This window comes from Amphiprion ocellaris, chromosome 9 (genome assembly GCF_022539595.1).
Source record: "Amphiprion ocellaris isolate individual 3 ecotype Okinawa chromosome 9, ASM2253959v1, whole genome shotgun sequence".
Lineage (NCBI taxonomy): Eukaryota > Metazoa > Chordata > Actinopteri > Pomacentridae > Amphiprion > Amphiprion ocellaris.
In genome coordinates this window covers 10194286-10335681 of record NC_072774.1, presented here as the reverse complement: position 1 = coordinate 10335681, position 141396 = coordinate 10194286, and the positions used below count along the sequence as shown (strand labels likewise).

At 39.9% G+C, this 141396-nt stretch overlaps 11 protein-coding genes across 21 annotated transcripts in view; 7 read left to right on the top strand and 4 right to left on the bottom strand.

Moving 5' to 3' along the window:
• lars2 (leucyl-tRNA synthetase 2, mitochondrial) overlaps positions 1 to 44661 on the bottom strand; it is a 49365-nt gene extending 4704 nt beyond the window's left edge. Inside the window, exons 1-20 of the mRNA XM_023278407.3 lie at positions 44511 to 44661; positions 37072 to 37316; positions 33362 to 33493; positions 23988 to 24079; positions 23851 to 23911; positions 23660 to 23749; positions 23208 to 23351; positions 19964 to 20071; positions 17383 to 17542; positions 16713 to 16817; positions 16112 to 16227; positions 15715 to 15998; positions 9579 to 9677; positions 6873 to 7010; positions 6684 to 6787; positions 6067 to 6246; positions 5712 to 5881; positions 4019 to 4096; positions 3818 to 3929; positions 927 to 1054 (exon numbers count right to left, since the gene is read on the bottom strand). Coding sequence (XP_023134175.2) covers positions 927 to 1054; positions 3818 to 3929; positions 4019 to 4096; positions 5712 to 5881; positions 6067 to 6246; positions 6684 to 6787; positions 6873 to 7010; positions 9579 to 9677; positions 15715 to 15998; positions 16112 to 16227; positions 16713 to 16817; positions 17383 to 17542; positions 19964 to 20071; positions 23208 to 23351; positions 23660 to 23749; positions 23851 to 23911; positions 23988 to 24079; positions 33362 to 33493; positions 37072 to 37305 — 2535 coding nt within the window. The 5' untranslated portion in view covers positions 37306 to 37316; positions 44511 to 44661. The remainder of the gene's footprint in view (positions 1 to 926; positions 1055 to 3817; positions 3930 to 4018; positions 4097 to 5711; positions 5882 to 6066; positions 6247 to 6683; positions 6788 to 6872; positions 7011 to 9578; positions 9678 to 15714; positions 15999 to 16111; positions 16228 to 16712; positions 16818 to 17382; positions 17543 to 19963; positions 20072 to 23207; positions 23352 to 23659; positions 23750 to 23850; positions 23912 to 23987; positions 24080 to 33361; positions 33494 to 37071; positions 37317 to 44510) is intronic.
• Positions 44662 to 56555: 11894 nt separating this feature from the next.
• On the top strand, positions 56556 to 60107 carry LOC111574027 (transmembrane protein 158). The gene has a single exon (XM_023278415.3). The coding sequence runs from the start codon at positions 57076 to 57078 to the stop codon at positions 57775 to 57777; it is 702 nt and encodes a 233-aa protein (XP_023134183.1). The 5' UTR covers positions 56556 to 57075; the 3' UTR covers positions 57778 to 60107.
• On the top strand, positions 60055 to 70571 carry LOC111574026 (CUB domain-containing protein 1). The gene is made up of 9 exons (XM_023278413.3): positions 60055 to 60188; positions 60840 to 61040; positions 61139 to 61501; positions 61587 to 61955; positions 63806 to 63994; positions 65600 to 65974; positions 66071 to 66427; positions 69184 to 69271; positions 69408 to 70571. The coding sequence occupies exons 1-9, from the start codon at positions 60125 to 60127 to the stop codon at positions 69844 to 69846; spliced, it is 2445 nt and encodes an 814-aa protein (XP_023134181.2). The 5' UTR covers positions 60055 to 60124; the 3' UTR covers positions 69847 to 70571.
• A 1090-nt stretch (positions 70572 to 71661) lies between these two features.
• On the bottom strand, positions 71662 to 74670 carry clec3ba (C-type lectin domain family 3, member Ba). The gene is made up of 3 exons (XM_023278401.3): positions 74165 to 74670; positions 73965 to 74063; positions 71662 to 73056 (listed from the first exon to the last, which is right to left on the bottom strand). The coding sequence occupies exons 1-3, from the start codon at positions 74259 to 74261 to the stop codon at positions 72656 to 72658; spliced, it is 597 nt and encodes a 198-aa protein (XP_023134169.1). The 5' UTR covers positions 74262 to 74670; the 3' UTR covers positions 71662 to 72655.
• A 3571-nt stretch (positions 74671 to 78241) lies between these two features.
• Positions 78242 to 87516, bottom strand: fez2a (fasciculation and elongation protein zeta 2a). 3 transcript variants are annotated; one of them, XM_023278399.3, is made up of 10 exons: positions 87036 to 87516; positions 83384 to 83486; positions 83079 to 83195; positions 82782 to 82914; positions 82426 to 82691; positions 82162 to 82242; positions 81877 to 81952; positions 81744 to 81809; positions 79606 to 79631; positions 78242 to 79205 (listed from the first exon to the last, which is right to left on the bottom strand). In XM_023278399.3, exons 1-9 carry the CDS (start codon positions 87368 to 87370, stop codon positions 79621 to 79623), a joined length of 1188 nt encoding a protein of 395 aa, XP_023134167.2. In that variant the 5' UTR covers positions 87371 to 87516; the 3' UTR covers positions 78242 to 79205; positions 79606 to 79620. The 3 variants fall into 3 exon arrangements, with proteins under 3 accessions (XP_023134167.2, XP_023134165.2, XP_023134168.2); XM_023278397.3 differs by lacking the exon at positions 79606 to 79631; XM_023278400.3 differs by lacking the exons at positions 79606 to 79631; positions 82162 to 82242.
• A 138-nt stretch (positions 87517 to 87654) lies between these two features.
• On the top strand, positions 87655 to 96619 carry ubxn11 (UBX domain protein 11). Of its 5 annotated transcripts, none has more exons than XM_035951997.2 (14): positions 87655 to 88817; positions 88903 to 88943; positions 90036 to 90071; positions 90259 to 90356; positions 90450 to 90501; positions 90570 to 90628; positions 90709 to 90793; positions 90873 to 91090; positions 91170 to 91247; positions 91323 to 91437; positions 91515 to 91618; positions 91711 to 91778; positions 94626 to 94775; positions 94855 to 96619. In XM_035951997.2, the coding sequence occupies exons 1-14, from the start codon at positions 88747 to 88749 to the stop codon at positions 94979 to 94981; spliced, it is 1302 nt and encodes a 433-aa protein (XP_035807890.1). In that variant the 5' UTR covers positions 87655 to 88746; the 3' UTR covers positions 94982 to 96619. The 5 variants fall into 5 exon arrangements, with proteins under 5 accessions (XP_035807890.1, XP_035807889.1, XP_054869390.1 ...); XM_035951996.2 differs by having other exon boundaries at positions 89958 to 90071; XM_055013415.1 differs by lacking the exon at positions 90036 to 90071.
• cep85 (centrosomal protein 85) lies at positions 96430 to 111096 on the bottom strand. Of its 2 annotated transcripts, XM_023278412.3 has the most exons (14): positions 110951 to 111096; positions 109378 to 109437; positions 109142 to 109273; positions 105332 to 106125; positions 102718 to 102848; positions 102440 to 102557; positions 102124 to 102309; positions 100996 to 101148; positions 100742 to 100896; positions 100505 to 100622; positions 99581 to 99631; positions 99380 to 99487; positions 99010 to 99253; positions 96430 to 98266 (listed from the first exon to the last, which is right to left on the bottom strand). In XM_023278412.3, the coding sequence occupies exons 2-14, from the start codon at positions 109415 to 109417 to the stop codon at positions 98103 to 98105; spliced, it is 2394 nt and encodes a 797-aa protein (XP_023134180.2). In that variant the 5' UTR covers positions 109418 to 109437; positions 110951 to 111096; the 3' UTR covers positions 96430 to 98102. The 2 variants fall into 2 exon arrangements, with proteins under 2 accessions (XP_023134180.2, XP_054869389.1); XM_055013414.1 differs by lacking the exons at positions 109142 to 109273; positions 109378 to 109437; positions 110951 to 111096 and adding an exon at positions 106793 to 107048.
• A 4498-nt stretch (positions 111097 to 115594) lies between these two features.
• Positions 115595 to 125124, top strand: wdtc1 (WD and tetratricopeptide repeats 1). Of its 4 annotated transcripts, none has more exons than XM_023278388.3 (16): positions 115595 to 115651; positions 116217 to 116358; positions 116453 to 116536; positions 116635 to 116681; positions 117101 to 117212; positions 117382 to 117569; positions 118941 to 119123; positions 119229 to 119323; positions 119467 to 119582; positions 119719 to 119794; positions 119884 to 119980; positions 120948 to 121118; positions 121220 to 121455; positions 121778 to 121946; positions 123334 to 123526; positions 123614 to 125124. In XM_023278388.3, the coding sequence occupies exons 2-16, from the start codon at positions 116293 to 116295 to the stop codon at positions 123809 to 123811; spliced, it is 2031 nt and encodes a 676-aa protein (XP_023134156.1). In that variant the 5' UTR covers positions 115595 to 115651; positions 116217 to 116292; the 3' UTR covers positions 123812 to 125124. The 4 variants fall into 4 exon arrangements, with proteins under 4 accessions (XP_023134156.1, XP_023134158.1, XP_023134155.1 ...); XM_023278390.3 differs by having other exon boundaries at positions 115611 to 115753; positions 121781 to 121946; XM_023278387.3 differs by having other exon boundaries at positions 115611 to 115753.
• A 2068-nt stretch (positions 125125 to 127192) lies between these two features.
• On the top strand, positions 127193 to 133139 carry LOC111574013 (transmembrane protein 222). Its single transcript, XM_023278392.3, has 6 exons — positions 127193 to 127383; positions 127617 to 127701; positions 129414 to 129445; positions 129543 to 129639; positions 129729 to 129859; positions 132355 to 133139. Exons 1-6 carry the CDS (start codon positions 127265 to 127267, stop codon positions 132440 to 132442), a joined length of 552 nt encoding a protein of 183 aa, XP_023134160.2. The 5' UTR covers positions 127193 to 127264; the 3' UTR covers positions 132443 to 133139.
• A 155-nt stretch (positions 133140 to 133294) lies between these two features.
• Positions 133295 to 135565, top strand: LOC111574012 (trophoblast glycoprotein-like). The gene is made up of 2 exons (XM_023278391.3): positions 133295 to 133838; positions 134049 to 135565. The coding sequence occupies exons 1-2, from the start codon at positions 133579 to 133581 to the stop codon at positions 135016 to 135018; spliced, it is 1230 nt and encodes a 409-aa protein (XP_023134159.1). The 5' UTR covers positions 133295 to 133578; the 3' UTR covers positions 135019 to 135565.
• Positions 135566 to 139287: 3722 nt separating this feature from the next.
• kdf1a (keratinocyte differentiation factor 1a) overlaps positions 139288 to 141396 on the top strand; it is a 3267-nt gene continuing 1158 nt past the window's right edge. The window contains exons 1-3 of the mRNA XM_023278403.3: positions 139288 to 139584; positions 139898 to 140949; positions 141244 to 141318. Coding sequence (XP_023134171.1) covers positions 139917 to 140949; positions 141244 to 141318 — 1108 coding nt within the window. The 5' untranslated portion in view covers positions 139288 to 139584; positions 139898 to 139916. The remainder of the gene's footprint in view (positions 139585 to 139897; positions 140950 to 141243; positions 141319 to 141396) is intronic.

The following is a 141396-nucleotide window of genomic DNA, read 5'->3' as shown; positions in this document are numbered from 1 at the left end:
TGACAATGCTTGCTGTCATCGCATATCACGTGTGTGTGTGTGTGTGTGTGTGTGTGTGTGTGTGTGTGTGTGTGTGTGTGTGTGTGTGTGTGTGTGTGTGTGAGTGTGTATGTGTAAAAGGATTATTCTCTCAGGAAATTCAACCCTCTACAGAGAAAGTAGTCAAATGAAAGCAGTTTGAGCTTTTATCTATTAGCTTAGTTGATGTTCAGGGCAGTGTGAACACTGACGTGTGTGTATTTGTGTGTATTCATTTGCCGGCATTAACAAGCGTGATGCTTGGATCTGATCCAAGTTGATTTTCTGAGCTACTTTATCACAGCTGGATATTCCCTCTGACTGTCTGCACGCCTTTGAAATGAATACACACGCACGCGCGCACACACACACATTTTCATTCGTGATGATGACATATGCTGCCAAACCGAGGGCTTTCACTGGTTGTGAGCTCACAGGCAGGAAAAACCAGCACACTGGGAGAGAGGAAGACAGGAATAACACAGCAGCTCTTGACTTTTAATTATTGACCAACTTGTCTATTTAGCTTAGAGCACACCACTTGACATGCTGATGCACAAACACACACAGGTACGCACACACATGTGCAGACGTACGCACAGGCTAATCATGGGCCCTGTTGAAAATTACAGACTCTGAATGTAATCATGGACCTGATAGTTTAGTTTGAGTGAAAATTCTGGAAGATGGAAAGAGGAAACATGAACATTTTCCCATTAATATAGTTACATATAAATAATGAGCAAAGTTCTGCTGTTGAGGGAAAATTTCTTACCTTTAAAACTAAAAAAATTATTTGTTTTTACTTCTTTGCTCATTCAGTGTTTGGCAGAACATTCATTCAGCTCCAACTGTTTTGTACTGGCTTACTGTGATACATCTGAGAGTGTGTACTTATGAAATCCTACCAGCACAGACAGCTCCACAAAGTCAGGGGCCTCCAGATACTCGGGGTCCACAGTCGGCCAGGACTGCTGCAGGACGTCTCCACCTCGCAGGAGTAGGGGGCTGAGGGGGTTTTTCACCTGGCAAAGACCTGAGAGACACCCAAGAGGAAATACAGAAGGTTATCAGTGACCATTGCCTGCCGTCATACTGAATAAATTAAGCTATAGCAGCTTTAAAAAACTGGAGTTACAAGGCGCTTTAAGAAAAAGGGGGCAACAATAAAACATTCTACTGCCAGTCTGATGATTGAAGTATTGATGGAAAACACCTCCCAAGTAGTCTAGCTGACTGCTTTGTTCAAGGTCAAAGATCAGTGCTCACCTTGACTCCATGTCGCTAAAAGTTACAAATCAAGCCAGAAACCTCGGTGTCATCATAGACTCAGACCTGAATTTTAACAACCACTTGAAGGCTGTTCATAAATCTGCCTATTACCGCCTGAAGAACATTGCTAGAATCAAGGGTTTTCCTGTCTAAAGAAGACACAGAGAAACTTGTTCATGCATTTATTTTCAGTAGGTTAGATAAGTGTAATGGTGTCTTTACAGGTCTTTACAAGAAATCAATCAAGCAGCTGCAGCTGATTCAGAACCCTGCTGCCAGAGTCCTAACTAATGCCAGGAAGCTGGACCATAGTACACCGGACCTCAAATCACTACACTGGCTTCCTCTTAGTCAAATGATAGAGTTCAAAATCTTATTCTTGGTCTACAAAGCACTGAATGGTCTTGGACCAAAACACATCCTGGACTTATTAGCACCATATGAAGCATCCAGAGCCCTCAGGTCATAAGGGACAGGTTTACTGTGTGTTCCCAGAACCAGAACCAAAAATAGTGAAGCAGCATATAGTTATGATGCCCCTCACCTGTGGAACACCTGAGGTCTGCTTAAACTGTCAGCTCTTTTAAATCAGGCCTGAAAACCATATTGTTTACTGCAGCTTTCTCTTAGATAGTCTATTTTCTTGACTTTTAATGCACTTTTATTGCTTAATTATGCTTTATTTCTATGACTTTAATGTATGATCTTAATGTCTACTTTTAATGCATTTTAATTGTTTAATTATGTTTTATTTCTATGATTTTAATGTATGATTTTAACGTCTACTTTTAATGCATTTTACTTGTTTAATTATGTTTTATTTCTATGATTTTCGTTTATGATTTTAATGTCTACCTGTAAATCACTTTTATAATTACTTTTAAAGTTCTGTACTGAAGGTATTTCTTTGCCATTGTGAAGCATATTGAATTGCCTTGTGTATGAATTGTGCTAGAAATTAAATATATTAAATATGATCAGGACCAGTAACTAGGTCTTCAGTCTTATCTATGTTCAGTTGCAGGGAATTAGAGTCCATCCAGTCTTTAACGGAAGCAGGCAGTAATGCACAGAAGCCAGATTGTCAAGACTTTGAGACATACAACCTGGAGTCATTGGTGTAACTGTGAAATGGTGACTAGCATTGCCAAGAGGCATCAGATATAAACTCAACAAAATGAGGTCAAAGACTGAGCCTTGTGGGACACACAAAGACAGTTAAAGGACTTAAGTAACTTTAAATACTAGTACAGAGCAGTTGCACCTCGAACAACCAAGTTCTTGAGTCTGCTGAGGAAAATCTCACAATTAACTGCATCCAAAACAGCACTTTGGTCGAACAGGGGCCTGAGAATACCAGAGTCTGCACTCATTAACATGCCATTTGCTACTCTGAATAGGGCGATTTCTGTACCGTGAAGAAAAACACGCTTAGGCATAGTCAAATAGCCATTACAGCATCTTAGCCAAAAAGTGGGAGGAGAAATACTGTTTGAAAACAGATCAAAGCAAACCTGTTGTGCTTTAGTAAAGAAGCAACAAAAATAGGTGGGAATGATTTTTGGATTGCTGCTATTTGTCGTCCTTTATGTTGAGAAAATATCTCGATGAAGGGTCAAAAAACAACCCAGTTACCGGCTACCTCCCGTCCTGACTCTGGGTTAAACCAGCGAGTTTACATCCTACTGGAGGCCCAAGGGAAGGATGTGAACTTCCTCTATCCTGCACTCTGTGTATAAAATTACAAAGTGAAAAGTACAGCGTGACTGAGTGCAGCAGAGGTCACATATCTCCCACTTGTATGTCCTGTTTGCGAGAGTGTACATACATGAACACTAACAAAATGCACGCAGTCACTCATTAGAACATCATCTGTCAGCTTTTCCTGACTCTGGCTATCAGCTGTGTTTTTCCGGAACCTCTTTTCTCTCAGCTGTGTGCAGAAAGGTTGCGTACGTGTGTCATCGACAATAAAGGGATGTCCTTCAGGCCAGAACGAGGACAAGCTTCCACATGAGGCACGGAAAGTGACGTTTTCTATTGTTTGTTTGCAACAAAAGGCCTCGCAGCGCTGCCTTTCAGTTTTGTTTGATGGACGGTTGCTGTGTTTGAGGAAAAACGTACTGCAGATTTGTTTAGTAGACTGAAAAAAGGCTCAATGTCACTTTTTTCTCACTGATGTATTGGCTGTTACATCACTGCTGGGTGTTAAGCTGCAGTGTCAACACTGTGTTTATCAGGCAACACACCCTCTTACAGACATAAAAAATAACATCATTTCATCACAGACAATACTCATTTTTGTCACTGTATTAGTCTAAAATTTCACCTACACTGAAATGATTCTGGTGATATTCAAAGTCTAAAAGATCAAATTTATACAAGTATTTAAAATGATCAATGTACATTAAGTGTAAGACAGGCTATCTCCATTCTCAGCTATTAAGTGTAATTCATGCTAATTGTTTAAATAGTGTATACGTGCATGAGTAAGTAATTTGTTGATCAAAATCTGGTTTTCACCAACCTGCCCAGAGTTCAGAAGCCAAGTGAGGAGCCATAGGTGCCGTCATCATAACCAGTGCAGCCAGAGCTTCCTCAAACTCCACACTGTGCTGCAACAACCTGACTGTTGCACTCTAAACACACACATGCATTGGTAAAAATGTGACTTCCTGTGTTAATATTTGTGACGTATTTATTTTAAGTTACCAAAAGATGCACTTACACTCAGTGTGTTGGTGAGTCCCATTAAACGAGACATGGCTGCGTTAAACAGGAAGTCCTCTGTGAAGTGAGTCGTCACCTGAAAATACCAACACAAAACGGCGACACAGCCTGTTAGTAAAAATTATACCGTCTGAGGTTTTAACAAAACATTCTGTTTTTGGTTACTGGACATACGGATGTTCCCAGATGGATTGACTGTACCGTGACGAATGATGGGAAAACAATGACAGGCTCAGAAGAGGAGCCTCCCCCCCTGTTATCGTCATGTGCACCAGCTGAAGGCACACAGCGTGTCAGCATTCCCCTGCTTAGCCTTCTGGGAAGAAGAACCCATTTGGGAAGGGCCTTAGGGAGGAGGAGGTTGATCAGCGAGGCTTTTCTGAGGGACACATCAAAAGACAGCCTCGGCTTTGAGGGCTTATAGCAAACAGCCTGAGGTCCTTTAAAAGCACTGGGGAATCAAACCTGGCAGCCAAAGGGGGTTATTTATAAAGTGTGAAAGGAGACGGAGTGGATTTAAAATCAATTTCCATCCCCTTCTGCTATTACTCTGTACACTGGGGGCTTTAGGTTGTGAGGGATGTTTAGGGTTGTATGGAAATGCAGGGACTCAGGATGGTGTTCTGTTGGACTGTGAAGTTGAATGTGACCATGAAGTATCTTTCAACTGTGAAAAGACATCTTACCATGCCTTCTAACTGTACAGTTTATGAGAATGTCAAAAGCTGAAATGAAACCAATTAACCCACTGAAACCCAAATCCCACTGGCAGTTTTGAAAAGCCTTATGTTTTAACAAAATTGCCATAATCACACCATTTATCAGAGTCAAAAACTGTGAAAACATAGAGAATTGTAAGATTTTTTTTGAAGGTCCTTCTTCTACTCAACTATGATGTGCTGAAGCTGCAGGAAACTTAACCAAATCTCAGCTTAAAATTATAGCATTTCACCAAGTCACTTTATTAATGTATTTTATATGTTTCGTTTAAACCAGATTCTGCAAAAAAAAAAAAAAAATTCTACACTCCTCGGCACACCTGGGAACCTATTAGTGACTCAGCTGCAACCAAACTGCAGGCTGTGTTTTCACAGAGCAGACAGGAGACAAGTATGGAAGCCATTTGAAAAATTAAAGTAGTAAAATATCTATAGTATGTTTAGTCACATTTATTTCCAGTGATGGTAACACCTTGGAACTCAGGAAAATGCTGTACATGTTGATTTCAGATTTTTTTTCATTTTTTGTAAAATACATAATTATAGAAATTCAACTTTTATATTTTTATTTTGTCTGATTTATGGCATTATAACTGTGTCATACTCCACAGATGATACGCTTGATTTCTCTCCTCTTTTAGCCATGGTTGTGTCATTTCCATAGAGGTGCAGGACTTTATATTGCAGTAAAAAATGAGCCCACAGTGACTAAAAATGGCACAAGAGAAGAAAATGCCCAGAAACTTACTTGCTGTTCATTGGGGTTAATATCAGACAAACATGACCACAGAAAAGTCAGTCATTCAAAACAGAATAAGATGACAGTTGCAGTGTCTTATTGAAGGTAGATGAACATTAACTTTCTGTGGAGATCTTAGATTTGTGTCCATAACTGACCCCTGCTAGTAACAACTGTCGCAATAACGTCACTGTTAAATGACGTCATCATGTCACAGGCTATAAAACACCTACCTCTCGGATTGCATAGTTCTTGTTCTCCCAGATCTTCTTGGCTTCTGCCAGCTCTTTCTTTTTCAGCACGGAAGGGTTCGGGACGTCTCCGAGTTGCCGCGCTGCTCTCAGTTTGGTGACCAGCTGCCAGAGTCGAGACTGCCATCGCAAAACCCCGGGAAGAGCATCGGCTGCAGACACAGAAGAAAATGATAGTTTTACATACTTTTTCACCATTTGATTTGCTCATTTGAAAACAACTTCTCTCCTTTAACAAACAGAGCTGACTCTCTACAAACCAGCAACATTCCTAATTTACTATATTTATGAACAACTTAAGGTGTCTGTGTGATGTTACAGCAGCATCTCGGCTCACTTTTGACATTCCAGAGGATGTCCTGTTCAGGCGGAGCGGCGTAAAGAATGTAAAGTCGAACCGTGTCCACGCCATACTGCTGCACCACCTCTTGGGGGTCCAGTCCATTGTGCTTAGACTTGCTCATCTTCTCCCAGGTCACCTCAATACGACCACCGTTCAGCGCCACTGGTTCCTTATCTAGGAGAGGCAGGTGAAGGGATCAGAAATAGCTGGGATAAAGAGACTTTTCTGTTTCTAAAAGTCACCAAGTATCTCCTGTTTATCCTGTTGCCAAGCAATAAATAAAGCTAAAACTCCTTAGGCATGATGCCAATTATAAGAGAGCTTTCAGGTCTCTTCAAAAGATATGATTTGATTTTTGTCAACACCGGCTGGTTAACTTGTCATTCAATTGGGAAAGCAATAAGGCACAAAACAGAAAGGGATTGCTATTAGCATCACAAAAGGGACGAGGTTGAATAGTGGTGTCACAACAAACTCCAATAAAAATGATGTTCTGACTCCTTGCTCGGTTCATCATTACCTGATTGATCTGGCAGAGCCACACTCCCTTCTCCCATCTTTTACAAATGTGTGACATTAACAAACACCCTGTAGATTCAGGTAGTGTGTACCTGTGAAGTCTATTTCTTCTCTCTTCAGGTACTGGCCGCTGTCTGCCAGTTTAAAAGTCTGGCCCTTGATCAGACCCTGGACCAGGAGCTTCCAAAAAGGCTCCCTGGAAGACAGAAAGAGGATTCACTGACACACACACACTAAATGTACATTTACACTGAGAGCACCTAAACCACAGAGTAACCCACCTGTGAGCCACGAGACCCTGATCCTTGCAGAAATGACAGAGGAAGCGAGCGTAGTACAAGTGCATGACGGCGTGTTCCTTCCCTCCGATGTAGACGTCCACAGGCAGCCAGTGATCTGCGAGGTGACGCTCAAAAGGCCTGTAGAAAAAGAGCACATTAAAGCTCAGTAAATTTATCAGTTTAAATGGTTATCATTGTTGACAAGCAATAATAAAAAGTGTGAAATAAGCGTCAGTATGGGAGCTTTGAGGCTCTTTAACCCTCTGAACCCCAACAGCAGGCATGTTATCCTTTTTTAAAAATGTGAAAAACTACAGTTTATCAGAGACAGAAACTGTAAAAGCATAAGAACCTTAAACTTTCCAACAGTTGTTCAACATATTATCTTTGGTATGTCATTCAGTCAGGAAAATAAACCAATTCTAAGCTTAAAATCATTACCAAAGGTGCATTCTGAATTAGGGAAACACTGTTTTAAGTATTCTGCACCTGCTGCCTGGAACTCACTGCAGAAGACACTGAATCTGAAGGATCTCATCACTATTGGAACTTTTAAAACCATATGAAGAATCTTGCAGCAGCTACTTCTCACACTTGTTGTTGTTTTAATGTAAATTTTTAATTCTGTGCCTTAATCTAGCATGCATTTTATTTATTTTGTTGAGTGAGTTAGTGTTGTCTGTTTTTAATTGTTGCATTTTTAATATTTCTCTGGCTGCTGTCTTGGCCAGGCTTCCCTTGAAAAAGAGGTCATTGTATCTCAACGGGACAGACCTGCTTAACTAAAGGCTAAATAAAAGAAAATTTAAAAAATTACATCTGCACCACTTTTTTCCAACACATCTCAACCTAATCACATTCTGTAAAAAAAAAAACTAAAAATTGTGTGATCCTCAGGGCAACCATGAAGCCATTAGTGACTCAGCTACAATCAACCATCACTTGACAATAATACTGTTTTTTGGAGGGGGTTTTTTTGCTTTATTGGGCTGACCTGCAGGATGTGTTTTCACAGAGCAGAGAAAAAACAAGCATGGAAACAAATTAAAAATCTAAGTAAAATATCTACAGTATGTAAAGTCACTATTTTTTTCTGAAGTTGTTAACACCTGTGGGAACAAAAATGTTGTGCATATTGATTCTAGGTTTTGACATTTTTTAAGAAATTCAACTGCGTTTTTTTTTTTTTTTTTTTTTTATGATTTATGGCATTATAGCCTTCCTATGTTGCACAGAGGACATGTTTGAGTTTTCTCTCCTTCTAGTCATGATTGTGCTGCTTCAACAGAGGTGCAGGACTTTATATTGTGGTGAAAAATGAGCTCACAGTGAGTAAAAATGTGATAGCAGACCTTGTTTATGTAAAATTTCACAGTATAGTCCTAGAAACCATTTGTTGCTTGTTACAAGCTATGTTAGATATGCACACCTTCTCCTCCAGGGGGCAGACTAAATCTGACACACCAGAACCCAGGGATGAAGCAAAAAGAAGCATCCTAAAGCTTCTATTCCACTGGTTTCACACTCACAGGGGGGAAAAAAGTGAGGTCTGTATGAAATTTGCCTCGAAAGACTTCCTCTGTATTCACCTTCACATGCTAACGGTAAAGTAAGACTCCATCCGTTCCTTTAGGATCTGGACAGCTGCATGTGCTCAGCCTGACTGTGGTGACAGCAGTAATGATGCTTTTTAGGGGCAGACTGCTATCTCAGTGTGTCACCTTTCACACCAGCCATTACTCTCCTGCACACCTCTCTGGCTGATGGTGTCTCCGGATAATTGAACCGAGGAGGTGGAAAAAAAAAAGTTATGAACTCCCGATGCTGAAAATAATTTAGCCCTGTTTGCTGGCATCGATACATAACCACACACACACATACACACACACACTCATACAACACCCTCTTCACATTTTCTTCCTATTTCGTGTGACTTTCAACATCTCTTGCTTCTTATTTTCACCGTCTCCCCCCCTCTCTCTCTCCTCCTGTGCACATGAGGCTCAGCAGGGCCAAGTGAAATGCACAAATAGTGTAATTGCTTTTTCTGTTGTGCCATAATCTGTCCAGCTAAGAAAAGTGATGGAGAGACCAGTCCCCCTCCCTTTTAAAGCAGCTTTACTGCTAGGTCAGGGCGTTGGGAAATTAATCTCTTTTGTTAAGCTCAGGGTATCGCCACCATCCCAGCAGGTGACAGCCGTGCCTCCATAATCTGTATTGGTGGAGAAGGCAACTTTCAAGGAAATGTGTGTGTTTGTGTGTGTGCTGTATATGCATGCTTGAAGTGGGTAAGTGGGTGAGAGAGAGTGGGTGATCTTACAGAGAGCTTAATTGTGTGTTTCAGTATAACTTTCACAGAAGGCGTCTATAGGACAAAGTGTGTGAGTGGACGTGCAATGTGTGTAAGTGTGAGGCATTTAGTTTGTATGTGCATAGCAGCGATTACAAAGAGAGAGAAAAAACACTTTTTGTTAATCTAAACAAATGTTCATCTGCCCACTGCTGGAGAACCTTGTGCGAGATTTAATTTCACTTTCGTTTAAACAAATAGGATGAAAATAGGATCTGTGCCATTTGTGCTAAAATCTGTCACAGTGTGAGAAAAAAAAAAGATGCAAAAGTAAATAAATAAGTTTGTCAGCTTCACTGAGACAAGAGTGGATATGAAGCAGCAAAAAAGAAATCTCAGGAGGTGGATATTCATACCTGTCTGGGTTATGAGGGTCTGTGTATCTGAAGTAATACCAGGCCGAGTCCACAAACGTGTCCATGGTGTCGGTTTCCCTCCTCGCTGGGCCTTTACATCTGACAGGAAGAGACAAAGAGAGAGTTGGCAGAGACGGCGCAAAATTAATATTGGGCTGACAAATTAGGACATGAACAAATGAACGAGCCCTGTTTGTGTGCTCAGAGAGGTGGTATGTATTTATGTGCGAGTGTAAAGCTCTGCTCCATCTGGCTGTGGGGTCACGTCCCTGCAGAGCGGCACAGCTGAAGCCAGGCTGGCACCACAACTCTGTCCCCGTGCCCTGACTAACAGGCTGTGCTAACAGGGAACGAACTGGCAGGCATGCACACATGATCATGTGTTTGTGTTGGAAATGCCACCTCGTGCCCCTTTCTATCCAAGCCAAACAGCACTTGGGTACGTGATGCGAATCTGCCAGCCACACTTTCACAGTGCAGGAGAGGACGTCCGCAAAGGCACAGGAGACATCGGAGGGTGTTTTTTTTTGTTTCCGATATAAAGCATTTAATGGAACAGTGAAAGCGTCTGCCTTTTACTTTATAATGAGTCTCAAAAGATTTAAAATCAGTGTCCCAGAAACATAAACAGAAAAACAGCTCTGAGCTTTATTACAGTATGTGGAACAGAGTCGGCATCGTTTCCTGGACCTTGTGGGATGTCTCTGTTGTGACTCCACTTGTCGAACATTTTCTTTCACACTAACATCCATCCCAGTGAAATTTTTTCGATCACACACTCACCAAGAGACACACACATGGAGAGGCGAAAACTCCTCGACCACCTACCATACCAGTCTATAATAAGGCTGTGATGATGAGGTAAGAGCTGGAGGTTGCCTAGCAACAAGGCTAAGGTGTAGCAAGGTTAATATTTGGAAGCCAGGTGTTATTTCATATGATGAAAACCTGGCAGTATAACAGAGCTCCCTTACATCACAAAAGGATCCAAAAATGGAAAGCTTTCAAAATGGAGAAAGAAAAGTATGCAAAAAAAAAGTGACTCTTGCTTTAGATTGGCCAATCAGAGACCAGACTGTGGCTATTTGAGAGACAGCTGGTACCATTTACAGCCATGAGGATCAGATTAGACGACTCACACAGGTACTCTCTGTAGACAGCCGTGAAAAGAGCCCAACGACAAAACTCGGTAACTAAATCTGAAGCAACCTGTGTGCATGAGTGTGTAAAGTGTGAGTGTGTGTTTGGAGGATGAGCCAGCAAGAGCCAAAAGGCTCTCAAACAGATGCGGCAGGGGAGGCAGCTGCCCACTCCATGAGGGCTCTTCCCAAAGAAAACAGCCCTCCATCTGCTGCATGTCTGTGTGACTGGCGACCAGTGTGTGTCTGTGGTTGTGTGTGTGTGTGTGTGTGTGTGTGTGTGTGTGTGTGTGTGTGTGTGTATGTGTGTGTGTGTGTGTGTGTGTTCTGCTAACTAGGTGGTCCTCTTTTTTTTTTTACCTGTAAATCCAAAGAACAACACACACTCACAAACACACCTTCCTAATCGAGCTAAGTTGAGGCAGGGTTCAGTTGGCAGGCCAATTTACAGTGCTGCAGAGGGTCGGAGACGACATGAGCGCGCAGGAAATGACTTCCTCAAGGACAGATAAAACTCCATTTCTGCCGCCCATCTCTCATCACCCTGCTCGTCTGTGTTCCACTCAAACTTTAATTGGACATGGTCGACAAGTGAAGAGAACAAATTTCGACAGACACTTAACAACGGAGGGGAGATGGGAAGAGAGGAGATAACGGCGTCTTTGCGATTATAGCCATCAATCATCGCCAATGGGAGGAACTTCGGTAGATTTGTGGAAGTGAGTGAACACAATCTGATGACTGGTGCCATCTGCGACTGAGTGGGCCTTTGTTTCAATCAACATGGTGCCATGACGGTGATTAGTCTTATTCAGAGAGGAATCCCCATGTCAGCGAAGGGACTCTGGAGATGCCAGTTGAGTAGTCATTCTGCACTCACTGAGATGATTTGCTAAGTAGTGTGTGTGTGTGTGTGTGTGTGTCTACACCTGTATACGAAGGGTAAATGAGCGTGCACATGCATGTACAGTATTTGTGTGTCTCTGGCTTATGTAACCGCCATCATCATCTCATGTTGCTCCTGTCACAGATGTCACTCATTACATAACCCCCTCTCAACATAGTTATTAATCACACAATTTGCAGGCTCGCTTTCGATGCTCAGTGTTCTTGTAAAGCTGTCAGTCCTCCCGGCACACATGACAGCGGGCTCACTTTGTCGGTGCTGGTCTCCTGACAAAAACAGAAAGTATAGAGGAGCGGCGGTCGGTAGAGAGGGTGTACACGTAATTCAATTCTCACCCAGCAAACACCATAACAGACTGGATCATTTCCCCAACTGCGCATGTTGTGCCAGGTACAAATAACACTGCATCCCATTTGCAACATCACACAGTTGAATGAGGCCACAGATGTGCTAATGCAAACCAGCGTTACCAGAGATGGTGGTGACTCAGCCACTTACTCATGGTGTGGCTTTGCTCACTGTGCAAATAATGACTTTGTGGGTATGAGTAGATGAAATTATTAAAAGGTATTCATGCTCAGCTGGACTTGACTTTTAAAATGCTTTTACGACCTTACTGAGTGAAATTTAAATAAAAAAAAAATGGCACAGGAAACCTCAGAGTGGTGTCTCTGCTTATGGCAGATGATGTAATTCTGGTGTTTTCATCAGATTGCAACCATCAGCTCACACTGGGGTGGTTTGCAGCTGAGCATGAAGAGGTCAGGATGAGAGTCACCACCTCCGAGTCTGACTGTCTACTGGAAACCGGTGAATTGCTCCCTCTGGGTTGAAGAGCAGTTACTGCCGCTAGCAAAAGAATGTAAGTATCTCAGGATCTTGTTCAGAGGTGACAAGTATATGGACTAGGAGATGGACAGATGGATTGGGGCAGCAATAATATTTGTAATGTAGGAATACGTAGCAATAGAAATAATAGTAATGTGGACTATTTGGTGAAGATGGACATGAGCTGTAAGACAGACCTCTCAATATGCCAGTTGATCTACGTTCCAACTCTCACTCATAGTCATGAGTTCTGGGCAGCGACCAAAAGAATGAGATCGTGGATACAAGCAGCTGAAATTAGTTTCCTCTGTAGGGTGGCTGGCCTCAGCCTTAGAGATATGATGAGGAGGTTGGAAATCTAAAAGGAGCTCCAAGTAGAGTCACTGCTTCTTTGCATTGAAAGGAGCCAACTAAGGCTTGGGCATTTGATTAGGCTGCTCCCTGGACGCCTTCGTTGGAGTTTTCCGAGAACATCAAACTGGGAGGAGACCTCAGAGTTGACCCAGAACTTCCTTGAGGAACTATATATCTCATCTGGCCTGGGAACACCTGGGGATCCCTGATGAGGAAGTGCAAAAAGGTGCTGGGAAGAGGGATGTCTGGAATGACCTGCTTAGCCCTGGGATGGATGGATGGATGGATGGATGGATGGATGGATGGATGGATGGATGGACGGACGGACGGACGGACGGACGGACAACACAGATGTCATGTATTCCAATAATTTCTTTAGATGGCCTTTTAGATTAAGGAATGTCTTCTTGTGACCATTTGTTGTTACATATGCTTGAGTTGGGACCAGATCCCCCAAAGAGTGATGATACATTCAAATAATTAATGTGAATATTGTCCATTTTGTTGTCATTGGTGACAGCTATCGTGATAAGCGGTAATTGCAGGTGTGTTTTTGATCCTCACTTCCCCGTGATCCAAACTGTGTGTCCTGTGTGATGTCAATCAGTTGGCGATTGGCATCTGGGCCACACTTTCATAACAACTCGAGGCCACCACACATGAAATTCAAATGGGAATAACGTCTTCTGAGTAATTTTAACACTCATTTTCCACAGGAGTATCTTCACACACAGCCAGTTTGTTACACTGTCAATGCAAAGACTCATAAAATTTAATCAATGGGTCATTTTCTCAATCACCAACATATCACTTCATGTGGTGTTAGATGACCTAACAGACATTTATCTCAATAAATTTAAGGTAGATAAAAGCTACAACCAAAAAAAAGGCATAACTGACACCAGTATTGTGTGAGCGTGTGAATGATTGAACGAGAAACACATTGTAAAGTGTTTTGGAAATTACAGATAAAAAAAATCACGATATAAGGGTTTAACATAAACATGCACAATATTGGTTTGTGTAGAGTTGTGATTGTACAAATCATATGTGTGGGCAGAAAGACACCATGCAGTTCACCTGAAATACATTAGAAGTGACACTTGTAGCTACAATTATTAGAAGTGGTGCTTGTTGCAACAAACCAGTTAATAACAATAGGACACAAGAGTTTGGTTTGCATGGGTATCCAGCTATAGAATGTCACATACAGTCTTTTCAAAAGAAATAATTGCAGATAATAAAGCTTACTCCAACTGTAGCATACGAGCTCTCAATTATACAAACAATAGCTTTACAAGCTACAGTTTCTGTCAGTAGTTCATTATTTCAGACATTTACAATGAGCCAAGGAGACCTCTAGCTTGAATAAAAATACATTATGGTGACTTTTTCTCAGGTAATAAGCTGCTGTGATACATATGTAGTTATATATAAATAAATAGTTTCGCAAGCTATTTCCCCTACTTACATTGGATGATGTGTTCTGTAAGAGCAGGAGACAGTCAGTCAACCTCTGATTACAGATTCAGCAGCTACTGGCTGGTTAGTCTTTCATGTGTCTGATGTGCATTGGTTTCTTATGTGCTTTTCTACGTTAATTTGATTATTAGGCAGGAATATAAGACCCTGTCAACATCGCTAGAGAACAGTATAAAGAGGTGTGTTTTGAGAATGCAGAGAATTAAAATGCATTGGTTATTGGCGACTGCGCTTTCTATCCCTTTGTACTTCTTCAAAAAGATGAGATTTACCTTCCTTTTTAGAAAGAAGAAATTGTGCTGAGAGAGAATGAACAGAAAGAGTCCTCTGGCACAACGAGGCACAAAAGAAGTATTTTAACCTGAAGGATAAACACTGACCAATATAAATATGTATCCAGGACCTTCTCACTCTCTACTTTCTGTCAGCTTTTTCAATATCAGCTGATATTGCTGATATGACATTATTGATGAACAACTGGCTGCTTTCAAATCAAAATTTCCACTTGAAAAATTAAAGTAGCAAATTGCAGATGCTGCAATTTACAATGCATCTTATGCAGCACACCTGACTCAGACTGTAAACTGTCATATTAAAAAATGTATAAATGCCCACCTCCTTAATTTACAGTAACACAACTGATTGCATCTCATGTAGTAATGGTTTTTCACATTTAAATGTGTTGTGCAGTGAATACTGAACGGAAGGTTGCCCTGAAAAAAATATATCAGAAATCAGTTTGCAGTATCTGTGAGAAAAATCACAATTAGATCTTCTCCAGAATGTTAACTAAAAGAAGGAATCATTTTGAGAAAAGTTTGCTTGCGAAGGAAGAAAACATGTTATGCAATGTAAAGAAATGTACACCGTCAACAAAAATGAATGGAAGCTGAAAAACAAAACCCCCATAGCCTACTAATTTCAACCCAGGACTTACTACATACAAGTGTGCTGTCAGTTAAGGCTAACCAATAGCTAACTTGTTTATTAAATAATCAATGTGATCACCATTTACTAAAAAATTAGAATGTATAATACATTAGATTGGCTGATTAGCTAGCTAGGTAACAAGAATAGTATATAAATAAATATAAATAGAATAAATATATAAAGACAACAGCATCAGATTTTACATAAAAGAAGAATAATATAGTGACTTACAGTACAGTGCTGCTTGATAATATCATAGTCACTGTTTATTTACATCATGTAGTTTGTGTTGTTGTAAATTAGCTACTGCACTTTTTGTTGTTTAAATGTTTCAAAATTTGAATGTTGAAAACCATTTAAAAAATATTTTTTAAATTTAAGCTATTATGTCCTGACCACTTTTCTACACAAAGAGATGCTCTTACTCCTCTGCATTATCAAGGAGTCACATAAGGTCATTAAAAAATAAATCTACGTAAATTCTCAGCATTCTCACCTTGGACATTTGCAGTTGACCCAGTCGTGTGCAGCTCCCAGAGGCGACGCACCTTTTCCTGTGAGAGACGGCAGCTTTGGCAGAGTGACTGGTAGCTCCTCCTCAGGGACTGCCACTGGACCGCAAGACCCACAATGCACCACAGGGATGGGTGTGCCCCAGTACCGCTGCCTGGATATCAACCAGTCCCTGAGCTTGGAGCTGGTGAGGTGCCCTCCAACCTTCTGCTCTCTGGCCTTCTGGGTAATGGAGTCAAAGGCCTGCTCTCTGGGGAGGCCTGAGAACTACATGAAGAAGAGAGTGGAAGGAAATAACAAAAAGTAAAGACAAGGTGTACAGCAGCAAGATGACAGTTTAATCACGATGAATCGCCTGCATAATCATCATCACTGTTCACCTCCTCTGAGTTGATCAGAGTTTGTGTCCCGTCTTCGTGGGTTTCCAGCACAGTGGTCCACCTCAGATTCAGAGCTCTGGCCACAGACAAATCCTCCTCACTGCAGCCCGGGACACCTGTCACATTAAAATGCAGCATTAACACCTAACACAGTAAAAGAAACACTGGCTCAAACATGGATACGATAACTGATCTCCGGATAGAGTAAGAAACTCTCCCTGCGGTGATGTTGAGCCTGTTGTGATGTAACTAATCATTAACAGTCCCTTGGGTTCCAGCTCCACTCTGTGACACAAACACCCACCGGTGTCACTGTTATGGCATTACTGCTGTTCAAAGTGTTAGCAACACTGGAGCAGTCCCTTTTGCACAAAGAAAAATTCCTCCAAATTTGTATGATAACAGTTTTTACCTGTTTGAAGAGGTACATCATGTGCCAGATATGTCTTTTTGTTTGGTCTGAGCAATATCTGGCACAAGAATTTCCTTCGGGATTAACAAAGTCTTATACGTTCTGTTTATTGTATCAGATCAGTGGTGCCCGATCTAATTTGTAGGTGAATGAGAAACCCGCCCGCTCACACAGAAACCAATAACTCACCAAGCACAGTGTCCAGATAGCCATCAAACGCCTCCCTGTGTGAGATGACCAGGGGAACCTCGTGGCCGGTGAACAGGTTGTGAGCTGTGACCTCTGTAAGGGAGTCTGGAGAGCAAAGATCAGGAGGTGTGAGTGAAGCAGTGCTGCTTCCCCTGGTAGCTCATTATCAACAACCACCCACCACTGAGACTTCTTCAAGGGGAATCCCAATTAACATATACTAAATCCACCACAGCTTCCACAATCGCATCTCAACAACATGATGGTTAAATAAGCGTATTTACATGAGCACTATATGAATATATGAAGACAAGCGCACCACACAGCTTTAAACGCCTAAAAACATGCAGCTCCTTCCTCAAACAAGCGCTGACATTTCACTGTTGAGCCACTTCTTTTAATTAGGCACTGCTTACTAAAGAACACACAATATGAAAAGAATCCCAACCTTTTGCTAAGAGCCTTTTCTAGTTCTGACAACTTGTGGGCGTAGAGGAGTGAGCTATCTTATCTTGGAACAGTAATGAATTATGTTGCTGACAGGGAAAACATCTAAATGTGAGTCTTTCCCTCAAAGAAAAGCCTCTTTCCCGACTTCAAAAGCAGGAGAACAGATGCTTTTGACAGACAGCCTAAACACAGGCTGCCGTGACTGTGGATAAATGCTCACCTCTGCCTGGCTGAAAGGCTTTTTGCAGGGTAGAGCGGACTGAGCTGCTGCCATGCAGGAGTCTGTGGGAGGGCAGGATGGACAGGTAAGCCACTCCGAACACCGTCTCTGGGGAGGAGCTGTAGGCTGACAGGGTCTCCCCCGTCTCCTCCCCGTTCACCTGGGAGATAAGAGAAGAAACATGAGGGAACCTTCATAGCGGCACAAAAGCTGAGTTAATGAAGGGAACCTGCAGGTTTTCATGTTACAGTTTGATTCCTGTACTGTACTCATTAAAGGTCCCATATTGTGCCCCCTTAAAATAAATTAACGACAGTCTCACATGTTTCCTGAAGCGTGTTTTTCAATTTTTCAGCTCAAAATATGAAAATAAAGAGACAGTTAATGTCACCATGATTGTAAAACTTTGAGTTTTAATCATGTTCTAAATATTATGTTTAGGGGCTTGTTGCTTTAAATGCAGCTAACACAGATGTAAATGAGTGTATGACTCATTTTGCACGGAAATATCCCCAAATTCTCTCCGCGGCTGTGGTTTTTAACTCTTGTTTATGGTGTGTTTGTCAGAGGACACTGTGGTTATAAAATTAGTAGTTTAGTGGCGCAGAGTTGCAGCTTGGTGAATGGCTCGGAAGTGACAGCTGGTTAACATGTCATCATAATGGGCTCCATTTCAGTCACTATTTCATACTCACTCTGCTGAAAAAAGCTTTATTTGGAATCTGACTGTATTAAAGTGCAGCATGTGAGCATAGAGAGCAGAAGAGAAAGAAGCAGATGTAAATACCAGCTGAGTTTAGGATGCTCTGATGCACAGAAGAGACATAAAAACACAGTAACCCTCTTAGTTCTTATTTATTGGTTTCAAATCGGGGGTTTTTCTAAGTGTTCCCATGCATTACAGTTTCCACAGAGTTCTGATCTATGAGTATATCATCAAAGCTGGTGCTAACATTAGCCACATTTGCATGGAAATAACACCAAGACTTTTCCTATTGTTGTGGAGGTATTGCCATCAAAAGTAAAAGTAATCGACTGGGTCCTCAGATCCCAAGATGCTGGGGGTGCATAAACTTTATCGTGTTCCCTCTTGCGGTCAACAGCAGGACATTTGCTGTGCTTTGCTCATGGCTAAGATACTTCAAAGTTAGAAGAAGCTCTAGAAAGCAAATAATCCTGACAGACTAGAAGCAGCTACTCAATCTTAAATGGTTTATTTAGAAGCAGTTGGCAGTGAAAGGAAAGGATTCTTCACATTTTTAGCTCAATGACGATTGGTTACCCAGTTTCTATGCAGCAAATGGATAAAATTCTTACTAGCTTGTGCAGCTGAGAGGCTATCTAGTGGTGGGGAAGTACGATTAACGGCGGAAGTAAACGTCTTCATATTCGCAGTTTTTATTTCACACCTCCAGGTTTAAGACATACAAAAACAATAAACATGGATTTTCACCACATGGGACCTTTAAAGCATTTTGCTGCGGTAACAAGCCAATCATCAACCATCTGGCAAACAGAAAGCAACATTTTCATATAATTTTAATTATTTTTAAGCAAATTCTTAATAAATAATAAACATTTGCCAGGTGTGTCATCTTAAATTCAAAGATCACCTTCTTTTATGCTGTTGGACTGAGGGCTTTGGCGTTTTGTGAAAAGCATGTGTCGTAATTTTTCACAAATTTTATTGAATAAACAATCAACAAAGAAAACAATAACTGTTCAAGCTCAAGCAAATACTGTTTCTTGGGCCTGCAAAGTATATGCAATATGTGCAGCATGTAACTCTTTGACATATAAGAGGGCTGCAATGTACAGTTTAATCCTATTTCAATTTATCAATGCCACATACATATTTGAGGGGGTTGTAATTATTAATTAGTACACATTATGTTGCAGACATACAGATAGGCATCCTTGGCCCTCTGGGGAGATAATTCAGCAAATGCTTCCTGTGACACCGAGTTATGATGTCAAATAAGATAAGCAGCAATCCGGTTAATTTAATAACTCGTGGTTTTAAGTGTAATTTTTATCCTACTGGAGAACCCCCTTCAAAATACACAGAAAAAAAACACATATAAACACAAATGCACTCTCACATCCTATTTACTCTAGAAATAAGATGAGTTTTTAAATTAAGCCACTGACTTGATAACATTTCTTAAAGACGGCAGTTTCATATTAGTAGTCACAAGGCTATCAGTGGGCTTTTTGCTGCTGCTCAGCTTGAAACAACAGCCATGTGAAGAACTGTCAATATGGCTCTCAGTAGAGTCAATAGAAACTAATCTGTGACATCATCTGTTTGGGTAAATTGCCACTTGCAGATGGATGCACCCATGGAAAGTGAATAATAAAGTGAGGATGTTTTGGTGCATGATTTTTAAAAGAAATACATAAATAAACAGAGGCGCCAAAGAGTCTTAAATAAAGCGAGCAATCAATGCTTGGGGTAAACGAGGTGAAAAACAGAGGCAGCGACAGAGAAACACTTGGTGGTTAAAGAGATGAGAGACTGAAACAGAAAGAATGACAAATGATTAAAATTTGAGCAGGAGACAAAGGAGATGAGATTCACCCTGAGTTTGAAATCGAAGTAGCAGCCGGTACACTCTCCGATCCAGTTCGCCTGCATGGCTTTGACCCCGTACCACTCTGGGAGATCCTCCAGGGCATCCAGGAGAGGCTGCAGGAGCAACAAAGACACGAGTTTACCACTTTGTATGAGTTTGGAAGGAGCTAATTTTCCACTACACTGTGGAAAAGAGATATTCCGCTAAGTGTGTAGCTGTCCAGGATAATGCAATTGACTCCCAACTCTGCGTGGCCCCTTTCAAAACACAGCCAATTTATTTTGACAAAGCAGCAGAGCCGACCAGGTCGCATTATGCAGACAAAAAGGGGTTTTCAAGAATGCTGACCTCCACTCGCCCTACTTTTCTTCATATCACAAAGCAATCGCCCATACATTGTGCACACTCCCTCTCTCCCACATACACACAAATAGTCATTCAGCCTGATTAAAGGAAGCTATGCATATAAACGAGGCTCAGGCCAAAAAGCCACAGCTGGTCCGAGGCCGGAGATGTTGTAATTCTCTATTTCCTTTTCAGTCTGTCACAACCTATTACCCACAATCCCCCTTCAGGGTGTCGCTCAGCATGCAGCACCTCATCATGGAGTTATCAATACAAACCTAAACACTGGCTACAGTCATCACTAGCATGACTGCGGAGTGTGTCGGTTATGGATTCGCTCCAGAGTGGGAGAAAAAGAAGACATAAATCCAGACGGATCTGTATCAGCATGACTGAGCGACTCTTGGCGGAGACGCAGCAAAACAAAGATGTTCCCGGCAATGAAGGAAAAACTGAAAAGCTGTGACCGTTAACCATCGATGGCTTTAAAGTGAGAGTCACTCAGTATTTTTACTTTCCTGGACTGGGAACTAACAGTTTGGCACAGAAGCAGGAGTAACTGAAATATGTACAGCAAGGACAGGAGTCTCCATGGCAACTATGAAAAGCTTGAAAGAAAAAGCATGGTATTGCAATAACCAAGGATTGGGGTTTGAGAAAGAGATGTCAAGTACACTTCTGACAAAAAAAATAAACAAAAAATTGGACAATATAGCAACAAAAATCAATGCACTTTCCAAGCTGAAGATTTTGAAGCAGTCTCCCTGAAACCACTGCAGTTTGTGGTCAATTTACCATAAATGACACACACAAAAAAACATTTCTGGGAGCTATGCATATATTTGAGCACTGCTGTAGGAGAACAATGCACTGAGCTCTCAGTTTGTGAATCATTTAGATGCCAGTGTGGTGTAATAGGCAGGCAGCATTTGTCTGACTGCAACAAGTGTGATTGTGCATGAAATTGAAAACTCTGCGACTGCCACATGATAATTTAGCATCCTGCGCACTCCACATCAAAAAAAATCCATCTTAGTAATAATACGCCGTCACTGTGCAATGTGGAACAACTCGACAGCTAAACAGAATAAATATTGTCTGAAGTTAATGTTGTCTAACAGACTCGAACACGTGTAGAGGCGAGCAGACAAAACGCTCATGCAGGAAATCACAGTCCAATTACTTTTTTTTTCCTCCTTTGGCACGCTCTGGTTCGACACGGTCCTTCTTTCTCTCCATCTGTCTTTCTCACTTTTTTCCTTTAACACCTTCCTCTTCCTTCCGTCCCACTTCTCTGTTCGTCAGAGAAAATTAGAAATGCGGGAACACATTGTCACAGTAGGCTGCTTCCACCTCCACTCACACCTCTGACTGGGGCGACTTCGGCTGAAACTGAGTGACGCCTGACGGTGGACAAGATGAGTTTTTTTTCAATCAAAATGACAAAAATAGCAAATGACTTAATTCATCCTCAAAGGAAAAACTAGAGTTTATTGCAAGTTTTGGGGCCATTTTTTGGAAATCACATGCATTTTGTCTTACTGGCAACCATTTTTCAATGCATGAAAGCATTGTTTCTTTTTAATTTCACACCTCCCAGGCACTGGTTTCTGTTTTATTTTAGTATGATATGAAATCCCGCTCACAGAAACTTCCAAGCTGCTGATGCTATAACTTGCTCTCCCTGTCCTTCTCAAGATCATAGTTTGTCAAAATATTTGAAACAGAGATGGAATAATTAATCGATTAACCAGTTAGTTGTCAACCTCGATGTGAATAGTCAACTACTTCAATGTTTTAGGAAAATTAAATCTAAATTCTCTGATTCAACCTCTTTAAATTTGTATTATTTCCTGATTTCTTTACTGCTCGTGACAGTAAAATGACTATGTGTTGTAGACAAAACAAGACATTTAAGGATGTTGACTGTGGCTTCTAGAAACACGGATAAACATTTTTCACCAATTTTTAACATTTTATAAACTGATTGATTAATTGAGAAAATGGTTGACAAATTAATCAACAATGAAAATAATTATTAGATGCAGCCCTAGTTTGATGGAAACGAGTACAGCAGAAATTATCATTAGCATCATATAATTCAAAAAAGTCATTTTTTAAGCAGAAGTGCAAATAGTTCTTTGGATTTAGCTCCTTAAATATGACAATTTGTTGCTTTTCTGTTTCAAATTCCTGGCTGTGGACTGCTAGTTAGACAAAATGAGACATTTGGAGACATCGCCTTGGGATGATGTTATGAAGAACCATTTTTTACAATTTTCTACAACAGATTAAGTCATGATTACAATAATCCTAAATTGTAGCTGCAAGATTAACACAGTTGCACCTAGTTTTTCTTAACTAAACTCAGGTTTACATGATGGAAAAACAAAATTCTGAGAAAGTGTGCAGAATCTACGCTTTCAAATCCACATAAAATAACTTTTTCTCCTCAATTAGCATCACTCTGCAGTCTGTCAGTGTTAGCACATGCACACCACCACACATCTAACAGTGCTCATGCATGTGTCGCATGTAAAATGCATGACCCGTCTTTCTTGTGAGTGATTCATAAGTCTGGAGGTGGTGAGTTTCAGCCTGCAGCGGGTCCGTTCACCCCTGTGCTGAAAGGTGGAGGCTCCTCATCAGTCAGCCGGGCCACCTGGTGGTCTCCTATTGCTTGGCAGAGAGACGCCAGGCTACAAATGACGGTCTCCAGGGGTCTGATTGCAGAAGCAGAGAGGAAGGGCTGCAGCTGCTGCTACTGAAGTGAGCCATGATTGTTATCAGATGGATCCGCTGCTCATTTGTGCTCATATGAAGCTGCCGGCCAGTCATTCAGACGCCACTTGTCTCACACACATTCAGGGCTAACCCACACACTCACACACATAACAGTCAAACCTTGGCATAGTTTGTCGTCTTGATGAACCATTGTGTGAGTAGCTTCTGCTCCACCTGCGCGCCAGACCTCCAGGAGCGACCATTTTCATCCACCTGCTCATCCGCCAGCACTGTCTGATCGACAGGGTCCCAGTTCACCACAGCCTGAACAACACACAAGCACACAAATACAGACACACACACTTGATATGAGAAAAGGAGAGCTTAAGGAAGAAGCTTGGATTTAATAGACAGACCGGAGCCTTATTTGAAGGTCGTCCCATTTCATTACACATAATCAAAAGGCTCCTACCAAGCTCTCTTCATTTCAGTTCATTCATTTTCTTCAAAGAGTAACGGATGAGCTGCCTCAATCATTTCTGTAACTGTCAGGCACCTCAAACCTAAGCCAATCATATTACCCCTTCCAAAAGAAAAACAGGATATGCTCCAAGAGCAAAGGCCGTTCCCACCTCTTTCTGATACGCCAATCCTGCTTCAAAGAGCTTGATAAAGAGATACTGCGTCCACTTGTAGTAGTCTGGGAGACAGGTGGTCACTTCCTGCCAGGAGAAGCCAGAGTCGGGTCAGCAGTGTGAAGTGTCACAAACCCTCAAAAGAGAGCAAACCAGACTAAAAGCTGCTACAGTTCAGTTCTACTCACCCGATCCCAGTTGAAGCAAAGCCCGAGTGTGTCCAGCTGCTCCCGCATGGACTGAATGTTACTGAGGAGGAGAAAGAACAGCAAAGTTAGGGAGCAGAATATAAACAGTGGGTGAGAACGGATGGAACTGAATGTACCTTTTAGTCCACTCCTCTGGATCGAGACCTCGTTCTATAGCTGCATTCTCAGCTGGAAGTCCAAAAGCATCCCAACCCATCGGATTCAACACCTGTGGATGCAGTTAGCGGCTCAGTATTAGCGATCATTAGTAAATAAATCAGTCAACTGTTGTGCTAAAGTGCCAAAAATGCCAAACGTTTTCTGTGCCAGCTTCTCAGATATGAAGATTTGTTGTGTTTTTTATTGTGGCGAAAACAAAACAAGCTATTTCAAGTCTCCTGGAGCTCTAAGAAATTGTGACGAGCATTCGTTAGCGTTTTTTTTTTGTTGTTGTTTTTTGCATTTCAAACATTATAAATAATCTGTTCAGCATAATAATTTGTGTTTGATACACAGACTGCATATAAAAGCTAGATGTAGCTTCTGGGAGTAAAAAGTGAAGAGAATGTAGTTAAAATGCCTTTGACCTGCATTCTTTTTTTAAAGCCAGCAGGGGGCGACTCTTCTGATTGCTAAAAGTCTAATTGTACAGAAGTCTATGAGAAAATTAATGTACTTTTCACTTGATTTCTTACCTTAGTAAACATTTTGCTACTGTGTTTATGGTTTCAATCCATAGCTTAAAGTTTCCTTAAGTACAGAATGATATTCTTTTTGTAATTTATGGTCTTATTTATGTTAATACAGACGATAAAGCACAGAATGGTTTAGGGTTTTAGTGGCTACCTCGTGGCTGTATGGCTGTGCATCACGTCCTCGAGTTCACATTAAGACCTAGCTCTTGCTTGTCATGTCCAGTTTCAAAATACCAGGGCACAAACCAACGGACGACACCAATATGGCTACGTAAATCTTTGATAAACAGTTTAGGGTTTGTTACTGTATGGTTGTTTTACCAAAAGGTTAACTTATAGGCTCTTTCAAAAACTTTCTCTCTGTCCCTGAAAATTTCCGAAAATGCAAATATTATACATAACATTTCAAATGTTTAGCTGCTGAACACAATATGTCACTGATGTGAGGCTGAACAAATTACTGATTTCAAATCTAAATCACAATACGAAGCAATGCAATGCAGCAGGTCAGAAAAGATGCAATTCAGGATATACATTATGCAAATTGTCCTACCCAGTCTTTAATATTTATTGAACTTGATTGCTTAATATGTTATATTTCTGAGCTATAAGTTAAAGGTCTACTTATTTTAGTGCTTTGCAGTTTATAGTAAAAAATTTTTTATTAGTAGCATCATTGTTAATTAAATTATTTTACTTAATACAATCACAACTTTTGTGATATTTTTGCTCTTTATTTGATTGTTCTGTCAATTTAAAAAGTACATATTGAAAGCGATTATAATCAATTATTTTATCTTTAAGCTGAGATTCTTTTAATTTTTATGCCACTATGAGTATTTCACTGAAGCTTGACTTTAAAAAAGTATATTGAAAATCAAATTTCAATTGCAAAATTTATCCGAAAAATCAAACTCACGTGTTTTCTTAAACTCTTTCTCTGAGCAATATATTCCAAACGTGTGTGCACTGAAAGTTTCCATATCAAACTTGTCCAAGTCTCACGTTAGACCAAGCAGAGAAGCTGAATATGAAAACAGCTGTGTAGAGTCAAATTCTGCACACACATTTTTCTGCATGTTCAAGTGAAATAACAACAAACAAAACACATTTTTAAGCGGAAGGACACTTTAAGCTCATTGCTTATTTAAACTGATAAATGGCAGGATGATTTATGCAAACACTAACAATAAAATAAACAATCTGCCATTGTAGGTGGTAATTTATTCAACAAAACAGTGTTGCATCCCCAAACATGCAGAACACATTGACCCCTATATGATAATGTGCCGTTTCCTGCTGAGATTTCAGCTCCATTATCCATGGTGTTTAATGTATGCAGACTGACTGCCATGTAACTGCAGCTGTTACATAATGTAAATGCAAGTGGAAGGCAAGGTTAAGCTCAGAATGGAAGATCAGGACGCAACAGCTTTGTAATAGCTCGCAAGATGTTAATTACCAAAGTTGGTTCCTACACAGTTTCTCCTACACTGCATCACTGTCACTTTCTCTATAGATCTGTGTTCTTCTTCTTTCCCCCCTCGCATATACCGTCCTTGACAAACACTGGAGAAGACGTCTCTTTCACTCATCTCTTTAGCTCCTTTGCTCTGTTTTTTTTTTTTTTTTTTAGCTCACTGAGAGAGAAATGAAATGAGAGCACAGGAGTGGAAGGCGTGAGTAAAGTAGAGGAGAAGCAGAGTGATAAGGAGTTGAGGGCTGGAGAGGATCATCGTACAGACTCTAACGGGTCTGATGTTTCAGACGAATTGGTATCCTTGGTAACTGCATGGGCCTCATTTGTAAAGCCGAGTGCTGGATGGTATTAGGCTAAGAGAGCTCAGCAGACCACTGTGCCTGCTCAGGAGGGATACAGGCACACCGAGAGCGAAGCACCTGCCTCATAGCTGCAGTAAATAACAAAGCAGGAAAAACATACACCTCTACTACGATGTTTATTTAGTGTAATACTTAAACTGAGACTGGATTCATGAGATGCTGTTACAGGGAGCAGCTGTGATGACAGGTTGTGTTAGTGGGCTAAATTTTCAAAGTTCAAATTGAGTGGCAGAGGAAAATTATTATTCCAGCTATAACAGCTCCACTTATCTCTACGTGGAGACAAAATGTGAGTCCAACTCTGAGTCTGATAAGAGGGTTTCATTGCATTTATTGGTAATATTTGACATTCATGCATTAAAAATAACCTATCTAGAATAATAATTTATGCTTGATACACAAATTGCATATAGAAGATGGATGTGGTTCCAGGGTCTGGAAAGTGAAGTCAATGCGAATGTGGCTTTAACTTGCATTCTTTCTAACAGCCAGCAGGGGGCGACTCTAATTCTATGAGAATCTATGAGGAGTCTATGAGAATCTATGAGGAGCCTATGAGAAAATGACCCTACTTCTCACTTCATTTGTTACTTCAGTAAACATTTTTCTAATGAGAGTACATTCTCAATCACTAGGTTTAAGACTTTTTGAATACAGCACAATGTTCAATTTGAAAACTATTGTCTGATATAGAATAAAACAGACAATAAAGCAGGGCATGCCTGAAGGCGAAACACCTACCCAAGATAGCTTATGTAAAAAACAAAGCAGAAAAAAAATATGCACCTCTACTATGTTTACTCCATGTAAATAATGATGCTGTTACAGGGAGCGGCTGTGGTGAGCTAAATTCTCAAAGTTCAAATTGAGTGGCAGAGGAAAATTAGTATTCCACTAATAAGAACTCCACTTATCCCTACGTGGAGACACAACACAAGCCTGACTCTTTACAAACCTGTTATCAGAGAGGTTTTTTTTGACATTTTGTACATTATAAATAACCTGTTGACAGGAATAATTTATTTGTGATACACAGATTGCATATAAAAAATTGAGGGTCTGAAAAGTGAAGTCAATGCGAATATGCCTTTAACTTGCATTCTTTCTAACAGCCAGCAGGGGGCGACTATCCTGGTTGCAAAGAGGTCAGACTGTATTATAATCTATAAGAAAATGACCCTACTTCTCACTTGATTTGCTAGCTAAGTAAACACTTTCTTTGTTACATTATGGTCTCGATTACAAATTTTACAGCAGGATGTTCATTTTGAAAATTATTGTCCCGTTTAGAGTAAACGCACTGCATGCTTGTGGGCGAATAACCTACCAAAGATAGGCTTTGTAATTAAAGCAGAAATAAAAGAAAACACACATTTCTACAATGATGTTTGTTCAGCATAAATACTTAAAATGAGACAGTATTCTTGAGATGCTAATGAACCATAATAGCTCCACTTAGCCCTCCATCCACACACAACATGAGTCTGACTCTTCATAAACCTGTTATCACGGAGTCGGTGGATTTATTAGTATTTTTTGACATTTCATACACTACAAATAAACTGTTTGCAATAATGTTTAGAAAAAAATCATGTTGATACACAGACTGCATATAGAAAATAGACGTAGTTTTTGGGTCGTGAAAGCGAAGCCAATCAAGCGAATGTGCCTTTAACTTGTATTCTTTGTAACAGCCAGCAGGGGGCGACTCTGATTCTATAGGAGACTATGAGAAAATTATCCTACTTCTCACTTCATTTGTTACCTCAGTAAGCATTTTCCTTTTAGGATTTTGGTCTCAATCACTAGTTTTAAGATGTTTTAAAAACAGCAGGATGTTCATTTTGATAATTGTTGTCCCATTTAGAGTAAAACAGATGAAAAAGCAGGGCATGCCTGAAGGTGAAACACCTGCCTGAGATAGCTTATGCAAACAACAAAGCAGGAAAAAACATGCAGCTCTACTACGGTGTTTACTCAGCGTAAATACTTAAAGTGAGACGGTGTTCATGAGGACCTAATGAATTATAATAGCTCCACTTATCCCTCCGTCCACACACAACACGAGTCAGACTCTTCACAAACCTGTTACCAGCGAGTCGCCACATTTCAGAGCATGAGTGACAAGAGGCAGCGGAAGATGGACGTGGGAGACAGTGGAGACTGATTTTATGACAATCTGTCCACTGTAATGTGAAACAAGTCAGTGCCAACCAGAGATGGATACAAGCATCCACACCTCAGGGAGGAAAGGGGAGCTAGGAACATGGAGCCACGCTGTTACATTCATGTGTCCACCCACACAGATCCAGCCAGAAGCTCCAATCCATCTGTGGGAGCTTTGAAATGCAACTTTAGAAACTGTGTATCAAATGTAACTCTTGTAATTGTTTTAGAATTTATCTCCTCTGTCTTGAAAAATTGGACGAATTCCATGATCACACAACTTTACCGTTTGAATTGCACTATTTTACACAACCATCCATGTGCAGATGCAACAACACAGCAGCAGCTCGAGTGTTATTTAGCCTCGAAATGCAATTGTCAACTAATAAGTTAATTACCAGATGTTTGGATAATTGTTTAAGAGATAAAAAGTCAAAATTCAATATCTTGAGCTCCTTAAATCTATATATTTTCTCATTTCTCTCTTCCTTTATGACAGTAAACTAAATATTTTCATCAACGTCAACTTCAACATCATCACTGTTTACCATTTTATGACATTTTATAGACCACAACTAATCAGTTAATCAAGAAAATAATCAATAGGCTTCCCTAATTAATTTAGCCAGGAAGACAGTTTTCATTCAAAGGAATAGTTTAACATTTTGTATGCTGTTTCTCAGTGACAGTTTGATGAAAAGAATGTTCATAATACACTTTTTTTTCTGTTTGCTAAATATGCAGTTGGTGGCAGCAGCTGGTCATCTCAGCATAAATTAAAGCTTAAAATTATGGGTTCAAAGAAAAATTAAAGAAATCATTTGACATGGTGGGAAACAGGCTTATATGCTTTCTTGCAGTGAGTTAGGTGAAAAGATACCACTGTGTTGTAATTATGAAGCAGGTGTCAGGAGACCATTAGCTTTGCTTCACCTCTAATTAAAAGTGACAAAATGCTCCGTCAAACAAGTAAAAGCACAACACGTAAAAACAAATTTTGTGGCTTTACAAAGGATTATGTACAAGAAAAGATGACGTAATTGCCTAAATGTCTTAACATAAATGAAAAGGTCATTTCACTTTTTGGAGTAAAATGAACTGTTTAGATTAATTGATTAGAAATAGTTGATAGTGGCAATCCTCAAAAAGAATTTCTTTAATTTCTCAAAAATTAAAAACAAAAATGTCTCCACTTCAGAACAATGAAGGCAAGCAGAATTTTGTTGTCATTTTCACAGTATTAAAATATCAGTTGTCAACAGGATATATGAACATATGTAGAACATATGAACATATGTAGAAGAGATTTTGGTCATAATCCTTTGATATGAAGAACAGACAGGAACACTGGGTCCTGCTGTAATTTAAGATGAAAAAAAAATCTCTGTTTTTACACATGCAATAGTCTTTAACATCCAGAAAATAGCTTTTGAGTGTTATCATTGACAGAGAGTAGCTTTCTTTATTAACTAGTGACAAGTGTAGACCGTGTGCATATAGCGGAACAGGATTCACTTTCTGACAGATGCTGAGAGAAAAAACACTCCTGGACTGGAAGTTGTTACCAATCATGTAGAACCATGTTTCTGTTCAGGGAGAAACCAGCCAGAGGAAGATGGTGAGGAAGGAGATACACACCATCTAGTGTAAAGTCCACCAGGAGCAGAAAACACAGAGGAGGAGAGAGATTTCTTTTGTAACTTTTCATCTGGGTAAAGACTGGGATGGATGGAAGTAAAGAACGGAGCAGAAGGTGTTTGTGTCACTGCAGGAGTGAAGATACATCCGAGAGATTCTGGCCACGGCCGTTTCGAGGCATCAAAGAGAGAACCGAATATCGATTGTAGCGCTTTGATCTGAAACAGACTCCAGTCAATACAAGATGGTTAAGATCAAGAGCACAGAGTTTGCTTTATTTACAACTAATTGCAACCATAAAACGGAGCCTGATTGGGTGGTTTAAAATCACCACAGCAGGTTAAAAACCTTCTATTTTCTCCAGTCATCAGCTTCTAAGAAAGAGGAAAACATCTCCTTGCTTTTATTCTGAGTTTATTTCACAAACCGTTCACCCTGTGAGCCCTGACAATTTTCAAGGTAATTTCACTACCTTTACTTTGAAGCTTTTATCTCGGTCTTACTATTGGTCATTATACAGTCTGTACAGTCCAGGCTATCAAGATCTGCCATTATTCAATATGATAAGACTTGCAGATTTTTTTAAAATTAGCCTTTAATTCAAGGAAGAAATACTCACGTGCCAGGAAATTGTTATATTTTAACATACATTTCACTACAAAATGCTGACAGTGGAGATATGTTGTCAAAATTGTGCAGGGGAGATCGTCTCCATTCTGGCGATATCAGAACCATGATAATGGGATATTGTGTGGCTTAGAAATTGAGAAAAATATGTGCTTTTATTCACTCAACAGTCCTCATACGGTAGCCTACTTGCAGAGGCAAAATGCTCGGATTAAATTTGATCATTATAACTTTCATGAAGATAGGAATTACTGAATTAGTCTTATTTAGATTTACCTAATGAACTGGCGGCTGAGTGCAGCGTTTAAATGAGCACTGTATTAACTTCCTAAAGGAAGCTGGCAGAGAGCCATACAGCAGAAATGCAAGCTCATGTACAACAAATAAAGAAGAATTTAATTACACGCTCTCAGGGAAGCGTAAACTTTGGCCATCTAATTGAAAGAAAGTAGTGTAGGGAAGTATTGTTCTGCGTCTAGTGGTGCTCGTATTAACGCGATAGTTAGCACACCATATTATTTACACTGTATAACGCGTGTAAACAGATATGAAGCGTCACAGTCCAGACAGATAATGCAAACAAGAGTGCAGAAATGTAATCATAGCTGATATTACTCATATTCTGAAAGAACTGATGCACACACAACAGAGATGTAAATAATAGGCAGACTCACTGTTCTTGTATTTCATGGTTTACCAGTGGCATTATTAAGGCTGGGGCATCCAAGTCAACTGTGTCATACGGTGTCATTCAACCACCAATCACTGGTGTTACTTTTATAATAAGAAAAGCCCAACATCCATACTCTTCCAGGATTAATTGTCCATTATTATTGGTGGCAGGAGGAACAGATTACCTGAGAAAACACTTATTCTTTCAAAACCCCAATTCAGACTGCTACATTTCAACTTATTTAGCGTTTACATGGAATCAGCTCCAAACTAACTGACACCATGTCAAAGATGCCATCATTGTGGTTGAATTTTGTTCAAAAGGACGGACAAAAACAGCAGTTTCCACATCACAGCTCAACAAAGAAAATGGAAGAACATCTAAAAACTGCAGCTAACTTGTCTACATAATATTCCTTAATAGTTCTTGTGCTGGAATCAACAGCTGATATAGTTCTCTTTCAAAAAATCATGTGAATATGGTGCATGCTGTTCCGCTCCGTGTCTGCTTATTATTCTGCAAATACCAGCTTCATGTGCTCATTTATATTTCATGTAGGCTAATAGAGCTAGAAGGTAAAGTGAACTCAGTGCACTGTGGCCTTTTTAGCTCATCTAGAAACAACATGTAGGTGTTTATTTTTTTTACCTGTGGCCAATTGATTGGTTGAAGAGTTGGTACGAATTCAGGCAACCAAGATATTCTTTAGTTGATTACGGCCCTAAACATTACTACAGTTTGTGTAAAGGAAATCATATTTGTGTAGTTTTTTAAAATGCTGAAAACTTGTGAATCATGTTGTGCTGGATTGTGAAGTTAGATAATTTCTTCCACAGTTTTTTTTAAATCATACTTGTGTTCAGGGTAACACCTTAAAAACTCGATTGCATTATCATCTGTGGATTTCACACGCTCAGGTCAGTTTGCATGATTAGTACGGTTCATCTGTTCTGTGTGAAGGCTGTCAATCAGTGTCCTCAGCGTGTCGCCATCACCTTTTCAAAAGAAAGTGTGTTATTTGTTCCATTCTTTGAGATGTAATTTTATACACTTGCCAATTTTTCATTCATTCAAATTTCCCTTTGTGCTTTATATCAGTTTGTGACAAAGTCAGAAGACATTTTTTTATGCTTTACATGGACTTCAACAAGAGCCAAATCAAATTAACCTCAACAGGAAAGTGCATGTCTCACAATAATGGCAGTTCGCTAAAATAAATATGCACGTCAAAATACTTTGAGGGTGGCACATCCTTTGTAAGTTTTTGTTGTTGGAATAAGAGCCATTTTAGCATATTGTGTGTCAGAACAAAAACAGGGACAGTTAAGCCACAGAAAGAGACTTGTGGCGAGAGGAAGATAAACAATAAACGAAACCCAGGCGTACAATAAAAGTTAAAAGCTTTGAGTCATAATTGACTCATTCTTGGAGACAGACACCTGCTGTCAGAAGTTATGTATTTCTTAAGTCTGGAAAACAATTCTTAAACTTGCGATACTACTGGTGAAAATTCTCCAATTCCTGTTTGTCAGCTCTTGACCTCACATTTTACATCAGAGAGTCATCACTCCAAAAAGCAGCAATTAAATTCGAAAAAAGCTGTCCACTTTTAGTCTCATGAGTTTTCCATTAGTACCGTGATGAATATTTAAATTAGTTTAGAGCGTCTTCACGCAGGTGTTACTAACAACACTGGTTCTCTTCTATGTGTCCTGGTAAGACAATGACTTTTAATGCACAACAGCAGCTCCCTGGAACACGGAGCAGCAAAATGGAATTCAGCTGCTGGGGGAGCAGACTGTGCCGACCTTGCTTGTTTTAGGGAGGACAGTAGGATCGGTGAAAACACATTTACTAAAAGCACACATACCTGATGGCCTCTCATTCTCTGGAAGTGGCCGATGGTGTCACTGATGGTATACACTCGCACATGGCCCATATGCAGTCGCCCCGACGGGTACGGAAACATGGAGAGGACATAAAACTTCTTCCTGTTGGCACTCTGAGACAAGAAACAAGAGCCTGTTATGATAATGTACACAGCTGTATGAAAAGATCATAAAGCTTGATTTATGATCTTTTCATAAAGATCATAAAGCTTGATTTTAATCCTGCGAGACCACAACAGAAGAGGGAAGTGTAAAGTTCTCCTCTCCATTATCCGTCTGGTTTCTGAATGAGTCGTGTATAAAAGAGGCTACATTAAAGTGATGAGGTCAGGACAGGAATAATAACCCATCACATCCAGAGCTGCAGCAGCCACTGACTTCTGCTGTATTACTGTATGAGGCTCTAACAGCGGCTGATTATAGTGTCAGAATCTAAATGGTTGCAGATTATGGATGGCTTACAGTCACAACACTGTTACCATGGCAGCACAGTAAGTGGCTGTTACACCCAGCCATACGTGATTACAGGAAACCTGAGTCATGAATTTTTCAATAAATTAATTAGGACCGAGGTCCTGACATAAATGTACTTAATCACTGTCAGACGGTCGCAGACGACCACACGCTCAGACCATTAGGACTTATAATCAGCCGGAGCTCTGACTCGGAGATGAGCCGGTACCAGTAATTGCAGAGAGGATCATTTGGACGGACGCATAACAACAGATTAATCCATTAATCCACAAAAAAAGAAAAGAAAATGGCTAAAGGTGGCTTGGATGTACACAGTATACAAGAGAAGTAAGTACTACAATATTAGTCAGATGATTCTAAATTCGATCACTTTACAGTAATCTGATTACTTCTAAGTTGAACAGTAAGGTATTTACATATTTTCATGTAAAACAGTCTAGATTTACTATATCAAAAATACAGCAACTAAATGCAACAAAAGTCTGTGCACACTTAACTACTGAATTTCAAATCCGTCATTTTTTCTCCCCTTTATTTCTTATAACTCAGTCCTTGTCAGCATGAAGGACACCAGTGTTGCACAAATTTCTGAAGGTTGTGTTGTTCTATCTTTTCTTTAAACTACATTAAATGCGTTCTGTTGGATTCATGTCAGGAAACATACTAGGTCACATTCACAGCTTTCACTTTTCCTGCTTTAGGAACAGTTGTGTGAGTGTTTTCGATCGTTACTATACTGAAATATTCTTCTTCTACAAGCTTCTACAGACTTGAAGTTATATTTAGGACACTCCCACCTCTGTGATTCACTGTAAGGACTATGCATTCACTGTGGCAGTCCTGGGCAGGTTCATGTCACCAATGCTGGGTCTCATCTCAACCAAACAAGTTCATCATCGTCTTATCTGACCAAAGAATGTGATCCTGGCATTCATCCGGCTTCATCTGGAAGTTTTATACCAAAAGGCAAACAAGGTATTCTCTTCTTAGACACTGTCTAGCGATGTTGATGTTATGTAATGTCCTTCACACTGTCTAGGCTGTCACAGACACTCTGATTTGAATTGACAACAACTAAGCCAAGTCTGAAACACTTTCAAAATCACTTTTTCATAGCTGGACTGTAAAAGTAGTGGATTGTCCGTGGCATCATTTTCTGAGCCACCGCAGCTCTGATTAGTGGTATTCTGACTCATTCTATTCCTCTGGAATGCTGTTTCCACTGATTTTCAGTTAGTGACCAATGTTCCTGTATCCTCGCCCATCTTTTTATAGTGTCACTGTTAGATTTTTCATTTCCTCTGGTAATTCTTTTCAATGTGAAGCCCTGATGCAGTCTGACACATCCCATGGGTTCAAAACTCAGTAAGTTCTCGCGTTCACAGCTCATTTATTAAGCGCATTCATGCAGTTAGGCTCATGGGAAACCACAGGTGTACTCATATTTATTTAGTTACAGTGATCACAGGTGTAGTCACTTATGTTGCATTTAGTTTCTACATCGGGGCCTTTATTTTCAATATAGATTTTATTTTTAACTGTTCATAAGAGGAATAAAATAAGAACAATTATTAAGAAGTGATTTTTATTGATTTGACAGTTAAATGATTTTGTATAGGGGTGTACTTTACATGTTCAGACTTGTCCAGACATGAATTCTCCCTGCAGACTATGTTGTTACCAGGAGTACACTTGACCAAGAATAGAGCTTTTTCACAGCAGATGTTTTGACTTGTCACAGCAGGAAAGGCATAGGTGAAACAAATTTCATTAACAGCAGCTCAATTCCAGTGTCCCAGTAAACCAATGAACCGGCATACACAAGTCGCACATCGTTCATAATATTATCAATTACATCTCTACTTTTCCTGCAATAACAGGTCAAAATGTCTGTTGATAAAATGGTCTGTTGGTCTATGCAACCATTCCTCCTTCAGCAGCACTAACAGCTGTTCTTGTAGTAAGCAAAAAAGATCTAAAACCTAGCACTTTTGCTTATTACATAGCAGAATATGTGCACAAATACAGATATGTGCACAGGTTTTAAGATATGACCTTTACATGGAGTTTGAGGAACCTGGTGATTTGTATCAGAGCAGATATGTACTGATTTCTCAGTATGTAGTTTCTGTACCTACTGATGTACCTCAACAGCTGACAATGTCTTTTTTGCAATATGAAAAGCAACAGAAGACAAATTTTCAGCTCTTTCGATAACTGTCAACGTCATTCCTTAAATAGAAAAGTCAAACATTTTGTGGTTTCAGTTTCACAGATGTAAGGGTTTGCTGCTTTTCTCCGTTTCATATTGCAAAGTGAACATCAGAAATTAGGTAAATAGCATAAATGAAATACTTAATTTTTAATTTGAGAGGATTTTTAGGACCTTCGCTGAACGTTGGACTGCACTTTTGCTTTTCCAATGCGGTGTAGGAGGTCATTCCCTGTTAATAAACGTAGGCAGGGCCGACAGCTTCAAAGGAAGGGACTCGCATGCATTATCGTGCACCATCATACAAAAACATGCACAAACATGTGGCAAAGCTCAGATTACAACACATACAAAGAGAGTGTGACTTCACTCTTTGCTAAGGATGCTATTGCTCCACTACACATGGCTGGTAGTTGTTTGCCATTACATGCATGCTAAAAAAAAACTGCACATTAATCTTGAGGTTTCAAAATTTGTGATTAGAAACCTGAATAAGGTGCTACAGGTGTCAAAATTTGTGAAATACTGTCCTTTTTTTTTTTTTTTTTTTTAGAAAATATGATTGATCATAGAAAAACATTTCTTTCATTTAAGGTTTGTGGTCAGACAAAGATATGGATTATCATGCAACTGTATTTGCTCTGATCATTCATGTTTTCAGGAAAGAATGGTACATATTTTACAAACTCTGCCAGGGCATGCAAACTTATGAGCACAGCTGTATTATATATTGATTTTAGGAACCTGAATAAGTACTTATCCCACGTTTGAGAAACTGATATCCTAACTGGAGGACTCCAATAGAAACATGGGTGCTGTGGCACCTCATACAGGTTTCCAATCACAAATTTCTAAACCTCAAACTTCACAAACCAGATAACACCTGATAGACTACGTAAACATACTCTGAGAGTTGCTTGATCAACTGGAGTCAGTTTTTTCCACATTATCATGTTGTCAGCAGGTTAGAGACTGTATGAATTCATGCATTTAAGCTCCTTTTACCTCCTCGAGTGCATCCTTCTGCCATTGCGCCATAATCCGTGGGTGCCACCATTCCTCCACCTTGCGTCTGGTCTCAGTTCGATAGTCTTTCTCCCAGATTCCTGTATCGCTGAACAGGGTGCGAGCGCTGGGCGACAGGAGGCGAAGCACCGGCCTCAGGAGAGCAGCCCTGCTCAGGCTGGACCGGGCTGCACACAGGGGATACAGAACCAGCCTTCTCACGGACACCTGCATGATTGTGTTTCCTAAAACAGGGACAGACATAGTAAACTGACAGGCAGGTGATAGGAGTGTTGACAAGCTGGGAAAATACTGAGATTTGGATTCTACAGGTGTCGATGTTACTTTAAAAGTGCAGAAAACGGGCAAATGTGGGCAAAAATCACACAGAAAATCATCTAACCAACGAAGTGCTGAAAAGGTGAGTTCATTAACAAGATTAAATTTATTAAACCAACTGAAATCAGCAAAATCTATCCTGCAAAATGTGAAGATTTACTAATTTTTGCTTTTTTTTTATATCACAGTAAATCGAATAAGTTTGGATTTTGGAGCGTTTACAAACAGTACAGAAAAAGTAACTAATGTTAGTCAACAAAGCAAATGTTCTTCTTTTAATTTTCTATGCTTGTAAAACAAAAACTTAAACTATTTCTTTTGGTAATATGAACAACATAACTGTCATGGTACTAATTATGACCAAAGTTTCCACTAAAAACAGGTTTGTGACAGTGCAGCTGACTTTTTCTCTGAAAAGCTCTACAATAGAATGATGTCGAATTTGATATTGGTAAGGCTAAGGCTGTTTCAAACACAAATCCGAGGGAACATTTCAAAAAAATGAATTTATTATTGCATTATACCGTACATATGCACACAGGACTCAGGTCTTTAGAAGAAAATAACCTAAACTTTATAGGCGGGTCAGTGTCTCTTATCTCTCACCAGTGGTAAAAGGTAAAAAAACAGATCTAGGACAAAGAACCTTCATACAATGCCAGCTCTCAATAAGAAGTTTGACTGTTTATTGTTTCTCCTTTCATGCAGACAGATGCAGGTTTCTAATTTACAAGTGTAACAGCACAAGAGGAGCATGAAACCAGAGTGCTTCACAGGAGCAAAGAGCAACTTTGATCTAATGGTCCCTGCATACCGAGGTGAAATTAACCTTCTGACATGCATACTGAAAAGAACATGAAACACATTAACATAGTATATAGCTGATTTCTAACCACAGAAGCAGTAAATATGAAAGATTCCATCACAGAATCCATACAAATTTCAATCAAACCACTTACAGTTAAGCACAAATTATTCACACTGATGCCAACTTTTGATTTAGAGTGAATTTTCATTTCACCATTAGCTTTCTCCAGGCTAAAAGTGGTATTCTTTTGAGATGTGAATGATATATTTAAGTTTTTTCTTTTTTACCAAAAATCCCATGTCCAAACCTATTAAAACCCTAGCTTCTATAGCACCCCACATGGTGCTTATATTTCCAACGTCATGTTCCAGAGCATTCTGATGCTTTCTGAAGTGAGAACAGTTGATGCAGTAGTTTTCTATTCATTTGCAAGTCATGGCCCACTCCAGTGGACAAGGCTGGTCTCCATGGATGCCCACCAAGGACGACTCCGCTTCTCCAAAACAGCCACACAAAAGCTCACCTAGTGTTTGTAAAAGCTCACTTGGACAAAGAGGAAAGCTTATGATGATCAATGCTGTGGTTCAAGGACATGAAAACCGAGTTGTTTGGACACTGAGATGCCGCTTTGATTTCGGCAAAAGAAAGGAGAAGCATTCAAGCCCCAAGAACACCATCACCACGGCCAAACATTGTGGTAAGAATGTGATGTTTACGGGATGTTTTTCAGTCATTTAACTAGGAAGCCTTGTCAAAGTAAACAGCATCATGAGTAGAGAGGATGACATTAAGACTGTGGAGGAAAACAGACAGTCTGCAGAACTTGTCCTTGGGCAGCACTGGACCTTCCAACAAGACAACTATCTCAAACATACAGTCAAAGTGGCCAAGAAATAGTTAGCAGAAAACAATACCAACATTTTGGGAGTCAAGATCTGAGTCCCACTAAGAATCTGTGAAGGAAACTACAGATCAAAGAAGCCTTCAATGTCAAAGACCTGGAAAACAACACAAAGAGGAACAAAATCCCAGTGGAGACATGTTGAAAGCTTGATAACAAATATAAGAACCGTTTGATCTAAGAATGAATAATTTTGGATATGGCAACTGTGGTAAATTTACTTTAGGTAACAAAAAATACATACTTCACAATTTGGTTATGTCATTTCCAACAAGAAAATCATTTTGGTTGAGTAAAAATTCACTATAAACCTAAAACTTGCCATGGGTATGTATGATTTTTGGTATTACAGTAAGTAAAAATGTTCATATATTTAAGAAGTGTCTGTCTTTTCACACATTTGACAAAATACTTGGAGTACAAAAGTTCTAAAGTCAAAAAGAAATTTTAAAACTTTTCCTTCATTATTATTTTACAAAACAAAACTGCTGTCCACAAGAGTGATACAGCTGAGAAATGGTGTAAAACATATGAAAAAGTTCAGTCCAGTCAGGACATATGGGATCAGATGGTTTGGATCGACATGACGGAGCAGCACACGAGTCCACTTCTTGTGAACAGACTGAGTGACGGTTTTGCTCTGCAGCCTCCCGGAGTGATTTTTTTTCCTCACTGCTGCTGTTTCACAGTCTGTGTTCTTCACACCACGTCACTCACACAACAGCAGGAGTTTGTGAAATAAGAGGTTTATTCAGCACAATGTGATTCTGGCTCTGCCTCGCCATGAAACTCTGGACAGGTTGTTCTTATTAAAGCCACCCGCCTGCTCAGATGAAAGAGTGATAATCGCAGTAAACAGACTTGAAATGACACACTGATGTCTTGACTATAAATCTGCCCTGAAGTTGTAGACTTTGCTGTAGCGCTACAGGGGGTTAAGTGCACCTTCTGCCTCAGGTTTGGACTTTTTTCAAGTTTGTTAATTACTTGTAGTTCAAAAGAACAAAATTCTAGTATAGCGAAATGTCAGTAAAAGGATTTTTCTGGATAATAATTTAAAATTTGTCCCACAACAGCCTGAAAGAATAAAAAACAATTTTCTGTGGATCTTTCAGAAGAGTTTAATTGTCTTTAATGGGAGGCTAAACATCCCCGGGGCTTAATGTAGGTCAGACAGTCAACTGCATGTGAGAAAAAAAAAAGTCCATTTGACCTAAATTTGATTTTACACAACACAACCACACACACAGGCATGTATATAAACACAGTTTCCAAGGAAACCTGAGACATTCATACAGTCTCTGCATCCTTGGCAGTGGAGGACAAGTGCTGCTAACCTGCCCTGTCAGGAGAATATTTTCACAGCAGTGACGCATCTGGATCTCAGACAGCGAGACCTTTGTAGATCAAGAAGAGAAGAAGTGATAATGTGCATTCTCCGACACCACACTGAGATAAAGATGTAAATGAGGTAAATAAAAATTATGGCTGTTTATGTAAAAGCTGTGGAGGAATCTGTGAAAAGGTTATCCTATATTCTGTAATGTTTTGAAAATACAAGACTACTATAGAGATATACTACTATATCATATAATATACTATACTAGAGAGAGCTCAAACGGTCAAACAACTTGGTAAAAATGATCAGAAATATGTTTTTTGTAATACCACTGCAGATTCTTTAGCCTAGACTTTAGGAAAACAGGAGTTTTTCAAGCGCTTGCAGTGAGGATGAATCTCTTGGGGATAACTCAGCTTTGTCAACCAAAATGAGAGTTAAAAAAGCGTCCTCTCCTCCACCCACCTGCTTGTGGGAATGTTTTTTTTTTCACCAAATTCTCTCGAGTATAAACTAAGCACCACAGCAGCCAACACTCCTCCCTCAGGCTGAGGCTGGGAGAGCCGAGCACTCGAGCCTCTGTGCATCTCTGCTGGTGTGAGTGAGTGGGCTGAGGCGAGAGACTGAGATAATGTTTCTATGGTGACTGGGCTCGTCCATTCGGGTGTCTCCTTTGAAGAGTGACTGAAAACTTCTGCAAACAGCCCCTGACTCAGTTGCACATTCTGCATCAGCAGAGGAAGACTGTGCTTGATCAGATGTTAGTGTAATTATCATGTTTAAGGCTCACTGCTTTGGGAATCAATTGAAAAGTGTTTTTGGCAATAAGATCAAAAGATGGGTTCAAGTGTTGGTCAAATACCTATCCATGTTTACATATCCTTTAATCCCATATTTACGTCCTAAAACACCAATTGTGATCACTGTAATATATATTTTTAATTTGGGCAAAGTACTTTCTATTTTGTGGAAATACACTACCAGTCAAAAGTTTTAGAACGTGCCAGTTTTTCCTGTTTTTTATTGAAATTCGAGTAGTTCAAGTCCAATGAATAGCTTGAAATGGTATAAAGGTAAGTGGTGAACAGCTTAAAAAACAGGTTAAAAAAAAGGTAAAGTTACCCAAAACTGAAAAACACACTTCAGAATTACACATAAATTACACTTTTTTTCAGGGAAGAAGATGGGTTAACAATTTAAAGCTGTTCTGCAGCAATGGAGGTTGATCAGTCCTTGAAAGTTGGTGCTACCAAATCCTACAGGTGTTTCTTGATTACTTACAACCCACTCTGTCTGCATAAAAGTAGTGTTGGAACACAGCGTGGCACCATACCCTCGAGAGCATTATTTGAAGAGTGTTGAACTGCAGAAAGTAGTGTGTGAGGAAAAGGCAACTGACAATAGAAGAGAGACAGACCATCATAACACTTAAAAATGTAGGTGTTTCCTTCAGAGAAATTGTGAAGAAAGTCAAGGTATCAGTGAGCACAGTTTTCTTCACCATCAAAAGGCTCAGAAACTGGGAGAAACTCTGACAGGAAGAGGTCTGGAAGACCCAAAGCCACAACAGAATCAGAAGACAAGTTTCTGAGAGTCAACAGCTTGGTGACAGGCAGCTCACAGGACAACATCTTCAAGCACAGCTTAATAGCGGTTGTAGTAAGAAGTCTCAGTTTCAGCTGTGAAGAGAAGACTTGGAGTTGCAGGTTTGACAGGTCTAATTGCAGCAAGAAAGCCATCGCTAAGACGTTAGAATAAGAAAAAGAGGCTTGTCTGGACCATGAAACACCACCAACATGGTCGAGTAGGAGAAAGGATGATTCCTCAGTGTGTGACATCAACTGTCAAACATGGAGGAGGAAGCATGATGGTCTGGGGCTGTTTAACTGGATCCAGAGTGAGAGGAACCTTGAACCAAAACAGCAACCACAGCATTCTGCAGCACCATGCAGTACCCTCTGGTATGTTCCTAGTTGGTCAGAGGTTCATCCTACAGCAAGATAATGACCCAAAACATCAGTCCAAGCTCTGCCAGAACTACCTTAGGAAAAAAGAACAAGATGATAAGCTTGAAAACATGGAGTGGCAGTACAGTCTCCAGACTTAAACCCTGTGGAGCTGGTTTGGGATGAACTGGACAGAAGTGAAAGCAAAGCAACCTACAAGAACCACACATTAATGGAAACTTCTGCTACAGAGTTGGGAAGAACTTTCTGAAGAATATTTGATTTCCATTGTTGAAAGACTGTCCCGAGTGTGTTCAGCTGTTATATCTGCCAAATGTGGCTACTTTGATGAGTCAAAAGTTTAGAATACATTTTGGTTTCTAAATTGATGTTTTTAACTTCATCTGTTTAATTGTTCTATGCTTTCAATTCAGGGTACAATGAGTCATTAACATGCATAATTTCCAATAAAAAACTGGAAAAATTGGTGTGGTATAAATCTTCTGACCAGTAGTGTACATTTGTTAAATATTAGAATTTTTTTTTTTTACATTTTTTATTTTCTTAAAGCTAAATTCCTGGAAAGCTGACCAGCTTAAATTGATAAAAATCTGAAAATTAAGATGTGATTAGATAATGTCTTGAATTTTGGGTGAACTAAACAACAAATGAAGACTGAAGGATATGCAAAGAAGAAAAAAATCTGAATGTAATTTTCAGAAATAACAAATATTTAATTTGTGATCAAGGAGTGAGAACTGTCATTTTCGCATTTCTTTTCCACAGAGAAAAAAACATTTAGAAAACTGTGCTAAATTTACATAATGTGATATTCCTTCATTTCAGGAATGACGAATGACACATCTCCATAGCACCACAAAACTACATTCAAAGTGTCCAAGAAATACTCCTGTTGCTATTAATTCATTCTCAAATATTTGATAAATACCTTCCCAAAACACCAAAAGCTATCACCAAAATATCACAGCATAAATGCACATCTATACCGTATTGCAATTTTGATAATGTTTCAATGTACCAAGCTGGTAATTAGCTTGGTACATTGAAACATTATCAAAATTGCAATACAGTTAAGTGCAATATCCAGACCACAGGCACTGCAATTTTTTTTTTTTTTAAGTGTAAGGCATCACAACTCATTACTATAAATTAAGCATTATGATGCTACAGAGATGCCCTGGCCTACGTATCATATTCTCCAGACTTAAGGGAGCATGTTTTTTGGTACAGAACACAGCTAAAATAACCAATCACTGACTTAACGAATTAATGAAAAATAATGGCAATATGATAAACTGACTGTACAATCAAGCTTTCTCCCAGTACTTCAGTTCCACCACTACCTGAATTTTTTTTGTAATCATTTATATTTCTTCTAGAGGGAGAAAGTATCTATTTATATCTGGGCACCCTGTGCACTGTGTGCACTGTGTGCACTGTGTGCACTGTGTGCTGCTCTTTTCTTTTTACTGCTTTTTCTATTTGCTGCTGTAACATCAAAAATTTTGCTGCTACAGTATCAATAAAGGTTTAATCTATCTATCTATCTATCTAAACATAACATGATTATTTTTGTATGTTTGTTCAGCCCCCGTTAATAATTGCGTATTTCAGTTGTTGTTAATATTCATTTCCAGCTCAATCACTGCAGCACAAGACAGAAACTAAAAAAACAGTAAACAGAGCATTTAAATTAATAAATGTAATAAGAGATATAAGTGACAGTAAATTAAAGATATATTTTTTAGTCTAAATGCAATATTTAGACGTGTGAATCATGTCAAACTACACATAAAGTAATTTCCTTCTTAACTGTTTCAGCACATAATCCACTGTACTGTAACGTTATGCAGGTTTTACAGCATATTTTAAACCGTTTACGTTACAGTGTCACTTACTTCATTCATATTACATCCGCCGGTTTATCCACACAGCAGAACTTCTGCTACTCCTAATAACATCACCTGGTGCTTGAACAGCTACTTTATTTAACATCGTGTTTCCTGTTGAACTGGTTCAGTGTCACACTGAAGGATGAAGTTGAGGCTGTAAAACGATAAAAACGTCTTTTTAAAAGCTACTTACGGTTTTAATTCCAGGTGTGTTGTTTCCGCGTTATTGTTGCAAACACATGAGACCAGTAGCCCATGTCAGAAGTGTCACGTCCCGCTTAGAAAAACGCTGTAAATGACCTGCTTCCCTGCATCACGACAACACTGTAGGCGCCGACATCTTGGATTTGAATAACCTTTATCAACACGGCGGGCGTGGACAAAGACAAACTTGTGTCTGTGGCTGAGGAGTTGGGATATTAACACACTGGGGGCTTAGAAATGTTTTTATTAAATTAAATTTTTACCCGATGATTGCAACATTTTTAAAAATATTTTTGGCATTATTATTATTATTATTATTATTATTATTATTATTATTATTATTATTATTATTATTATTGTTATTGTTATTGTTATTGTTATTGTTATTGTTATTATTATTATTATTATTATTATTATTATTATTATTATTATTATTATTATTATTATTATTATTATTATTATTATTATTATTATTATTATTGTTATTGTTATTATTATTGTTATTGTTTTTGTTATTGTTTTTGTTGTTATTATTATCAGTATTTCATATTCAATCAATATTTTGACCGAGAAATAAATCAGTAAAAATATGACACACCGCAGTGTTGCTCTCTCTCTCTCTCTCTCTCTCTCTCTCTCTATATATATATATATATATATATATATATATATATATATATAAAATTAATTTCTCTCTAGTTTTATATATATTTATTCATTTATTTGTAAAGACAACATTCAGTTAATCAGAAATAGAAATAAAGTCGAGACACTGTTAATGTGGTAAATGACTATTCTAGCTGGAAAGCGTTTCAGCAACCATCACTCCTGTGTTCTAATGCTACATTGTGTTAGCTAATGGTGTTGAAAGGCTAATTGATGTTTAGAAAACCCTTGTGCAATTATGTTAGCAAGAAAGAAAAAGATGTTTCACCATGCTGAATGTATGTATACTGTTTCAGAGCCACGCTGCATTTATTTTAATGATCAATTATGTATTATTTTCCTGCTCTGTATAAACACTGCCTGTAGTTCAACTGAAAATGCTGTAAATTTTTGTCACATGACTGCTAGTTTCTACATCAATCATGGCTTCTTAGTGGAAAAATTTTAGTTTCTTTTCAGGATCTGGTGCAAACTGTGTATTTATTCTGAAAATTTTAAAAGAGAATTATTGAATAAAGTGATTTTTTAAGATATCACCATTTCAAACTGAGTTTAGGTAAATTTCTCAATTGAATTTTATATGACTCACTTAAGGTTGACATTCTGTCAATTCCTTGTGCTTTTACAAGTTTCTGGCTCTGATAAATGCTGTATTTCTGTCATTTTTGCTCTTTTAAGATAACATGCCTTTCAAACCAGCAAATTTTGGGGTTCAGTGAGTTTCTGAGCCCCATCCAGTAGAAATAGAGTTTTTTACCTTGCTTATATATATGTTTACTACAGTACTACTACAATCAGTCTACTTTATGGCTGATTAGTTCCACCTCGAAGATGCAATTGACCAATGGCAGTCTCAACAAATGATATTCATATGAGGTGGGTTTCATATGTGACAGTGTTTGAGCAGACTGGTGGGTGAGCTGGTGTGCTGAAGCTGCAACAAGTGGCAGATATGTGGGTGGAAAGAGAAGCAGAGATATAATAGATCTGCACAATCTCATTAAAGCAGCAGTGTCGCGTTACATTTAAGCCACTTTAAGGCATGATGGGGTTAATTTCCTGGAGAAAACTTCTAAATTTGTAACTGATACACAGAGAGGAGGTTTTAGGGGTTTAATGAATGACCAGAGAGAGACTTTAAAAAGATCTCTGCCATGAAGGGCCACAGAGAAAAGCTTTTTGAGCTTTCTTGTTTCTTGCTTTATCTTCTCATGTCATACATAACTCAAGTCAAAGTAATGAAACTCAAATCCATCTCCATATAAGCAGAAACCTGAGTGAAGTAATTCCACGACACACATTTTCTGCCAGCAGCTCTGCAACTACAGTATCCTCAGGAGGGCCTTTCATGTGATTTTCTCGGAGAACCACTATTTCTTTGATGCCAATTTCCAGCATAAAGTGATTGCTGACTGAGAAAGCACCACCACTCACTCTCATCTTCATCACAGAGCGGCGCTGAGGAGGACAGTGATGATGAGGAGGAGGCAGCGTCTCATCAGTCTTTTTTTCCTAAGAACTCTAAACTTTGATCCAACGTGCAGACTGAAGCGCTGAACGAGGGAAGAAGTGAGAGTCATTGAGAAGAAGGAGGGTAGGATATCATTAGCAGGAGATAAAGAAAATTCCTCTGTGACGTCAGTGAGCTAAACCTGGGGCTTTGCTTCGGCCTGCAGTCGTATATCAGAGCTAAATGGTCGCCTCTGCCCAGGGCACAACAGGATGTGGCTGCAGACGAGGAATGAGAGGGAAATGGAATTGTGGCACAGTGGAGACGCTAACTCTCCTCATACAGCCACAGATCAGTCTGCAGATAAAGAGGGTCCCTGATAAATGAATCTCACTTCCTCGCCACTACAGTATGTCACTGAGGGCTGCAGGTGCTGCTGAATGGCAGTTTGTGCAAAATTTTCCGCTGAAATCCTGGAAATTTGGGGAAAATATGCTCTTTCGTCTCGGCTTCATGTGAATGCTTGATCGTAAAATTTGTTTATTGCTCTGTTTTACGAGGAAAATATCACCACGGTGTATATAAAACCACATGATGGATGAAAAGGTGCAATGAGGACAACAGAAGCTCTTTTCCTGGCCTGGATTTATTGAAATGCTTCCCTGCTTAGAGTCAATGCAACTATTGACCGTAGCTCTGCTTTAGAACAGATTTAAAGCAGCTGAGCATGAAGGACAGTGTGAATATGAAAATCCATCCATTTTTTTATATGTGTTTATCCTGTGGAGGGTCATGTGTGGCAGCTGGAGCCTTTAGGGTGACAACTTTGACAGGTGGCCAGTCTAATACAAACAAAAAAGAAGACAGACAACCATGCATCCTCACACCTACAGCCAATTTAGAATCATTAGTTAACATCTCATGCATGTCTTTGGACTGTGGGAGGAAGCCGGAGCCAGAAAAAAACCCACGCAGGCACAAGAAGAACATACAAACTCCACTCAGAAAAAGGCCGCAGGCAGTCCAGGGATTCAATCACAGGAGCTTCTATCTGAACACGAACACGATGTTACCTTTTCTCATCTGAAAACACAGGTTTGAGCTGTAGTTCAGAACATGCTCATGACCAGTAAGCGTTTTTGTGAGTAAGGGCTTGCAGTGAATTTACTGTATGTCACAGCATGGATTAAGAGGTTTGTGACCACATGACAAAACACAAAGGTGTGAGGAGTCAACTCTCTGAACAACAAGCAGTTTCTGGGTGCTTTTGTCCCATTTTCACTCACTGGGTTCATTTTTCACTGCAATATGAAGCTCTGCACCTCTATGGAAACAGCACAACCGTGACTAGAAGGAGAGAGAACTCAGAATGTCTCTTGTGCAGTATGACAGTTATAAATAATAAAACCTGGAATTAATATGTACAGCGGTCTCCAAGTGTCTTGAAGAAATGGTGGCTCTACATGCTATAGATATTTTACTATTTACATTTTTACAATTTCTACATACTAGGCATCTTTCACACTACTCTGCACACCAACTTTATTAAGATATTTCTTGTATCTTCCTACAATTTCTCTCTGTATACTGTTTTTGAGTCATTTATTGCTTGAGCATGTTTTATTTTCTTCTCACTCTCTTTCTTGTTCCTATAATAATAACAGTAAAATATGAGGCTTTCTGCTTAATACTCCAACTGGATTTTCCAATGATATACTCTGTTTCTCTAGCATTGTCACTATATTAACAGTAACTCAGTAGTAGAAATCAGTAGTTGCTGCAAATCTAATTTGTGAAATTGCAGACATACACCATTATTGAGTCTTTAATCTTTAAGATCCACAACTACTTTTTTGGGGGGGTAAAACAGTCCATTACTGCTAGAACTTGGCTGTATTTATCACAGTGTTTGTCTTCAACTGTTGCCTGGCAACATCACAACTGTCACACACATTTTGATTCAAATACCACAAAATCCTGCAGAGCATGTGGTGGCCTGTTGATTAGGATGCATCGCACAGAACTGCAATTTTCTAATCCAGTGGAGGACCTTTATTATTGCATATTGTAGCCCCTTACACTCTCTTTACACTTTCTGACCTGTATCTCTACTGCCTCTATCAAATAAAAATGTGCAGTATCAAAAATATTAAGGAAAATCCTGATTGGAAACCTAGAAAATGTGTTTACAGGGTCTTTAAGTGATGCACTTGATAGAATAAGAACTCATTAAATGTTATGTGGAGTGTACTGAATGATATTTGGTTGTTCTAGGTTAATATTTTTAAAATAATGGTCCTCCAGCAATGTGATATGTAGGAAAAATGATAGTTAGGTATCATATAAGAGCAGCAGATGGAGGCTCGGTGTCCTCAGGGAGCGTCTGGGTGAACAAAGGCAGCTTATTGCTGGAAATCTGTGGAGAAAAAACCCCACTGAAATAAAACATGGACTCAGCTCTGTGAAAGTCTCATCCTCTCTCCAGTTGCCAGCTTTGTCTCACTGCTCCACTTCTTTGTATTTTTCCCTAATTAACATCTTTTTAAAAACTGATGGCATCGTTCCTCAGTTTCATGGCAAAGTGCTTTAATGAGCTATATTTGGTTGGACCTACATAGAGTCCCAGGTACAAGCAGGCCTTCTGTTGTTTCTCAAACAAATCACTTTTGAAAGCAACCAATCATCCTCTTTTTTCCACCCACAGCCGCCTCCTTGTTCCCACCGTGACAAACAACCCACGGTAATCACCTGCTCGCTCCCTGTTTTGGAGGACGATTGCATTTCACCAGCAGAGAACCAGATGACAAACGAGCACACGGAGCCGCCGGAGCAGCAAAGTGTTCGCTGGAAAGCAGATGAGGGGAGTCGGGGGCTGACTTGTCTTTACCTGTCCAAGGTGACCTTTTACGGGTGTGTGTGATTCACAATCCGCCTGGATGAGGAGTGGGCCGGTGGTGCCACTGAGAAGCAATCTCACACCATCTCAGCTGCCAACGAGGAGGAAGTCTGATGGGTCTCCGCACGCCGCTGACCGAGGTTCAGGAAGCCCTGATAAGTGTGATGTTATTTTCAGGGCCTATTTCACATCGACGGCCTCACGTGTCCTTCACTTACCTGCGCTCATGGAAGGCCTCAGACAGAACATGGTGGAGGATCTAAAACAATCTGCTGGGAGCTCCCACCATCCAGCTCCATCTTTCTAATTTTCCTCGTGACTTTTTCCTCATCTGAGAGCTAAAATGCAGATTCTGCAACAGACAAGCAGTTGAACAAAACTACACATTTGTTAACTCTCTCTCTGGGTCCCCATCCACTTTGCCTGGTTTCTCCTTAGTAATTAATGCTGCTAATTAGTGCGTAACGTGTGCAGACCCAGATCCCTCTGCAGCCTCCTAGATGCACTCATACAAAGTGAAACTGGGATGGGAATCTGATTAAGACAGGAAACAATGAGTTCCTAAATTGTCATCTTGTTATGTCCTCAAGTTAGAATTTAATTTCTATGTGTTCACGAGCATTTTAATTGCTCTAAATTAGAAAGCTCGCAGTGAGATTGAGACTTTATGAAACTCTGAATGGAATAAATCACATCATATTATGAATAAAATTGTGCAGCGTATGTACCTAATATTTCGACATGAGTTGAAAGTACAGAATTGAAGCACAGTTGTTTCTACAGCTCAGGTGAGTCAAAAACAGATTTTTTTATTCTCTACATTTATTTGAATTGCTGCTGGTTCAATTAAATTTACTGGATAGTCCGCTCAGTACTCATTTACAGAGAATCCTGTGTCCACTTATTAAAAACGATGAAATCATTATAACATATCTAACTACTGAAGCACTCATGTTTAGTAGTTATGTTTCAGATTAAAGTCCTTATTTAAAACAGATGATGATGCATAATTATGGATTCAATCAGCCAACAGTCAATTAGTGTTTAATTTAGCTCCACAGTGATCGACTACAACATTAAAATAGTGCTTATATGTTAATGCATGACAATCCAGTAATATCACAAAACACTTAAAAAAAAACATGCTAGGATATTTAAGGAGTTTTTGCTTCTTTACTTTTTATGGATGGCTGGATGGATGGCTGGATGGATGGATGGATGGATGGATGGATGGCTGGATGGATGGATGGCTGGATGGATGGATGGATGGATGGATGGACTTTGACTATGTAAACATCCAAAAAATCCTGGGCACGATAGTTCCCATAATGCAACTCAGTAGCATCCTTTGTTAGACCTTCACATTCTGGAAATGTCCACATCTTTAAAACATTTTGTTAAAAATTTTATGATAATCCAAATTCAGCTTTCACAAACTCCTCCAGATGAATAAACAAAGGATGTATACTATGTTTCAAATGTTCAGTGTGTTCAGGCTCAGAGCCTGAATTTAACAGATATATCACATCCACTTCTGTGTTGTGCTACAGTGCTGCCTCGATGTCACAGTTTGTCTCCAGCTCTTTGCAGATCACCAGTGTTTCCCACCTGAGCAGGCTGCCTCTGACCAGAATTGCTTCTTCAGAGGAGGAATGAGAGACGAGGAAACTCTCTGCTGCAGCTCTGCGATATAATCTGTCCTGTGGATTGCTTTCCCCCCGAACGCAACACGAATATTTGCAACTTTTCTGATCTCCTGCAGTTCTGACAACACATGACAACACTCACATTGATGTTATGACTTTCATACTTATTACCAACTAAACAGGCTGTGTGTTTCTTTGTCAGCGGACATCCCTCTACTTCCCTGCTTCTAGGGAAACCGCTGTTTTGTTGCCGTGGTGATAAGGCCTGGCAAGTGATTGGTGGTGTGACAGGACCAGAGCAGACAGACAGGGGGATTCACCAGGCTCAGATATAAAACAAGAGCTTTGACACTGTGGCTATGGGGATGCATGTAGCCAATCCTCAACTTCTAATTAAGTCGGTTGTGTGTGAGAGCCAGTGGGTTGGATAACAGCATCTGATCCAACAGGGAGCTGATAAAGGCCAGCCAGGAGTTTCCGTTTGGTTTCCTGACTAAAGAGATGCATTTTGAGAAAATGAACCTTTCACACAATTTCCTTTAGCAGAAGAGACTTTTATCTTAGTCCATTTGCATTTTTGTCTCCAAAGCAATTTACATTTTTATAGCATAATTAATGAACACGAAAGTCATTTACATTTTATTGCTCAGTTCGCCACTACATTGTCTGGAGCGTATCTGATGCAGAGGGACCAGCATTTGGAAACGTGTGGGAGTGTTTGCCAGAGAGATGTCTGAGTGTACAAGAAGGGAACAAACTAAATGATTGTTTTAAAGCAGAAAGGTTGAGTCAAAATACGCCGTCGTAATTAAAAAGAGGACAAGAGGACGAGGTGCTTTCAGGTGCAAATTGAGGCCAAAGCGTCTTTCACTTCAGCCGGCCCTCACATCAAATACATGGAGGCAGGCCTTCGAGAGCAAATTACACCATTTAAACAGCACAGAAGAAAGTGATTCATACACGTGGCATTCATGTTTCCCAGCCAGCAGAGATGAAACGGAATAATTCATCACGATTTTGCTTCTGGTCAATGACCGCATTCTGTCAATAGCTTATTATCTTCTTCTGATGCATTATATATAAGATATTAGGCAGAAAGCATAATTAATTCCCCTGTCAATGCCATATCACTCCTTAAAAAATGGTCACAGGGGCAGGATGCATGGAAGGTTAAGTGATTGAGAAATGGAGATGGTATCTACAGCCTCTTCAGGATGAGAGCAGCATCTGTAGAAAACAAAGTGACTGCACCTTTATGAAGCCTTGAGTGTCCAGAAAGGGTCAGATATCTGTTGATTTGATTAATTAGAGATCTAATTTTTTATCCTGTTGCGTTTAGATGTATTATATTGTTTAATGTCCCTGTCCAGTTGTTAGTTAAACTCCTTAAAACTCATCCCTTCCTACCTTTAGAATGGCTACAGTGTCTCTTCTTCTAGTACAGCAGCTCACCTACTCTCTAGGAATTAGGAGCACCTCAAGGAACCCTGGGCATATTCAAGGAACTTTGCTGGCTTGCAGGGTTCCTAGATCAACCTTTAACTATTCAAAGAGGTTTCTGGAGAAACCACTAATAACTGAAGAACTTTTTTCTAGAATTAAGTGTAGGTCTACTTGACAATTTACTGCTGCACTTCCACTTTTATTGTAAGTGTGCACATTGTAGTCTTAAAACATGGATAAAATATAATCAGTCTGGGTAATTTTCTGACAAAGGAACAACAAGCCTGACAGCATTAGAATGCTACAACTCAGTGTTGGGTTGCTGCTGTGGCAAGGATTGCATTACAAATAAGTCATTATTTGTGTTATGGGTTGTTTGGATGAAGACCAGCCAGCAGGTTGTGGGGAAAATCATTTTTGATCAAATTAAAGTTGCTTACAAAAGACTGTACGACTCTGCTGGAACACTATTCTAAGCTATACTGGGAGTGATGTTCATGTTCAAACTAAAAACCAATTGGTTCCTCGGGTCTATTATGTATCAAACCCCAAGGTTTAATCGTGTGCTTTTGAGACTTTCATTGGTTTCAGGCGAAAAAGCTCAGTCATGATACCTTCTAGCATATAAAAAACATCATATGGGCATATTAACAAGGTAAAACCTTGATTTTCACTTGAGTGAGTCTCAGCATTTTTGTAACAGTTGGTATGCATATATCATACCAACTCTGAGACTGTAGATAAACACACACACTCACCACAGACAAAGATACAAAATATCACAATTCATACCTGGATGTTTTTAAAGATTAAACCTTCAATAGTGAATGGTGGAACAAATACAACAACATTTCGCAAAAGTTATGTGTGAAATAAGGATCATTTGAACGTGCTTTGACGGGTGAAAGGATGAGAAAGGTCAGTTGTGGCCTCATCAGGTTGAATCCAGTTCAACTCTGAGTTGCATAAACATCATTTTTTTGAATTCAGTGTGATTTGAGCCTCAGCCACAACCCCACAAGCTCCTCGCCAAAAACTGACCAGGTGTTCAACCACTTGTCCTAATATTTAAATTATCATTAGAGCCCTGCAACACTGAGATTATCCACAGCTGTGTCCCCGGCTGTAATTGTAATCAGATTTGCTGTTTGCGATAAAGTGTCTGGATCCAAAACACAGAGAGGGCAGGGCGGGGGAGTGGTAGGGGGGTGATTGTATCCTCTTCGGCTTCGGTTGCTGCAGCCAGGTGATGCACACCGTGTACGAAACCTCCTGCTGCTGCCGCACAGCAGAAGCACATGTTTATTGATGTGTCTGGCTTCCTCCCGGGTGCACAATATGGTCGAGAGAAACAACATACAGAAAGCTTGCAGAGCGGAGAGCAGATGAACAAACAAGTGGAGGGATTATGGGCTGTTGGGTTTAACTTTGTCTAAATAGATGCTATAAACATACAAGAAATTAAAACAAACACATGCAATATATCTATATTTTTTTGAACAACTGCAACCAAACCAGATTCTTTGCAACTCACTGAGAGAAATTGCTCTATTTCTATCAGACTGTTTAGAAAATGACACACTTGGAGTGAAAGCATCTGAAAGAGAAAACAAAGTGATATAAGAATTCAAGAGTCTGACTTCATCATAAGCACTCAGAAGCTATTACTTTTGAACCTCAGTGTGTTGAATTGCAGGTTCTGTCATGTAATTACATTACAGAATAGAGCTAACAGTCTTTTCTGCTCACCTACAATGTGTCACTACAGGTAACTATAGTAGCTTGTCTTGTATACATTGTGCAGAATAGCTGTTTTTAAGACTGAATTTTTAAAAAGATGACACATGAATGATAGTGTTTTGCATGGGAACATTTTGTCTGAAACATGGCCTTGTATTGTTGCAGAGAAAGCTGTGACACCACCAGCAATATGGGAGCCTTATGAGTGAGTGAAGGGAAATACTTTCAAATGACAAATGAACTTTTAACACTTTCCAAGAATTATGACTTAAGAGAATGAGCATATGCACGGACATTTGGGCAGAATCTGGGCTGATATGACAAATCTTGGTGAGGAAGTGAGAGACCAGCGTTTGCTTTTACTTTTTCAAAAGATGAGGTGCTTTTGAGCAAGGCACCAGCACCCCTGCTGCTCCAGTGACCCTTCACCCTCACCCTGACTGGTCAAGGCAGACGTCTGCCTTCCATGAGCCTGGCTCTGCCGGAGATTTCTTCTCCAGTTTATTCAAGGGGAACTGTTGGATTTTTTTTTTCTATAATATAATATTGTAGAGTCTTACTGTGTGAAGCACCTTGATATGACTAATACTACTGCTATAAATTACATAAAACTGAATTGAATTGGCCATCATTCAGGCTGAATTTGTTTAATCTGTTCTGAATAAATAAAGGTTCAGAAGGTAATCTCTCCTGCACAGGTTGCAGATTAACTTCTTATCTTTTAGATCAAATGAAACATCAGTCAAAGTCATTGGTATGACGTTGCTGTAATCTGCGATCCCATCATGTGTCTCAGTTTAGTGGCCTTTGCTGACATCAAAGCCACAAATACTCATTAAGCATACAGAAATAGAATAAAGAAGAATAAATTAAGCCGTGCATTATTCTCAGCAGAAAACAGGTCATCTGTATATCTGTCCTTACATCTTACATGACCTGTTGCACCCTCTGAGGACACTGAGGTCGTATCCAAAGTGACAATTTTTTTAGCTCATCGTGTCACGATGCAGGAAATGCAGGAGAATCACCAAAGTTATTTCATTTTATCCTGAAGGAGGCTTGAATGTGTGCAGAATATTTCATGGTGAATCATTTAACATCTGTTGAGATATTTCGCTCTGACTCACAGACCATAAACGTCTGTTGTGTTGTATTGGAATATTTCACAAAATAAGCGGAAACTTTCAATAGTGGAAAGAGTTAGTAGGATTCTTCCTCTGGATACCAAGATAAGATAAGTCTATTAATCCAACTGTGGGGCAATTTGCAATGTTACAGCAGGGAAGGGGATAGTGCAAAAATGTAGGGACATAAGTAGAAAAATAAAAAATAGACAAGAAATATAAAAATGTACTGTCAATATTCTACAAAAAAGTGGAAAATATTGCACAGGGTTATTCTACATGTAGAAAAATACTGACACAGCACAGATCTTTCCATGAGGCAGAAGTAGTGATTTTGCACAAATTCTTGGACATGCAGAAAAAAAAGACAATGCAGAGTCAATTCAATGTGCAAAATATTCATAAGGCACATTGAATGCATTCATGTGGCACCACAGTGAAATAGAAATTTTTCTATGTGCAGGGTAATGTGATCGATGTTGCAAAGGTGCAAATGTTCATGGACTGACACCAACCATTCAGCACACACTGACACAGAATAGCTTAAAACAATGTGTATTCATTGAGTGATCACGATGTTCGTTTCAGTATATTTAAACTTGATTAAGTGTAAGCGAGCAAAATAATTCCTAGACAAAGGATTCACTGCATCCCCGGCAGAATTCTGTTCTGGAAGCCTTCAGCATTTGCAACAGTCAGTTTTGTTCACAGAAAAATGTGTCATTTCTGGTTATAAATGGGATTTTACAAGTACTCATATCACAAGTCCAAGGTTTTTTTTCAATGCACTATTGTGAGGCGACATTACAAAAAAAATATTGAATATGTGACAAATGTAAACTATGAAAACAAATCTTAGAGCATTTCTCTGTAGCGTGTGATCAGAATGACCCCAGTGGACACATGAAGCTGCACCAGGGGACCTGTTGACCTCTGTGTTTCTAAAATCCTGGTTGTGGCTGTGCTCATGTGAGATGGACAGAAAAAAACTGACTACAGATTGCATACACAGGATTCTCTCTGCAATCTGACTACAACCTGTCAGCTATCTTCCTTTCCACAGATAAAAACTGGTTGAAAGAATTCAGTTTCGTACCAACAGACAGCCAGGCCAAGACTGTACTGGATGTTCTTTTCAAAACTGTCATTATTTGGGCATCTTGCCTATTGAGAAAGTTTTACTGAGCATGTGCAAGTCGGTATTATTGACTGGAAGATGTGTCTTCTGTCCCTGCGCACTGGAGACGCTCCCCTCGCTGCTCCTCTGTGTTTTGGTCTCTGCGCTCACACCTGAAGTGGCAGAGAGTCGGTGGAGCTCGGAGCAGCAGCTCAGATCCTCCTGTACGGCGACCACAGCATTCGGAGAACAAGACGGGAGGAAAACATCCAGAGGGAGGGAGGAGGGAGACGCGCGCATGTGACAGGCTTTGGACATTTCCATTTCTACCGGGCGGGCAGGGAATTGAATCTCTCCGCGGGGAGCTGCGTTTTTAAAAATCACCAGCGACTGGCGTTTTCAAACATTGCACATCTCCGTCCGCCGCGGATCGTCACAGCACCATGCGAGCAGGAGAGACGCGCCCTGTGCCATGCTGAACAACTCCACGACTCTCCTGCTGGCTCTGACCGCCGCGGCCGCACTTCTCCCGCGATGCCAGGGATGGAGCGACGATGACCTGCTGCTGCCGCCCATCAACTCCTCCAACAGGTTCCTGGCCAACCTGGAGGTGGACGTGCGCTTCTCCAAGAGGTCCGTGGAGGAGAGCGACGCCTCGGCCGACGCCTCCTCCCTGCAGACTCTGTCCCAGTGCAACGTGAGCGTCCAGCGGCTGCTGCCCACCTCGCTGGTGGCGCGCTGGGACAGCAGCTTCGGCTTCCAGTGCGACGTGCTCATCTACACCACCAACAACCACGGCAGGGCTTTTTTCTCCGCCTCCTTCAACCGGGCGATCTCCCCGGTTGTCATCGAGCACCTCGGGGTCACCGGGGGTCAGCAGGAACTGCGGCTGTGCGTCGGCTGCGGGATGTCCCGGTACCGGAGGTTCGGTCAGGGCCGGCTGCGGGGCCAGCAGAGCGGGGATCAAGTCACTTTCTGCTGCGTGGATTTCAGCCTCGACGAGCTGAAGGGGGACAAAAGTTGGAGGCTGAACAGAAAACCCATCGAGTCGACACTTGTGGCTTGTTTCATGACTTTGGTCATCATTGTGTGGAGTGTTGCTGCTCTCATATGGCCGGTACCGATCATTGCAGGATTTCTGCCTAATGGGATGGAGCAGAGGAGACCGAGATAATTGAAATAATCATCATAATTATAGCCTGTGCTGCCTATACTATAATTGTAGCCATTCAATTGTTCACATGAATGAATGATTGCGGAGAACTTTTTGATCAGATGCTTTAGTTTGGGGTGTTCTTGAATCCTTCCTCAAGGTAAAGTATGAAGGATTATTCTACTAGCCAATCTATACTGGGACCAATGTGTTTTGTATACCCGTGTAGGCCTTCCTATAGATTATGTCAGCGTAAACTGTGCAAAACTTTTCTCTATTTAAACAGTGTTTGTATAGTTTTTAATCTTTATAGAAAGTTTTTTGCCTTATCACATGTGTAGGACTTTTGCACTGAAAACGGTGCGTAAATTGTGCCGTCACATCCAGTATACAGTATCTAACCTATAGTCATGCTCATATAGAAGTCAATGTAATAGGGATTTTTCCAATAAATTCTGACAAATAGATGTTGTTTATGACTGATATAGAGAGAATTTCAATATTTATATTGTTAGATTTCTACTGTCAGGTTCAATATTAGTGTTTATTTGTATAAATGTTCCAACGGTTTAAATGGAAATAAAAATCGATTACAGGCTGTAGCCTATCAGATTCTCTCTGACCTGTTCTCTGTAGCATTAATCAGTTTACTTCAGACTTATTTTAGAATAACACTCTGAGCTCACACTGTTAAATTGATTCTGACATAATGATTTGCAATGTTTAGGACGAGCTTTTGTGGATCCATCACTGTTTATGCTCAATTTGCTGGTAAATTGTGGACATAATTGTAGTGAAACTTAGTTTAACTCTAAAAAGTAGCTCATGGGAACTATTCCCAGGACTTAATTAAATGCATGATTGCAAGATAATGATCTGATTTGCTGATTTAGATAAACCTTTTCAGCTGCAAGCATCATTTCTATAGGTTAGGTTGACATAAAAATGTTGCATCAACCTAATATTGTGTGTAATTTAACCTCAAATGTCTGTTAGTTCAATTAAAATTAATTTAAAGCTGAGATAATTAATGTTTTTTTTTTTAACTTCAAGTTCAGGATTTCTAGTTTCCTTCATCTTAAAATGCCTGCACAATTTTAAACAGTTAATACTGGAAATTAATAACAATTTTGATGGTAGATTTAAAAAGAAAAGAAAAATCCCCTAAATAGATGTAGGTTGTTGCTTGGACATAAGTTCATTAGAAGTTGTAATAGCTCAAAAAGATTGATACAAACTGCGGCATGAATATTTTTGAACCAAAGCCGATTTTTTTAGAATGTATTTTGAACAAAGCTCTAGTTATTTAATAATTCAACAATTTTTTGCAATTCATATCAGTAAAATACTCTAATATCTTAATATAGCCCTGTTCACTGTGTTAAATTATTAATGCACACATATAGATTGAGCAGAATATTAATGCTGGAGCAGGTCCAAGTACTTTACATACTGGCAGGCAGTTTAATCCAACCCAATTCATTCAATGCAAATTCTGCAAAACCTGTATCAGCGTGTATTAGTGAAAGTGACAGCATCTCTCTGTCCCTCTTCTGTGTTTACTGACCAGTGTAAATAAGATAGACTCCTCTCAAAGTTCTACTGATCTTATCTAAATACGTGAACCTTAGAAGGACTTTCTAGTGCAAATTACTGTGACTAGTTCAGGCAGGAGAGACTTTATCAGCCTGATCTATCTGCAAACTGTTTACCGCCTGCTGGGCTCTCTGAATGTTTGACATATTGACAAGCTGGAAAAGTTTCAACTGCACCACATTCAAGCCTTAAAATGGACATATTTAAATAAAAAAATCAGTCAGAGAGGATGTAATATGTAAATTCAACCTGTAGACAAGCCACATATCGCTTAATTTATCATTATCTAAGAAGAAACATCTCCACGAAGACATGACAAACATTCTTGTAATAGTTCCATACTAGAAATCATCATGTAATCATCCGATATAGTATCTAGTACATACTATGTTTGATCTTTAAGCCTTAACTGCATTTTAATTGTACTTTTTATTATAAACAACTTTATATATTGCTATTATTTACAGCAGCATTTTTTTCAAACTATTACGCACGGATGAAGTTTGTACCTGGCAAAATGGCCGTCCTGGCCACGCCTTTGTCTTACCTGAGGTCAACCCTTCCTTGCTGCTGACACACATTCTCGCATTAGGAAGGGAAGGAGCTGCTGCGTCCGAACAACTCCGAGCTGAGCTTCGCGTAAAATCCAGAAGAAAAATGTGGCGCACGACGGTTCCAACTCTGGATAAGAAGAAATGAACTGTGCGCTGATCTCCGCCGATTTCTCTCAGGATCTCAGTTAAAAAAAAAAACAACTACCCCGTGGGACAGCATGTTTTTATTAAGAGCCTCTCTACGGTTTTTACTCCTTATATTCACCGTCTCCGCCGTCTCTGGTGAGTTAAAGCGTAATTGTTAACCAGCAGGAGTGATTTCCTGAAACGTTGGAGAGGTGGAGGAGCTGCTGTTTAAATATTGACACCGATTGTTCCTCAGATTAAATGAGGGGACCTCGTGAATTATTTATTTGAAAGTGGGATGGCTTTAATGTGAGAAAATAGCGTTTTAAGGCTAATCAGTGGTGATATTGTGAAGTTTTTGTTATTGTAGGCGACTGAAATGAACTTTTTTCTGTTGCTGATTCAACAAGAGATGATAATTCCAAAAGATCTGTGGAGTAAATCTCATGTGCGACATGTCAAATGATAGGTTGTGTCTGTTTTGTTCAGGGATATGTATGGAAATAGAGTGGAAACCAGGATATGTGTGACAACAGGGAGCTGATTGGAGCAGCATTACGTGCTGTTGTGTGTGAGCATAAGTGTGTTTACTCAGCAAAGGCCTGTTTAGTCATAGAAGGAGTAAAGCCAGGCTGGCAGCAGTTAGTCACTTAAACTTTGTTACCAGCAAATAAAACCGCATACTTAACCAGCATTATCTGCATTCAGTATTTCCAAGCAGCGATATTTCCAAACATCACTCAGGACTGGACATGTTTTATCCCATTTCTCGTCATTAGCTTGTCAAGCTCTCTGCTCTTTTACCAGGAGTCCAGAAGTTAACCGTTACTCCTGATCGTGGCACAACCATCAGCATCAGCAATCCTCAGGGTAAAGGTTGCAAAGTGTGCACGGGGTGGAGAAGATGCAGCACTTCTGTTTCACTGCAAAGCAATGATCCTGTCGCACTGGAGTTTGACTGCTCCAAACCTCAAGATGTATTCATCGTGGAAATTGTGAAAAATATAGGTGAGTCTCGGCATCACTGTGTGGTAAATAAAACAGGAAGTATATGTGGATTTATTTGTTGCAATTACCAAATAATAAATGCCCTTTCTTCCCCTCAGAATGCAACGTAAAGTCATGCAACGGCCACATCATCCAGACTGACTCCGGCTCCCTCCCTTTGCTGGATTTTAACCGCAGGTTCACCTGGAATCTAAAGGCCTCAGGGCTCAATGCTTTCAAATTAGACTTCGCCAACACGGGTCTGAGACAGATTAATCCGTCTGAGAGATGTCCTGACAGACACACCTACAGCCTCGAAGCCCAGCAGGCTACAGGGAACGTGGCCTTGGGGAAATACTGCAGAAGGGGCACTATCAGCAGCGCTCAGATACTGAATCAGGGCAGCTTTTCTCTGGATGTCCCAGCAGGCCAGAAGCTCCAAAATGACCAGTTTGATGCATCTGTGGGGGAAGAAATCAAGTGTAAGTTTCAGTTCTCATCCCTGAACAGCTACTCTCTTGTGTGTGTTTCAAAGTTCACACTTTCATTTATTTTCCTCTCTTTTAGCTCTTGCCAAAATTTCTCTGACATTAGCGAAAGGGGCCTCGTCCTCGGAGCTGCTCTCACCGAACTACCCCGACAGTTTCCCCGACGACGACGTGATGGAGTGGTACTTTGAGGTCCCGGACAAACACAAGGCGGTCGTCCAGTTTGGAAACCTCACGGAGCCACGGTGTTTGAAGAAGGAGACGGCCGTGGAGTACCACAGCAAAGGGAGAGGGGCGCTGGTTCTGAGATTGACGGACACCCAGCCGGTCCAGAATCAGGGGAGCTTCTCTCTGACACTGAGGAACTGCGAGATGGACAGAAGACGAACTGGTTCTCCGGGACTCTCTCTAAACCTAAAGGTGTCTGCTTTAACCACAAGTTCACCAGGTTTGCACATCATCTGCGCTTTATGATACAGTTTGTGTTTGGCTGGATTGTGGGTTTGGCTGTAAATTTGCTAGTCTGACTCCTAGCTAAAGTATCTCAAATATTCATATGTGTTTATAATATTTACATAAGGTGGCCAAATAGACTTTGAATTGAGATATACTTTGCTTTTGGAAGTGGAAAAACATACGTGTTATTGTTTAGACTGGTTTAAAGGCTTACGAGTTGGGCAATGGGAATGTAAAGCTGCTATAATCTGTGTTTTTATATATACAGTGGATCATGTGTCATGTGAAAGCTGTGGCCTGTTGACCATAAAGATCTATCACTTGACTAATCAACTCTAGGGAGCATTTAGCATCTCTTAGCTCATTGTTTTGATTTTATTCCCTGTCTGCAACTGTAATGTTTTGTTTTTATCATTGTCAGTCTCAGCAGGCAGCTTTTTTGAGCTAACAGATTCTAAAAAGAACCGAGAGAGAGACAGTTAGTGACTAGCTGGTGAAGAAAGTTGATGATTTAGCATCTAAGCAGACAAATATATCTGTCAGGAGCTGGTGGAGGAAAAACAGAGCTATAAGGAGGGCGAATGTTAACATTAGATTGATCAGATGGCCAGAAATATGACTCTAAATTAATGCTAAAGTTGCTTTGTGTCTGCTAGATGTGTCCTCTCATTGTTATACGGTCATAATATGTTGGTGTAATGCTGTATTTTTGTGCCTCCATGTGGTCAAAAAAGTAATATACTGCTACTTGAAAGCACCACGTCAGATAAGTGACAGTGCCTATAGAAAATATTTACCTCCTTGAAAGTGTCAACATTGACTTATGGTCATTTTAATTTGGCTTTTTTGACAATGATTTACTAAAACACTCATTCCTGTCAAAATGAAAACAGTTTCTTGTATCCATTACCTGACCTGTGCTTTTCAATAGCCTGTTCAGAAAGTTGCTTGGCTTGTTTTTTGTCTTTAAGGTGTAGTCATATACAGGAGTACTGATTCACCAGTGACTGGACTTTCCAGATACAGATGTCTTTATATTACAATTACTTAACACACATTCACTACACTCAGGTGACCTAAATTTCACTAATTATGTAACTTTTAGCAACAACTGACTGAACCTGTGTTGAACAAGATGAGTTACTTTAAAGGAGGTGAATACTTCTGCAATTATTTATTTTACATTTTTAATTATTTGACATATTCTCTAGAAATGGGTTTTCACTTTGACGTAAAAGAGTCAGTTCTAAAAACTAAACTGACTTTGATTGAATGGTGGAAAGCAAGAAAAGGGGAAAACTTCCAGAGGGGATGATAGCAAAATTCTGTGGGACACTTCAGTAGCATCCAGTGTTTTTCCTAAATCTTCTTACATAGTCTGATAGTGTCAAATATTTATTTCATAACTTCAGAGAAAATTCTAGCGTATTAGAGCTGTAAATACTTGCAGTATGATGTTATTGCTGTTAAAGAAGTAGCGTTAATGTGACGGATGTCTCCTCTACGTGTTGCAGCAGGTACGTGTGTTAAAATCTTTCCACCCGTTTTCTTCGTAGTTACAACAAAGGTGCAGTTTCATTAGTCAGGGTTCCTCTTTTTTTGACGTTATTGATGAATAACAGTGAGTGGAGTGAGGGCCTCGTGGCCTCTCCAAGCCCTCACGTCTTCGGGGAGCTCAAAGATTGCTTCATCTCTGACTCACGAATGACGAAACTACCAGGAAACTCTCCCTTTAATGATCAGGGAATCATCTCTGTCAGTCACACCCACGCATAAGTGGGATCTAGTTTGAGGTCGGAAAGTGTTAAAAAGTCACGTTTTATTGTGCTGTTTTCTCTCCAGTGACGTGTGAAGTGGATCTCAGCACGGAGGACCTTTCACTCCACATTGATAAGCTGAAACCGGCCTCTGACTGCGAGATGAAGATGAACTTGGTGACAAAGGAGAAGATCACCGTCACATCAAGAAGTAAACTGTCTTTCCAGGACTGTCTTCCTGAAGACTTACTAATCACAGCCACCAGAGTCATAGGTAAATCCAGATTTGAGTCTCTGGCCCTGGAAAAATACACTTTTATGACTCTTATATTCAAATTTCAAGACTACAATGTAGATTTCCATTGATATAGCATCTGTAATCGCTGTAAAATGGCATTTTAATCGTCACTACAGGCCTTATTTAGAAGATTTCAGTGCTGTACTTATCTGACAGTGGATTCTTTGGATAATTTTTAAGCCAACAGTTTTTATAGAGACAGTTTTTTATAGGTGGGAGTTAGTTCCGGTTGGACTGTTCACAACAGTGTCTGTAGATTATCCACATAAAACAAAAACAAAACCTGTGCTTGACTTTGTAAAAACAATCTTTCCTGTGGTTTGAAAACAGCCTGCTGGGGTTTTTACTACCTGGTGACACTTGAACGCCCCCGTTTAGTTTCTGTAAGCACCGTATAAACAGTTTAATACGTGGATTATAAATCATTATATTTAGAGGCGTAATACTGTTTGTTTAAATACCAGAGATCACCTCTGATGCAGCAGTTAATGTGTGTGGCAAGTTTAGATTCAAGAGGTTTATTGTCATAGGCACAGAAAACCAGACTGTTACACTGTAAATTCTCACTTTGCTGATCCTCCTTATGCAAATAGACACAAACATTAGTCAGCTATAGTAGACCGCATGAAGGAGTCATCGTGTCGCAACTCATTTATTTCCAGAAAGAACAGCTCAATGCTCCTGTCTAAAGGAATTTATCCATTTTGTCTCAGTATGTTGATATAAGTCAAAGACAAGATAAATGGCAGACAAAAGATTAAGCCATTTTATCAATAAATAAATGTGTTGCAATCTAACTTTAAACGTGAGCTTTGATGTATTTTGGCATTAACAGTGAAAATGTTCTTTAATGTGGTGTACCAGCATGAAAGAGAAGACATATTTTCTGTTTTTTAGTAGTTAAAGTGCAGACTTAATGAAAAATGCTCATTGCAAGGTCAGCTACCAGCAACTTTTAAAGATAAATATCTTCTTACCTGTTTCTTAGTGCATAAGTTGACATGAATTAATCGACGCATCTTAGAAATTAATATGGCAACTTTGAGCATTTGTTTTTATTGGCTCTTTTGCATGATAAACAGTTTGGTGAAGAGCTGATCGTCTGGCGCTTATAAAAAGTTCACACACTAGTAAAATCAGTAGGTCGTAGTAAGTCAGATTATGCAAACTTTATATTTTCTATTTCCTAACATGGAAGAAAAAATGACAGCGCTGTTTCAGAGCGATCCATTATCACTAAAATTATGATATTGTATAATGTAGCTGTCATTGATGCGTTTTAAGTATTCATTCATATATTGTATTTCCAATAATTATGTTATGAAGCTATAGTTTGTATTATGTCAGCCGTGTTTTATTCTTTTATCATTCACTACCAGCTCTGAACCCGCCTCAACTTTGGAAATGTCATAGTATTTACCAAATATATTAATTCTGACATTTACTTGTAGCTGCATTTTAGTGTGTTTTAAGCAATTTTTATGCTTCTAAAGGTGTGAAAATGCTTCTTTTTAATTTTTAGTGATGGAACCCTTGACTTTCTGTATTTCCTTTCTTACTTCATTTCTTGATTCCTGTCAGGTTGCAGTCATCTCAGAGACTGTCCAAAGGCTACCATCCCTCTGTTGGTGCCTCAGCTGCCGTCCTGCTTTCCCTCCTTGCTGAGCAGCATCACCTGGACCCTCCGACCCGGTCAGCACGGCACCGTTCAGCTGACCTCCCCCAGCGGACCCATCAAACAGGCCCTACCTGGGCAGTCGTGCAACGGCAGCATCTTTATCAAACTGACCGAAGATGATGGAACCGTTATCGGACACTTCTGCCCTCGTGGAGCCATTCAGAAAGTCCAAATCCACACCAATGTGTCGGTCACCTGGACGCCCACCTTCCAGGGAAGAATTCGGAGGTCCTACTACAAGCATGTGCTGAACGCCACTTTTGAAAAGGAGATATCAGGTAATAAATGACTTCAGCTGAATTCAATTTACAAATTATTAAAAGCACATTTTATCGGTAATGTTTATCAATCTTTTCTTTTTCACTGGTATCCAGAAAGGTACATATTCACTGTATCTCCATCGAAAGACACCCCTGTCCTCCTGGCTACTCCTGGCTGGCCTGTAGGAATGAAGCCCTCCTCCACTGTCTCCTGGATTGTCGATGTCCCCCCAAAGATGGACGCACACCTGATGTTCGCCAACCTCAGCCAGCCGAAGTGCAACACACGTCACACCAACATCAGGGTGCAGAGAGTCGGCAGCCCTGAGGAGGACTACAGCCGCCGGGAGGACGAGGAGGCCGAGAGCGAGATCACCGTCTCCGAGAGCTTCTACCTCAACATGTCCAACTGCATGCCTGAGAGAGGAGACTTCAGCGTCATCACCAAGATCACCCTGCAGAAGACCAAGAGTAAGAGGAAACTTTACAGATTTACATCACAGTTTTGCTACATTTCTACATGGACGTTGTGGCTTTATCCATGTTAATGGCTTCAGAATGACAGTGTCAGTCGGTTCAGACTGAAATATCTCAACAATTATTGGAGGAATGCCAAGAAATTCATTTCAGACCTTTGGTTTGTCTGGAGAACATGGCCAAATACATGCAAAACTAACAAAATTCCAAACAGCCCGAGTTGTTCTTTATAATTAGTGCGACTCTGCAAATTCTCGTATGCCAAACTAAAATGTTAAACATGGTTATATTCTCTTTTGGCGGGGGGCATTTTGGTGGGATTTGCTGGAAGTTATGTGCAGTAAAGGTCCAGCTAGCAGAAAGAAATGTATGCTCATATTCTTAAAGTACTTTTTGGCTTTCAGACAAGACTTCACAGTACCCACAGGCCCCCAAAGCTCCATTGTTGTATGATATTTTCCCGAATTGCACCAGATCTTACACTACCTAACTGCAATATCAACTAACACCCCACAGTACCAGCTAATGTTTTGTCTTTTAAGAGGGTCTTGTACTCACATGGAACTGAAATAAAGATCCAGTTACTGCAATAGTGGTCCAGAAGGGCCCAGTTTACCCACTAGTCTCCCAATAGATTAATCTAGTCCCGAATTACTGTAAGCTCGACAATTTCCTTGCATCTGAAAAGCTCTAAAAGCACATCAGTCATGTCTCTTTGATTATGCTGGATGAAACACTGTCCTTTGTTTTTGAGGAAAACTATTAAGGTTTTCTTCCACAAGCATTTTTCCTGCTGTGAGGAGCAAAAGGTTTGTTGTTTTATCTGTTAATTTTGTTGACTTCTAGGACTATTTGGAGATACATGACTAGTAATTGCACAATGACTTGCAGTACAGGAGGACAGGACTTGAAGAAAATCACTGCTGACAGCATTTCTCCCTAAGTGGTATGCACTCTAACCACTTGGCTGCCAGGTTGCCGAATGCTTGTATTTTCAACATGTATGAACATGTTAACAGTGTGATTGGAAACATATTCATGTGCTGAATATTTAGCTCAACACAGTGTTATGCTTAAGCAATTCCTCATACAGACCATCAAGCTTTACTGTAGACTCTTTATGTTCTTCAAACAATGTGATTAGCAAAATGCAAAGGCTGCAATTTAAGGTGAATGTTATGCAACGCATCAAGCATGGGTTTTTAATGAACTGCGTAAGCTATTTTCTAAACTCATGGCGTCCTCCTTGTGTGACAGTCATGTTCCTGATGGTGTCTCATGTGGCGACACTCCATCTCGTTTTAGATCTATTAGTGAATACTAAACTCGAAAAAAAATCTGATCGCAGTACCTGTCAGAAAAATTGCAAATCCATATTTTCCACAAATTATTCAGCCCTACAACATAGCTAACACACATTGCCGTGTTAGAAAAGTAGCTTATGATTATGAACAATAGTCTCTGATTTATTCAAAGCAAGCAGTGACTCAGCTTTTTGGCACACATAGACTGTATGTAAAAGGTGAACATAACCACAGTGAAGGCACCCAGTGGTTTGTGGACTGCTGTTTTGAAGTGTCATTATTGGCATTTTGGCCATCGCCATCTTGTTCTTTTGAAAGGTAGTCACAAGGTTTACAAGGTAGTCACACCCTAAAACATACTCTGCTTTATTGTCTGTTATTCTCTAAAAGTGTTTCTAATTTAGAAAAAGAACACCATTATGCATTGATTCACATTTGAAAAAAGCAATTGAGACCATAAACTAAACAGGAAAATCTTTACAAAGGTAGAAAATCAAGTGAGAAGTTGGGTCATTTTCTCATAAACTTCAATACAATCTTTTGCACCCAAAGGAGTCCCCCCCACACCCCACCCTCTTTTCTTCTAGCACTATTAACAGGTCCAAATTTTGCCAGAACTTTGGGTCTCATGGCCGCATACCAGCAATCTTAATCAGTTATGTTAAACACCATTAAATCCCAGTATTAAAACCACCTACCTAATACTGCGTAGGTCCTCCTTGTACCACCGAAACAGCTTTGACCTGTTGAGGCATGAACACAGGACCTCTGGGCCTATCTTGTCGTGTCTGGCCCTGAGACGTCGGCAGCAGATACTTCAGGTCCTGTAGGTGGTAGGATGGGGCCTCTGTGGATCAGGCATCTTCAGCCTCATCCCATAGATAGTCGATCAGATTGGGTTGTTGGGGTTTGGAGGCTACGTCGGCTCTTTGTTGTGTTCCTCACGCTGTTTCTGATCAGTTTTTGCATTGCCCTGCTGGGGGGAGGCCACTTCTGTTAGAATTCACGGGTGTGCTTGGTCTGAATCAAGGATTAGTTGGGTTCTAGGTGGTCGGAGGGGGAATGAGAGGGGAGGCCATCTTCTTGTTGTCCAGAATTCCAAATCACCTACTGCTGGTGCATATCAGTAACACCACACTCCAGGATTCAAGGTTTTTCCACAGAGCATGAGAAGAGGAGATGATCAATGTTATTCACTTCACCTGTCCGTGGTTTTAATGTTGTGGCTGTTGACATTTAGTTTAAAGCAACATTGAGCCTAAAGAGCTGCTTGCATGACTGTTTTGTGACTTTGCATGCACATATAAAAGTCTGCAGAACAATTGGGACACAAACTCAAATATTTTTCAATAAAATATCCCCTTTATCCTCTTTTTTTGGGTGATATAATTTTTTTTTTTATTAAAATCTCTAGAATAATGGTGTTTGTGGTTCTCTCTCATTCAGACTTTCTTCTGACCATCATCCTGAGTGTGGTGGCCGCTCTTCTCATCATTTTTGCCATAGTGCTGGCGGTAGTCTGTGTGGTGGTTAGGTGAGTGAATCTGCTTTGTGCTGTACTCTTCATTATGCATTATTTGTTCTTTGTAAGTAGGTATTTTTGTTGTTTGTTCATTTTCAGTTGTCTGCTGTGTATAACTCCAAAAATTTCCATCTTTTGTGCCAAACAGGAAGAAGAAGAAGCAGCTCGATCATCAAGTGTCAGTCTACAATCCAAATGGCACCAACTTCCTACCAGGATACAACGGATTCCCAAAAACTGCCGAGGACAGCGAGTACCACGTGTACGCCTCCATCGAGGACACGCTGGTCTACACACATCTGCTGAAAAAGGGCGCAGAGCTCGGCATCTGTGGAGAATTTGACACTTACCAGCCTTTCACTGGACAAACAGACTCTCAAAAACCGCCAGTCTCTAAAGACGCTGGTTCCGACAACATGAAGACCGGCGTTTATCGGTCTTTCCAGTACCCGTCCCAACAGGCTCCTCCTCTTCCCAACAGGCCTCCGAGTCAAGTCCAGCCGATGGTGGACAACGAGATTTACCAAAGCGAGGAGGAACGCTCTCCGACTCTGGGCCCGCGGATGGAGCCAGAGGGAGGAAACTGAGCAGGAGATTGAATTCGGCTTTGTGATTTTCACTTGACCTACTTGAACTTTGTGATATTCATTCCCTGGCTTCTGTGTGATTGCCTGCTGTTCAGCCTTGCAAGAGGCCTTTTTTTTTTTATCTTGAGTGTAGCTTTTGCACCAAGGCGAGGCCCACAAAATAATCATGTTGGAACCTGCCCACAGCTGTTACCGTGTTTTATCTCACATGAAGGCGCTTTTGTTTTGAAAGCAGAACTTAATCAGTCCCTTTGTACAAGTTGTGGCCACTAGAAAGGCTTCTTCTGTTGCTCTTAGGCAACCAACATTTTGATATTGAAGATATTTTGTAGATGTACTTTTGTACATATTATGGCTGATTTTTTTTTTTTTTTAAGAGCTGCTGTTTGCTGTTTACATTGTGAGTTTTTCATTTTTATTATTGTAAAAAACAAACAAAAAAAAAAACACCAAAAAAGGAAAAACAAGTACAACTAATGCTGATGGAATTGCTGCATTTTTATAGCATCATTTTTTACATTATGGCCTGTTCAGCAGTGGAACTAAATGTATGGAGAGTATCGTCTTTCTGTAATTTAGTACTGCTTTTGCACCAGCTTTCTTCTAGCTGCAACATCATTACACCATAAATTTGTCCCACAGTGGTCAAAACACTCCTGCTATTCATGTTTAGGATTTTAGAAATGTTTAAAGTATTTGAATGAAATAAAAAATTCAGACCCATACATTTGGGAGTCTCAAGACTGATCTACAAGCTAAGGGTTCATATAGTTGTTGTTCTTCTTTTGCGTATCATAATCATATTTTACTGTTTGTTGTGAAAATGGCAGAATACCTCTTCTAGATTTCACTGGGGCATGCCACAAAAATTCTCAGACATGCTTTATTGTAGTTTGTGAGCAAGGGTACATGTAAAATTCGGGCATATTTGTGAGAAAACAGATTGTTTTAGAGCTATAATTAAACACAAATGAGGTGCAGAGTTGACTTGTGCGTTCTGCAGAAACCAAAACAAACTGATCTACTCTCATGATTAAAATACATAAGGGAGAAAAAATATCCATCATTTTCTGAGAACAGAATCACATGGTGTTTCCAAGTTAACACAAATGAAACATGGTTCTGGACTCCTATAAGTCCATGTTGCCTCCTGCAGTTCAGAAAATAAATAGCAGAGGGAGCCAAAGTCCTGAGCTGCAAAAAGCCCATTAAAAATGTCCTCTGGCTCACTATAACTCTCTGAACATAACTGAAGCCACTTTGATTTAGGGCTGAGTTACGTCCAGTAATGCTTTGCAGTCTGACTGACTCACAGTGATTGTTTGAATGACGGAGGAGAGGACAAGCTCTCTAAAATCATTGAATTTCCATGGAGATGTCCAAACATGTTGATGTGATGTAAGCTCCATTCGGGAGACTAAGGTATTATAAGAGCCAACGCAGAGACTGGATTTATCTGATGATGAAATTGTGTGTGTGGGTGGAGGCACAGTGTCTCCCACACAGATGTTTTCAGAACAGAAAGCCTTTGGAAATGTTTTTTGGTGATTTAATTTCATTGTGTTACCTCTCTACACTTCATAAAATATAAAGTCCTGCAATATGGAACAATTGTCATGCTCGCACACACAGCCCCAGGGCCCCAAGGATCTGTTGTTTTGTTCATTTAATTAACTGCACAAGAACTTTGGCCCTCTTTATTCTGTGATCTTAGTTTTTTTAAAGGAAGACCATGAGCATTTTTCCCTACTGTGAAGGGCAACATATTCCCATATATCTGCAGATTTTTTTGATTTGAGTAAAAAGAGGGTCACATGAGGAGATACATGTTTATTATAATCACCATAGAATGAAATGTAAGCAGCATAACTTGACATTTAAAAAGGCACACATGATAATTGTTCTACAGGCAAAAACAAAACACAGACAAACCATCTAGTGTTTAGTTTGATGAATATTTAAGATGCTGTAAAATATGCTGAATGTGATGGAGAACACAGGTTTATTGATTGTACAGTAAGTGATTTTTTTATGCCACCAATAGATTTCCTTTGGCTGGAAATGGCATAAACAAGTGACAGAAGACAATAGGACACTGTGTTAGTGATGTTAATGAACTGAAACTACTTCCTTTTTATAGAAACAACCTTTTCCAATTTTACATGTCCTAAATTATTCATATGCTGTATTCCCTTGGACATGACTTTATCTTTTATGTAGTAAACAAGTTCACTAAGCTCTTTAGTTTTAGTCATGACTTCCAATTGACCATTACCTGGCTAAAGAGCTACTAAACCAGCTGTTCTCAGTTTAGAGTGTGTTAAAACACTCTAGAACTCGGTAAATGTTATCATGAACATTTATGATGGTATAAAACAGAAGGAATGTTCAGTAAAAATGTGAAAAACAACATAGAAACAATTAAAATTCATCATTAACATCTCTAATACTGTGTTTTTGTCACGTTTTTTTGTCATTTTTAGCCACAAGAAACCTATTGGTTGAATTAAAATTCACTATAAATTAAAACTTTGCATGCGTATGAATAATTTTGGGCCTTAACTCCATGTACAATATCAAGTTCCAGTGAGTTTAGCTTATACAATGGCATCCTGCATCCCTGACCACTGTGTGAAATCTCTTTGCTCTGGACTGACATCTGAACGACCTTGCCAAGAAAGTGAGAGCTGAGGAAAGATGCAGCACATTATTTTTCAGTGCACTGCATGAATGTACCTGATAGCATCTTCATTCTTTTTGCAGCAAGCGGCGCTTAATGTTCCTAAAGCTGTTATAGACTTAAAAGCTCTCAGACGATGTTGAACTCGCACACGGAGGCCTTCTCAGCCCTGCAGTTCTCATCGAACCACTTCCCGTTGGCCGTGGTGGAGAGGATGGCACAGTTCTGGCTGCGCCCCCCGTCCGGCTGCAGGGTGATCTCCGTCTCCCAGTTCTTGAAGCGAACGTTGGAGCCCGACTGGTCCACCCACTGGCCGTCGGTCACCATGTCGTTGATGCCCAGCCAGATGTGCTCATCTGGGCCGATGCTCTGGCGGACGTAGCTGTAGAGCTGGTCGTTCTCGTCCCCCGTCAGAGGGGTGCTCAGGCTGCCTCCTTTGGCGATGCAGTCGTCGCTGGCTGCGTGGAAGTTCTTCTTCACCGGATCAGCCAGGAAACACTTGCGGAGGATCTTTGTGCCCTTCAGACAAACTGCAGGGAAAAGTTAGCAGAAAGAGGTGCAGATGACCTTTGGTGTCACTGGAGCAAAAAATGTGACATGCAGTCTGCAATCTCTTACACAGAGACAAGCCCAAAATTATGGTACCAATGCAAATTCTGATTTAGAATTATTACAATTTCATTTGACCAATAGTTTTATTCTGACTGGAAATGACATTAACAAGTGACAGATATGGTAAAACATCGTGTCAGAGATGTTAATGATGGTTTTTCTTAAATTTTATGCTAAAAATGCCATGTCCAAAGTGGTAAAATGGTACCACAACAATTGGTACCATGATTCAAATTCTGGAGGAAAACATCAGAAAGTCTGAAGAAAAACTTGACCTTGGGCAGCATCGGAGCTTCCAACAAGACAATGATCTGAAACTTATAGCCAGTTGGGTCAAGAAATTGTTAACAAAAAACAATCAGAAGATGTTGAAGAAGCCCAGCAAGAATCTATCCAGAATCTGTGGGAGAACTGAAGACCAGCATGACGGAGAGGAAACCTTCAACCTCAAAGATCTGGAGATCATCACAAAGAGGAACAAAACCCAGTGGAGACAAGCAGAAAGACTGTTAGGAATCATAAGAACTGTTTGACTGATGTGGAGGCAAATAAAAGCTTAACCGCTGATTACTGAGAGAAAATATATAACAGTAGACATAGTTTAAAAAAAAGCTCCATTAACATTTCTTATGCATCTTTTTACCATCAGCTGTCACTTGTTTATATCATTTCCAACCATAATTAAACCTTTTGCTCAAATACAAAGTCACAATTAATCAAAATTTAAGGCTCAACTGTATACATGTGTGACAGCAACATATTCCCTCCCAGTTAGAAAATCTAATTCTTTAATATTTCTGAAACAATTTTTATGCTGGAAGAATACCTGTCTGTAACGCTTGTTGCTCTTTCAACAAATTCAGCTCCTGAAAAATGTCATTAATCTGTTTCTTCAGCTCTTCAATTGCAGCGTTAGTCGCAGAGTCTGTTCAAAAGACCAGAAATCAAAGCTGAAACATTGCAGAGTTGTTATTCAACGAGCAAGTGAGGACATTGTTTTCATTTCCAGTTAATATCAGGTCCTACCTTTCTTGCCGTTTCTTTTCTTGGAGGACGTCTGCTCCTGCGAACAATGTGCCAACAGCAGGAGGCAAAACATCAAGCAAACCCCTCTGACGTCCATCGTATCTGAAGAAACACTTAAATTCCACCGTAGAGAAACTGTTTTGCTGCAGCTCCACAAAAAACTCCTCACAGCTCTGAGCCAGACACAGACTGTTGTGTTTTACAAGCTCGGCGTGAAGGCAAACAGTTGAATGAGGAAATCTTATCTGAGAGAGAACAAATGTTTTACAGATGTTTGTGTTGCTTTTAAAGAGATGGCTGGAGAGCTGGGTTTAACAGCGTTCAGACAAGCATGACTCGGGTTCCACATGTTTGTAGGTAACAGTAAATTACAGGAAGAGTAGCGTTAGGTCCGAAATACAGAAATACTGACATTTTGAGGTAGATTTCTGGTCAAATCCCTGCACTGTTTCACATTGTTTTCTATGTATTTTACCATAGTTTTCTGTGTCTATACCTGGCGATTTAATCTCTTGTATATCTGTCAAAGACCTTCCTCTGAGGGCCCAACAGGCCAGAGGTTGGATGTTTTGAGGTTTTTCACCCAAAGCCTACATCTGGATCTCCTCAGCGAACTGGACGAGGTGCAGCTGACACGTGGCAAAGACTTACATAATCAACAAATGCTCTTGTGAAATGAATTTTTGTTTATTATTTCAGATTTTAGAGAGTTTCTGAAACCTCAGCCACGAATGAAAACTGTCCAACGCGCTAAATAATCAGCACACATCCCACATTTCACTCTCTGAATACACACGACTCACAGCCAAGCAACACATTAAAGGGATGCAATTCAGAATTCAAGCTTATGAACAAATGCACTCAAGAGAGACCAACAGCTTGATCACACAGGGTGTATTGTATTTTTGGGAGGCTTTATATAAAACCTTTACTGTCTCCATAAAATTATCCATATTCCAAAATATGCCAAATGTTTGATTTTTAGTGAGCTTGTCTGCTTTCAGATTTTGGTACCAGAATTGCTCAGATTCATCAGGATCTCTTCAGCAGCCAGGATGTGAAACAAACAAACAAACAAACAAACAAACAGACAGACAGACAGACAGACAGACAGACAGACAGACAGACAGACAGACAGACAGACAGACAGACAGACAGACAGACAGACAGACAGACAGACAGACAGACAGACAGACAGACAGACAGACAGACAGACAGACAGACAGACAGACAGACAGACAGACAGACAGTTTATTCATCCCCTCGGGGAAATTTAAAGTGTTCGGTAGCTCACCAATATACACAAGAACGTGTAATAAACATGCAAATTGTGCTAATTGAAGATTGCAAAATTGTTGGTATTTACAATAAAGGTGCAATTCATCAACAATTGTGACAGTTTCAAGGGGTATGGATAGTTTTGGACATAGCAATATCTGTAAAAATCTAAAAAGAAAAACTGAAATACTTATAATTCATCTTTAACATCTCTAACACCATGTCCTACAATCTTTTGTCACTTGTTTATGTCATTTTCAGCCAGAAAATACAAAATGTTTCAATAAAATTATGATTATTATATTTTTATTTTTAGCTGTATTTTACTGTAACATGTGAAATGCCCCAGCAAGGGATCAATGACAATAATTATCTTATTTAAAAAATCCACTTTAAATCTACGGCATGGATATAATTTTGGGCTTAATTTTATGCACATTACTGTAGTTCTTGCTCTGTGATTAAATCTGTTTCAGAAGTTATGGCAGCATAAATTAATAGTCTGATCTTTACTATAAGTGTGCACCCTTTGTTTTTTGTCTCATTAATTATAAAGAGTTTGGGAAAGGTTTTGTTGCCAACAAGGACATAATTTAAATGGGTGTTTCTTGTTGTTACTGGGTAATAAAATGAACATTGTAGGATCTCTTTGGAGGTTGCGCTGGATGGTTTTGGAATTTGGGAGTGAAAGAATATGAAATTCTTATTTAAAATCACATCTTATTAGGTATTAAAGGCATCATGTCTGCAGGAATGTTTAATTATTTAGGAATTATTGGTGTAAATCTGGGGTCACCAACCTTTTTGAGCCTGAGAGCAACTTCAAGGGTACTGAGTAGCACGAAGGGCGCCTTGTTTGATACAAACTTCCTCAATAGCAAACTTGCACCATCATCTTTAAACAATAATAATAATAATGAAAATAATATGTAAAAAGACTGTCTGATCACATTTATGTTAATTATTCCTTACAATAATTATTAACGATTTCCACAACAATGACGGTAGGAAACACACACACACACACACATATACACATATATAGAAATCTGTTCCAATGTTTAAAAGTCAGAGGTATCCCATCTCTGAAACTTTTGTAAATATCTTTCTTGGTAGTTTTGTATGAATCAGCATATTTGCAGCATTTTGTTCAAAATCACACCAGTTACATTTCTGTGCAAATTGTCACTTCTAACATTTTTAGGAAATCATTAACTGTCATCAAATCATGCTTCATTGGTGCAAACCACTACCTTTGTAACATTTTTGAACAATTCATGAACTCTGTCCCATGTTTGTACAAATTATCAGTTATGTAAGAAAAAATATCAACTCTTTCACATTTTGAAATAAATACTATCACATTAGTACTAATCACCAGCATTTTCCACCAGCGTTGCAACATTTTTAACAGATCATAACAACAAACCATTATATGTTTTCAACAAATTATTTTTCACATTTTTGTGTAATGGCACGGTGTTTTGAATGACAACATGTTACCTCTTTCTTTGTCTGTAAATGTGTGTTAGTGGGAAGCCTGGCATTGCAGAGCTTATCATGTCTTACCTTTACCTTGCAGCTCACAGTTCAGATGGTTCAGTTTCCCAGTGATGTCCGTTAAAAATGCAAGGGCAAGAATCCACTCAGTGTCCTCAAGCAGCAAGATGTCTTTCCCTTTGGACTGCATCAACTCTTTGATTTCGGCCAAAAGTGACAAAAAACGCTGTAAAACTGTTCCCCTGCTGATCCATGGGGTTTCACCATGTTCAGCTGACAGCTCCTCCAGCAGCACCTTCAATGTCCTGGTTGTTTGGCTTTGGAGCCATTTATGATCTTCACGACACAAGTCATCACATGATCAAATCCGGCCACTTTTGTACATACATATGGCCTGCTGGTGAATGATGCAGTGGTAATGTAGGAATGTTGGGAAGTCTGGATCACCTCTGCATCGTACAGTGAAGCCTGCATGCTGACCCGTCATGGAGGGAGCCCCGTCAGTCGCCACTGAAACAAGCTTTTCTAATGATACATTTTCTCCAAGAAGAAACTTTTCGCCACGTTGTAGATGCCAAAGCTGCCTTTAAGTCCCGGGTTTTCATGTCCGTAGTGGCATACAGTCTATGTGCGCTACCAGGTGGCTAGTTAGCATGGAAGCTTTGTGGTGGCTAAAGTAGAGTCTCTCCACATTGTGCCGCTTTGCCGACGCAATAGTCGCCCCGCAAACGAGACACACACATTTATCTTTAACTGTCGTAAAAAAGAACTCTTCCTCCCAATCATCGTAAAAATAGTGTTTTCTCTTTCACTTCTCTGTCATGTTTTGGGGGTAAAAACCACATCTAGCTTCCCAAAGTGTCTGCTCCCGGACGCCTCAGCAGAGTGACGTGGCGGTTTGACATGCGCAGTGAACTCTGACTCGGACAAGGTCAAAGTTCATTTACACCGGACATTTTTGTTTTTAAAAAAATTATAATCAATGTTGTAATATCTGCATTAATGTATGTATTTTTGATTGAAAAAGAACAGCAACTATAATTTTTTATAAGGAATTTCATGGTGAGTAGTGTTGTTTTTAGAACGTGTAGGGGGCAACTCACATGGTCTCTGCAGGCAACCAGGCGCCCGCAGGCACCGTGTTGGTTACCCCTGGTGTAAATGTTGAAGATGCTGCTATCTTCGTGCACGATATAACTTTTTAATGTCCCGTCTTGTATGTGTTAAAAATATCAGGTACAAGAGATGGACCAAGCATGTTTTTGTTCATGTCAGAAATGAAATGAATAAACTGAGGCAAAGAGGACAAGGTCTTTATCAATATATCTGAAATACAATATTTACAAAATAAATACACAGTGAGGCATGTTCTCGAAGTCGTCCAGTCGTATGACATTCATTGAAAATAACGCTTTTATAATGTACAAAAGTTCAGGCAAAGGCAAAGGCAGCTTGTATAAAGTCCTACATAGAGAGTAACAATGCCCATTGTGGTGTTCGCTGCCCTGGAGGCACGTCGAGGCTTTGATTCAGAGCTCCAGTCACAAAGTACAGACAGTGCGTGGGTCACAACTCAAATGCATAGTTAGTTATTAGTTCAAACGAGCCCAGAGTGCATCATGTCAGACATCAACTCATTACCCTTCATTAAATACTAACGATGGAGTGTTCAGTGCACCGCTGAGATGAGAGCTGATGGCTTGTCTGCAGCTACAAGGAAGCTGTGGATTAAATCGTGGTGTTGTATGTTGTTTATGCACACTGGTTTAAGGTAACTAACTGATGTATTTGTTATTATTGCTGCTGTAATACTTTCTTTAGTCTTAAAGTAGTCTTCTGTTTATGATTTACATGACTTGATTGGTCAAAAACTCTCATTATAATGCTTTAATACTGCAAATTCTGTGCATTCGCTGCTTTGCTGAGTTCATAAATGCAAAGCCCTTCACACTTCAGCTCTGCTCTGTAACCGCCTCAGTACATTTTCACAGTATGAGAAAATTAAAAACGCACAAAAAAAAGTCAAAATTCACAGCAATCGTCCACACAAGGTTTGCAAATCTCAATTCAAAATAAATACAGCTGAATGGAAATCAAAACACACACACAAAAGACACACAGAGGTAAAAACATGCAGGAATAAATTAAGTGTGCTTCATGTTTGCGAAGAAAATACCGTGAGTCCTCTTCTTCTTCTGGTCACCGTGGTAAACTTTCTGCAGACTGTCAGGCACCGTCCCTCTGGTCTACGTCGGGCAAAGCACTGAAATAACAGCAGAGGATGGTAATAAGTAAAGGAATGACGCCTGATGCATACAAAATACAAAGTAGGAGACAGAAAAGAGGGAAAACAAAAGGAGAAATGCAAGTTTAACCAGATGCAGGTTGGGTGAGACAAAGGTTTGCAAATGCAGTGCTTAAAAAAAACTTAAAAAAAAAAAAAACACCTAATAATCACAAAGAGGTGTTAAGTGCAGAGTAAGAAGAGCTCCATGTGTGCAGTTGTGAGTCACTGTGAGTCTGGACACTAAATGTGCTGTGCAGGAGGAGGAGAAGTGAGGAGGACAGCATCGGGGTCAGACTGTACTACACATCACCAGCAGAGAGGGGGCGCTCTCCCTTCAGAGTAAGTTACAAACACCACAACAGTGCACATCACAAACCTCTCCGTCCGTGGCTCACACCAGAGCTGGCAAAGTGAAATTAGGCAGAGTAGAAGCAGAAGAAGAAATGATCAAAAGGAATGAAAGCAGAAAGTGAAATGTGAAAGAAAGGACACACAGAAGATAAGAGCTATAAATGATGATCAAGAGGCTGATTTCAACAGAACAAAAGTCTGTTTGAAGTTGAAAGTTAATTGATACATGATGCATTTACTGCCGCACAATTACACACAAACTGACTGCACTTTTCATAAATTTATCTGCACTTTTATTCACTTAATTTAAATCAACTTCTTTTCTATTTTATGTTACGATTTGTCTCTTACATGCTTTCACTTTTTCCCATTTCTTGTATTGGCTGTTATAGTAAATCAGTTATAATTACTCTAGAAATGAGCATCCATTTTAATCAATGTACTTCTTTAGATTAATATGATTTAATTTTTTATTACACTATTTAATTTATTTTATTTATTTTTTGCATTTCACTCTGAAATACCTTTGTGTATGTTAAGGTATTATATAAATAAAGGTGCTTGTTTACTTGCTCAAGAACTTTTTTGAAAGCTGTTCTTGTTGACGTGTTTATGGAAATTTCATGAAAGTTCATTGACATTGCAGGTCTCAGAGTCATCTGCTTCACATTTAACAGAACGAAAGCAAATTAAGATTGTCAGAGCATCCTAATTAGTTTACTGTTTTGAACTCTACAGCTGACTTATAAATGGAATACTTGAAGTTCGCTCGATCACAAAAGGCCAATTTCCAATGCAGGAAGTTGTATAACTTTGTTTTTAGGCAACCAGAACCTTTGTGTGTGTTCTGACTGCAAGAACTGCTCCTCCAGAAACTTTTTATGGCCATTTTTGCGGGAAGAAAAACGCAACTATTCCAGGGTATGTGCAGCTATGAGAAACCACCATGCAGTTTTTGAAGCTGATTAGTTTAGCTTGTAGATGACAATAGGTGCAAATTTTTCTGCCTCACTGATATCCTTGTCAAACAGCTGCCTTCTCTCTAACATCAACTGCTTCAGCATAAAGTTCACCGTACAGGTGAACATAATAAACCTCCACTGTTGCATTTCATACATGTTCAAAGACCTGGAGACACTGCGAGTCTACTAGCAACTGTTAGTCGTTGTTTGGGGCACGAGGAGTTAATGTAATTGTCGAAGTTGTCTACATCATAAAGGAAACGAAAAGGCTGAAAGGGCCGATTATGGAGGCGTTTCTGTAAAAGTTTGCCACCTGCCAAGTTCCTGCACTGGAAAGTTGCCTAATATTGGACTTTCGCTATGTCATTATTATAGTCGAAATAATTAAAAACAACAATATTATTGGGATATCTGGGGAAAATATACAAAAATTTAACACTATTCAAGTTGAAGCTCATCAAGTTCAGCTTAACTTTGTTTATTTTGCTTTATGACTCCTTTTTGTGATGATCTGCACTCAAAATATGAGTGTAGGGAGGTGGAGAGCCTATAGTCTGTAACCATATCTGTTCATTATGTTGTCAACCAGATAAGTACTGGTGTCAGATTATTTATGATGATATTATATGTGCATTATTTACACAATAACAACATTTTATTAACTAATTATCAAAATTATTGTCAATACTGGTGTATCATGACATCTCTACTTGTAGCCAAGAACAAATTTTTGCATTTTGTTGTGTCCTTGAATGCATCAAAATGAAATGATTTCAAAACAGCACCTGTTCCAAATTCAAAACAAAGCAACAGCAGCAAGATAACTTAATTTTGGCAAACTAGACTGAAAGAATGAAGGCAGTGGCATGTTCACAGTTACAGATTGCAGAAATCAAACATTTCGAGATAACTTTTCTAGGATTGTGTCCTAAAGCAAAAATCTATGCTTTATGTAATGTAGGAAACGCATAACAATATGTGATAATATGAGCAAAAGTAACATCAAACATTAATGATTTACAGGAAAAAGGTTGCAAACCGCTGGTGTGACTTTAACTTTACGTCATCAGCACAGTGACACAGTATCGATCATTATTGATCCTCTGGTTTCTGTGAAACAGCGATGACAGAACAGAAACATTGCAACCATGTCACATCATCGACTTCCACAGTGCATCAACACAAATGAGGAAAAGCTCACCTTTGAGAATATAGTCTGTTAAGAGACTGGGCACCTTGTCGCTGTCGTCCCTCATCGCTTGTAGAACTGGAAAGAAATCAATCGATCAGTGATTCAGTGAAAGAAATGAAACTTTGCAGATGAAGAAACTCACTTTTGGTCAGGATCTGGAGGTCTTCAATCGAAGGAGGATGTCCTTTTTTCTCGTAAGGGATGACTGTAGTCAAATACTGCATACCAGCCATACAGACAGGAAGAGATGAATTAAAAAGATGGATGATAGAGAAAACAACACAATTAGTTATAATTGAAAATATGAGATCTTGCTGGAAAATTAAGAAAGCTGTGACTGTGGTTCTGATGGGCATATTTCTATTCTAGAGCAGGAATCAGGAAAGACAAAGTAGAGCAATTTAAAAAGAAAGACATGGAAAGTAACCTGTCTTTCACTGCACCCGCTCCCAAAAGTTTGCCGGAAGCTGTTCTGAATGACAGAGGAGAGTCCCTCCATGCTGAAGCGCTGAGGAGGAAGGAAGAAAAGCAAAGAAACTTAAGAAAAAAAGACCAAAGACAGTGAAAGATTTGGAAAATAGAACAAGTGCAGCAAACTGCAAAAGATCCTACATGATGAAGTTAGCATCACTCATTTCAGGAGATCAACAGCAGATAAAAAAGCATGACTCCGTAATAATAAAGCACTGACTGATCCCAGTGTTTTCTCCGCGAGGCTCTGCGACGTCCCGGCTCCACCTTTCAGCTTCTTCTTCTTCTTCAGCGACTCCCGATGCTCCTTCTGCCGGTTTTGTACGTCGATGAGCGCCGAGATGAAACTGTTCTTCACCTCTTTCTCAAAGTCCAGCTCGTCCCTGAGCGCCAGCTGCTGCACCAGCTCCTCCGAAAACCTCCTGATGTTCGTCTCCATCTCCTCCAGGCGCTCGTTCAGCTCTGCGACGCTCAGGCTCCTCACCCCTGGACCACCAAAACACACAGAGACACAGACAAAGCATAAGATACTGATAAGAAGAGAATGCATTTGAGTTCTGCTCTGTGGACACTCACTCTCCTCGTAGTCGGGGTTGCTGCTGGACCGCTGGACGTCCAGAGAGAGCATCGACAGGTCCGACTGTGACGGATTGTGCGCCGCCTCCATGTCCGGAGAGTCCTGCATCATTTCCTCGATCTCCTCGATGACCTGCGCAGAGCATCAGAGAGGCAGCTCTTAAAATAGCTCAGTGGACATCGGCTATTAAATATGTGTGGGAACCACAGATGGACTTCAGCCGTGTTAAGCTGCTGCCCTGCATTTAAAGGCTTTGACACACTGCAGTCGACTAAGCTGGAAGATGATGCTTCTACCTGCTCGGCTGTGAAGAGAGGCTCCTCGGCGAGGCAGGAGACGATGATGGAGTGCATGTCCAGCTGCTCCCTCAGCTCCTCGTCGTCCGACAGCTCCGCCGCGACATCTGCCTTCCTCTGTAGCCGGGAACAGGAACATGGAGGGGGAGGGAATTTAATCAACGCACTAAACCCTGGCACAATGAATATTTGAGATTTGTGAGATGAACGGAGAAGAGATTTGGCGGGTGGGGGGTGGGAGGGATGAAGGGAAAGTGGGGCAGAGATGGGAGGTGAGGAGAGGGGAGAGAGGTGGAGGCACTCACGGGTTTCTCCTCCAAGTCGGGGAGGTGGAGGGAACATGTTCGCGACTGTTTCCAGTCCACCGGCATCACGTGGCCGTAGCTGCTGGCTAAAGCGCTCCAGATTCTGTGGGGGAACAACAGAAGATCACATTACAAACCATGTGCTTTGCAAAACGGACCATCCAGAAGTTCTATATATAAATCATAGGAGCTTCAGTAGAAATCAACTGGACTTCTCTTGTAGGTTCTTGGAGGTGTTTCACCTTCATCCAAGAGGTTTCTTCAGTTCTAATTGACTGATGGGGAGTTGCAGCATTTATAGTCTCTCCAGCTCACATGGCTAATGGACCATTAGTGGCCCGGCACTCATTTCTAGGATTTCTACACAAAAAGCTAATCAAGTTTATTCAAATTTGAGAACATTTACAGTATAAATGGATAGGATTCAGCGGCATTTAGAAGTAAGGTTGGAGATTACAACAAGAAACATGAAAGGTTCTTTCAGTGGAAGATCTACTTCCTTTGTATATATGAAGGGCTCAACCTTAGCAAACAAAACACAATGATTCAGATTTACCGATGACTATATACTAATGAAAACATAATTATGACTACAATATACAGTTTCCGCTAATAGACGCCACTTATTCTCGTCTAGCCAGAGTTCTCTCCACAGTGTTGTATTTGACTGGAGAATGGTCTGACTACACCTCAATATTAATCTACTTTAAGAAGAAAAAAAAATACTATCTGGAGTGTTTCTATTTCTTCAAGCCGACAGAATAGAAAATATCTTTATTGCCATTATTAAACAAAAACGAAAGGCAGTTTAGCAGCAAAAGAGCACTCATCTTGGGTGGTGCTAAGCCCAGGATGTAGGGATGGTGCCCCTGCGTATTAGCAATGAGGGAATAGTTTTGGTGGAACATTTCCATTCTATTTTGCTGAAAGAATGTAAGCATTTTATGAGCTAAATCTTCTTTAAAATTAGCCACTTTCAGTGAGAAGCTTGATGATTTCCCTAGTAAAGGGGACTTTCAAAATCATAATAAACAGATAACAGAAGAGGAGGAGAAAGCAGTGTGAAATGCTAAGCGGAAATGTCTAACTCCCATTGAAACAAACACACTGGACCTTAAAGAGCATCTTGATGATGATATTACAGTGGAGTCTCAGCTTCAAGCTGGCAACGAAAAATTTAGACATCTGTAATTGCCAAACTGGTTACATACTAAGGGTGCAGAGTTGGAAATGTTTTTTTCACCGTCGCCTCTTCTGAGCTTAAACCTGCTGGGGCCTTCATATGTAGAGTTTGCATGGTCTTTCTGTGCCAGTGTGAGTTTTCCAGTTCCCTCCAACTGTACAAAGACATGCATGGCAGGTTATTAGGTTATTTGATTCTAAATTAGCCGCGAGTGTCAGCTGGGATATACTCCACCCCTAGTGAGCCAACAAAATGGGCACAGATAACATAGGGATGGAAGAGAAAATCAGGCATAGTAGCTTCTGCTTCATCTATTCTTAATGTTTTAAAATTCATATTTCATTTTCACACTTTCACCATCAACAGCCACAGGAAAGGTGAGGAAGGAGAAAGGCTCAGATATCACACAACAGAAGCCCTTGACTGGGATTAAACCAGAAAAGCTCTTCAAATTTGCTGAAAACAAGCCTATATTTGTTGCATGGACACTGGTAGCGACTGACACAAAAATACTTTTGGACATCACATCCAAAAATATAACAATCAGCTTAAACTGTTGTGATGCCAAGGTTAAAAGTATAATCCCCAACGCAGCTTATCAAGTTGAAAATGCCACAGATGATGACGTTTAAAAATATCACTTAAACCCAAAGCTGCAGCACGATGAGTCCTGATGGATGCTGAAGTCATGGTTAAAGCTAGTAATAACGTTTCTTTTCTTTTTTTTTTTTTTTTAAATAATAAAGATGATTGACTGAGTCGGAGACTTTTGTTTTTTGATTCCAGCACCCACTGCTTATCTGGTCGGCTCACTTTCCCAAACATGGATTAAACCTATTCTACCGTAAAAACTTGTGTCAATGCAGACCTGCAGTGAAATGTTCTTCTATTCTAGGACTAAGATATTTCATTGTCTGAGAAACTTCCTGTTAATGTCTGAAGGGCTAAAATAATATTGTACTAGTAAGTAAAGATGCATGATAGTTTACTTAAACAAGAAACTGATGGCTTGTTTTGACCAACCAGCTGTTAAACCCAAATATAAAACACCAGTCCTCGCAATTGGGAAGCTTTAACCAGAAATGTGTATCAATTGCAGCTCTTAATGTCATAACACTACGGGATGATTCAAAATTGCATCAACTCTCAATAATTTCATTATTTCTAAGCTGACAAGTAGAGCATTTCCTTTAACGTACAATTACAAACAAATAGAGACAATATTGAAAATACAGGCCTCAAAGCAGACACTCAATGCAACAAAAGTGAAGACCCCTGTGATCACTGAAACTAAACTGAGTACATGTGTAATTTCCATCAGCCTAACTGCACGAACATGTTATAAAATGACTTGTAAGCAGCAGAACTTTCTCAGTTGTTGCCCCGTGAGCTGAAAAATCTGATTGTGATACAAAGATGGAAAAGGATGCAGGAAGATCCATGAGTCAGTAAAAGTTAGATGAAACACAGCTGCAGCAGTAATCAGGAGGTACAGGATGAACCTTGGTACCACTATTCAGGGCTGCAGTGGCCGTCCTTCTAAAATGTGACCATGGACAGTGCGCTACTTGCACAATCTAGCTTTTTCTATCAATGAAGACAGTATGAATGATAGAGCATAATGTCAAACTGTGAACAGCGTCCAAGAAAAAAAAATAAAAACCTGTTTGGAACAAAACTGCAAGATGAAACTTTGCTAAAGAACACGAAAAGAACCCTGATGAATGTTGGCAGAACATACTCTATGAAAGGTCAAACCTTTCTGTGAAGGCCAGTAAGATCTGGAACAGTCTTCCACTAAGGGAGTGTCCCACGTTATCAACCTTCAAAACTCACCTTAAACAGTGGCTGAAAGTGAACCAGTCTTCTGACCATTGACCCTTAATTTCTTTAATGGAAGTACCATGAGGTAATACTGACATTTAGGTGATATTACACAGTAAATATACTCAATTCTGTTGTTTGTCTGATGAATGATGATGAACATCAGATTCATTTTCTATCACTATCAGTTTTAAATATCATAATATAGCCAAGCAGGGTGTTTTCTGCATCAAATTCTGCAATGTGATGATTTAATGCAATTTTAACAAGAAAAAGTAACCATTAAAGTGTTTAAAATATCGATTCTAAAGTATAAATAACAGTTATCAGGCAACTCATATCGGCCTCTGTATGTTGTTAAAGCCATCTAAGGACAGATACAGATACTGTACCGATATCAGTGCACCTGTTAGGTTAATCTGCAACAGGAATAACTGGCTGTTGTTACAGTAGATAATGGATTTATGTCCTGGGTTTTGATGGTTTGACTGAAACCGTCACTGCAGCTCATCACATCATTTATACAGTGCAAATATTAACTGAATTAAAAGTCCTACAGCAAACAACAGGCATTTGAAGGCTTCTGTTTGCAGAATAGGACCAGCAGCAGCACCAGAAGGCTCCACAGGCCAAACAAACACTCACTCGTCTTTCTCCAGCAGCGCGTCCTCCGTTATCTCACTCACTGGAGCGATGCTGTCCGTCTCGGCGTCAAAATTTCGGAAGCACACGGACAACTTCTCGTCGAAATCGTTCACCAAGTCCTCCATGGACCTGAACCCGCCGCTGTCCCCCACGGAGAAGCCGCCATCGTGTAGCTCCGGAAGATCATCATCATCCAGGAGGAGCTGCGGCGGAGCTTCCACCGCGGCGGCGGCGGAGCGGCCTTTCTGTGCCAGCTGCAGCCGCTCGTCGGAAACCATGTTTACTGCACTCAGGGTCGGCCAGTCCTCGTCGAAATGTGCGATAGGTGCAGCCATAGCCCGGACCAGGCTAGTCGACCCGGGGAAATGACGGCGGATGAGCGGCTGTGGGACTGGAAGGCCTCCGCATCCTCTCTGTGTCTCTCCCCGCTCAACGCTGCACCGGACACACCGGCGGCACCGGGCCGACTAGTGGCCGCAAGCAGGATTTAATGGACTTCATGTAAACAGAGAGGAGAAGAGACGGCTATTTATAGGCTCTAATTACCAAAAGCATTTCCCAGAAGCGATAAAATCACTGAAAATTACGATAATGTCATCATTTGCTCCCATTTAGAGATATTTTTTATGGCTTCTTGCGTAAAATGGCAACTTTACGCACACATGCATCATGTTTATGGATGTATACAGTGGTTTAAAGTAGCATCCATTTCTTGAAAATGTTAACTAAAAATATGTAGGAATTATACGGTCTATGAGTAAAACCAGGAAAATGACATACATTTAAAGGAAATAATGCTGAAAATGGCTATTTCATATCAGTCCAAAGTTTGGACACACCTTCTCATTCAAAGCTTTGTGTTTATTTGTATTATTTTCTACATTGTAGATTAATACTGAAGATTAAAACTTCCTTGTTTACAACATAATTTCATTTGTATTCTTTTATAGTTTTGACGTCTCCAGTATTAATCTACAATGTATAAAATAATTAAATAATAACCATTGAATGAGAAGGTGTGTCCAATTTTTTTGACTGGTAGGGTCTGAGGTGGAGCAATTTTGAAATATTCAGTAAAAAGATTGTAGTTAATACTCAAAACAGGATCAATCAGATGATTATTTTCGAAATTAATCATTAAAAATTCCATCGCAGTTACCCAAAGTCCGAAGTAACACTGTCACCTGCAAAAAATATGAACAAAAATTTTAATTAAACAGAAAAGCAGGAAATTCTCACGTTTAGAGACCAGAATCATGAAATCTGGGATATTTTTTTGCTTGCAGTCCATAATCCAAAATGTTGCAAAGTAGCTTCTAATTACTCTTGAGTAATTTATGATAATCATATTATATAGAATTTTATGTTTTCTATGCACAAACCTCTGCCCAAATCATCAATTTTGTGAATAATGAAGCGTCAAATTCTCTATGAAATGGGTGGAATATAATTTTAAAGTAACTTACAATAGGTATGTCGACACTCAACATAGTACTTACTTTAAATGTGTGGCAGAGAGAGAAGAGCGACCTCCTGTGGATGAATCAGGAACCTACAGGTCTCCGCTTCCACTAAATCAGCTGCTCACTGTTGCCAGGAGCAACAGACACCAAACAAACTGAAAAAAACACGGGGAATCCCTCTGAACACGTCTGCGCTGGAACATCTCAACTGTCTGGGAGATTCAGGAGCTGGACTAAAGGAGGAAAACATGAGCTCACCTCTGTCGATGCTGAAGAAAACCAGGCGGATTCCTCTGCAGGTTCCTGCGGATGAGCAACGGTAGGGCAGACACTCAACACCTTTGTTATGCAACTGTGGAGTGTACGTGAACACATCACATCATCCAGCTGTGCTTGTCCTGCAGGAGCAAACAAAAGGTGCCTTTTAGGAGGAACCTGATCAAAGGTAATCTGAAGCCTCAGAACAGTCACACCTTTTACGTCTACATTTTATGCATGAATTATTTAAAAAGTCAGACTATTTTTACAAAGTTAATTGTTCTTGTTAGAGATGTAAAGCATTTTCAGCTGGATTTTTTTTTAGTATCAATGTTTTTGAACAAGATATATAAACTGCAGTGGACATCAACTGTTTAAAATGCACTTTAAGGCAAAATACAACATTAAATAAAGTAAAAACTTATAAATATATATATCAGTGAAACTGCCCCAGCTGTTTACTAACATTGAGAAAATTCCTGGTTGTATTATAACTTTAATAAAATAACCTCCTTTAACTGTATTCATTTTTGACAGTTTGTTCAATATCTGTGCAATATTTCTGTCACTAAAACAGGGGATGCACTTTTAAGATGCATTTTTACATTTAATATTTGCACAGTTACTTTTGTAATGTTGAATACAATCTTTTTTTCCCTCCTCTATGGTTGTTGTCTTGTTTAAATGTGCAAAAGAAGGATTATCTCATTAAATATTTGCTAATTTGTATGGAGATCAGTAGATAAAATTTTATTTCACTTTATTGATATAATAGAATCCAAGGTTTCCTCGATTATTTGCTCCAAAAATCAGAAAATACTGTTAACAGACAAAAAATAAATCAGCTTTTCCATGTTTTTATGAATAAAATGTTCTATAAATCATGCTGCAAATGATAAATGAACAAACTCCTCTGAGATGAACTTTTTTTTTTTTTTTTAAATGAAGCTTTTGTCAAATGAATAATTTATTATTGAACTACTAGTTTACTGTACATACTCCTGGATTGTCACATTTGTTAAGTTTCATATTTTGTGTGTAAATTAACTGTTAACTTGTGAAATTACTGTCAAATAGTTGTAGTACAGTAAAACGTTTTTAAAACAAGTCCAATTTAAAGTGGCACAAAGAGATAAGAAATAAGATAACAAACTGCTTTTACTTGTTATAATCATAATCCCACCTTATTTATAATTTTTAGAATTTCAGACAGCTTTAGTTTCTGATGATTCTTCTGATCCCAACAATCCGCTTTCTTCTCAAACTCCTGCAAATGAAGCCTCCACTTCAAAAGCCAAAGCTCCATTAAAGAAAGGTATAAACTAATGCAACATTCTTTTATCCCAATAACACGTACAGTAAATGCTCTTTTATTTATCACTATGCGGACTGTAATCTGACTTAAATCTGTACGTTATCCCACTAAGGGTTGCTTTTTTATCTTGCTATATCAAATTAAATAATTTTAAGGGATAAATGTATGTTTTCCGTACATAAATCAGCTGCTCCGAGCGACTTTGAGCTCATGACCACTATGGCTCAGCGAGTGATCCAACTGGAGAAAACAGTCAAGAGCCAAACACAGGAGATAGAACGCAAGGTGAGAACACACACATCCTCCTCTTGATGATGTTAAAACTGTCCGACAGCTTTCTAAGAGCTCTCACTTTGCATTTTCTTCACTCCTCTGAAGGATAAAAGGATTTCAGCTTTAGAGGAGAAACTGAGGCTTCAGGAAGAATCGGGTAGGACATGTTTGACCACAGTTCAGTCTTTGATAGAAGTGATTCTGACTCAGTGTGTGTGGATTTAGGCAGAGATGATGTTGAAAGAAGATGCCAACAGCTGCAAAATCAAGTGAATGAAATGGAGGTAAGATGAGATAATAAAATGTGATTATGTTGGAGTCATTGTGGATCTTTAAAGTAACTTAGCTGTTCTCTATGTTGCAGAACTTTCTCGGTGATTATGGTTTGATCTGGGTGGGAGATCAGGAGGACAGAGATGCTGCTGAATATGAGGAGGCACACAGCTCAGGTAGAAACCTCCATCTCATCTGTATCGGCTTTAAACTTCTCCACATTCCTTCCTCTAAATCCCCGTGTTTCCTTTGCAGGCACATCTGGTGGCAGCAGCTTCTACATGAACTTTGACCTCGTGCTGCAGAGGATCAGGGATCTGAACATCCTCTCAGGAGAAGGAGAGTCTTTTGTGGAGAGGACGGCGACTGGAGCTCAGCTGGCCAAGAAGGATCCTGTTCAACTGAGGCTCTACAGCAACGGCATCGTCATGTTCGACGGTCCTTTCCGCTCCTATCAGGAGCACAGCACCCAAGTTAGCTTCCTAAAACTGCAGAAAACATGCTCAATTTCTAATCTTTGTTAGCTAAAACTCTCTTTGTTTCTTCCTGCAGCAATGCATGCAGGATCTGATGGACGGTTATTTCCCATCGGAGCTTTCAGAAAGGTTCCCAGATGGTGTCCCGTTTGAGGCGAGTCTCTGTTTCTTCAATTTGTAAAGCAACAAAATATTCAAATGTGTATATTTTTAATCATTCTTTGTGCAGGTTCATGACAGACGAGATGAGGAGTTTGTGTTCAGACTCCCCTGGGAGGCTTTTCCTGGAGAAGGACAGACTGTTTGTGGGATGAAAGCTGAAGCAGCCAGCTCTCAGTTACCAGGTCTGTTCTGATAACATCACTGTTAGTGCAAATCCTCCGTCTTTATTATCATTTTTCAGTTTTCCTCAAATCCACAGGTAAGAAGCTGACCACGGATCAGTTCCTGAACAAGCTGCCAAAGTTAGTGGTGAAGGGCGGTCGAGTGATTGACGTCAGAGACTCTGTGAGGGCGACTCTGCAGGTGAGCAGGAATATCTACCAACAACCTTCTGTGACTTTATATAGACTCCTGTTGTTCAGATGATGATAAATGCGCATTTTCCATTTCACCAGGGTTCATCAGCTGAGAGCAGCTCAGTGATCCTCATAGATACACCAGCGCTACAGGCAGTGACAGAGAGGTAAACAAAATGTCCTTATGTAAGAAAACTGTCATTTTTTAAAATTATCTAAACCCCGAAAACCCATCAGTAGCTTTAAAGGGCATTTTTTCTTTTGAAAAATATGCCAAAATGACACAATTTATCAAAACTAGTAACTGTAAAAAAAATTAAGAATTGCCTGATTTTCAGTTTTCTGAAGTTTTTCAGGGGTCCATCAGAAAAAATGATCCAAATCTAAGCTGAAAATTGTCAGAAATAAACAGTGTACACTAACTAGACCAAGGGTGGGCAAACTTTTTGGCTCAGGGCCCACTTTGAGTATCGACAGACTGGCCAGGCCAGCATCAGATAGATGGAAATTGTGCAAACTAATATGAATTACATGTTAAAGACATCACTGACAAAGTAAAGAATACTCACATTCAGTTTCAGTGGGAACAGTGTTGTTGGTCATCCTTTTTTCCCCCCAAACTTAACCAGCGGACATGAGAGTTGTAAAGCAAGTCCTGGTGATCAGCATCAGTTTCCTCAAGAAACTTAATGAACTAACGATGCTGAAGCCCTCTCGTTCGTATAAAGACAACGAGTTTTACGACTGGCTTCACGACATGATCAAGATGCAAAACAGACTTACAGAGCGCTTCCTGATGGATTATGCAGTGAAGGAAAATCACATCCAGCTCAGGGTTTTCCTCCTTCACCTTATCCTGGATTCTTTTCAGCAGCCTGATGTTTTTTCCTGTCAAGTTTGGGATCCATCCTTGGTGACATTGACGAGTTTACACCAAGGCAGCTTCAGCCTCTCGATGACCCCAGACATCCTGTCCTACAAGTCCTCTGCTCGTGTTTTCCCCTTCATGGATTCCATGGTCAAAAATTCCTCCGTTGTCTCAAAGTTGTCATCAATCCCTCGAATAAAAATTAAAAGCTGAGCAGTGTCTTTTATGTCATTACTTTCGTCCAGTGCTAATGAATATAACTTGAAGGACTCCACTTTTTCGTTCAGTGAGCTGGTTAAGTCTTCGTGGATTAGCTCAACACGGCGAGTAACTGTCCTGCATGATAAAACAATTTTTTCAAATTTGTTTTTGCTCTCTGGACACAGGAGACCTGCTGTCTCTACCATGCATTCTTTCAAAAGCTCCCCTTCGGAGAAAGGCTAGCTAGCCTTTGCTATTTTGAATGCTAGCAAATAACTTGCCTTCGTGCTTGACTCTTGAATCGTCGTTTGTCGAAGAAAGTATTCTGCTGAGTGTGTAAACTGGCTGCCAACCTCTGAGACGTAGCTGTCCGTTCTTGTGCTGACTGGTTGCTAGCATAGTTAGCATGCTTCGTGGAAAAGTGTCGGCTGATATTTTATTCTTTAAAAACCGCAACGGTGTCATTGCAAATAAGACATACAGCCTTTGAACGGACTTTAGCGAAAAAAATATTTAGTAGTCCACTCCCTCTGAAACACTCGACACTCACTGTCGACTTTTCTTTTCTTTGATCCACTCCTTGTTACAGCAGCTCAATGCAGTCGCAAAGTAGAAGAAGAGAGAATAAACCAACAAAGGTCACTTGTGTCTGGAGTGCGCCATCTAGTGGGGTCAACAGAAACGCCGGGTTCTGCAGGAGAAGGCCAAATGAATGTGGTCTTTACTGTAATTTCGTCAATTCTAATTTTGACCAAATTATTTCGCGGGCCGGATTGAAAAGCCCAAAGGGCCGTATGTGGCCCGGGGGCCGTAGTTTTCCCATGCCTGAACTACACTGTAAAAAAAATCAGTATAGCTGTAATATACTCCATGGGATTAATGAATAAAATAATCAAAGAATAGAATATATGACTGAAATTGTCACTTTATCACATACAATCTTTCCAGATGGTTTTGACAGAAGAGTTTGTACAGATATCAGTTACAGTCCAATTTATAGAGCATTTTATGTATGCAATGGTTGTAATAGATTTTTTCTGGCTGTTTTTGCATTTTTAGATTTAAAGAGTGATTGAAAGAGACAAAAAAGCAAAGAAATTTAACATGACTTTATCTATTCCTCAGATTTCTGTTCTGAAAATGCGTTCAAATGAATGCATGTTTAATGAGATAACACGTCATTTGCATCATCAAACATAAAAATATCAGAAAACTTGTAATGAACACTATTCACCTGTAGAATTTTGACTTAAAGTGCGTTTTAAACTGATTGTGCTGCTGTTAGTAAAGGTGGATAATTATGTATCTTGTTAAAAAAAAGAAAAGAAAAAAAGAAACAATATTGGAAAAATAAAATTCTAATTCAGCACTTGTCACAGTTTTGAAAAAAACATTCTATGCATTAAAGGGCTAAACTGACAATTATTTGTCTCACCAGAGGGGGTCAGTCATTACAAACTCATCCTGCGCACACACCTCATCTACATCCACTGAAGCGTGCTTCAGTTTGCAAAAGTTGTTTCAAAGTTTCTTAAAATACGAAACATGTCTGGATGGATTCTGGGTAAACTTGCATAAAAAGGGTGTAACCGAGTTTTCTTTTTACATCTGTGGTTAAAGATATACCATATATGAGATGTCAAACATTTTGTCACTTTAAAACAATGTACAGATGACAAGAGAAAACAAGGTTTGAGTTAAAGGAGCACTAGATGTAAAGCCTGATTAAATCCTGATTTGTCCATGATGACTGATTGTCAAGATTGAGGAGACTATTGAATGTACTGATCTGAAAAATGGAACAAATCAGCATTTAATGTTAGCTTGTGAAGGTGCTGCAACACAAGTAACTGCTGATGAATCATGAGAGAAATATTGCAGTTTTAGCTCAATTTTTCCTAAATATTTACACAGACACATTTTTGTGCTTTGTTGCTATCACTAGACAACAGATATCCAGTGCTGTCCAGCTGCCATCTGCTCATGACATCATCACACTCAAGTTGAGGTCAGAAGATGGGAATCACACCTACACAGTGAAAATGTACTCATCGGAAACAGTGGGTCACCTGCGGTCGTATCTGGACCGACACCGGTGAGAGTTCATCCTCCTGCACTGCTTGTTAGCTTCTGTTTTTCCACCGTGTGACTCCAGCTGCTTGTCTGAACCACAGAGGCATCGGTCTGCCCGGTTATGACATCATCAGCGTGCACCCGCAGCGTTGCTACGACGATAACGGCCAGACGCTCCGCTCATGTGGACTCACCACAAATGCAAATCTGCTGCTGCGAAAGAGGTGACACGGCGATCCAGCAGCTGAAGATAATAAACCTGTACAAGGTTAAGTTTGACCTGCTGACCTTCACAGCAACTGTTAAGGTTTAGTTCATCTGTGGTTTTCAGGGCCGATACTGATTATTAGTCACCACGAAGACTCATAACTCATATTTGGAACACATTTGAGGTAAAAAATTAACATCTAAGTGTCAACATTTTTAATAACTGCCACAAAACACCATGAAATGCCTTTATTTATGTTTTAAGGGTTTACTTAAAGGAGAACTTTTAATTTTTAGGCGGCTTTCCACCACAGAAACTCGGGATAGGTGCAAGGTAGCACCAACATTACACCATTTCAGCCTTTTTGTCTCCAATGCAGTGAAAGATCCCTCAGCAACATCCACTTTGTATTGTCAAACAATGGCAAATAGAAGACACTGGACATAATTTTGCTTTTATGAGCGCATAGGAAACAAAACAATGGAGGTTTATGTTAGCGTATATGGTGAATTTTACTTTCGTTTTGTGGGCTCAGCGTTGAGCCCTGTACAGTAGTTTTTTTAGGGATATTTTAGAGTAGGAACTTCTCTCCTAAAAACAACCCTGAAAGAGATTCTATGGCGCCATTTCCTGCAGTCAAAACAAGGTCTCGCAGTGGAAAACCGTCTGTTTATCCTTCAGCGTTTACTGGATATTACTTGTGACCTGTAACCAATCAGAGAGCACTGTGCAGTAAACAGATAAGCGCATTTCAAAGTTAATTTATTTTATCAGGCCTTTGTAATGATATAATCAGAAAAATGCTGAATGTCACATCCATTTATCAGTCAAACCCTTGTAGACATTCTGACTTGTCACAGCAGGAAAAGCACAGGTGTTACTAGTAGTTTGGCTGTGGGCCTTCATTAATCTCATTACTGACACCTGTGCTTTTCCTGCTGTGACAGAACTAGATGTTTTGGTGCAAAAGGCCCATCGGTGTCTTAAGATTTGAGCAGATACAGAACACAGATCCAATACAAGTGCTTCTTTTCCCAAAACTCATCAGGATCATTTTTATATAACATGAGAGACTGCTGTGGCCCCAAATACATGAATAAATAAAGCTGATGGTCGGAAAACTACATTTGACACTGACAAGGTTAACACTACACTGTGTAGATCTGTCATGTCAAGCTTGAGACTCAATCCAGTTAATAACCATCACAGTCGATACCGATCTAATGAAAACTGGTGCATCCCTACAGGGTATTTCCTGTCTCACCACGGGTCTTTGGGGAGTGACTAAGAATGACAGTAAGCATAATGAGTCTGGGTCACCTTATTTGACAGAAATCTATGCATTAGCCTGTTACTTCTGACTATGATGAACAAAAATGTTTGTTGTACAACTACAGAAAACTCCATTCAATGAAAATACTGCAGTTAAAGTCAATCAATATGAAGAAAAAAAAAAGCTTGAAACAAATTAAAACAAACCCAAATGTTGAAAATCTTTATTTCTAAAATATGCAAATACAAACAAGGACAAAAGTATGAAAATATAAACGTCTTTTTCCCTTTTGCAAAACATTTGAGATGTTAAGGCATGCAGAGCCTGACTTTTCAAAAGATAAATCTTGTGCTACTTCAGTTTAAAGGTCCCATGAAATGAGAAATGGCTTGTGTGTCCCTGGGTGTTTTGTTGCATATTTTTACGGTAGAATCCCTTTCTCGTCCTGTAAAGTGTCAAGTTTTTTTCTTAAATGGCTTATCCTGCAAATATAAAATTCCATCTAGTACAACGTGACGTGTGATTTAGGGGTGATCCAGCCGACCCCGTCAATCATCATCATCATCACCACCACATGGGATTAAAACACCTGAAGAAAGTCAGACATCCAACCTCATGTCAAACACACTAAACCACAGACGAAGATTACAATCTAGACGCCACTTCATGGGACCTTTACACACAGTTTTCTCAAACACATTAGCACATTATTACAGCAACACATCAGGAGGACCCAGAAAGCTTTCACACTGAGTTGTCAATGCAAACAAAAAATAAATAATACTGAAGATTAATACTGTTCTCACTCATACATTTAGCAAACAGTTAACTACTCTGTCGAATGCGAGTCAGCCATTATCAACAGGAAATTAAATCTACACAAAGAAAATACTACAGACTTATGAGTTTTACTTATTTATCTACCAGAAATAACAACAAAAAAAAAAAAATGAATGTGTCGGGGCCTCCACAAGCTCTGTGACACCGCCTGAACTTTTACTACATTCAGAGTCAGGGAATGTATTGGCTATCCTACTGGTTGATACGCTGAGAGAATATTGGAAGAGCCAGCTGCAAACAGCCCTTTTGTGGTTGGTCTGAAATGAATCGTAGTTGCAAACGTGACAGGAAGGCACATGTTGGTGTTCATTCAGGCCTGCAGCAGAGAGGAGCGTTCACAAACATTCACAGACTTGCACAACTGCTTCGACCAGAGTTTCTTTGGTATTAAAAACTGTTATAGGCCTGTTGGTGCGAGAAGCTGATTTGGTAGCTGTTATGTCTTATACCTCACAGCAGAGTCCAATATTACAGTGGTCACCATTTTAAAATAATGGCGCGTTAGTAATATTTCCTTGCGAATTCAGTTAAAAGCACAGGTTAAAGTATTTTCAGTTGATTGTCAACCACTTCTAGGATAATTCCCCTAAAGAGGGAAATTAGGGTTTCAATAAATTAAATTTGTGGGACTTCTACACAAAGAGTTTATCCACAAGAGTGGAACAAAAAGCGTAAGACTGTTTGGTAACCGACAGTATCATGTCATTATTAAAAAAAACACACACAATGCTTAAGGATCAAGTATTAGAGGTAAGTTATTTTCTGTTAGCCCTTGGACTGAAATAAATGAACTCACCGGGGGGGATGGGAGGATTCTGAGCTACAGGCAGGCTGGAGACTCGACGTTCAGTCAGTCGAGACAAGCAGAAGCTAAACCATTTGGGCTTTCCTTTGTCCTCATTTCAAGAAAATTAAAATCCAGTCCTCTTTTTGACATTCAGTAACTAGGCTTGCAAGACAAGCCAGTTAGATGCCTCAGAGGTGAAGAGGAGCTTCTGCAAGTTTCCTTCATCACCAGAGTGTGAAGGTCATTGAGTTATGCAGTTTTCTCCCATGTCCTGTGCATAACGGTCCAGTATCACGTTACGAAGCTCCTCAACGTCACGACGGAGCTGGTGGGCTTCGACCAGCTTCTTCTGTAGCACCTCAGGATTCATCCAGTCCTCGTCCTGCTCTGCCACTGCTGGAGGTGCTGGAGAAACAAGGCAAGTTTGAATGAAAATGTAATCCCGTGAAAGTAAAAATTTTGAAAGAATCTCCAAAATGACACAAAACGGAAGAACTGTTGGATTTTCAATTTTCCGACAGTCTGGTGTGATTTTGTAAAGAAATTAACCAGATCTGGTTGAAGATAAACTCTTTTTCTACATGCCGTGTTTAAAAATTCACCAAAAATAAACTGTTTATCCCAGATTCTGTAAAAATCTAAAAAAATCGATGGCCATCAGCGCAAAAGAAAAGCCAAAATTCACTCAACTGAAACCAACAGTCCAGTGACAAAAATTCAGAGACTCTGGCTGAACTGCAGGCTGTGTTTACACAGAGCAGATACGTGACACACATGAAAACAAATAAAAAATATAAACATTAAAATTATCTCTACGATGTAGAGACACCATTTTTTAGTACTAAAAATACTTGTATGCACCTGGAAAAATGTTGTACATGTCGATTCCAGCTTTTTTTTTTTTCAAATAAAATAATCAAAGGCACTTTTTTTGTTTGTTTTGTATTTTCAAACGGCACTAAAATCATTTTTAAATTCTCTCTACTTCTAACTATGGCTGGTTCTGTTTCCTATATGTACAGGACTTCATATTGCAGTGAAAAATGAGCCAACAGCAAAAGAAAATGGTGACCGATGCAAAAAATGAGGGCTTATAGGAATAGTCACATTACCCATAAAATAAGGAGTAAACTTTAGACAGTGCTTACAAGTGAGACCAAGCAGCAGAGAGAGGTTGGGGTCTTGTCCTTGGGCTCGCTGGGTCAGAATACTGCACAGCGAGCGCAGATCACTGAGGCAGGAAGCAATCTCCACATGTAGCCTTTGTGTGAGTCGAGCTCCAGCTGGCTGCAGCGCAGAAGAGGCCTCGTTAATGCTCCTCTGCTCCGGATCACTCATCTGCTCCTGCAGCGTCAGGTTCTGCTCCATCAGTTCCTGGTTCTGGGCCGACAGCTGCAACACAGTCATCAGCACTTATGTTAGGATTGAAGCAGTCAGGCGTTATGAAAGACTCAGAGCTTCTCTCTGCATCAAACTGAGAAAATGAATGTTTTTTTTCTCCAGATTTGTCCACCTCACCTCCTTCATGGCTGTATGGAGCTCTAACATATTCTGCTCTTTGGCCAACACTTCCTCTCTGAGAGCCTGAGAGCTGTTCTCTTCCTGAGATATTTGCTCCTCCAAAGCCTGCAGATAAACATTGAAATGCAGTTGCTAATCAATTATACAAAAGGACAGAAAGCAAATGACCATTTGGAGTCACTGTGATGAGAGATTTACCTGAATCTGAGAGCCAAGCTGTTCCATCATTCGGTGTTGCTTCTCAATGACCTGCAGATAGAAGAGCTGAGCTTTAAAACAATATATTTTAGTATCACCCTTAGCTGACGAGGTGTTACCCGTCAGGCTGTACTGGACCTATCTGCATTTTATTCATCTAACTCTACTCACAATCTGCTCTGCTAACACCTACAGTAAGCAATTAAAAGACTTTGAATGCATAACTTGCAGACAAAATCTTGCCTCCACTCTGTCAGTAGGGCTGAGAAATTAAACACAATTTCACAGAGGAACTGCATCTAATGATTCAACAGTTAAACTAGAACTTGTTGGGCAATTCTGTTTTCTTGACGCTTTCCATTTTAACATCAAACTCTGTCACTCTTTCTCCTCCCTGTTCTGTTGGGACTGTAAGACTGTGACTGAACTGTGTGAGAATAACATGTGTCTATGAGCAGACCATTTACTTTGCAGGTGAAGCACGCATCAGTACAGCAAGCATGGCAACCACTACAGAAAACATGCTTTAACCACATTATACTATCACTTTCATGAGAAACGAGAACTTCTCTGTAAGTTGAACTCAACTGCACACACACTTCCTTTAAGTTTGAAGCTGGAGTCATTTGAAGTAAAAGCAAAAACTAAATTATACATATGGTGTCAACAGTTTATGCAATTCAATATGGCATAACAATCACAAAAATTCACACACAAAAGGAATTAGGTCTTTCTAGGTCAACAGGGTCAACCTGTTATACTCTAATCCTGCATTTGTGCAAAGCTATATTCCCACATGGTAAAATGTTACTGTATACCCACAGTATGCGACAGATAAAAACAGTTCCTCTGCTATAAAAATATCAGGTGTACCCCGGAGCTTAAAAACCCATATACCCCCCAAAAAACACTCAAACAACATGCCTTTTTGAGTCTCTGCTGCTCCTCTCTCAAAGTGTTGTTTTCTCCTCTAAGCTTCTCGATATCCAGAGAAGGGAGTCTGGCTCCATCCTCAAGGCCCTGCTGCACCCGCTGCTGCATACTGATGAACCCAAAAATAAGAACACAGAACGCTCATTATGCAGAGTTATTACTGTCTCTTTGTACAGAGAGTGAAGAGAATCAACACGCCACAGAGAAGACAGCACGCTGTGTACATACTCAGTAATGGTGGTCAGCAGGTCTCTCTCCCGGCGTTTCTGCTCCTCCAGCTGTGCGTCTTTTTCCTGTAGTTGTGAGCGTGTTGTCTCCACACAGGCCTCAAGTTCTTTTACTTTCTCTTGTAGCTCAGCTGCTTGCTGTTCAGCCTCCAAGAGCTAACAGCAGAAAAACACACACATCCAGGTTTTAAAAGTGAGCTCAGTATAACAGGACAGACACAATCAAAAGAAGTGAAACTGCAGAACTGTCCTAACCTGCTTGTTCTGGCTCTGGTAGTCCTCCAGGGTGGGCAGGTCAGCTAGATAACGCTCCAGAGTCTCAATACGCTGCTGGTTCTCTCTCTTCAGCTCTGCCTCTTTCTGACACTTCTTCTTTATGTTGTTGATGTGCTTGTCGCGACTGCGGATCTGCACATGTAAGCATAAGTGGATGCTCAAAATGTAATCATTTATAAGTCACTTGTAGTACACCACATCCCAGTGCAAAGACTGATGCAGACTTTAAAAGTAGATGTGCACACAACTCTTTTCATACTATAATTGGTCTGCTTTGTAGACAGTTGTCCTGCCTCCCATAGTGAACACAGACACATGCACAGAGCTCCTGTGGATGTTTCTGGATATAGCAGGTGCTTATAGATTGGCTTGTAGCAGTAGTTTCAATGTGATTATTCTTGACGTTTGTCAAGCACAGTGGGTGCATGTAGCACAGGATTTCTAGAGAATTTTGAACTTTGCACTGTGTTTGGGCACCATCAATGGAAAGCATGTAGCTACAAATCAAAGCACCCCCAAAGTCTAGCAGCATCTATTTGAATTCCAACTCTTTAATCTCTATGCACAACCTCCTCTTATAACAACCATTGGTTCTAAGCACCATTTGTTCCCTGGCACATGTGCAATCAGCATGCTTGCTGTGCCTACGGTGCAGGTGGTCACAATTTATGGTCTGTACACAGATGTCTGCAGAGGGATTCACGCAAAACCTCGTGGAGTTGGACAGATGACAACATTTATGTGGGCCCTTGCAGACAAGGAAAGCATGAATCGGCCATTAGCATCTTTCTTTGATCTTGCTTAGTGAAAATTAGCTCCTTGTTAAGGCCTACAGTAACACTTAATAAGATCTACTAATGCCCTAGAGTTGAAAGTCATTTTATCTACATCTTTGTTCCTGTGAGGTGAGAAGAGAAGAGTTTCCTGTGCTAAAGGAAGTCAGATATTTTGTTGGGGCAAAACTTTAGACAGAATTTAAATGCAGTTTCCAATTTGTCAATGCAACTAAAACAGAAGTAAAGCTCATCATCAAACTTTTCATTCATGTTATTTTGTGGTCATACTGCTCACAACACTGTTAGGAAGAGGTGTTAAGTAAGCACTAACCCTCTCTTCCTGTTTCTTCATCTCCTCCGCATGTCTCTCGCAGGCTTCCTTCAGACTGTCGGTTAGTCTTCGCGTCTCTGCCTCAACTGCCCCCAGTCTGCGCTCTGCCTCTGCTTTCTCCAGGGCAACACAGTCTGTACGCTCAGTAAACTGGGCCCGCAGGAATGCATTCTCCCTCTGAGCCTCCTGCAGTGACACCATATTATATGAAAGAGTCAATGGAGTTTCTTGGGGGTGAATCGTCTGTCAAGATGGCAGCAGTATAATACAGGGTCCTTAGAGTTGTTTGTGGGAATCCGAGCATGTTTTTACTAACCTGGAGACGCAGCATACACATATCCCCGTAAGAAGCACCTCGGCCCAGAAGGGCTCCGTGAACTTGCAGCTCGCTTTCCCTCAGACGTTGCTCCAGCTGGGTCATATGCTGCTTTTGTCTGCATTAAGACGAGATCCAACCATCATTTACTACCAATGTATCACATCAAAGTTGATCTAATTTCATTGTTTTATCAAAATGGTTAAACAACCAATTCCTTTACCCATCCCTTCTTAGAATGTCTCAACATGAGCAGTAAAACTATCAGAAACACTTGCCTTTCAATGATAAGCTCCTTCTCCTTCAGCATACTCTCACTGGCTTTGACCAGAGCGTCCCACTTGCCAGAGTCTGAGTGAACCGGCGTTGAGTACAAGGATGGGTACTGCCCCACTCCTGCATTCATTAACTGTATGAAAAGAGACATAAACATACAAACATGTTAGCTGTCAATTTCGCTACCAGTTGCAGCTGCATCATATAGAGAAAATATGCAAAGGGGATAGGAAATGCACAACTTTGATCCCTAAATTAAACTGTTCACATGGCTGACAGCTTTCCACTTTAACTTAGGACAGTGTGCAGGATACAGAAATACAAGGGTTGCAACAACAAAACTAAAGATAGTTCAAAGCACAAAACAAGACACAAACAGCTCACGAATTACCTCCAGCCTCGGTCACCCTTCCTTGTGACCACATGATCTAATTATTTTTATAAGTGAGAACAGAGCAACATATTGTTGCTGTCAATAACAGCTGGTCAATTTTAAGTGGCTGTCAGCTATTCAGAGTAATAAAACTGGAGGATGAATATTTAGTAGTGCCAGTTTCTTTTTAGAAGCGCTCGATATTGGCATTGATCTTGTGATCTGTCTAGTTTTTCATTCACAAAGTCTGGATTCCACTGGTTTCTATTCAATTCAGTATAATTCATAATGTTTCGGTTACATTAAATAAATACTAATGTCACATAAAGCACTCCCAAGAGTTTATCGAGGGAAAGTATTTCATTTTCAGCATTGTTTCATTAATTATCAAATCATAAAACTTGCAAATATATAATAAATATATTACAAACAGTTTTTTTGTGTGTATGAAGCATTTTTGTAAAAATGTTTTAAAAAAATCTTATATAAGTAAAGCCTTAGTTACTTACATTTTCTGTTGACCTGATATTTTTTCATAGGCAAACGCAAAACAGACGAAAACATACGGTAACCTATTTACAGTTTTAGGCATGCAAGTGCAGACCAGCTTAGCACTAAAAAAGCCCTGCACCACCTCCAAAGGAAGCATCATTACATATATATTAAAAAATAAATGCCCTCCGTACAGTTACCCAACAGCTGTCAGCACCAGATTCAGACACCCACTTTAATGATCACTTTGAGCACAGACAGGACAGAAACTTCCTTCACGAACTCATTTGTACTGTTTGTGTTGACAGCATCAGTCAGATATCTGCAAACAGCCGGCTAGCTAGCATTAGCAAACCAACAGGGACAGACTAAGTAAATTCGGGTTCACACACTGTCGCCTCGACTTCTGCAGTTAGTTTTTTGAAACCTGCTTGTAAATAAAATCTCAGTCTTGATAACGATGACGGCTAGAGTCAGTCAACTATTACAAGAAATGAAAGTTCTGCAAGTTGCACTAGGCTCACTTATACTTGAACTATTCACATCACAGTTTACGCGACTGTCATGATTCAATGCGGCTAATGTAGCCAGCTGCCTGTCATCCACTTTACTATTTTTTAACTTAATATTACTTGTGTGTTATAAAAACGGGATTTCCACAAAGTCTATATTTTAGATAGCTTGCAGCCCCATCTGAACTACTTACAAATATCCACTGCACATACAGTACATAACACTTAACAAAGATGTAACACATTTACGGAAAAGGGTATAAAGAATTAATACTGCATCACTCAAAAATAACAAAAAAAAAAGAAAAAAACCCACATTCTCCATCAATTAATGAATGTGGCACCTGAACCACAGCTTTAAGAACATTTCATATTTAAATGATCATCAAAGCCAAAATATACAAGAAGCTGTACACTTTCTTCATATTGTAAAATCAACATGGGTCATCAGATTTTGTACTAGAAATTCTGTCAAGTGTCAGTATCTCAACTAAGAAAAAGTTACTGAAATTTGAGCTTAAGCGATAAAGTGCTAGTAGACGTTTCAGCACAATAGATGTGGAAGTTGCTCAACAGTCACTCGAATAGCACTTAGTCAGCATCTGCCATAAAACGAATGACAGCATTTCTGAAATGTGCTGTTGAGCAACGGTTTTCTACCATTTGACAGCTTTTCCTGACTGCAAAAGAGAAGCAGTGACAAGCTGTCTAACGTTAACAAAACACGGGATTTTCTTAATTGAACATGTAATAAAATTGACCAGACAGACGGCACAAAATCCTTTGAAGTTCTTGTGATTCTAATTTGGCTGATTGATTTGACAAATCCTTCTTTAAATGAGGACACATCGTCTGTATGCCCGCAGGCCTCCCTTAGTAGGACGGCATTTTCCCAATGTTGACCTATATACAGTGTGTGTACAGGAAACTAATTTCTGGCCAAATTTCAATACCCACAAATGACCAACTGCCCCACGTGTCTACACCAATAGCCTTTACTTATCCTCAGAGAATGCAGTTTTACCTATTCAAAGAAGTCAAAACAAGTTTGTTTTGTCATCCAGCAGACATAGATTATGAATGAGTAACATCAAAGTCTAGCCTCTATATTATGATCCATCAAGAGCTGTTACAGTTCTTAAATTTATTCTGAAACAAGTAAAACAGCCTCTACAGTTGCAGGTTTGTTTTCCTTTATCATTAATTTAGTGGAATTTTCTAAGGAGAATAAACGCATACCTGCATTTGTTCCACTTGCAAGCGTAAACTCTCCAGTTGCTGCTTCTGCTGTTGTTGCTGCTGCCAGCTTGAAAGTTCACTGCATCTGTCCTGCCGAAATGGCTCATAACCCTTGGAGGCAGCATGCTCCCTCAGCAGAGCCTGTGTCTGCAAGCTGAGAGGGCTTGTATAAACTCCAGCAGATCCGGCTGCACCAGGCTGACCGCCCCTCTGATTAGAGGCTTCTGCTGTGCCAGAAACGCCAGGCCTCGCTTCAGGCAGAACCTTATAGCTGTGCTCCATAACTCCTCTGTAGGCCTCAGACACACAGTCTGGGGTGTCTCTAATCCCGGTCGCCTGTAATCGGAGTCTGACATCAGGGCATAGCCCCCCCAACAGCACTGACTGATTTAGTGTAGGTTCCACAGCAGGAGTGTCAAACCTCTGGCCCTCATCCATCCGGGTGTGATCAGTGGGGAAAAGCGAGTGGTCCAGCCCATTGACGAGGCTGCGGTAGCGGCTCAGGCAGTCTGGTTTGGGTCCCACAAGATCACCTCCCACACCAACCTGAGCGTCCAAGTTGGGCGAAGATGCTGATTTGGAGAGGGAGGAAGACTTTGATGTGGTGCCGCTTGGGGTTCTGGAGCCTGAGGAAGACCTGTGACCATCAAGTGAGGACAGGGAGTCCTCCTGGACACAAGCATGGGGCTTTGAGGCCGGGGCTCCGGCCGTGGATGGCATGACATGTGCAGTGGGTATGGGGATCTGACTGCGGATGGGCTGGAAAGAAGGGCTGCTGCTTGAACTGCAGAAATCTAAAAGAGAAAAATAAGTACGTCATTAGAATTTACATTAGGTATTATTCACTAACTGTTCAATGTACAAATGTGCCTTGTTAAATCAGTGCAGAATATCTGGAGCACTACTGCAGGCCATTTCCGCTATTTTCAGTCTGCGATGTAAAGTAGATGCAGCAGGGTTTATGGGTGGCCTACTTTGATGATGAGGTGTCACCAGTGAAAGAATTAACTGGCTCTGACTGACTCAACCCAGGGAATAGGCTTATAATAGACTTAAACCAACGCACAGAATAAAAGCTCTGCATTACGCGATAAACAAATGTCATGCATTTGCCATCTTAATAAAGCGGGTTCTACCTGCCACGAAAGACGATTATAACCCACAGTAGAATTCTGTTAAAACAGAACAGCAACCCCTAAATGGTCCTCCTTTTTAATTAGTAAGATGATCGTTATTCCCTTGTTAAAACACAGATTAGTGGCCTTGGATTAGTTCACAGAATACATACTGAACTCACTGCATTAAGCATGCACAAAAATGTCACAGCGTCATTTGGAAACCTCAGAGATCCCACAAGCTCACAAAGAACTCCAGCAAGATCTCAAAAACCAACCCCCAAACATCTTCACAAGCCTCAACAAAATTTCAAGTTGCATAACTGTCTTCAGCTGCAATACAAACCTGAGGGACTTGTTGAAGTAGGGGAAACCAGGCAATCACTCGAGCGCAGCAAACATGTTATTAGCTGTGGCATTTTTTCTACAGCTGAACCGAGGTGAGCAGAGCTGCACAACGCTTTAAATCAAAATAGAAAACGGTCTTCTGCATTTCCGGGAAGCACCGAAACAACCTCTGAAGCAAAGACTGACAGCTGCGCAGCAAGCAGGCCTGGTGCCCAAAGCTGTATTGTCCTCGTACAGCAAAACCGGCCTGTACCGAGCACTGGGCAAACACATACAAACAGGCATACACAGGAAAGGTTAGGGGTATTTATAGCCCACCTCTCAAGTTACAGAGTGATCTGTGGGTGCCGCTTATTTAAGCACCTTGCCTCCTCCCACTGTAACACACATCACACGCGTACATCCAAAGTCAAAGACTGAATGGAATACGTTTTTCCTGCCTTTCCTTTCATCTGAAACGTTAATAAATCATAAACCCTCCACAATCAGTGGAAAATAGTGATGAGCAATAAGAAAAAAATATAATGGAAGCAGCATTAAGCTTTCAAGGACATAAAACCTCAAATATAAAACAAGCCTCTGTGCTCCAATGATTCATGGCTGGCTAGAACAAGTCTAAACTACTTTGTCAGAAGAACATTTGGTAGATGTTTGCTTAACAGACATTCCAGCCTTTGGGAGGTGAATAAAATAACAAGAAATACCTAAATCCTATTTGTTCTCATTTGTTTTTTTAATGTCTTGTACACTAAAGCTGGTTACTTTTGTACTTTACTCAGTGTTCGCTACAGATGTCATTATTCTGGATACATTTAGGGTTAACAGTCAGTCTGGGTTCCCCCACAATACACAGTAGTATAACCAGTGCTAAGATGATAAGAACTGACAATGTTTAAAAAATGTCAATGCATGTTTTTTTTCCAAGTGTTTGTTAAGTCAGGCTTCATTTGCTCAAACATAGTAAACTATGTCATTCATCAAATGGTCAAAAGAGCAAAAGATAGCTTTCTGACAAACAAGTTAACACAGACTTACTGCCTTTACTGTATGCAGATTAATCAGTGTCCTGCAGTGGGCCTTTGTAGGGTGCTACAAAGGCCTATTTTGACCTACATTAAGACAACAACTATAAAGGAAATGTATTTGAAGAGCATACCAGAAAGAACATGAACAGAATGAGGCACAAAATCATGCAAACCTAGCAATCAAGCTATCCTAAGTATCTAATAACAACCTTGGCAACCATGTGTTTGAATGCACTTCGATCCTTCCGGGAATGTTGCCTTACCAACCCTGAGCTCAGTGATCACTGTGTTCAGAGCTTGTAAATCTCAAGAATAACTGCTTTCAGTTCTTTGGAACATATTTATCCATCAACACTACTAATTGTTCTCCACACTCTCTGTTTACGGCTTAGTAATTGGAGGTGAGCAGCAAACATTGTTCCATTCACTATAGTAATAAGTGAAGTGCTAAAACACACAGTTTATAGAGAGTATGTACTGAGGCTACGCAGTCTGACAAATATTTTTGCGAGGTTCTATAAAGTTGCCTGGCAGTCCTGCCATAAACATGAGCTTTGTAAAGCTCAAACCCTACAGCGCAGACACCCTCTTGATAAACTTTCAGCCTATTATTTCATTGCGTTTCCTGTGGAAACAGGGACCACCCATCCCAGCTGACCATTTATTACATGGAACCTTTGAGTCTATCATTTTTCCTCTCATCATGAACATGTACAAATACAGCACAAACACAAAAGCACCATCCTTGTTGTGAATATTCCCTTTTAAAGCACAACAACATTTTTTAAAACTGTGAATGTGACATTCCACATCACAGGCAAGGTCCTTTCCCCATTTAGCTGCCTACTCCTGTCATCTCAACACATCATCCTCTCAATTAGCCTGAACACCAGAGTGGTGAAGCGGCGCCTTGGGTCATTTTTCACTGTAACTCTAATCTATTGCACCTCTGTAAATTTCCAAAGCACCCACACTAGATCATGAACATTTTCTTGCTCTATAAATAGTGTAAGAAAGAACACAACAAACATAAGGTCTTTCCAGCTTCAGCACACAAAAAGCGTTGAGGCTAAAAGCTATGCATTGCCTCTCACTGCATTAAACGTGATAAAACTTCAACTCAGCTTAAAATCCAATCCTAAAGTACAGAGGTTAAACGGTAAACAAACAGGTTGTAAAGCAAATATTATGTAATGGTTATGTGTTCAGCAGGCCACAAAACTCAAAAAGCAAAGTGGAGCTCCACCGCTGACAGACAATCTTCAAAACAATGTTACACAACACATGCTTCAGGCAGAGGAAGAGCAAGCAAAAGTCATCACCTTCTGTGCTGTCAGATGCTGAGGTGCCAAGACCAGTGTCCCCGCTGTCCGATGTTCCAGGCCGGTGGCCAAAACGGCTTTGGAACTTCTCTGACACAGCTGGCGTCTGCCACTCCATGTCAGCAAACCGAGCTAATGTATATTTGTGAAAAGGGACAATGGCAGGGGAGCAGTATATCAGTATCAGCGAGGAACTGACGCACAGTTTATGCATTTTGGCAGCAGTGTCAACTTACCGGCTGGTTTGGATCCAATATATCTCTGTGAGGTTGTCATTCCATACAAGACAAAGTCACCTGACAGAGATAGATAAAATGCATTACTGTATGATACAGACACTGAATGTATACCTTAATGTGTTGTTAGTTTTGAATGACCAAAACAACTTGACAAAATGATCTCAGAGATAATTCTTGGACTGTCTTATTTTAATTCACAATTTTGGGATTACTTCACTGTGGACTGTGCAATTAGTTGTTTGGTCTATAACGTGTCAGAAAATAGTGAAAAATATAACGCTGTGTCCCAAAGCCTGAGAAGGTATGTTCAGATGGCTCTTGTTTTGCCCATAACCCGTAAGTAGTTTGGAGATTTGCAATAACCAATTGCTTAGTTGGCAACTATTAAATAATCAACAACTACTTTGGTAACTGATTAATTGATTTTTTAAAAGCCAAAAATGATATCACTCTAGCTCTGTAAACTTGGACATATTCTTGTTTCTTTATTCCTTTGTGACAATGGACTGAATATGTGTGGACTGTGGACAAAACAAGACATTTGAGGATGTCACCCCAGATGATCAACATTGTTCTTCATTTTCTTAACCAAACAACTAAATAATTACCTGAGGAAATAATCAACAGATTAACTGACAATGAAAATAATCATTAGTTCCAGCAGTAATATTCAGTTTACAGTCATCATGGAGGAGTAAAGAAACAAAATCTTCAAATAATAATTGGCAATTTATGTAATTGCCGACAACTGATTGATTTGTCTTTGCAGCTTTAATCTTAATGTAGGTCAGTTAAGTTGACTTCTCAGTCACTTTAACCACGGAGTGAATGTCTGTAAACCTATTCTTAACATTAGTTAACTGAGAAAACCAGAGACTGAACCAGACCACTGAAGAAAACCGTCTTTCTTGCATACTGTCTACTATGAACTGCGTGTCCTTGAACTCAGCAGCTGTTGGCTATTGACTGACTTGCTCACCTATCAAATTCATCTGCCCCTCAACAAGCACGACAGACTTATCTCGGTACCAACGAAAATAACAACATGAGCACATGTATTACTGTTGCATAATGTCTTACACAAACGTGTACATCCCAAAGAGGCTGCGGGAAGCTGTGCAACATTAGAGGCAAGCCAATATAATGATTACTGATGGACACAAGCAGGCTAAGATGCTGCCCGGACGTTCAGAACTAATCCTGTTCACATGCTAATTCATAAAGGAAGTGACTCGTTAACCAGCTTTTGGCTAAACACTAACCGCTAAACTGAATTAGTTAAAAGAATTTTAATAGCAGCTAAAAGCCAGAATTATTCTTATTTCGGGGTTTGGCGGGTTTAAAGCGGGAACTTCTTTAAGATTTCCTCTCTCGCATTTGTTGTACTGCGATGCACCGTTAACCATTTTAGCTAATCCATGACAAATCCGTTTCCGTCGAACAAGCTAGCTAACAGCTAACACAACGTTGCTGCTGGAGTTAACGTAAACGGCACATATGTCAGTTAGCTTTGCGGCTAACATTGTCGCAGATAAACCAGCTGTCGGCGCACACAAAACGGCTACTTTACCTTTTGTTTCACATAAACACTGAACACGGTAACAAATCTCGGTTTCGGGCTCCGAATCTGTACCATCCGCTGCTGCTGCTGCTGTTGTTCCGCTAGCCAACTGATCCCTTCTGATGATGGCAGCCAACCCACAGAACGAACAGCGGACGCTTGTTCTGTAGCACAGCACCGCCCGTCGGACACTGGACGTACACGCTTTATTATGTCGTGTGACCACATACCAGTGCGGTAAAACAAAACGAACGAACCTAACCGAAATACGTTGAGAAGACTAGAATAACCCAGAAAGAAGACTTTAAAGGGTTCACATGTGTCTGAACCTATTACGCAATTTAAAATACATTTAATTCGACCGCAAAAATATCGATTGACATTGAATACTAACAGCGTAAACGCAACAATCTGGGTATTTTTTTTATTGCAGATGTGGCATATTACACCAGTCTACATTATGAAATACAGTTTGTTTGTCGTTAGCTCTCACATATGTTAAAATAATCCACTGATCCTGTTGGCTTAGATTAAACACATAAAGTTGGATGAATGAGGCCAGTTGAGGCCGAGCAGATGAGCTCTGTAAAAGAAGGAAGTGAAATTCCACAAATGGTGAAATGAGTTTGTCATAGGAAATTGGGACATTTACCATTTGCTTTATCCAACCTCCACCATATAGTGACACGTGCTGCAAAGCAGGATTTGTTATTGCAGTAGATTTCACACAACAGCTTGATCATCTGATATATTTTTAATTTGTTGGTTATTTATTTTCACGTTTCTATTTAAACGTTTCTGTTTAATTAAAGGCGAGATATTTAGCTTTATCAAATAAATAATTGGATAGACTGTAAACTTTTACGGTTTAATTGCTTGCAGTTGCTTTTTTGATGTGTATTATTTTGTACATTTAATATATTTTATTCTGTATAAATGTTATTGTATTTTTTTTGAAGTATGCTAGGTATTTGTTAGCATGCTTCTATTTGAATAAGATATTTCACTATTAAATAAATCCCTGTAGAGAATGTATTTTCACAGCTTGACTGCTTGCATTTGCTTTTTAATGTGTACTTATTTGTGTATTTTATGTATGTAAATTGTATTAAATAATTAAAAAATTTATTAGCATGTTTCTATTTAAATGACAGAAATTTATTCTTAGACAAATCTTTGTATTGACAGCATTTTTACAGCCCAATTGCTTGCATTTGCTTTTTTAAATCTGTACTTTCCTAGTATTTTGTACTTTTTTATTCTATGGAATTTTCATATCTTATCTTATGATTAATTAATGATTCCATGTGCTTGCAAAATGAAGCATAGTGTTGTACAGTATAAATGAATATATGGAATTATTGACCATTTAAGAAGCAATAGCCAATCATTGAGCTTGTGGTGTGCAGTCAAACATCGTTTGGACCCACATGATTTCATTTGGAGTTTGTCAGAGACTCAAAGTTTTCCAAAGAACGAAATATGTCACATTGAATCAAACAAGATTAAAAAAAATCTGCATTATTTGTAATATTTCAGTTAGAGTGAACATTGTGTACTGGATCTTCAACTGAAAGCAGTAAATATGTATGGAAAAACATGATTTTAAGTGTCCTAAAAGCTATTTTGACAATATTCTGCTCATCTTATATGCTAGTTTTAAACACATCTGGTTTCCAACTTTATATTAAATAAGTAAAGTTGGCTCATAGCAAGCAGAACAAAGTGAAAGGTGCAGAAATACTGACATAATTTGTAGGAAGTTTGGACATCGGTGATACCATTTGTAATGCCTAACCTCCATCATACTCTGACGTGTGCAGCAAATCTGGATTTTTCCAATAAAGTTACAACATCTGACTTATTCTGTGTTTTCGGAGTACAACAATGATTAGTAATGATACTAATTTTGGCCGAATGATTAACTAATACTTGTACAAATTCATGCTATACAACCAAACACTGTTCCACACATAACTTTACAAAAGGTTTCTAAAAAATATCCTAAAGGGAAAATATAAATGGATAGTGGTGAAATATTAGGGAGTTTAAACACAAAGTCTTCATGATTAGTGTGACATTTTTGTCCTCACCAGCATAATTTCTGTATTGCTAAAACCATGAGAACTAATGTGAATATGAATTTACTTATTGTCTGTTGGTCTCTGAATGGCCTGAGCACCAAGAACAATCAGAGATATGCTTAGTGAAGCCTGGAAGGTCTCTCAAATCTGCAAGGACGTGTTAGTTTGTGATGCCCAAAGTTCAGAGAAGACACAGTGAAATGAAGTTTCGTCATTATACTGCCCACTGCTGGAACAAACTCCTTCTGGGAGCTATTTGACTCAACTGGAGCCATTTAATAAAATAAGTTTCCTACTGCTTTAATTTAATATGCGTTATTTTACAAGGTCTGGTCTAAACTCCTAGTACTAATATTTTGCTGTTTTGTCAACTTAATTAGATTTTTCCCCTATTTTACTGAACATTTTATCTTTATCTTTATCTTTTATCTATTTATCTTTTACATGTTTTACTTTCTTTATTTTATTATTATTATTATTCTGCTGGCTAAGTCAATTAATTTTAAGCATTCTATGAAATGTGGGTGCATTTTATTTAACTTGTGCTGTTCCTTGGATTTATTTATTACATTTTATTCTGTTATATTCCATCCATCCATCCATTATCTATACACCGCTTAATCCTCACTAGGGTCGCGGGGGGTGCTGGAGTCTATCCCAGCTGACTCGGGTGAAGGCAGGGGACACCCTAGACAGGTCGCCAGTCTGTTGCAGGGCTACATACAAAGACAAACAATCACTCTCACATTCACACCTACGGGCAATTTAGAATAATCAATTAACCTCAGCATATTTTTGGACTGTGGGAGGAAGCCAGAGTACCCGGAGAAAACCCACGCATGCACAGGGAGAACATGCAAACTCCATGCAGAAAGATCCCGGGAAAGCCGGGACGCAAACCAGGGATCTTCTCGCTGCAAGGCGCAAGTGCTAACCACTACGCCACTGTGCAGCCCCTATTCTGCTATATTGTGTATTTTATCTTTTTATGTGTATATTAAGGTGCTATATGAATACATTTGCCTGCTTTAATAGTGTGACAGCATGAGAACACTATTTTCTGTCCTCACCAGCATCCGTTTCTGTATTGCTGAATTTCTGAGTACTAATGTATCATCAGTGATGTAGGACACATGATGAAAGAGTAAAAATTTCACGGAGATTAGTTTTAGAAGGGCACACCTTAAATAACATACTTTGGCTTCTAGTGAAAAAAACGCAAACATAGAGATATGAAACAGGCTGTAGCGTCAACAACACATTCAGGATATGAAAACTAGTATTTCTGAGACACATTACTGCATATTTTTATAGCTATGAAATAACACAAATTCAACTGATTTCAAGGCACATGGTTTAAGAACCATTGGTCTAGTGAATCTGCACTCACTTTGATAGAAAGAAAGTAAGATTAGTTTGCTTTCCAGTGTCTCAGTATATATTTAATTTACTCTGAAAACTTGAAAATGTCAGAATCAGATTTAAATCTCAATACTGCTGGACAGTTTAAGAGCGGAAAGGATTTTTTTTTTATCCTACTTATTTTTGATTTTAAGGTAAAATTATTATTTAAACGGCGCATTTAAAACAACAGTTGTTGCACCAGAGAGCTGTCTGCTAAAAAAAAAAAAAAAAAAAAATCTTACAGTGTGATTTATGGTCTGAATTTACAAGGATAATTTACATTTTCAGGATTCAAACCCTACAAAAAATTATATGTACTATTGCTTTACCTCACTACAATATATATTAAGGCTACAACCCTAGAAGATTGTTAATTATGGAAATTAATCTGATGAATGAATAGAGCCCACAACAACACACAACAAAATTCTAAAGAGATTACCTGAATCCACATGAGCAAACTTTGTTGTGGTCTTTTTTTTAATTTTATGATTTGTTTTGCTATTATTTCATTTTCTTTCTAATAGATTTTTTAAAGTAATTTAACTTGTTTAATCTAATTGGTTGTTTTGGGGGTTTTTTTGTTATTTTTTTATTTTATGTAATTTTTGATTGATTCTATTTTTCATAGTATGCTAGTTCTTTACTGGGACGCTTCTATTTCAAAAAATATATAATTGCTATTAAATAAATCACCATCTGGACTGTATTTTGACAGTTTAATTGCTTGATGTGTATCAATTTGTGTATTTTCTTAGGGTTTTATTTTAGATAATTTAAAAAAATGTATTTTAAAAAAGTATGTTAGATACTTATTTGCACATTCCTTTTTAAACAATAAAATATATTTACTATTAAATAAACTACTGTACAGATTGCATTTTTACGGCTAAATTGCTTGGTGTTGCTTTTTAATGTGTATATAATATTGTATATTCTGTATTTAACTTTATGTAATTTATTTTGATTCTATATTTTTCAGCATGTTAGCTATTTATTAGTTAAACTATTATCTATATTTTAAAAAACACTACACACACAGTATTTTTGCAGTTTAACTGCTTGCATTTGTTTTATTTGTGCTACAATCTAAAATTCTTGTTATTGTTTGACGCAACTTTTGCGGCTTTTATTGTGAAATGCACCGTTTGTGGTTTCAGCTGCGGAGAGAAGTTGCGTGATGATGTCCGGAGGGAGGAGGGTTGTGTTCAAGTCACAGAAGGTATTAGCGAGAATCCTGTCAACAAACTCGCACAGAGTGAAATTTATCACTTTGTTTAAATGGACACCTCTTGACAGACGCCTCTTTAGTCCGAGGAAAGCGGTGAGACTCGTTTAGTGGCCGTGAATTGTGCTTAAAGCGCTGCAGATGTGAAGTGGACGTTTTGTTTAGCTAGCAAGGTAACGCCAGCACGCTAACGCCAGCTACTTGGTAAACGACAGGTCCCTTAAAGGCCCGATGCAAAGGTGGCTAGCGCTGCTGCTAGGCTAAAAGCGCTGTAATGTTTAAGTAATAGGCAGTGTTGAAGCAAATAGCCGACTGTTCTACTGGCAGAGCTACATTGCTAATATTAGCTGGTTAGCTAATGACGGGAGCAGTCTTTGACACTGAGTGAGCAAAGTCTGCACACCAGCTAACGTTATACGCTGTGGCTGTTAATCAGCTGTTTAAAGAGCTCACAGTTAACAAGTCAAATGCATGCTAACCACTTAGCCCTTAGCTATTGAACTGACATGAGCATTGTATCGCATAATATTCTGGTTTAATCTGCTCAACGTCTTTACAGCTTAGCCACAAGAGAAAAGGGAGTAAATGTCATCTGAGCTCTGACCCCTGGAAACCTCCAGCCCAGAACCTAATTTATGTTTTGCGGTGAGGCCATGAGCACTGCCAACATCACCAGAGATATCCTGCACAGGCAGATCAGGGTGAGTAAACAAATGTCAGGGCATGACCTGAATGTACCAGTCGGTGCAAAATGTGGTGCAAAAATCTGATGCACATGTTGATTCGTGTCTTCAGGACAAGAGAGCATCAGGCTTCCAAAGGTTCTATCATGTGACTGACCCCTTCATCAAGAGACTTGGACTGGAGGCAGAGCTTCAGGTCATTAAATGCGGAGAGCTGTGAAAAAGAAGGGTGACATGACGGGATATGCGTTTGTGTTATCTTGTTCTGACAATTTGTACCGACTGTTTCTACAGGGCCATACAGGCTGTGTGAACTGTTTGGAATGGAATGAACGAGGAGAGTAAGTGTAAAATTTAACTATATCACATATAGGTACAGTGAAGGCACTGTATGGTGTTCGTTTCATGTTTCTGTTCTGTATGTTTGCTTCAAATGATACAGCTAGATCACCATGTTTTTCTACATTGTGTGTACGCTTCGAAAATTAGCTCGAAAAGTCCTAAATTTTCCTCACTCTTAGCACCTTCAGTCTTCAATCAGGCACCATAGTTTACATGAATTGAGAAAAAAAGAACAGAAGTTGGCAACCAGCTCATTTCAGCTCCATTAATCCTAATGCCTAACCCTGAGGCCTATAAACAATAACTGTACTGTATAATTAAACCACCAATGTCATCATGCCTTCACAGTATAGCATTAGTAGCAAAGGGCCTAAACGAATGTTGCTCGACTCATCTTGGTGATTGTTTGTGTCTTCAGTCTCCTGGCTTCAGGCTCTGATGATCAACATGCCATCATCTGGGATCCGTTCAGACACAAGAAGCTTACAACTATGCACACAGGCCACGCAGCAAATATATTCTCTGTAAAGGTGAGGAGGACTGACTGTCACATGGATGTACTGAGTTGTATAGCACAGTGTGGGCTGCTTTTACAGTGATAATGTTAATCTTTAAGTCAGCATTCAAAGATGAGTCCTTTGTGAAGCATCCTGTCTGTGTTTATCTGTTCATTCTGGTGTTTTTTGTCTATCCACACAGTTCCTCCCTCACTCCGGGGACAGGATTTTGGTAACAGGTGCAGCCGACACAAAGGTCCATGTCCACGACCTGACGGTGAAAGAAACCATCCATATGTTTTCTGATCACACTAACAGAGTTAAACGCATCGCTACAGCACCCATGTGGCCAAACACCTTCTGGAGTGCTGCAGAAGATGGCATCATCAGGTCAGATTGTTGTTTTTTTTTAATCTAATCTAACAGTCTGAACCCCAAGCAGTTTCAAAACTAGCTCATCAGAAATCTCTTTGTGCATTATAAACTGTATAAGTCAGAATGCCACAGATCATTATGATTACTAATTTTACAAAAAATATAAGAAGGTTCCATTCAACATGTATAACATTTTTCTAAGTGCCCACAGTTGTTACCAGTATTGAAAAAAATGGTGGCTTGACATACTTCTTTTTAAATTTTCTACACACTTTTCTGCCATCCACATCTGTGTAAATACAGCCTGCAGTTAATTCCTTTTTTGTTTATTTTTGCCATGTGACTGTTATTCACAGTGGGGTCACTAATAGTTTTGTGGTTGCACCGAGGAGTGCAAATATGTAATGTTTTTACTGACCATAATTACTGCATGGTTAACTAATGGTTTATTTTTGGCAAATTATGTAATTAATACATGTAAAATGAGGTGATTTTGATGTAATATTCAGATTTTTATCTTGGATTTGGGTCTTTTTCCTGACAAAACCGAACATCACGCATATGTACTTTAAGGACCGTTTGAAAATTGAAAATCTGATAATTTTTCCTGTTTTTACAGTTTCTTGCTATAAAAATTAATGTACGGTAGTTTTGGAAATTTTTAAAAATAGTAACATGCCTTCCAGACCCATCTGCTTGTTCTCAGTTTCAGAGGGTTAACCAGGTAAAAGGCTCGCTAAGATTAAGAATCTTTTTTACAAGAGCTTCCTGGAAAAGACAGGCAGCAGCATAAATTAAGAGGCTACAGATATACAGACATAAAACAATTAAAATCAGATTGACATAAAGATTACAGGGTCATAAAATCCAAAAAATATGTCACAAGTCAATGACGGCAGGCAGGGACAATTTAAGTCAGTCACATGTACATCTGAATGTGTCTGCCTACAAGTCCTGTAAAGAATTTTACTTAGTGAGATCAGCTCTTTTAAATTTGAGCAATCTTGCAGCTGAATCCAAGCAAGAATTCAATACAGACTCTGGGATCAGATAGCAGGAATAAATCCAGGAAGTGACAACAGCTTTCCCTTCTTTTTTGGCTGATTTAGATCCATAAATATAGAGGACATAGACTAAGAATTGCTTTATAAACAAGAACATGCTGGTGATTGTGTCTATGGATGGACAGGACAGGCCATCCACTTCAAACATATAACATAAGGTTACTTAAAGAAAAATTTGTAATAAACTTCAGCGCTCCATGATAGACTGTATCCAACTTATGTAAACATTGGGAGGATCCCAGAGATCAGAAATTAATTGAAGATAAGCCAGTGACTGATTTTGTTACAGGTAAATTGTTCATTTTCTCCTTGTTCTCTCCAGACAATACGACCTGAGGGAGAGCAGTAAACACTCTGAGGTGCTGATCGACCTGACGGAGTTCTGTGGTCAGCTGGTTGAGGCCAAATGTCTGGCTGTGAACCCGCGCGACAACAACTACCTGGCTGTGGGAGCCAACGGGCCTTTTGTTCGCCTCTATGACATCAGGATGATTCACAACTACAGGTTAATTGGGGTTTAATGCCCTTCTGTAGTAACAATAAGTCAATAACTGCTCAAGCACGGTGCCTATGTCCAGTTTATGACATGCTTTTTTTGTTCCTCACACAGGAAATCTATGAGTCAGGGCACTTCAGCAGCTGTGCACACATTCTGTGATCGGCAGAAACCTATTCCAGATGGAGCTGGGCAGTATTATGTTGCAGGTGTGTAAGTGGATAAACTGTTGGCTATCAAATTCACTTAATAGATGCATTTATATTCTAATTATACCCTACAGTTATAGCATCAGGAGAGCTGGCTGTGAAGGATGTGGCTGAATAACATCACCTTCTGTCTGCTCCTTCAGGGCACTTGCCAGTAAAACTTCCAGACTACAATAACCGCCTGAGGGTCCTGGTGGCCACCTATGTTACCTTCAGTCCAGATGGCACTGAGCTGCTTGTTAACATGGGTGGGGAACAGGTAATGTGTCTTAGAACAAACAAGGAATGCTGAGAGGAGATGATCACTCCTGTTTACAACTGCGTTCTCCTTCTGTCCTTCACTTTGTGTGGCAGCGGTATTGAAATAATTGCTGTTTATTTTCTGCATCTTATAGGTGTATCTGTTTGACTTGACTTTTAAACAGAGGCCATATACTTTCTTCCTTCAAAAAAAATGCCCATCATCAACAGGTACATCTAAGCCATGTGTACTAACAAAATAATACTCAGTGGCACCTTTCTCTAATTTATTAATCATTTCTGAATTCTTGGCTTTCCAGGAGACGTGCAGAATGGAAAGACGACCAACGGCGTCTCCAACGGTATTCACCTGCCAGCCAGCCACATTTGCTTCGCTGGAAGCAAAATGCACTCTAGGTAATGTTCTTTTCAACTGTCACAATAGATGGGCACCAAAATCTGGTATTACACTGGCCCATAGGACAAATTATTTAAAACTGGAGGATCAATAGGCTCCAATGTTATTAGTACTAGAAGAACTAAGACAATAGATGACCTATTTATTATTGCTACATAAACAGTACACTACATTTTTATCTGATTTGTCTAAGTTGCATTTTCTCTGTTTCTGGAAGAAGTTGCTCTTTCTCAAAGCTTATGTGTGAGGCATGTGATTTGTTCTGTCTACATATTCTGAAGTGTAGTTACAGTGCAGTTACAATTTGTCGAAACATTCAGTGAAAGTTCTTCATATACAGGTGCAGAAATGCACAGTTTTGCCCTGCGTAACTGGAGTTAACAACTATACGAACATAGCATAATGATTAAAAGAAACAATTAGCTAGCTGATTGTTGAGCTGTGGCTGCTTTAATAAATATAGTTCGAAATGGTCATAGCATCATCTGAACTCGTCAGAAATTCAGTTTCAGAGTGGGGTGGATTTAGTAATTTTGGGCTACAAACAAACTGCAGCTCTGCAGCTGAGTCTTGCCTGATTTTCAGCCTTTTTCTGACTGAATGTTGGCGTTTATAGTGTAGAATAAGTGCTCTGTTTAAGTAAAACTACTGAATGTAAAAAATACAGTCAAAAAATTGTTCTACTTTAATTTTAAAGTGAAAAACAATAGATAGGAAATTAAAAAACAGACAAAATTTCAATGCTGTCTTTAATTTGTTAGGTTTTTTTCTCTTAAAAATGACAAAAAGAATCAATAAGGGTACAATTAACATACCACATCAAAAGGCAATATCAGTAAGGGTAATACTGCTAAAGTCTTTACCATGCCCATCCTCACCTTTCACTAATGTTTCTCACACACACTGACTCTGTGAAGGATAGCATATGTAAAATTCTTATAAATATTTCTTCTGTCATTTATGTAGTTCTACTGATCTCCCTCCTCACTTGGAGAAGATAAAGCAACAAGCTAATGATGCCTTCGCCCGGCAGCAGTGGACACAGGCCATCCAGCTGTACAGTTTAGGTATTCACCAGGCCAGCTGCAACGCCATGCTGTACGGGAACCGGGCTGCAGCCTACATGAAACGCAAGTGGTAGGTGTCATTTTATTATTGCAGAGAAATGATTCATTTTCTTTTCCTGGAGGCTTTGGAAACGGTGATTAAGTGTTTATGCTTGCATGTGTAATATCCAGGGATGGAGACCATTATGATGCCCTCAGGGACTGTCTGAAGGCTCTGACTCTGAACCCCGGCCATCTGAAAGCACATTTCAGGCTGGCACGGTGTCTGTTTGAGTTGAAGTATGTGGCTGAGGCTCTGGAGTGTCTGGATGATTTCAAAGGAAAGTTTCCAGAGCAGGCGCACAGCAGTGCCTGTGATGCCTTAGATAAAGACATCAAGGCGGCGCTTTTCTCCAAGACAGAATCAGGTATGAAAGCGTGAAGTGGTACTTTGGTGGTTTTCTGTAGCTGTGAGTTGTTAAACAAATATGTACACAGCTAGATCTTGAAGTAAACATGAAAACCACGCTGCCATCAGATAATTCTGGTTATTTAACAAGTTTGTATCCACAGTATGACTGAGAATTTCATACTAATTAAAGCCAATATTTTAAAATTTAGAAACTATAAGTAAAGAGCTGAGTTGTAATCTGTACATACTTGCATTTAAACTGTAACAGACAACCTTTGTTTGTTTTAAAATGTGTATGAATCACTCTTGTAAAAATACAAATTGTTTTCCCTCCCCAGCAGAAGACAAGAAGTCCAACAGCTCCATTCGATTCCACTCATTCAGTCGGAAGGAGTCCATTCCTGAAGACGAGCTGGTGTTGAGAGAGCGCAGCTTCGACTACAAGCACAGATACTGTGGTCACTGCAACACCACCACAGATATCAAAGAGGCCAACTTCTTTGGAAGGTCAGTAGGGGGCAGTGTTTTGCTTTTTTTCAGTTACAGTGACTGCAAAATGAGATTTAACTAACAGCACATAAACAATTATAGTCTAACATATCTTTATTGAACATGTCCACTAAATATTCACAGTCCTTTAGCAGCAATGACCTCAAACAGCCTTTCAGGTAGCAGCAGATGAAACCTGTGAACCATTCTTCCCAACAGATTTGCTTAATCTCAGCCATATTCTTAAGATATGAATGGATCTCTTAATGTCATTCCACAGTATCTCTGTTGGATTAGGGTCTGAGCTCTTACTGAGCATTAACAAAAATGAATAGATTGTACTCTTTCCTTTTTTTGAGCTTTGAGGTTTCTGGCAAATTGTTGAACATCTGTTTGTCCCTTTTTGTGTATGTTTTTTTTTTACATTATCTCTCGTGTACTCAACAGCACTTTCATTTTCATTTTATTCGTCCTTATAACTAGATACAGTGACTATTTTACAAGAAATATTGTACTACTACCCCTACTTCCGCAAGATATTAATACTCAGTAGGGCTGTAGTAGAGAACTGCATTGGAACTGGGATTCCATGTGTCCCATGGGACCCAATGAAACTCTTGCTGGAGCAGGTGTTAAATAAAGCTATTCCTGGGATTTACCACAACAAGAAAGATGGAGTCAACAAAAAGCAGCTGGCAGGAAGATTAAATCAGGTTTTTACAATATAAAGCAAAGCAAGGCAAGCCTGACATGAGGATGCATTTCTTAGTTGTTACTGACAAAGATGGAAAAGAATTGGACTTTGTTGTGTTGGTTATGCAGAGTATTGATATACAGTAGCCTCAAATCTGGAACCTCCAGGTTGAGGCAACATCTGCTTTGTTCTCCTCGGTCAAACGAAGCAGTCCTCCAGAGATAAAGCACCTCTTCCCTTGGTGTCAAGCTGATTGATGTCAAAGAAGGTGTCAGTTTGCATATCACAGCTCAAGAAAGCACATGAAAACGGTAGGGTAACATGCCTGTGTTGGGATGTTCCACCAACATTTGTGTTTAATTCTTGAAGCTTTGTGTGCAAACATGTCAGAATTGCCATATTTCAATATGTTTGGTCTAATTGTTTTATTTTGTCGATTGGTTGAATAGTAAGTACGATTTCAATCTACCAAGATTTTCTTTGATGTCTACAGCCCTAGTACACAGATTTAACAGCTTTAACAGGCCTAATGAGGTGTGTAATGGTACAAAATCACACACTACTGTTGATACCTTTACATAATCTGGTTTCCCATCAATATATCTGGTTGAACAATATAAATAACTAAAACCATTGTCTCAGTTCTTGTTGAACCTTGTATAGCTGCTGAGTTCATCAGGCAGGTCTAAATGGTTTCTTTTTCCTGTACAGCAAAGGCCAGTACATTGTCAGCGGCTCAGATGATGGCTCTTTCTTTATCTGGGAAAAGGAGACGACTAATCTGGTGAGGATCCTGCAGGGAGACGAGTCCATAGTCAACTGTCTGCAGCCTCATCCCAGCTACTGCTTCCTCGCTACTAGTGGTATCGACCCTGTGGTTCGATTATGGAACCCCAGACCAGAGGTAAGAGAGCTGAGGGGATATTTTACAATCATGCATAGTTGGGTTAAAAAGACGCATTGTAATGAGCTGTTTTTTCTTCTGCTGCAGTCTGACAACGAGAACGGACGCGTCGTGGAGGACATGGAGGGAGCTGCTCAGGCAAATCAGCGGCGTATGAACGCTGACCCACTGGAAGTCATGCTGCTTAACATGGGCTATCGCATCACTGGCCTGCGTGGTGTCGGCCCGGATGGTTCAGACGATGAGGACAGCTCAGAGGGACAGGTGCAGTGCAGGCCAAGCTAAACAAACAGCCATCCATTCTGTAGAATGGATTTAGGAAGCAAAGCGCTCGCCCAGCTCCTGTTTGAATTTTAATTCCCCCTCCCTGTCTGACAGAACATTGAGTGAATGTCATGTCACATCTCTGCACTATGCATCGCCCTCCCCTGTCCTGCGAGGGGACCGGTGGAGACCACTTCGGGGAGAGGAATTCATGGAGGGTAGAGACGACGCCCTTCTCACCCCCTTCAAAGCACCAACAACACCTCAGCCTGTCCCTCCACCCCGCTGGGGGGGACACCTTTGAGGAGAGCACCTTCCACGTCACTCCCCCAGTTTCTCACGAAGAAGGAGGAGTTCAGCACTTATCCTTCCTCAGGTTTATGTTGGAGAGGGACACGACACGGACAAGGCTGCAGTCGGGCGACCTATTTTCAGGTCGGCGTGGCCACATGGTCGCGGTGTTCTCCGCCGAGGATCAGATCACAGATCAGAAAACGGTGCTTTGTTGCATCTCCTGTCTGCTCTACAGATGGAGCAAAGTGTCACAGTGTCATCTCAGAAAGGCTGCACACCCGAGTCATCGATTCTAAGTTCAAGTTTTGGTCGCAGGAAGCCTAGAATTACCTGTCGACAGTGTTGCTCCGATGAAGTGTGTTTATAAGCTTTGTTTAGTTTACAACTGTCAGGAAAAACAAGGGGTTTCTTCTGCCAAAGTTTGCCATCTACCATTTCAACAGCCAAGGTTTAAGTCTATGTCTAAGTCTAAGGATTAATGTTTGAGTTCTCTGTGTCATTGAAACACAATTTTGGCTCCTTTAAGTTAAGGTTTTAATCTAATAGATTACTGACAGTTCAACAAGAGATCAACCAAGAAATATTTGTAAAAGACAACACTTTCTAATACTGTTTTTGTTTTTGTCCCGTCGATTGCACATGCCGTTTGAGATGTCAGTGTCAAACTTGTTGGGTGTAAGTGGAGCACAGATGCTAGTTTGTGGTATATGACAACTGGGCGCAAAGTGTTCGGTGACTGATAGGGTCCTGCCTACTAGCTGCGTGGCTCTAGCTTTAGTCCTCTGCTGCAGTCAGGTGTTCAGTCCTGCTTGCATGAGGCTTCTCTGACAATAGTTGTGGGCAAAACAAAACAAACTCAGCCACATCCCATCCGCTGCTCAGAGAACAGCTCTTTGGGTCTTCTAAATGTTAACGAAAGGTTCCTCATGCATCACTAGGCTTCCACACGTTTTACTTTATTCCTGAATTTGTTTTTCTTCGAGGAATCGTGTAATAACCTTTGTTGCAAACAAAACAAAGAATAAAATCATTGAACACCTTCTCGTCCATGCAATCAAATTTGTTTGCCCTTTTTAGTGTAACTGTTACACAACAGATCCAGCTGTACTGACTCAATACTATGTAGGTTAGGAAGATATACAGCAGGTGGGGCTACGGTGTGAAGTCTCGGCTCATTTATCAGTGTCTGCTCGACTCTGCTTTTGCTGACTATCGGAATACAAATGTGGGGACACTACATCACAACCATGAGTAGTTAGGGGAGAATCTCATGCTCCATATACTGTACGGTAATGAGGTGACCCAGCTCCAGGAGAGGAGGAGGTTACATTACAGCGACGGCAAATGTGGCTGCCAAATAGGCCTGGAAGGTAAAGATGCTCCCTAGGCTAGAAAAAAACTGCCTCTTTGCAGATGTTTGATGAATGTGTTGATTTAAACAACAGTGCAATACATCATAAAGTTGTTGTTTTTACTGTAAATAAGACAAACCACATCCATTCTGGCCGTAATAATCGTCTGCCTTTGGAGCAGTTTGAAGATTTCTGTCACAAAAGTCACACAATAGATAAAGGTTTAAAATTAATATAAATGACAAAAAAATACATAATTTTGTTGTTTTGGTGGAAACTGTGATGACAGGTGTTGTGCAACTGCAATTATGCTTGTATGTCTGTATTATTTTACACTCTCTGCCCTCGATTATAACCAGTCCAGTTCTTTTTATTGGTTAAAATAGCTTTAAAGGATCAATTCAGCTCATAAAATACTGTTTCCGAGCAAAAAAGAAGGTGATTGCATCCCCTACACTGGGACTGAAATGTTATTAATGCTTCAAAAGGAGTTTATTTCGCACATGAGGGTTGTATTTAATAGAGTACAACTCATAGGAAAATTAGAATCTACTTTCAAAGCATAAACAAGGATATTAGACATGCCTAAACATCTGAACTGATGCTATGCTTTAGCCTATAATTATTGCAATGTCATGCCTATAAACTGCAAACACAACTTTGGTCACAACTATTTTGTTACGAGAAACATTAACGTTTCACAAAGGCATTTATTTGTTATCACCACGGAGATAAAGTTCGTTGTATTTGCACATTATGACTGTTTGACCAGATTAGAGCAGTTGCAGAGTTAAGCTCAAAATTGCTCATACTCATGCCACATTTGGATTTGTTCATGTGGTAAATAAGTTAAATCTCTACATATGTTTTTACAGTTTTACCAAAAATATTGTCCAAAGTTATTCCTAAACCTTTCTTCTTGAAGACCAGCTTTGTTTAGGATGGTCTTGGTGATGATCCTTGGATTCCTCTTCATCTCTCATCATTTTTACTGGTGCAGGGGTCACTTTTGGCTTCCGTACACGAACTTTGGCATTTGTCACATTGTCACAGTGTTAAACTTCTTGTACTTGTTGATTCTCCTTTGCACTGGCCCTTTAAAACACTTTAAATATGCCTTTTGCTGTCTTGTGAGCAGTCACAGCATGGAACTGGTCCTCACTGAGCTCTTTGGCTTTGACAATATGTTGAAATTAATTAGTAACTGACTACAAGTAATGCATCAGCTGTTCTCAATTTATAGTGCATTACAACACTCTATAACATGAAAGAAATTACCTTAACCACTTGGAATGACTATAGTGGATTTTTTCTCAAATATTTACAATTTTAACAGGTATGAACAAAGAAGACAGATTTTTGGTAAAATTTGCAAATAGTTACATTTAGCATCTTTAACACAGTGTCTCATTATCTTTTGTCACCTGTTTATTTCATTTCCAGCCAGAATAAAACTTTCTGTTAAATACAAAATCACTGTAAATCAAAATTAGACATTGCTATGAATAATATTTGTTTAAATTTATTATTAACATCTTTGGTCACGTGTTTATGTCATTTACAGCCAGAAGAAACCTGCTGGTCAAATAAACACTGACTATAAATAAAATAATACTGTGGGGATTAACTGCATATAAACTTAATCAGTTCAGCCATGCAGCGCATGGTAAATCCCAGCCTCTGACGGTACTCAAACACCGCAGCCTACGCACTAATGAACGGCGGTGCTGCGTTCACGGACCGACCGTTGGTTCCGTCGACTACGTGCCCACGCCGCCTGTCCTGGCTGTGCGTCACTGTCATCTCCCCGCTGTCACTCCGGGTTGTGATGGCGGAGGTGGACGATACCGACGTAATGATGAGCTACCACGGGGATTTCTTGAAAAGCGACCGAAAAAGCAGCCGCTACCCCTACTGCGTCGTCTGGACGCCGATTCCCATTTTATCGTAAGAAGCTAACTCGATATTCCTGCTAATGCTAGCTTAGCGCTAACTGTGGCAGCTTACGGCTCGGCTCGGGTGGCTGCTTGTTATTGAGCAAAAGTCAGATAAAATAAAGCAGATTTGTCGTGTTATCTATATCATTTTATTACAATAATTATTATATATAACCTGCATTCTGTTTCACAATCAAACATAGGCAAACTGACTCCTATGCTTCTGTTTCGTGCGTCCTGCAGGTGGGTGCTTCCCTTCATTGGGCACATGGGCATCTGCACTTCTGCTGGCATCATACGAGATTTTGCAGGATCTTACTTTGTCTCGGTGAGCATGGATTTTTGCACCCAATTCTCCCTTTCATGCACCCAAATTATTCTTACCCATGCAAAAATCTAATTTATAGTGAGTGTCTATGTGACCAGGAGGCCTCTTCTGGCTATAAATGACATAAACAAGTGACAAAAGATGTTAAGACATTGTGTTTGAGATGTTAAAAATACAATTTTTAACAATTTTAATATTTTTTAATTCATTTGACCCAAAATGCCATGCCCAGAAAAAGCAGGTTCTGTATCATTCCAAATAGTTATTTTTATTTCTCTTATTATTATTATTATTAATAACCTTTATTTAATGAGGAAAAATCCCACTGAGATGAAGAACCTTTATTTCAAATGTGAAACACAGTTACGAAATACCACAAGAACTTGCAGTTTGGATTTAAAAGCTTATGTACACTATAAACTGAGAGCAGCTAATGCAGTAGTTCTCTAGTAGTTGTTATTCAATTGCAAGTCATGGCTGAAACCAGAGAGCTTAGTGATTACCTCCGGTTGCGCATTGTGGCTGCTCACAGGATGAGGAAAGGCTATAAAGTCATATCCAAGTGTTTTCAAGTGCCAGTGGCCCCAGTGCAAAGCATAATCTAGAAGTATAAGGAGTTCCACTCAATCTCACAAGTCATAGTAGAAGGCCAATAGAAACTTATGCACTGGCAAGAATGGTAATGTGAAAGGTCAAGAAAAATCCAAGGATCAACACTAAGAATATCTTGATGAATCCGAGTGATTCTGGTAGCAACATCTGAAGGCAAACACTGAACAAGGTTGGTCTCCATGGATGCCAACCAAGGAGGACTGAATTTCTCCAAGAGAGACACAGAAGAACTTTCCTGGACAAAGAAGAAAACTTTTGGTCATCAGCTTTGTGGTCAGTTAATCGTAAAATGTAATTGTTTGGACACAGTGGCATGGCTTTTGTTTGGTATAAGAAAGAACAAGCATTCAATCCCCAAGAACAGCACCCCCACAGTCAAGCAATGTGATGTTTTGGGGGCATTTTGCAGTCAGTGGGTCAGCCAACCTTGCCAAAGTAAAGAGCATAATGAAAAAAAGAGGACTACATTGGCATTCTTGAGTAAAACATCAGAAAATCTGCAGAAAAAACTTGTCCTTGGACAGCATTTTAGCTTCCAACGAGATAGTGATCTAAAACATACAGCCAAAGAGGTAAAGATATTATGAAAAGAAAACTATATGAACATTTTGGAGTCAAAACTTGAGGATCAAGAGGAACAAAATCTGAGTGGAGACTTGCAGAAAGACTGTTTGATTGATGTGGTGGCAAATGTAGGCTTTGCCACTGACTACTGAGAAAGAGTAGGAATATTTTTGGATGTGGTATTTTTAGAAAACATATAAAAACAAATAGAAATAGTTAAAATTCAACATTACCATGTCTAACACAATATCTAACCATCTTTTGTCACTTGTTTATACCATTTCCAGCTGGAAGAACCGTATTGGGTAAATATAAACTCTATAACTGTAACAGTTCATCACTCTGTGGTTGCTAAGCAGAGTTCAGTAGCTAAGATTGACATTAAAATGCAAATCTTCAGTGTGACGCTTCCACGCAGAGTAAAGCTGCTAAATCTGCTGTACTTTTTGTGATTAACACCCTCATCTCTACAGTAATTTAAAACATAAGGTTGCAATGTATGATTCGTGTTTTTAAAATGTGACTTTTCTTCCCAGGAGGACAACATGGGCTTTGGTAGACCAACAAAGTAAGTGTGTAAATCAAAATATTAATAGTTTTATAGTATCTTAATGAGTAAGTCACACACAGTTAACACTTTGATCGTCTGTTAACTATTATCCCAGGTACTGGAAGCTCGATGTGGACAAAGTCTGTGGAAACGGTGCAGCTACATGGGACAAAGCAGTACACGATGCATCTGAGGAGTACAAATGCAGGCCGGTAAGACAGTATTTATTTCTTGTTTTATATCACTACACATTTTTGCATCATTACTAATATAATTACTTTTTTTCCCTTTTTCCTTGAAGCACAATCTGTGCTTTGATAACTGCCATTCCCACGTCGCGATGGCCCTCAACCTCATGCGCTACGACAACAGCACGTCTTGGAACATGGTGAACCTGTGTGCGCTGTCTCTCATTCATGGGAAACATATGAGGTAAATATTTTAGACTCAGTCAGCCACTTGCTTTCGCTTTGTAAGTACATGTGCAGGGTTGCTTGAAAGTTTGTCAACCATTTTTCTGCAAAAAATATGACCTAAAACATCACCAGATTGTCACACAATGCATGAAAGATAAAGAGAACTTTATGGTTGAAATTAAATACATTATGTTTGGAGAATATAAAACACTGAAATCTAGCTTATGAACCTTACTCCATCTGTGAAGCATGGTGGTGGCAGCATCATTCAAACGATTCGAAAGGCTTCATCAACTTTCAAGCATCGCTGTGTGTGAAGCTAAAGCCTACCATCTGCTTCATGGTCCTCTAGCTCCCAGTGTTTAAACGTGTGGGAACAGTTTTAGACTTTTTTATATTTGTGCAAAAACATGACCTATACCCTCACCAGATGCTTAAAATTAGCAAAGGAGAACACGATTAACACAGAAATATTACAGTTGGTCGTTTCTTTTTTTGAGGATAAGGATGTAGTCTTGCCCATCTTTGAGTGGCAAAATATGTGAACCTGAAGGAGTAGCAGCTAGTTTGAAGGTGAAATTACAACCAGAGGAAAGAAAAACACTGCAACCCTTCACTGAATCTGTGAAGCATGGTGGTGGTAGCATCATTCGAATAATTCAAAAGCTTTCATAAACTTTCAAGCATCACTGTATATGAAGCTAAAGCCTACCTTGGTTTTCAGTGACCATCTGCTCCATGGTCCTCCAGCTCCAAATGTTTTTGTTTTTTATCCCATAGCGGGTCTTTCCATATTTATTTTTTTTCTAAACTGGCCTACTTTCACTGAGGGAACACAATAAGAAATGTCCTTGTGTTTTCAGGTACAGCTGTACATTATGTTTATTTGGTGGATCCTTTAGTTTAAGTCAAGGACACTTAAGGACAGAAGCAGCTGGGATCAAATTGCTTCCCCAACCCCCCACTCATTCTACCACTTGGCCTACAGCTGCCTCACTGGGACACATCTGCAGTGCATCCTCAAATGTAAACAAGAAACTTGAGAAACAATATTTTTTTCTGGTTTGTTTACGCCAATCTCATTGATTTAGGAAGCCAAGTAAAGTTGTTTTCACAATAAAGTGAATCTGAATCTAAAGTTGTTTTCATGCCTGACATCCACTTCAAATTTGAAGTAAAGCCATATTATTCACAATAGTTACCCCAAACCAGCAGGAAACAGTCAAAAGCATGAGTTAAATACATATTGTGGTGTAATTATTATCTGATAGCATACATAGTTGCTATTTTTTTAACCTCTAAATAGTGTTTCCAATAAAAATGTATGGAATTTCCATTTTTCAAAAATGCTATTGGCCATAAATCTCCAGGGTTTGTAAATGTATCCATTTCAGCCTGATTTATTGAACATTTTATTTCAAAAAACTTTTTTTCCCCCAGCTGTTGACAGTATTTTCAGATTTATGGGGTGATAAAAAGAGGTCATAATCCCTCTCTTTAAAATCATTTGACTCTAATTTAAGATGAAATACATTTTTTTTCCTTTTCAGTGAGATGTACCAAATTTGCATATTTAATTAATTTTAATAATTTAATGTAAGCAATCCAATGAGGAAGTTTCGAGGTTATATCTAGTAGTTAAGCTGTTTTTACTGTATTTACCTGTAGTATTTTGCCTTAAAGAGCATTTTAAACTGTTGATGCATGACATCACCTACAGCTTGGAGTTGTGCACTTCACTCAAAATAGTAGATATTGTAAAACAAATCAATTATACATGTTTTAAGTCTTATTTGGGAGTGCAGGTTTTTAATAATTCATGCATGAGAAGCCTAGATAGCCTAAAATTTGTGTGGGTTTAACAATCTGCACATGACACCCAGTTTCTCCTGACATCGCTTAGGAGATGGAAGCAAAAGTGATGCAGGAGGATTTCCTTTTCTAAAATAAACATACAGGCATCATAGGCCCAGAGGAGACACAAGTAGCGGAATTAGAGGGAAAACTGACTTTCTGATAGTACTGGGTCAAACGCATGTGAAGCATTTTCACCACAAATCCAGTCTGCTGCTGAAATTGCTTTAAGAGACATATGGCTCAGAGAACCCCCTTCATTATTCTCCGCTGACCCACATAGCGAACGCTTGCGTCACAGTTTGTGCTGCCTCTGCGTGGGTCTTTTGAGCAGAAGGGGAGTCGTGTAATTCATCACTGACAGCAGCGCTCCCCTCTGTGCCACCACTGGAGGTCACCTCTCCGCTGGGGCTCCCTGTGCCGGCCGGCCGGATGGATGAGGACAGTAGGACGCAGACTGAGGTGTAGCTGCAGCTGTAGAGGAGAGCTGCAGGGCCTCTGGGAGCAAAGACGCTGCACCGCGCAATACCTCACCTCATACGTCCTTGTCTGTCCAGAATGCACCTACGAGGGGTGTTTTGTTTACCCTCCCCAACACTCCAGTCACCAGGTGTTGACGATTCCTCTAATTCACATTCCCCTCTTTCTATCCTTTAGCTGGGCCGCATTCCTCAAGACCTGGCTGCCCTTCCTCATGCTGTGCGGAGTCCTCGCCACCTTCATCCTCACGTTCAACCTCCAGTAGAGCGCCGCAATTAGATGACTTCAGTTATACTTTATACATTGTCGCTAAATGATGTGTTTTGACGGGACAAGTGTTAGTACAGAAAATACTGAATGACAGACCGCATTGTCTGTCGTGATCTCTAGGAATCTAGTGTTGGAGGACGTTCAAGGATGAGCTGTTTGTGGTTAGCTGTGAATTAAGTGATTGTTTATGTTTCAACAGTGGAATTTTTTTCCTTTTACTGAGTATTATTTTAGCAGATCACCTCCTTAAAATATACTGTTTTTCACATGGTGGCTTCTCCGTTTCATGAGGGAAGATGATCTCATCCAGATTAGAGCGATGCATCTGGGATGTATTTTTCATGAATGGCCGTGATGAATGTATTTCCAGACCGGCTAATGTACATTTCAGTGATGAATCGCTGCAAAATGGATCACGAAATGTTAATGCTGAAAGTATTCATCAATTATTTGTCTAAGAGATATGAGCCGCTACCAAAGATAGAATGATGGAAGACCCACGTGTGAAAAACTGTGGCATTGTTCTTCTTTAAATTCCATTTTCCCTCTTGTGTGTTAAAACAGATATGTTAAGTTTGTTATCATTATTTGCTCCAGGCAGTTATTGAATGCTTTCTAATTGTGCATCCTCATGCTGGAAAGTTACTATAACCCTGCTGTATTACACAAAGCAATACTACATTTCATTTTTATGCATTATGTATTTATTTGTTTGTTTTTGAAGCTGTGTACCTAAATAAGCATTATTTCTTATTTTATAGGTTCATTGTATTTACCTTAATTGTGCATTTGCTGTATGCACAACCTTTCCCAGTCTCTCCTGGCAGACTGTGGTGTAGGTCACAAGCTGTGGGTGCCCTGATCGTCCTCTGTACCTTTAAGGGAACCACGCACCTCTTTCATCCAGCAAATTCTGCGTGATACGAACTACCATCAATTTACCTTTATTCCCACAGTGGAGCAGCAGATGAGGAGGGACTGGAGCTGGAGCTGCAGTGTTTGATTAGTTTAATGAGAACGAAAGGTTTGATTTATCACTGCACATGGAATCCCCGTTTTCTCTGCTGTAATTCTCGTACGTTAAGATCTTTTTTTTTTTTTCATTTTTAAATATTTTGCTATGATTTAGAGATGTGTATTTTTCCAGTCCTTGTGTTTTTGGGAGTTTTTCTTTGTGCGCCGCACCAGTGCTTGGAGTGTCCTTCTGGCTGTGAGTGTTTCGCCGTCACCCGCACAGTGAAATGTGTTTCTAAGGCTCTGCTCTCGGTGCCGCCAAACATCCCAGGATACGCCAGGACTGTTGTCATCACAGGGAACAACATACACAAGATCGGACCCGATTCGTTTACAGAGCTGGAGAATGTCACTAACATCATTTTAAGCAATAACAGGTGAGAATGTGCGTTCTGTTTCACTTATGTATATGAAGCCATATTTGGATAATATGACTAACTTTCTTGATGTGTTCATAATAAATGAACAATGCTGATTTCTGGGTATGTGGTTTTTATTTGCTCATGTGGTTGCATTACTAGTTTCCAAGCATGAGAATGATATGAAATGCAGAAGAGCATATGTTAAAGTGTGAGTCATCTCTTCAGGATCACAGAGATGGCTTCACACACCTTCTCCGCCCTGGTCAACCTCCGCTTCCTCGACCTCAGCGGCAACCAGTTGGCCCTCATCCATCCGGAGGCGCTTCGCATCCCTGGCAGCCCCCTGCAAGAGCTCAACCTGAGCCGCTCGCTGCACAACTTCTCCGCCCTCACGGACCTGACCACGGCTCTGCGGTGGGGCGGCCTCGGGGGTCTCCTCCGCCTCGACCTCTCCGGGAACCACCTCGCCCTGCTGCCCCCCGGGATGTTCTCCCACCTCCCCAACCTGCAGCAGCTCTTCCTCGCCAACAACTCCTTGGTGGCCGTCTACAGCGGGACCTTCTCCGGCATGAACCACCTGGAGGTGCTGGACCTGACGCGCAACGCCTTCGGGACGTTCAGGGCTGACGCTCTGCAGGAGCTGGAGAAGCTGGGGAACGTCAGGATCCTTCTCGGGAACAACCCCTACGCCTGCACTTGTGAGATCCGTGATTTTGTCTCGTGGCTGAACAAAACAAAAGCTGTGGTAGATGTGGAAGCTGTGAGATGCTCCTCACCGAGTCGGTTAACTGACACCCAGCTGCGAGGGCTGAGCGTCCAGGCCATCGGGTGTGTGGTTCCGGTCCTTGCGGAGGTGGCCGACCTCAGCCTGCAGACCTCCTACGTCTTCCTGGGGCTGGTGCTGGGGTTCGTGGCCATGGTTTTCCTCTTTGTGCTCTACCTGAACCGCAAAGGAATGAAGAAGTGGATCAATGAGATGAGAGACGCGTGCCGGGACGTCCTGGAGGGCTATCACTACCGGTACGAGATCGACTCGGACCCTCGGCTCGGCAACGTCTCAGCTGACAGCAGCAGGGCTCAGAGGCATTTAGCTTTAGCTTTATCACAGCAGCTGCCAAGTGACACCTGCATTGTCCAGGTTCCCACAGACCTACAAATCAAACAGGTGACCACCTCCCCACCTGTAAACTTATGATCTTTAAGTAGAATATGACGTAAATGTGAATAGTTTACTAAAGGAGATTTACATTTAACTCTGTTTCTAGCTTTCCTGTGCAGTCAGTTCTAGACTACAAATACCACTTTTTAAAAGTACCTTTTTCGTTTTTGAGGCACGCCAGTATTGTATCTGTAAATTTGCATTTTGTTGTTATCATGCATTTTTATAAGAACACAATTCATAGGCTACACTGGAACATTGCTTTTTGGTCTTAGTATCACAACTTTTAATATCTTAACATACTACAAAATATGCATAACATAGATGGCAACATGAAAATATGATGTTGTAGTAAGAAACTGCCATCCATAGACAACCAGTAACTTTTAGAATAGGCCTTTATAATATTCTGTATGCTTTAGTAAAACAGAGAAAGAAGAAACCCTTAAAATTAACTTTCACTGAGTTGTGTTCATAATGGGATTTGTGTTATTATATTCTAATATGTAGATAGAAGACACAATCTTATATGAATCTTGTATTTACATGAATTATTAATAAATAAAATGAATGCTGTGTCTAATTTTCCTGTGCTCTTATTTTATTATACACCTTGTGACACACACTCATATTTCACCAGGTGAGGCGTCACCTCTGTTTCAGTGGGTGATTAAGTGTTTCCATACAGAGATAAATAGGGCAGAATGAAAGATATTATTTGGAAACACCTGCTGGCTGTGCAGCTGTGCTCCCCTGTGTTACTGTCAGCCTTACAGTGTATATGTGTGTGTTAACAGCATGTTTGTGAGTTAGAAAGTGCACTTATCATAATGTTAACTGCAGAATGTCACTGTTAGTTATGTTTTAGTTGTGGTTTAGTGTAAAAATACCTCGTTACAAGTAAAAGCCCTGCATGAAAAATCACACAGAAGTAAAAATATGTAAGTTTTACAAGCACAAATCAAACATATTTAAGTAAAAGTACTTTTTTGATCCCTCTGAGTGTGGGATTATGTTGTTATATTTGACCTCATTAGCTTATTAATAGTGAAGCACCAGTGTTTGTATAGGTTCTTATTGACGAATCTATGAATTTTTTTAAAAAAACTTTATCTCTTGTCTTTAATTTTTGCTGAAATATGTATACTCGTGTAACATTTTCTTAAACAATATGAGAAATTAGAGGGAAAATCACTCTTTAGTGGAAACTGTTGTTAACTATTTAAAGATCTGAAATGGGTCTGAGGATACAGGGTGTCATATATACATACATACACTACCATTCAACAGTTTGGAGTAACTCGGGCAATTTCATGTTTTCCATGAAAACAAGGGTTTTCTAGTCATCAGTTAGCCTTTCAACACCATTAGCTAACACAATGTAGCATTAGAACACAGGAGTGATGGTTGCTGGAAATGTTCCTCTGTACTCCTATGTAGATATTCCATTAAAAATCAGCCGTTTCTGGCTACAATAGTCAGTAGTGTATATATTAATTGTGTTTTATTAAACAAAATAGACCTTTTTGTTTATAAAAATGCCCATAAATAACAGAAAGAAGCACAGTTTTCTGTCAAATACGGGAACAGAGATCTACTATCTTCACTCTGTGTGGACTTCAAAGAAACCAAATTGGATTGGAAATGACCAGTTTAATTTTTAATAATGTGCTATATGTTAAAAGTTGTTATATATAATGTAAAATCTTCTCCTAAAAGTAACTAAAGCTGTCGGATAAATATAGTAGAGTAGAAAGTACAGCATTTCCATCATATAAATTAGCATAAAATTGAAATAACCAAGTAAAGTACCTCAAAATTAGATTTATTGATACTTCAGAGTTTGGATTATGGTGACATTTTATACATGCATGTTTCAGCTACACTCACTTTATCACTCTGCAGTAACATTTAAAACTGCTGGTAATTACAATACACATCACTGTATGCAGAGGTTGGGTGGTCCTCTCTTTCTCTAAGGTGTCATTAATGCTGGGTTTTATTTATTTAGCTCCCTGTTTTTTTTCTAAAACTCCTTTACATTGCTGTTTTTTAATGTGGGCTCTTCCTACTATATTATACTGCAGGAGTTTTGTTGTTAATGTGGAAAATCCAGTTTTACTCACTATGCACCTGAAACGTGGAATAACATGCAGAACTGTCTCATGACTCATTTTTATCCTGGGGCAATTTAGTTTAGTTTCTGATATCATCTTACGTTACGTCTAGATGTTCTTCTTTCATCTGATTCATTTGTTTTTAAAATTATATTTTATGTCCATTCATATTTTTGTTGTAATTGTTATCCAAGCGTCTTAGTTGTTTCCCTATTCAGTTACTAAAAATGATGCCTGCAATGTATTTCAAGTTTAAATAAATATTGAATAAATGAATGAATATTACTGAGTTCTACCTCTTTTTTAATCTACTCAGTGAGTTTTCTGTGGTTCTTGTCACTTTCTCCGTGTATTTATATGAACTTTTGTATGTTAATACATTTTCTGTCCTCTCTAGTTGGTGTTTTGTCCTCTCTGCAGGGATTCACATTTCTAATCTGTCCTCTTGTTTGTTTCACCCTCACCCCAACTGGTGGAGGCAGATGACTTCCCTCCCTGAGCCTGGTTCTGCTGGAGGTTTCCTCCTGTAAAAAGAGAGTCATTCCTCTTCACTGTCGCCAATGTACTGCACATAGGGAATTTTTGAATTAGTTATGTTGTTTTCCATCTATAATTTTGTTGGATCTTTAACCTTAATAAGGTAGTTGTTTTAATTTGTATTATCTACCATACAATAGGGTCTAAATTTCAATATTCAAATTAGTCAGGTAAGTCTGCAGAATTAGGCTAATAATATTGTAGGGTCTCAACCATAACGTTTAAATTAAGATCAATTTGTATATCATATTATAGGTTCTTTAACCACAATATTTTAATGAGTCTGGTAATTTGCAAAATTCATATTATTGTGGGGTCTTAACCTTAATATTTAATTTAGAAAGATCCATTTGTCTAATATATCATATTGTAGAGTTTTAACCATTATATTTAAATTTGTTTGATAATTTGCATAATTCATATTATTGCAGGGTTTTAACCTTAATTTTTAAATTAGTTGGGGTAATTTGCATAACGAGGGATGTTGTAGAGTATTAACCTTAATATTTCAGTTAGTCAGGTTAAATAGTATTTTATATAGTTTTATAGGGTTTAACCATCATATTTAAATTACTGAAGTGAACACACAAAGTGTATTAAATAATATTGTGGAATCTTACCCTTAATACTTAAATCAGTCAGGTTAATTTTATTATATGTTATACTGTGGAGTCTCAACCATAACATTTAATTTACTGAGTAAATTTGCAAAACTAGTCTAATAAGATTGTATTTAATCTTAACATTTTAACATTTAAGTTGGTAATATTAATTTGTATCATATATCATGTTTTAGGGTCTTAACATTTATTTTATTTTAGTTAGTCTGTATTATACATATTGTAGGGGCTTAACATGTAAGTTACTCAGGTTACTTTGCATATATTTAAATAACTATCATAAATTCACAAAGCCTGATAAATAATGATGTAGCATCTTAAAATGAATGTCTAATTTCGTCAAATTTTACTATATGTAATATTGTAGGTTCTTAACCTTAACATTTAGGTTTGTTGGCTTAATTTGTATTACATATGAAACTGTAGACTCTCAACCAAAACATTTAATTTCGTGAATTAAAATGGTATTTTGGACAGTGTTGTAGGGTTTAACTGTCACATTTAAATCACTTTAAATTCACAAAGCCTAATAGATGATGGTGAAACATCTTAACCATAACATTTAAATCAGTCATTTGTATCACATATAGTCTCAACTTTAACATTTAAATTCGTAAGGTAAATTTGCATTTTACTTAGTTTAGTTTTGTGTTAACAGTAATATTTGTGAAATTAAACTAATTAAATTGAGTAAATTAGTACGTTATTTTTTTTTTTCAATTTTGAAGGGTTGTAACATACTGTCATGTAAAATTACACAAAAATGAGATTAGATAGATAGATAGATAGATAGATAGATAGATAGATAGATAGATAGATAGATAGATAGATAGATAGATAGATAGATAGATAGATAGATAGATAGATAGATAGATAGAAACTTTGAGGTTCATTGTTTCACTTTTTTAAGGTTTCACGTGTGTGTCTGTGTTTTTACTCCCCCTCCTCCCCCCTCCTGGTTTCTGTCCGCCTCGTGTGACGTCACGGCTCACCTGTGGGTGGGAGCAGATCTGGGATTAGCTGTAGCCGCAGGTAATAGCCAAACACTTGGAGACTCGGCAGCACAACACTGTCAACTTTACCGAAACAAAGACAACACGAATGGGCCGAGTCGGTTCGTCTGGTCGAAGCGCAGGAATCCAAACTTAGCAGGTTTGCAAAAGTTAGTCTCTGAGTGGAGGTAAAAATCACCTGAACGCTCGAAATCCGCCTTTCCTCCTCCGCTTTGAAGCGCTCGGCTCGAAGTTTTCTCCCCGAGACTTCCGCGGTTTGCTCGCCGAACAAGTTATCCGGGATAAAACTCGACCACAACTGTTTCCTCTTATGCGGTAAGTGGCTCGTTTTGCACGTTGCGTTAAAAACGGTGAAAAGTTGAATGAAGTTTGGTGGTAGCTGCTCTCCTGCGCACCGTGGGCCAAACTCAGGGCGCGACGAGTGGCGTAAGTTATTATCAAGGCAGGCATCAATGCACTCAGTTTTATTTACATTTTCAGAATTTCCTGGCAGCTTATTTTACTGTCAGTGTGAATCCAGGTTATGTGAAATGGTGCGTTTACTGCTGCAAGCCTGTGTGGGAACACACGTACAGCAGTTTTTTTTGTTTTTTTTTACTAAACATGCCTCTCTCCTCCCTTAAAACAGGTCCCGGGCGTTCTGAGCCATGCCTGGCCAGAGCACAGGGGCTCCCCAGACGTCCCGCCACCACAAGCACCACGGCTCCAGCTCCAGAGCGGAAAAGTACCGACAAACCCGGACGATATCCAGGGACAGCACAGCCAGCCAGGACTCCTTCAAGGACCCTCATGGGGAGCATCTCCGAGAGCACCACGCCGACCACTCCCGCTACTCAGACAGCAAATACAGTCGCAGCAGAGCCCACCCAAGGAACGGAAGGGGCTCAGATACTATAGGATTTATCCCCGGGTCTGCAGACAATGCGCCCCCCAGCAGACATGCCTGCGGCTCCTGCGCCTCCATGGGCTGGGGCGGCTGCAAGGCCCTCATCTGCTGCGTACTCACCTGCGGGTTTTACGGCAGCCGAGAGCCCTGCCTGCCTGTGAACGAAAGCTCCACAGACCATCCCCCTAAAGCAGCCACCGAGCCTCACCCTCCCAACGGCATGGCTGTGCTCAACCCCACCTGCGGCATCCCCCTGGAGTCCAACAAGCCCCCCAAGGCCTCCAAGCTGCCCACCAGCGACAGCTTCCGCTACCAGGACGTGCGCATCGGAGGTCAGACGGTCAGGTACCCGTTGCCCGCCTCCAAACGCACCCGCACGCCCGGCAAAGGTGAAAGCCAGCGGCCGGTGAGCAACACCAGCCTGCTGTCCCGCGAGGACTACGACCTGGACGACCTGAGCGACACGGGCACGGACATTGACTCGCTCATCACCAAGAAGCTGCTGGAGCTGTATGCCCTGCACCAGATCGACCAGCTGGCCAAGTGCACCTCGGACTCGTCATTCTCCCGCAAGACCAACGAGATCAGCGAGCTCATCTACAACATCGCCCAGGACTACAACCTGGAGGAGCAGGAGGCCGAGTGCAAGCTGGTGCACGGCGTCATCCGCATCAGCACCCGCAAGGGCAAGAGGAACAAGAGCCACCAGTCGACGGGGCAGCGGCCCAACGGCAGGAGCGACGGGACACTGCCGGACAGCGGCAACGAGACCATGACCTTCATGAGCAGTGATTGTAAGATGTCTATTATTTATCTCTGCCACTGTCACGTCCACCTGGCTGCAGCATACCAAATATACCAATCATCTGTGTTCTTTGAGTGACTCATAGTGGCTGTTGGAACGCTGCTGGAGCTCTTTTGTTTGTGAGCCAAGCATTCTACAGGCAGTGGCCTAATAACAATCGGTTAATCTGGGGCAGGTTCATACATGTGCACAGCGTCTGGTGACCGGATTGATTGTAAAATGCTCATTTAAGGAGCCTGTGTTGATTTTTTTTTCTTCTTTGCTTTGTTGTCTCCTGCTGCAGTTCCAGAGGTGAAAGTGTCAGAGCAGACTCCATCGGACGAGCTGGCCAGGAAAATGAGACTCCACAGCGGGAGAAGTGAGTGCAGCACAGACCCCCTTTTTGTGCGGACGGACGCATTAAAATGCATTAGATATCGTGATGTTAGGTTTAATT

Bases quoted from the DNA above. Each gene is read 5' to 3' on its own strand.
- ubxn11 (XM_035951996.2), top strand. From the start codon at position 88,747: ATGAGCTCACCTCTGTCGATGCTGAAGAAAACCAGGCGGATTCCTCTG. The intron at 90,629-90,708 runs GTAAGATGAGAT...TCTATGTTGCAG, and splicing joins ATCAAGTGAATGAAATGGAG to AACTTTCTCGGTGATTATGG. The intron at 91,779-94,625 runs GTAAACAAAATG...TGCTATCACTAG, and splicing joins CTACAGGCAGTGACAGAGAG to ACAACAGATATCCAGTGCTG.
- LOC111574012 (XM_023278391.3), top strand. From the start codon at position 133,579: ATGTGTATTTTTCCAGTCCTTGTGTTTTTGGGAGTTTTTCTTTGTGCG. The intron at 133,839-134,048 runs GTGAGAATGTGC...TCATCTCTTCAG, and splicing joins ATCATTTTAAGCAATAACAG to GATCACAGAGATGGCTTCAC.
- fez2a (XM_023278397.3), bottom strand. From the start codon at position 87,370: ATGGCTGCACCTATCGCACATTTCGACGAGGACTGGCCGACCCTGAGT. The intron at 83,487-87,035 runs GTGAGTGTTTGT...GTTCCCCCACAG, and splicing joins GCGCTGCTGGAGAAAGACGA to AATCTGGAGCGCTTTAGCCA. The intron at 81,810-81,876 runs GTGAGTTTCTTC...ATTTCTTTCCAG, and splicing joins CCTCCAGATCCTGACCAAAA to TTCTACAAGCGATGAGGGAC.
- clec3ba (XM_023278401.3), bottom strand. From the start codon at position 74,261: ATGGACGTCAGAGGGGTTTGCTTGATGTTTTGCCTCCTGCTGTTGGCA. The intron at 74,064-74,164 runs GTAGGACCTGAT...TCTTTTGAACAG, and splicing joins GAAAAGAAACGGCAAGAAAG to ACTCTGCGACTAACGCTGCA. The intron at 73,057-73,964 runs GTATTCTTCCAG...TTTTCCCTGCAG, and splicing joins GCAACAAGCGTTACAGACAG to TTTGTCTGAAGGGCACAAAG.
- LOC111574027 (XM_023278415.3), top strand. From the start codon at position 57,076: ATGCTGAACAACTCCACGACTCTCCTGCTGGCTCTGACCGCCGCGGCC.
- LOC111574026 (XM_023278413.3), top strand. From the start codon at position 60,125: ATGTTTTTATTAAGAGCCTCTCTACGGTTTTTACTCCTTATATTCACC. The intron at 61,502-61,586 runs GTAAGTTTCAGT...CCTCTCTTTTAG, and splicing joins TGTGGGGGAAGAAATCAAGT to CTCTTGCCAAAATTTCTCTG. The intron at 63,995-65,599 runs GTAAATCCAGAT...GATTCCTGTCAG, and splicing joins CACAGCCACCAGAGTCATAG to GTTGCAGTCATCTCAGAGAC.
- cep85 (XM_023278412.3), bottom strand. From the start codon at position 109,417: ATGACAACCTCACAGAGATATATTGGATCCAAACCAGCCG. The intron at 109,274-109,377 runs GTAAGTTGACAC...AATATACATTAG, and splicing joins TATTGGATCCAAACCAGCCG to CTCGGTTTGCTGACATGGAG. The intron at 106,126-109,141 runs GTGATGACTTTT...TTTCTCTTTTAG, and splicing joins AGCATCTGACAGCACAGAAG to ATTTCTGCAGTTCAAGCAGC.
- wdtc1 (XM_023278388.3), top strand. From the start codon at position 116,293: ATGTTTTGCGGTGAGGCCATGAGCACTGCCAACATCACCAGAGATATC. The intron at 116,359-116,452 runs GTGAGTAAACAA...TCGTGTCTTCAG, and splicing joins TCCTGCACAGGCAGATCAGG to GACAAGAGAGCATCAGGCTT. The intron at 121,947-123,333 runs GTCAGTAGGGGG...TTTCCTGTACAG, and splicing joins GAGGCCAACTTCTTTGGAAG to CAAAGGCCAGTACATTGTCA.
- LOC111574013 (XM_023278392.3), top strand. From the start codon at position 127,265: ATGGCGGAGGTGGACGATACCGACGTAATGATGAGCTACCACGGGGAT. The intron at 127,384-127,616 runs GTAAGAAGCTAA...TGCGTCCTGCAG, and splicing joins ACGCCGATTCCCATTTTATC to GTGGGTGCTTCCCTTCATTG. The intron at 129,446-129,542 runs GTAAGTGTGTAA...CTATTATCCCAG, and splicing joins GGCTTTGGTAGACCAACAAA to GTACTGGAAGCTCGATGTGG.